Source organism: Pholcus phalangioides, unplaced genomic scaffold (assembly GCF_987345545.1).
Source record: "Pholcus phalangioides strain wild (caught in Gottingen) unplaced genomic scaffold, Ppha-v1.0 ptg000020l_1, whole genome shotgun sequence".
In the NCBI taxonomy this organism is placed as follows: domain Eukaryota; kingdom Metazoa; phylum Arthropoda; class Arachnida; order Araneae; family Pholcidae; genus Pholcus; species Pholcus phalangioides.
In genome coordinates, this window is record NW_028301613.1 from 13,915,909 (window position 1) to 14,036,909 (window position 121,001).

Sequence of the window (121,001 nt, forward strand, 5' to 3'; positions counted from 1 at the left end):
AGGCTTAACATGTAAAGCTAGCTGCCTTGCAGTATTTCCCTCTTCTGTTGGGAGCTACTCGCTTCACGCGGATCGGGGTAACGGTCAGCTCGCGACCCGCTCGCATGAGCCCGAGCCCCAGGGACCCAGTCGAGGCAGATTACCTCTGTATATATTTTTTTTCTGCATAAAATTCCTGTAACCATGTCCTTGTAAATACATTTATTTAACCAAGCTTTTTTATTACCCAAGAATATGCTCGTAACCTAGGAACTTTTTCATACTCTGGGAATTGAATTTCCCCCAGGATACATGTAATTTACCCGTTTGGGTGGGAACCTCTTAAATCCCTGAAGGGAACATAAAAAAAAAAAAAAAAAAAAAAAAAAAATTCTCAGTAATTTTTCACTGTAATTTACGGCAAACAGAGCAAGAGATTTTCACTTTTCTGTTGTTGCTTGTGTGTTGTATTTCATGCTTCCTCCCCCCTCCTTTCCTTTGTCACCCCCTTCCCCCCCCCTAACAACTACTAACAACTTTCTCTATCCCCCCCCATTTCTTCCCTTCTCCTCCCCCCCCTCCTTTTCTGATTTCACAAAACTTGTCGCATTGTCCGGCGGAAATGAACTCACACTGAAAACTTCAAAATTTTTTAAAATAGGAAAAAAAAAAAAAAAAACCGGCACGTTCTTCACAGCTTCTTTTCACTGTCCTCTTCTCCTGTTAAAAATACTAACAGAAGGTTGTGGCGCAATTTACCTGCAAAACGTGTTACCAGACCAGTCGTTAAACTTAAATGACCATCCCGATCTTGACAAATTTTCTCATACACATGCACAAAAAAAACCACATACTCTCTTGTCTTTCTCTTCATACGTAGTCTCCGTGGCTACAATTTGTAAGCCCGCAGTTGGCCCGAAAGGGCCAGGCCCGGGAAAATAAATTTCATTCTGGTCTGGTCTGGCGGCAGGGGAGGAAAATCAGCTGAGGTAGACGCGAGGGGGGGGGGAGTTCTTTCGTGCTCGCAGGGGGCACGCTGTTATCAGTGATTTCTTCTTCCTCCTCTAAAGCCGGGTTTTGGTTTCCTGTAACCACGCGCAACGTGATTCGCCCAGCGCGACACGCCGTACACTCAACAATAAGAAAAGCAGCATGACTGTTTTCCTTCAGAGCGCGATACGCCTGACGACAGCGCTTTACGTTGGGCGTTATTGGCTGACTGCTTCTGGAGGAGTCAAATGCGTCGTGCGCCGTGGTTTTACCGATATTCTCTTCACTCTCGTGTGTTTTCTTTTCCTTCCGTTCAAACAGGAGCACGCAGACGACAGAGTAGCTGATGCCAAAGCCATATACTTTATATAGCCGCCTGATCTGATGCGTCTCGCAAGGAAAACGCGTAGCGTGATAATGTAACACGTTTCTGTCGGTTCGAAATAGTCTAATTCGGCTCACGCTGCGCAACAAACCTATTCCTAGGAAAACCCGGAAAACCCGGCTTTACACAATTCGCTTCTCCCGACACATCGACCATGGATCCGCACCTGGCGGTGCCCCATACAGCTGCGCAGGTCGCACGGCCAAAGAACTGTCCCCAGTTAACAACACCGATTATGGTTTCTTTTCTGAATGGTTTCCAACTCTGCTTCAACATTACAAGAGTGTGCCAACATTACAAGAGAGTTTCATTAAAGACACAGCTGACCAAACTTCTAGTTGTGGCTCCAGGCCTCTATGGTCCCAACAAAGAACCCAGCCCACCGACCCCTGCTGCAGGACGTGGGTGCGATAAATGCATCCAGTCTTCCGGCTAGGCCAGTACGTCCTATAGATATTGTATCTATAGGAAGTAGAGTCCCGTATATACCGGTTGACTCGAATCGTTACGCCGTCCAGCAATAGCAGTGTTTTTTTGCCTTGTAGCATTTGCAGCGAATTCACAATGGCACTAACAATTTTAAGGGAATTGAAGTTAAAAATTCAGATTACTTTAAGACATTCATTTTTAAAAATATTGTTGGTGCTGCTACCTACTTTCAAAATCAGAAGTGCATTATGTGGTGATGATGGAGCTCAGGTATAAAAAGCTCAATTCTTCATTCAGCTTTGCTCCCCATAAACAAAGGTTATAAACTGACCGAAAAAGTGACTGAAAAAGTGAATTTTTCCACTCCACTTTATAGTAATGTGCTGCCATCTAATTTCAAATTTAAAAGTGACTCATGTGGTGATGATGAAGTTTAAAGTAAAAACTATATTCCACTCAGTTCCTTATAAACAAAGCTCATGAACTGAACTGGAAATTTAAACTGAAAGTTCGGCTATTTTATTTGAGCATGAGGAGACGTCCAAAACGAAGAACCTCTCAATGAGCAGACGACAGGCGAGAAGTCGGTTTGTTCGGTTCCCTACAAGCTAAGCTCACAAACAGAACTGGAAGTTCGAACTGCCAGTTCAGTAATTTTTTGAGGGCACAAGGAGACGTCCAAAACAAGTAACCTGGAGAGAAGCAGACGACAGAGATTCTGAGGCTTGCATCGAGTATATATTACCGAAGGGAGCATGCATCCGCCTTGACTGCAGCGACATCAAATTCAAGGAAATCACGGGACTCGGTGAAAACAAAGTTCCCGCCTGGCAATTTGCCCATAGAAATGTACAGTTCGGTCTATATATATTGGGTTTTAAAGATTGAAAAAAAAGGATAGAGAGAACTCTTCTAAAAAGGTGAAAAAAGATTAAATTATTTATTTCATTAATACTGGATTTGTTTCTTTCATTGATTCTGAAATTATATCTCATTAATACTGGAATGATTTCTTTCATCAATTCTTGAATTTTCCTTCATCGATTCTTGAATTTTCCTTCATCAATTCTGTAGATTTTCCTTCATTAATTCTGGAATTTTCCTCCATTATTTCTTGAATTTTCTTTCATTAATTCAGGAATTATTTCCTTTATTAATTATTATTTCTTTCATTGCTTCTAGCATAATTGCTTTCATTAATGCTGAAATTATTTCTTCCATTGATTCTGAATTTATATCTCATTAATTCTGGAATTGTCTCTTTCATTAACTTTGAAATTATCTTTTTCATTAATTTTGGAATTATCTTTCATTAATTTTGGAATTATCTCTTTCATTAATTTTGGAATTATCACTTTTATGAATGCTGAAATTGTCTTTCATTAATGCTGAAATTGTCTTTCATTAATGCTGAAATTGTCTTTCATTAATGCTGAAATTGTCTTTCATTAATGCTGAAATTGTCTTTCATTAATGCTGAAATTGTCTTTCATTAATGCTGAAATTATCTCTTTCATGAATTTTGGAATTATTTCATCGATGCTGAAATGATTTTTTCATTTAATGTTTCAACTCCTATTTATGCCATAGGAAAATAACGGGGGATCGTGTTTGTTTTCACCGAGTCACATGATGTTCCGACGAAAGATGGAGGACACCGTTCTCAGCCACTGAGCTATAAGGAAAGTTTACTTACTGCCGTATTCACCTACACCCAGGGCCGTCTTAAAAGCATCATGGGCCCCCGGGCCAAGTGGTTTTTCTGAGGCCCTACCAGGTAAATTCTAGAAAATTTCAACCGTATCTCATTTTTGTGAGGCCCCTTCTCTCTTGAGTCCCCCGGGCCGTGCCCAGGTGGGCCCATGCGTTAAGACGGCACTGCCTACACCAGGGCCGGATTAACCATTAAGCAAAATAAGCACTTGCTTAGGGCATCAGGAGAAAAGGGGCACCACAAAAAAGTTGCCAAAATGCTTTTTCTTTTCATGTACGATTTTTTTTCCAGCATCAAGCAGAAAATCCTAAAATTTTCGATTGATTGTACAAATACAGAAAAACTGACAATATTTCAAACTTGAGATCATGCTAACGCTGAGTTTTTGGAATGAGGTTTCGTGCAATTTCTATGAAGTTAGCTTGAGCTATTTTAACAGTATCATGAGGGCTCTTTAATTTATTTTTTTTTGAATATATAGGCTATACAGCCTAGAGCCACCCTTTTGTGGTTGGATCCAGAACTCCTAGTATATAGGTATGAAGACGCTTTAGTTCGATCTACCGTAGAAGTAAAAATGCTAACAGATTGCAACCCGAAAATGCATCTGAAAGAACGGGTACCTGTATAATAATGTAATATCGGCCATGCCAACATTCAGTGGTTGCTTTGTGAAATCCTAACAAACAGTCGATGGGAGGAAATGTTTTTAAAATATTTTGAAAAAAGAAAGGTCTAAAAATATTAAGGTCTGTCTAAGGCCGGGAATACACTATAATAGTTTTGTAAAAGTTCTTTTATAAAATTTGAAAAATTCAACCAATAAACTGATCGGTTGCATTTGTTCGATTGTAACCGGTGAGCTTTATTGGCTGGATTTTTCAAGTTTTATAAAATGAATTTTATCAAACTTTTACAGTGTAACATCGGCCTTAGATTAGTTACTTCTGAAATGTAAAATTTCATTTAATGTTGTTTTTTTCTTCATAGATTCAATATCGAGTAATATATACTTTTACATACGGGGGAAGGTGGCACCAAAATCGTTCGCGTGCTTAGCGCCTTCAAACGTTTTAATCCGGCCCTGACCCATAGGCTGAGATAGACTTGGAAGTCTGGTGGGGGGCACGATGATGATGATGTCAATTCATGTATACATTAGATCAGTCGACTCCACCTTTGACACTGGACGGGCATTGCCCCCTTCCCACATCTCCGCCCGTGCCCTGACCAACACAGTTTAAACTACAGTCGCAGGTTAAATGATTAGCGATCGACATGGATTGGTTGAAATCCTCAAATTAACCAATCCGTTTTCGATCTTCAATCCTTTCACCTGCGATTACAGTTTAAACTGTGTTGATGAGTACGGCCGTTATAACTCAGTAAGCTCGATGGAGGCTTGATTTACGTATATACTGTTGGTGCTGCCATCTGATCTCGAAATTTCAGGCAACTCACGCGATGATGAAAAGAGAGAGAGAGAGAGTTTGTTATTTCTTTTAGCATAAAATTTTTTTAAGACGAAAATTTCGGTAACAAAATTCATTCATTTGCAATAATCGATTTTTTATGTAGAAAAAATAACTGTTTCTTTCCACAAAAGAATTCGGACAATATGGATGATCGAACAAATAAGTGAAAATACAGATTATGTATCCCTTCAAATAGGGTTACCAGATTCAAAACTTAAAAAAGGAGGATGCCTGGTACGAACCTACGGCACAGACACAGTGCCGTCTTAACACATGCCTCCCCCACTCCGGGCCGTGCCCGAAGGGCCTGAAGAGAAGAAGTGCCTCTCAGAAAAACGAGACTTAGTTGAATTTTTTGAGAATTTTTCAGGTAGGGCCTCCGAACAATCTCTTGGCTCGGGGGCCAATGATGCGCTCATGATGGGGGGGGGGGGGGGAGGTCATAGAATTCCAGTACTTGATTCTTGATTCCTTTACTTTTATTAATTTAAATTAATAATTACAAAAACACGGCACTAAAAAATTCGAAAAATGATCAAAGTTATCGAATTGTGACGTATATTTAATAAAGAGATGATGAAGCGCTTTTTAAAAGTATGACAAAAATTTATGTTTGTTCAATGCGGTTCGAGCCACGATGAAATGCCAGCAAGTTAAGCCACGCTAATTATTATTAATAATTATTACTAATAATTTATGAATTTTGTAAGATTAATTTAAATAATATTCCCTCTCAATGGATAGTGTTTGATTACGATCCAGACTATCAACGCGTTCCTGAAATAATGAAAAAAATAAATGAGTGTAATAGAATGCGTTCTTTGTGAAAAAAAAAAATTCCCCTTCAAGATTTACGTTCGTAACTCGAAAGTTTATAAGTCGGGGAGCAACCACATAAAATTTTTTTAGAGGGGGGGGGGCAGCAAAAAATTTTTTTTTTGCATTGGGCCGCGAGTGTAAAATCTCTCATCCTAAACAAGGAAACATTTTTTTTTTTCATACGATAATGTAGTTTTACATCAACAGATGTCGCTAAATCATTAGGGAGAATATTTTTTTATTGTCATCTAATGTAAACTTTTATATAACAATTCAAAATCGGATATGAATTGAGCATATTCTTACAAATTTTTTATATAATAGATGCGGATAAATTATCATGAAAAAATTATGAAAACTAAAATAATAAAAAATGATTAAAACTTTTAATTTGATATTTCTATTGAATACTTTTGGTTGATAGATAAAAAAAGTTAATTTATTTATATAGTTTGTTTCAAAGTCGGAGAACAGCAGATACGCTGGTTTTACCATCGCATTGTCGTAATTACCATCGCTAGAACAATTGAACTTCTTCACAGCTTGAAATTTCGCTATCCAAAGCGTATCAATAATATCGTCTTTAATACGCTTTGTCGCTATCTCACTCGTCATTTTAATACTAACATCTGAGGTTGTGCCGACACTTTACCTGCAGAAATGTGTTAAAGCCATGAACCATAAGATCATCGAAAATTCTTTTCCCCGAATATGACAAAAAATATGGAAATATTTTTAAAAAAAAAGCCCCTTACTCTCCACATACATACACTTACTTCACTGATACACATACACTACTCTCTTGTCTTTCTATTTACCAGGGGGACGCGACGGGCCCCCAGCCCTTATGGGGATAGATGGCCCGCATAAGGGCCAGTTAATCCCCGAAAAATCTCTATTCTGGTTCTGGAAGTCGGTGTATCAAATAAATTTAGATTATAACGAATAAAAATAATTTTGACTCGAATCATCGATGTCGAAATGCATCCTTTTTGCTCAACTATGAGTTCTACACGAGAACTCCCGAAGCGTAATCCGTTAGCTTTGCCAAGGTGGCTCAAGGACAAAATAGACACAGACGTAAATGGCAACGTACGCTCACAATCGGGGCCTTCCTGATTTTTCTCTTCTTACGAAGGGTCAATCCATACCATAGAACGCAATACATCAGCCTGGTTAGAGAAACAAGAAAAAGAAATTAAGGATTTTGTTAATGAAAGGTACACTGCTCAAAACAATTAGGGGAGCAAGCAACAAAGTGAAGAAAACCGTGCGAGACAGCCACGTATTGGCATACAATGGATAGTACACGCGTATCAATGCGCAATACAGAAAAAAGAAGTAAAAAAATTTGGAATTAAGCTTTAATTCTGTGAAAATATGGAAAAAACATGAAAAGATGATTTAGGGCAACAATTTGGTTATATGTAAACGATAAAAAAAGTACTGTTTAGACATGATGCATGAGTTTTAATAGGGCGTGTGGAAACCTCGAACAGCTAAGACTGCTGCACACCTGTTTGCCATGAATGCGATGAGGTTATCGATCAGACTTTGGGGAATACTGTTCCACTCCTCAAGAAGTGCAATCTGCAAGTCTCGAACAGTAACAGGCGGCCTTGGTCGCGCAGCAATGCGTCGTCCGGATTCAGGTCAGGAGAGCACGCTGGCCATTCCATACGCTGTATTGTTTCAGCTTCAAGCATGTTCTCCACCAGACGAGCTCTATGCGGTCGGGCATTATCATCCTGGAAAACAAAGGAATCTCCAATGGCTCCAGCGTAAGGGATGACATGAGGTCGCAGTATCTCGTCTGTATACCTTCGGGCCGTCAAAGTGCCATTCCGAATGATATGCAGGTCCGTACGTCCGCCTATGTTGATTCCACCCCATACCATCCAACCAGCTCGTCTGTATTGTGACCTTTCACGAACGCATGCGGGGTTATTTCGAGTGCCCCTGTCCCTCCATACCAGAACACGTCGGGTGTCACACTCCAGACTGAATCGGGACTCGTCTGTAAACAGCACTTGGCTCCAATCATGTTGCTCCCAATCTCGATGTTCAGCAGCCCATCTTCAGTCTGCCTATAACACGCCATGCCATGGATTCCGGTAAATCACGTTGTTGAGACATCCTCTCGAGTCACCTTGTCTCAAAAAAAAATACTGCGCAATCGAATTTCACAGTTATGGCAGTAAAACAGACGTTTCTGCAACATCCCGATTTCTGCCCTTATCTCCTTTTTCTGGTTTTTGACGTCATGAACTTTGATTTGCATATGAAGTTTTCTTCTTCCGTTTCCTGCTAGGCTTTAAATTATGGATGATTCATTTTATGTTACTTAACGGTATACATCTTTGCGTAATTTTGCTAAAACCATGTGCTTCCCTAATTGTTTTGAGCAGTGTATATTAACTATCTCACCGAAGCTTCTTGTGAAGACGGCTCCCTTTACAAAATATACAAAACATGTAAACCCAGAAGTAATTCTATGACTTTAATACAGTGCCCCAACGGGCCTGTATATACAGATCCTGAAAAGGCCGAGATATTTGCTAGATCAGCTCCGATACCGTTGTGAGAGGCTCTCTTTGTGGGTGCAGGTTACGGTTCCAGGCACCCCCATTTTTTTTAAATTATGTATTTCTTGCCGTGTTCGTAGGATAGGGGTGGTTTCTGAATTCCAATAACCGATAGCGGAGGGTGTTGACATAAGTAATGTCTCTTTTTTACCCACACCAACGCCATTTTCTCCCCCACAGCAAAGGTTGTTCCTCCAGATGACCCTTCAGTGTCTCTCCAGATAATATAAATAAGCAAGAGAGAGAGAGACTCACAATGGTTTAGGCTTGCAGTGTATTTTTCCTTCTGTGACGGTTGTATCTTTCTTTTCACCAGAGATAGACACGCTAAAACGTTCTCCGTTCTTTTTGGCAATAATGCATAAAGCACGTTATTGAAAAAGATGAGGAATTTTGGATTGCAGGTGGCCCGGTGGAACACATGTTGGAGCAACAACAATTAATAAGTAATAGAGAATCCGATAGTTCTACAACTTCAAGTGAGGATTCCATAGAATGGGAATCCGTAAAAAATGACTAAAACTGTAGTGATAACAAGTGGCATCGACGTATACCGTGCGTTCGGGTGGGTGAGCGACGGAAATTTCAGCAAGAAAAGTGAGTAAAAGAATTCTAAATTTTTCCGTATCATTTTTGTTATTATTTGGGGCTATTCCCAAATTCAAACGTGAAAATCGGGTTAATAGGAGTTACTAAGATACTTTTCAATAAAAAAAAAAATGATTTCAAAAACCGCACTTTAATTTCGAAAGTATCGACAATGACTTTTTTTTTCATTAGCTAATTGTTACTAACTGACTGCAACTTTTTCTACAAGCATTACGCGTTACACGTAAAAAATATTTTTTTCTGCGAGATTGGCGAGAATCGGCCATACCTTACCGAGGCCGCGCATCGATACATAGGTTAAGAGGCTTTCGTTGTCATAGCAACGAGTGATGCGGTTCCCTCATAGCTTCCTCTTCACTGCAAAGTTAACCTGAAACGGACTACAGGGTCACCGATTTGGGAATTCTCATTGACGAGCGAGCTTAGAATGCTTGGTCTCATTTTCAAAAAGGTCTCTACGCGTTCTCCTCAAGTCATTCTTCGCTTTTTCGACGCTTAGTTCGTCCTGGACTGAAGTAAGCTGTAAGGTTTTGGAGACCATACCTACAGAGGGACATAGACTTGGTTGAAGGGGGTGCAGAGAAGAGTTACGCGTGTCCTTATTGGCGCACGGGGCTTGAGTTATGAAGAGAGACTTCATTTTTTGAATATGTTAACATTGGATGACCGCAGGTGTCGAGGAGATATGATCGAAGTGTTCAAAATTTTCTATGGGATGGATAGGATGGACCATGAACTTTTAGTACACTGCCAATCGACTGCTTTTACTAGGGGACACCAGTATCGATTGGTGAGGGACAATCCAAAGCTATGGTGTCGCAGGGAATTTTTCTCCAATAGGGTTTTAGTGTAGTATAGGGTAATAGTGTCTTTGAACAACAATTCTCGCCTAACAATAACACTCCTATCGCTCAAATTAATAGAGTCAATAATAATGTTTCAAATTTCTTCTCTACTAACCGGTGTGAATACCCTCCGGCTCTCTATCCCACAGATTTCGATGAAATTTAAATAATCATTAAAAACCTTCATAAAAGCACCAGGCTATGACAAAATTAACAACTTGGCACTAAAATCTCTTTCTCTGATAACACCATTTTTTTTATCTAACTATCCTTTTCAACAAAATTCTTGAGCTGCAATATTTCCCTCTCTCCTGGAAAAGAGCAATAGTAAAGGTGATTCTGAAACCAGGTCAAGACCTCAGATTGGCGACCAATTGGCGCCCGATCTCGCTCCTCTCGATTCCTTAGGGAAACTGTTTGAGCGAGTCGTAGTCACCAGAATATCTGAATTTGCTGAAGACCACGAAATTATTAGACTTGAACAACACGGCTTCCGCTTAGGCCATTCCACTTGCACGCAACTTCTCCGAGTAACGAAATACCTGCAAGATGCTCTGATCAAAAATGACACAGCTGCAATAGTCTTTCTCGATATACAAAAAAGCTTCGATAAAATTTGGCATAATGGACTATTACACAAACTGATTTGCATGAACATGCCATACGGCGTAATAAAATTTGTAAAAAGCTATCTGGAGGCTCGAACTTTTCGTGTCCAGATTAATGATTCACTATCAGAAATTAAGCAAATACGAGCCTCCATTGCTCAAGGCAGCGTTCTTGGGCCACAACTCCATAGCTTTCACATGAATGACTTCCACAGAGCCCAAAGGGGAATGACAGCGTTATGTGCCGGTGATTCTTGTGTTATCCAGGTTGAAAGAAATCCTCAGAAATCACTGGATAACGTACAATACACAATAGCTGAGGTAGAGTCATGGTGCGAAAGAAGCCGTGTTATCCTAAATCCATAAAAATCAGTATTTATGTGGGTGACCCGTCGGAATATCCTTCCCACGAATGCTCACATCACTATAGTCCACCGATCACGAGAAGAACACTGGCTACGTCACGTCGGACGATTCTATTATTTACTTTTAGGTAAAGCAACTGCCCATCGAGAATAGCGCATTAGCAACGGCGCTTTCCCGTTTGGCGTCTTTAGCGCTATTTTAGCCTCCTAGAAATTTCACTAAAAGCGCCACTGCAGTGCTCTCGATAACGTCGTCATCGCAGTGTTTTTGTTGCCTAAACACCGGCTGTTCGACAGTGTCGTCTTAAGGCACTGTCGCATTAGATTCACAAAAGTAAGATCTGGTTGAAATTTTCCAGAATTTACGTGGTAGGGGCCTCAGAAAAATCACTTGGCCAGGGAAAGCCCGTGATGCTCTTAAGACGGCCCGGCTGCTCGAGCACTTACGGCGCGTTATTTTAATACAAAAAATATATTTTTTACTCCGCAGAAGGGATCGAAAACTCCAGCCTTTTTTTAATAATCAGTTCCATGCATCAAGCTGAAGCCGAACACTGCTCGTATAAAACATTTTCGACCATAGCCCCCCAGAAGGATGGGCTACTACACCGCGCACCAACTCCGGTCAAATATCGCCATACGATAATTTCCAACCAGTGGAGTTGGGTGGGAAATGAAGGCTCCATCCATCGGTGATCGCCCTAGGCTCGGTAAATAAAGAACTTGCTTCGAATGTTCTATGCCCGCGGATTCGAACCCATGGACCTTGATGGTAACCTTCGTAGTGGCAGACGAGCTGGAGACGAAGGATGGGCTGACAAAATCCAGCCTATAGGAGAATTCTTATAATTTTCTTTTTTTTTTTTTCCACACTGTAAATTCAGAATGGACGGCCGGTGAGAAATCCCAGCCAGGATCCCTGCTGCAGCATGAGAGGACCATTCTTCCGATGCCCTTAAGCATAGCCCCCCATATCTCGCAGCCTGGCTCTCAGATTGGAATCTACGACGGGTCACTCTAAAATGAATTTATAGTTGTAAAAAATGATTAGAATCATCCAGGGCCGGATCCTTGTCAGCCCTGCCCTTAGGGGGACATGCCCTTAAGGTGGCTATAGACGTAACTGCAAACTTGACAAGCAGGCATGCTCAATCTTTTTATTTGTCACCTATTTAAAAAGCCCATATGAGTAGCTTCTGTGGAGAAAGTAAAAAAGACGATGAGATATGGCTATAAGAGAAGGTAAACAGAAGAAGAATGGCTAATTGCTAGCAAGTGGCATTCTCTTGCCGCGGTATAGAAATTAACCCGAAGAAAATGCCATATAATTTACAGTTGTAATAAATTATTATATTAAAATCATACTCCTTTTGTATTAAATTATTAATTTAAAATAATTTAACAATTAATTTGTTTTATTATTTCAGGAATTTAATTATTAATTTAAAGTAATTTTACTCCCTTTATTACTAAATGATCACTACTCCCTTCAAATTTTTTTCTGCATCTAATATTTTAGTTCAAAATTTAATAAAAATTCAAATTTGTTAAATTAAAAAATTTAATTTACTTCCAAAATTTATAACAACAATTTCCGAGTACATCTTTTAACAAACGCCAACACAAAAAGCGCAGCTCACTCAAGCGTGAAGATTGACGGAGTTCGCTGAAGCGTGAAGAACACCCTCATAACAGAGATTTGCGCCAAGACAGCCTTTAAGCCGGGTTTTCCTAGGAGCAGGTTTCCTGTGCCACGCGCAACGTGATTCGCCCAGCGCAACACGCCGTCCACTCACCAGTAAGAAAAGCAGCATGACTGTTTTCCTACAGATCGCAATACGGCTCACGACAGCGCTTTACGTCGGGCGTGATTGGCCGACTGCTTCTGGAGGAGTAAATGCGTCGTGCGCCGCGCGTTTTGCCGATGTTCTCTTCACTCTTGTGTGTTTTCTTTTCCTTCCCTTCAAGCCGGAGCATGCAGACCACAGAGTAGCTGATGCCAAAGCCATATACTTTACATAGCCGCCCTGCTGATCTGATGCGCCTCACTAGGAAAACACAAACGCGTAGCGTGATTATGTAACACGTTACTGCCGCGAAATTATACTATTCGGTTCACGCGGCGCGAAACACCTATTCCTAGGAAAACCCGGCTACACTGGCAACCCGGGATAACTTTTATCCTTTCCCCGCGCAGAAATGGACCCTCTCCAGAGAGGGGCGTTCGCGTAACTCCTCTCGTGATCTGAGGACTTTTATGCCTCTAAAAATAGTATTTTTACCTCTCTTCACGCCTGAGATAAAACGATTACAGAAAAGAAATTTTTTTATTGATTAATTTGTGTTTGTTGTATGTGTGAAATTGCCCTCAAACAAGAAAAATCAATTAATTAATTGATTAATTAATTTTCAGTCAATACCTTTATTAGGACCATCTGAGTTAATATCTGAAGTCACTATGATGAAGTCACCTCAGATGTTAACTTGAAGAAAGAATCATTCTAAAAACTACTTAATGCCTAAAAAAAAAAATGAAGCTTCACATATGTATACTTCTGGAGCGAAGAGGTTACACATATGTCACATGTAACATACATTTACGTACTCTAAATTATTACATATATACGAATTATTGCATTACACGAAATTTGATTTCTTATAATTTAGAAAAGTACTGACGATGAGGTATTGCAATTTTCTTGAAAAATTAATTTTATTCCTGAAATATTAGGTAAGTGTTTAAATTTTTGTGTGATAAAGTTATAAAAGGTTTTTCAAGAATGTTGGAAATGAAACTTTTACTTGTTGTTGAAATATTTCATGACTGAATATGGTACGAGTGTGAATGTGTTACATTACATAACATAATATGATGCATTATAATTATATACTCAAAATAAATGTATGATTAGAGTAATTTTAATGTTCTTGGAAGATAATTTTAATGTTTTAATAACCCCTAGTTAAATAAATTTTCGAAATTAAAAGTGGCAAAATGAATGTGAAGAGAATATTTAAAAATATAAATGAAATAGGCTGTATATATATAAGAGATAGGTTGAGATTTAAAAACTCAAAAGTCTTAAATTATTAGGAATTATCCCTTTTGGAAAATAAAAAAATTTCGTTTTTCAATATTTGTTTATATTACTGTACATAGAATTGATTTTTTTTTTCGAATCCCTCATTCCCTAAATATTTTACAAAAGAATGAATGAAATTCATTGAACAAATGAAGGAAAGTTTTCATCAACTCGATCGAGTCAAATTTCGTTACAACAACATCCTAGCATTAACACGAAATCACTATGTTCTGCGAAAACGAGTCAAATGTAATAGCGCGGAACCTGTTCTTTCCCCGACAATACAGCTCATCTTTTCTTCACGTTCGACAAGTTTTATGAATAGCGTGCGCTGTCTATTATATCTTTAGTCTATGGTTTTTCCAGTGAAGGCCAAATCTCAATTACTCCCTCTTCCCCAACAATTTCAGCGGCCCCTTACGGGCATATGAAGGCAAGTGAAAGTTATGTGTGTTAGAGCAAGTGTGTGTAGAAGAATAGTAAAGGAAAAACTCAGGTAGAAGGCACACTCCTTCTTAATTTCAGGTCAGTAGTCAGTTGATATACAGTCCCTTGGAAAGCGTTTTCACTATAATGTACAATGTTGCGGTCTAAGAAGATAACAAAGATTATAAAAATTATACATTTCGTGATTATATACGATTAATAGAAAGAAAAAAGTGTTTCTTGAACAATCATCGATAACATATTTACAAAAAATTACAGGTAGTCAGTTTCGAGTATGGAATCCAGCTGGTAGGCTGTACAGTCGGGCCCCCCGTATTCGCGGGGGTTACGTTCCGGGGGTGACCGCGAATACGGGAAATCCGCGAATAATCGAAACCATAGTTTTCTTCTTGTATATCTCGTTTATTGAATATTATTGGAAAGAGCAGGGTGACGCAGAGGATAGAACGAAATGTAAAAGAGGGTGCAGCGATTGTTGGCGATGTTTTCTGAAAGAACATTGTGATTTCTGTTTGTCGTGTCTTCTTCATATCATCAAGTATGTTGTAATATGATGACAAGGCTTCCTCTACCAATTTTTCTAAATGTGAAGAGCGTACCATATGGGGATCTATGCCATGAAAACGATCCATTGCTGATTTGAACGTGCGAAGCCTTTCCGCTATGTTACTCATGGTGAACCTGTCTTCTACTTCTTCATCTTGATCTTCATCTGGTACCGCTTCAGTTTCAGGAGCAGTAAACCTGCATTAATTCCTCCTCGGTCAACACCTCTGAATTGCTATTAATTTAGCTGTTCGACTTCCTCTATATCAATATCATTGAACCCTTCTCCACCCACCTGTTTCGCTAACATGACAATGTCTTTTATAGTCTCTTCAGTTAACTCTGTAGAAGTGGTTGTATCCTTTAGTGCACATTGTGGCAAAAGTTTAATCCAATCCAAGAGGACTGTTTCTCTCTTGGGGGCTGCCACGGCTCTGGTGATGACAGTAATGTCATTAGCGAGCCATTCTAAATATCACAACTCAAATTTTGTAAACAAAACACATGCATGACGATTTGTGAGTGTTGAAAAAAAAATTCCAATAAAAGAAAAAAAAAAACCGCGAATACGGGGGCACGACTGTATACTATGGAGAAATGGGGAAGTGCCTTTCCCCGATTATTATTTTTTTCCCTTCCCCCTACTATACTCGTAGTAGGCATTTAGTTTTAGAATAGGTCGATGACAATCTTTATTGGAAGCTACTACTTTGTCTTATAGACTTCATTTTCAGGTGGCAGCACCAGTTTGCCTCCTTCTAGCTGTTGCTCTTCTTCCACGGCGTCGTGTCAACACAAAATGTGGAGATATGAAATTCTTGGGTCGTGGAAGACGTGAGAATTCATTCGCTGGATAATGGGAAATCTCCCGCAGGTGGGGGAACTCCGAGTTCTCAAGATTTTCAAAGTGTGTTTTACTAAGTTTTTTCAAATATTTCAAAATTGGCTCTACTCCTGTTTCTTTCGTTATATCTACATTTCTAGTATACCGGTATGCATCAGTATACCTTCTAAGAATTTTGTTTTATATTACTTTATATTACTTGTAGTATTTTAATAGTTCGGGGCCTTGCATATATGTATGCCGGGGTCCTATAGCACATAATCGGTCTAATGATCATTTTGTACTTATGGATCTTATTTTTGATCGATAGTGTAGAGCGCCAATAGCATACTCGATTGAGTGTTCGCATCGCTATGGCTGCTCTTTTGTTGGCCTCTATCGCTTGTTGTATGAAATTTAGTTTCTGGTCAATTGTGATACCAAGGTATTTCGCATGTGGTATCGGACGCAATCTAGCGTCACCTACTGACAGTGTAAGACCATTGGGTAAACTTTTCTTGTTTGAGTACCATGTGAATGTGCACTTGCGTGGGTTTGATTGCGTTCTGGTTTTCTTACACCATTCTTCTATCTGATCTACTGCAATTTGTAGATTGCGGAAAGCTACGCTGCCACGGCGGTGATGGCACAGGAGCAATGCTATATACATCATTTGGTTTTTGAATACTTGCTGTAAATTAAACTTGATAAGCAAAACAGTCATTTCAACTTTTTCCGGGGGCAGGCAAAGAACATACGTCATTTCCAGTGTATTTTCTAAAGCCGGGAACTCCCATCCCCAAAATGACGGCGTGTTGATAAGAACCATCCGTGATAACCGTGATCAGCACATCAAGTGAAGCTGCTGAAAAACTGCGAGATTTCCTTCAAAACTATGTACAAGCCAACGAGGAAGATAAAAGAGAATCCTATAGCTCAATTTCTCTCTAGTGAGGTTTCCGTAGAATAGGAATCCGTAACAAAACGAAATACAGACGATCGTTAAAACAAGTGGCATCGACGTGTACCATTTGGGTGGGCGAGCGACAGAAATTTCGGCAAGAAAAGTGATGTCTTGAAATTATGTTAAAGAATTCTAAACTTCCCTTTATGGAAGCGCGAAAATCGGGGTAATCTTTGTTTATTTACTTCGAAAAAATTTCATTTATCGTTTATTTTTACGTATAAATTGGAAAACAAATCCCCGAGTTTTTTTAAAGAGAATCACATGGTTAATATAGTGTTGCAAAATACGTTGCTTTCGTATTGCGTAGTTTATTTTTTATAAATTTCAGCAGGCACATTATAAGATGCATTTTCTAAATTTTAAAACTGAAATTTTTTTACCTGCATTACGTTACACGTAAAAAAAATTCTCGGTGAGATTGGCGGGCATATCGATACAATGGTTAAGAGACTATCAAACTATGTAGGCCTACAACATACTATATGATTAAAAAAAAATTCCACTTTTGGCGGTGTGTGTGTGTGAAAATTGTCTTCCCGGGCATTCTAAAGTTACAAACAACTAATCTATACCCCCCTCAATAGTTTGGGGAGCCCTGGAGTGATTTTTAATATTAATTTTAGTTCACCTATTAATTCACCATAGGGGGCGCGATGGACGAAAAAAATTAAAATAGTGATAAAAATTGTTCTTTTCAATTCCGGAAAAATTATGAATCGTACCAATATAACTTCTGCTCGCAAAAATGTGTCGTATGGATTTTGCGTTGTGAAAGTTTCTTTTCCGATTGAGAAAAATACCATTATTGACTTAAACTACACTGCTCAAAACAATTAGGGGAGCACATGGTTTTAACAAAATTACGCAAAGATGTATACCGATAAGTAACATAAAATGAATCATCCATAATTTAAAGCCTAGCAGGAAACGGAAGAAGAAAACTTCATATGCAAATCAAAGTTCATGACGTCAAAAAGGAGATAAGGGCAGAAATCGGGATGTTGCAGAAACGTCTGTTTTACTGCCGTAACTGTGAAATTCGATTGCGCAGTATTTTTTTTTGAGACAAGGTGACTTGAGGATGTCTCAACAACGTGATTTACCGGAATCCATGGCATGGCGTGTTATAGGCAGACTGGAATCTGGGCAAACACAACGTAGTGTCGCGGACGCTGTTGGAGTCGCCAGAAGTGTTGTTGCAAGGCTGTGGAATCGATTCTAAGAAACAGGAAATGTTAGACGTCGACCAGGGCAAGGTCGGCCACGCGCCACTACAGCAACTGATGACCGGTATGTACGGTTAACAGCCCGTCGAAACAGAACAGAGAATGCTACGCAGCTGCAAAGACGGTTGCTCTTGGCAACAGGACGAAGGGTGTCCAGCCAAACGGTACGTAATCGGCTTCATGAGGGAGGGCTCTATGCACGTAGGCCAATGGTCTGCATTCCGTTGACCCCAAGCCACCGTGCGGCCCGAAGAAGATGGGCTGCTGAACATCGAGATTGGGAGCAACATGATTGGAGCCAAGTGCTGTTTACAGACGAGTCCCGATTCAGTCTGGAGTGTGACACCCGACGTGTTCTGGTATGGAGGAGGGACAGGGGCACTCGAAATAACCCCGCATTCGTTCGTGAAAGGTCACAATACAGACGAGCTGGTTGGATGGTATGGGGTGGAATCAGCATAGGCGGACGTACGGACCTGCATATCATTCGGAATGGCACTTTGACGGCCCGAAGGTATACAGACGAGATACTGCGACCTCATGTCATCCCTTACGCTGGAGCCATTGGAGATTCCTTTGTTTTCCAGGATGATAATGCCCGACCGCATAGAGCTCGTCTGGTGGAGAACATGCTTGAAGCTGAAACAATACAGCGTATGGAATGGCCAGCGTGCTCTCCTGACCTGAATCCAATCGAGCATGTTTGGGACATGCTCGCACGACGCATTGCTGCGCGACCAAGGCCGCCTGTTACTGTCCGAAACTTGCAGATTGCACTTCTTGAGGAGTGGAACAGTATTCCCCAAAGTCTGATCGATAACCTCATCGCATCCATGGTAAACAGGTGTGCAGCAGTCTTAGCTGTTCGAGGAGACCACACGCCCTTTTAAAACTCCTGTATCATGTCTAAACAGTACTTTTTTTTATCGTTTACATGTAACCAAATTGTTGCCCTAAATCATCTTTTCATGTTTTTTCCATATTTTCAAAGAATTAAAGCTTAATTCCAAATTTTTTTACGTCTTTTTTCTGTATTGCGCATTGATACGCGTGTACTATCCATTGTATGCCAATACGTGACCGTCTCGCACGGTTTTCTTCACTTTTTTTGCTTGCTCCCCTAATTGTTTTGAGCAGTGTAGTATTTCATGGTTTCAATATTGGTACCTCGTGCTATTGGCATGTTATGCTTAATTAGATTCGATGTTCGCGAACACCGTTAAAAAATTCAATGAAGTGTCAGAGACATTAATTCATAGTTGTTGCCGCTGGAATCGAGATAAAAGAAGCATTAATTTTCAAAAAAAGTCAAAATTGAATATTAGCCATAGCAGAAAAGATTAAACAATAAGTAAAAGAATCCATAGAAAATTGATCATCGGGTAATCGCAGAAAAAACCCTGAATTTTCTAACGGATATATATATATACTTATAAACGTATGTAGCTAAGGGAGTGCGAGAAAGAAAAATGTTGAGAGACACTAGCTTATATAGGGACAATATCTATACACAGCGCACTACAATGGAAGGGATGTCAGAGCTAGATGACGGCCAAGTGTTTCAACTATTTTTTCAAGCCAGGTTTTCCTAGGAGCAGATTTCTAGAAAAACCAGACTTGAGAGTATTTCCCCCGAGTGAACCGAATTGGGCCATTTCGCGTCAGCAGGAAAGTGTTACGCTACGTGTGTTTTCCTCGCATGGCGCATCAGCTCAGGGACGGCTACTCTCCGGTTTGAAGGGAAAGAAAGGAAATCGATGCGACGCATTTGGCCCCTCCAGAAACAGTCGGCCAATCACGCCCGACGTAAAGTGCTGTGAGCAGTCATACATTCTTTCAAACAGCACAACTCAGGTCTACCGCCATCTATAGACGATTTACTACCTAGTGAGTTGTGCCGGAAGTGTAACTGTGTTTTGAATTTTGAGTGCTGCCATCTATATCTCAGAAGTGAGTGATATGTTATGATTGAATTACATTTATACTGTTTGTAGGTCTGTGGCCAGACTTTTTAAAGGGGAGCAGTCGTATTGCTTTTTTTTATTGGTGAGTGAGCGGCATAGAAAATCTCTGCCCCCCGTGTAGTTTAAAATACATTGTTAAGGGGACCCGGACAACTTCAGTGTGCTTTGTGTTCCAGAGCAGGGCATCAAATCCACATGCACTTTTAGCTTGGGTAAGACCCGTTGTCGCATGGACAAGCGGACACGTGCCCAGGGCTCCAAAATTGGCTACTTTCTGCATTATAGGCACGGTACCCCAAGCCTAAAGGCTCTCCAAAGTATCGAACTTGGGCACAACTTTAAAAGTTAATGTAATCAAAGTGCATTTTTATTCCGTATGCGGCACCTAAAATTTAACGACCCGGGGTGGCTGCTCGAGTCTGGCCTTGTGGCCACCCCTGATCTAGGCATTACCTCCGAGAGATACAGATATCTATAGTTCGTTTCAGGTTAACTTTGCAGTGAAAGGGAAGCTACGAGGGAACCGCATCACACGTTGCTATGACAACGAAAGCCTTTCAACCGATGTATCGATGCGCAGTCGCGGTAAGGTATAGCTGATTCTCGCCAATCTCACTGAGAAAAATCTTTTTTTTACGCATAATGGTGATTATTTTTTTTTCTATTTTAAAATTCTTAAACGAATAAAGATCGATTCATAACACTATTTTTTCAGTATTCATTTTCAATCATTCAAAAAATTGAAATATTCTGCATAAATGATTATCGTAAGCCTCCGATATATGGGAACTATATTTTGTATCGAAGGAATACACACTCTACCTTTCTCTGCACTGCAAAGTTCACCTGAAACGGACTACAGGAGGTAATGGTCAAGCTGAGCCACAACAACCGAGCATTTCGACGCCCCCTTGTAATGGTGAAGGAGAGGTTTCACAATGAAATTTGCGTCCTCTTGGGTCCAGCGCCCGGGACACGAGATCCGCCTGCTTCTCCCCCCTAGTTTCGGCCCTATGGTCAAGGGCAGTGGTTCTCGACCTTTTCGAGCTCGGTTTTATTCATTTTTGTGATTCGAAGACTTGACCAACGGAACTGAATAATAAAATGAAACGTCAATCACTCGCGGCCCGGTATGAATGGGATCGATTTCCCGCAAGAATAGGGTGACCATACGTCCCGTATTTTCCGGAACAGTCCCGGTATTTTTGTTTTTCTGGCTGTTCCGACTTTTTGGCAAAAGTGTCCCGGTTTTTCCCGTCTTGCACGAAGCCTACTTGAATTTTTATTCTTTTTTGAAGCCAAAGATTGACATTTTTCAACTCTCAAGTTATATTACGATAATCACAGCTATACAAATAAGAGCATTAATCTCCCACATTTGTCTTGCTGAACGTTTTCTTTCGTGGAATTCATTTTAGTCCACTGTAATTTGGAGTAATACTCCATTTCCCGCTATTGTTATTTTTCCCTACTTTTACCAATATCTGGCAACTTTGTTTAGTTTTGGCGATAATTGACAATGTCCCGTATTCGGAATCTCAATTTCCCGTATTTCGAGGAAATATGGTCAGCCTACGCAAGAGGAGTTGAATTTTTCTTGTATTGATTTTCGCGTCAGCCAGTTGTCAAAGCTTTCGTAGTAATATTAGAGAGCAAAGCTGCTTGAAAGTTGACTACTAATGCAGCTTCGGACTTGTGGAAATTACTTCTCGGGAAAATGCGCCGTAAATGGTGGGTCTTATGGTCATAGTATTGAGAAAACTTGCTTCAGCATTCTCTCGCGGATGCTTTTAGAACTAAACCATTCACATTCTCGTCAGGAAAGTATAAAGGGCTTTCCGTGGTACCTGTACAATAACGTACACACACAAACACATCTCTCGGTGGTGTTTACGCCAGCGGCTTTCTGTGACTCTGATAGTAATTCCTAGATACCTATTTGAGTGCATTTATGCAGTGAAAAAAAAAAACGTGCAGAGAGTGTCACTGAACGGGAGGAATTCCCGTTAAAGATTCGAAGCGATCCATCGTGGGGCAGCTGTTGCCCGCTTTTCTTTCGATAACCCATCCGGTCTAAGGAGAGCGGAAAAAAAAAAAACAAACAAACAACAACCCCAATCCTACGTCGTTGATAGCAGAAGAGCTCTCCACGGCACAACCTCCCATATTATTTTCCCTTCTTCGAGGCTAGGATTGTTATCATTCGCGACCCGCTTGAAATTTGTTTTGTTTTTGTTTCGTTTTGTTTGCGAAGTTGATTAGCGAGTTTTAATTAGTACACGCGAACCCGTTTTTTTGTTTGTTTTTCCTGCTCCTGATCTATAAATAGCTGTCGTCTGGTAATTAAAGTCTTTGCGGCATCTTTTCTTCCTCCCAGTTCTTGTTATCGCCGATTCCATTTGTAGTAGTTGTTGTCGGTGGTGGGAGAGAGAGAGAGAAAGAGTCTGGCAGAAGAGAGGAAATTGTTTTGCAAATGTATCAGGTTGAGCTGGAATTATGCAGACCGCCATTTGGATCTTTGCGGATCAACAAACCGTCGCTACAGGTAAGTTTGTTAGTAGTGGTTGGCATCCCCACTACATTGTGTATTAGGGTGTGCAGGCATGCATTAATTGTTACATCGCTTTCTTTATATGCATTCATAGTCTGTGGGGAGGGGGGTCCCTTATGGTGCCAGCTACACACCCACCCACCCCATAACATAATGGAATCGCCACAAGCTTAGTCTCATTTTGACATGTTGGGTCTATGACCGGGGGGGGGGGGTTCCTCCATACACATCCGTCATCTGGATACAACTGAAGATGTGAAGAATAGTCAGACAGGCTCTGATGTCTGTGTCGGAGGAGCAGCGGGGCAGGTTTGGTAATGTAATAAAGAATAAAGTATTTGGCTCCAAAAACCCATTTTAACTCTATAATGCCCAGATCGCCCGAAGTCGGCCGAGTAGGTTAATGCCCATAACCGCCTCAAGTCGGCCCAGCTAGGGGGTATGGGTATGTTTTGGTGGGCTTTTGTCACCAATGGGGAAGAAGATGAAAGCTCTTGTCAGAGGCGGGAACTGGAAAGACAACTGCAACGCCCTATCAATGGGATTTTAAAAGCTGATGATGTACTAGAATGTTCCTTGAGAATGAACTAAGGGTACTCAATGCATTTTACAAAGAGATAATACTGTGAGGAAAGGGGTGTTTTCAGTGTGTGTGTATATATATATATATATATAGACAAATTATCTCCAGAAAATCCATTGAAATGAAGGGGTGAACGTCAATGCAAAGGGTGGCATGAATAGAAACTCATGGAGAAAGGGTGGGGAGAGGGAAAGTGGTCGAAATTTGGACGAGTCCACTTCAAACACAAAAAACTTGGTATTTTCACGACCCTCCCAGGTTTTCTACCTGGGCGTTAAAGAGTTAAGAAAGGACTGTTGTACACTTCGCACAAAAGCCACTCGCTGATACTGCAGCATTGACAGACATCTGTAGCATTTTGAAGCAATGCTGCACATCTATCTCATGAAACAATTCTTGTCAACCATCAATGTCCCCGTTCTTTCAAGGTTCTTTTTCTGCCCACATCTCATGTGAGTGCTGACTACTAAACCATTCATTTGAATCGTGATAACCTACCATTTTAGCAACAGAAATTTATCTAGCAGCTTCCCGAGCAACCTATTGTCATTTATAGGCGTCACTGAGCCCCATCAAGTAACAGTTGATCGGATGTCGCAGCATTGACATCTGTAGCATTTTGAAGCAATGCTGCACATCTTGGAACAGCTGTCGTATGGTCCGCCACTTGGCAATTTTTTGGCGCCACACATGTCTGATGGCCCGACGAAGAGTCGCCAAGGCCGTCAGACATTACGGACGCCGGAAAAAAAACATCAGCGTGCAAAACAAGAGAAACCACCAAGCATAAAAATAGAAAAAAATATCAGTTAAAAAAAAATTACACCTGGCCCATTTTTTTAATAATAAAAAGATCGGGGCATAAGGAATTCCGGGCATAAATATTCTATGCATTAAAACTAAAACCCGGACCTTTTTTTTTAAATAAACGGATCCGGGCACGTTGAATAAATAAATATTCTATGCATTAAAACTAAAACCCGGACCTTTTTTTTTAAATAAACGGATCCGGGCACGTTGAATAAATAAATATTCTATGCATTAAAACTAAAACCCGGACCTTTTTTTTTAAATAAACGGATCCGGGCACGTTGAATAAATAAATATTCTATGCATTAAAACTAAAACCCGGACCTTTTTTTTTAAATAAACGGATCCGGGCACGTTGAATAAATAAATATTCTATGCATTAAAACTAAAACCCGGACCTTTTTTTTTAAATAAACGGATCCGGGCACGTTGAATAAATAAATATTCTATGCATTAAAACTAAAACCCGGACCCTTTTTTTAATAAACGGATCCAGGCATGAAAAATTCTGTAGGTTCATTTTAAATAATAAACCGATAAAACAGAAGGCATGGCAATGGATGAATAACCAATAAATACAACAAAATAAAAAAACGGTATGATACAACCTGAGCAGTAGATAATAATCCAAATGACGTAAGCTACAGAAGGGAGAAATAATAATCAGAGAGAGAGAGAGACGCGCTGGAAATGGAACAACGGCTGTTTAAAATTTTTGAAAAAACGCGGTGAACAAAAGAAAAATCCTGTTTGGCGAAGCCAGCGCCATCTGGTATCACCCAGCGAAAACTGAAAAGATGTTAAAAAATACGGCAACCCAGAGCTCTATTATGACGGTCTTGGCGACTTATCGCGAGGAAAAAGTCGCCAAAGTCGTGGCGAACCATACTGCGCCTGTTCCCACATCTATCTCATGAAACAATTCTTGTCAACCATCAATGTCCCCTTTCTTTCAGGGTTCTTTTTCTGTCCGCATCTCTGACCCATCTCATGTGGGTGCTGACTACTAAACCATTCATTTGAATCGTGATAACCCCCAAAGCAGAATGTTTTGCGATGTTCTGCAACGAGTCCTCAGCTGGCTTAAAATGTTCTGCGGTAAAAATTCGCATATACATAATAGCGTTTTTCTACACTATTCTTAAAATTCTTCCAGATTGTTCTGCAACAGCATTGGTTGTTCTGCGACGTACGTTGCACATTTTGGCACATTCTGCTTTGGGGGTGATAACCTACCATTGTAGCAACAGAAATTGATCTAACAGCTTCCCCAGCAACCTATTGTTATTTATAGGTGTCACTGACCCCCATCGAGTAACAGTTGATCGGTTGCATTTCTCCCTTATTTGCATGCGCTTGTCTGTACCAGTATTTCTGGCATCTTCGTGCGTGTACAAGTAGGCGCTGAGATCGCTTATGTACTTCTGGGGAAGTCCTCTTCCCATGTATTTCAAAGGGACAGGCAAACCCAGTAAGCATTCTAAAGGTGAGCAGCTTCCCTACTCATTTCTAGAGAATGCAAGTTTTTCGGCTCCAGAAAACGGGTGTGAATCCTGGGAGATGCGTGATTGTGTAAGTTCTCAGGATTGTCCTGTGCATTGGCGTACGCAAAGGGTGGGTTTTGGGGTTACAACACTAGTACTCGCTTCATATGGAACAAGCTTCTTGATTACTCTCACCCCCACTCAAAAGGCCGCTTTCAGTTTTTTTTCTGCACATCTGAGCGGGGGAAGCATTACAGGAGTGGATCCAGCTTCAGAGGGAACACTTATTCATTGATCAGTATGGCCATTGATGCGCTTTTTGCAAGTTGGGTGATTTATGATTAATATATATCAGGCAATTAACTGGGTTCGAAAACTGAGAAAGGGGACGCCTGCTTGTGCATCCTTGGTAACACCACTTTTTACAATAGATGGCACCACAATAGTTTTTCCCCACCTAAAACAGAACTTTGAAAAAATCAAAAAAAGGACCAAGAAACTACTATCCGCCTCCCTTTACTTATAATTAGGCTGACCATATTTCTTCGAGAGAAATATGGGAGATTGGGATTCCAAATACAGGACATCACCAATTATCGCCAAGAATGATGCCAAAACTGAACAAGTTGCCAAATATTATTGGAATTACAGGAAAATCACAATGGCAAGAAATAAAGCATTGCTACAAATTGCAGTGGATTAAAATTAATTCCACGAAAAAAACGTTCATCAAGGCAAATGTGGGAGATTAATATTCTCATTTATAGTTGTAATTACCATAATATAATTTTTGAGTTGCAAAATAATTTCAATCTTTGACTTCAATAAAGAATAAAAATTCAAGTAGGCTTCATGTAAGATATAGGAAAAACCGGGACGCTTTTGCCAAAAAGTTGGGATGGCCAAAAAAACAAAGTACCGGGAAATACGGGACGTAATGGTCACCCCTATACTTATAATGAATTTTTTGTACCGACTGGTCAATTTTTATTACTTTGCTGCCTTTTCCTGAAGCATGGCAAGGTCTTGTTGGCCAAGGACCTTGTCTTTCGTTGCATTTATTGGCATTTCTGAAAGCTTTCATGGCCTTGTTAATTTCTACTAAGCTACCCTCCCCTACAAGCAGGGCCGTTCTTAAGAGCATCATGGGGGCCCCACCTGGTTAATTCTAGAAAATTTCAACCAGATCTCATTTCTGTGGGGCCCCTCATCTTGAGGCGCCTGGGTGAGCCCATGTGTTAAGACGGCACTGCCTACAAGTGCAGGGCTGACAGGGTTCTGGGAAACGAGTCTCACCATTTTTTGATTTTTCACGCTATAAATCAACAATAGGAGGGCACACGAAAGATCCTAGCCTAGGGGCCCTGCTTCAGGATGTGAGAGCCATGGCTGCCCTTACAGAAGGTTCTTCTTTCCAGAGCTTTGTGTTTTTTTTTGCTAGTAGTGATTTGCCATAGGAATCTGCATTGAGTGTTGTTTACATCTTATTTTCTTTATTTCTGAATGGAAGAGGTAACACTCCCCCTCTTCCCCTTTACTCCTCACTTCCGTACATGACATTTGCCGTTGGTGAGCCAGCAGTGGTGTTCTCATAAGTCAAGTCCACAGTTGATTTAGATTTCTATGAAGGTGCATATATTCGGGCCTTCAAAAATATACTAGTAAACAATCATAAATCTACACCACCTATCACAATGCCATGGCTTAAATTCATTTCGAGCAGGAATTCGAAGAAAATTTTAATACACCAATTGGATAGCACCATTCCACAAACATCCAATTAGGACACTGCACTAGTATCGCACGCAAGGCTCACAGCTTCAATCTGACCGACGTTTGAAGTCAACAGACATGCTATTTCTCCTGAGCAACCGAGCATTAAGATTTGGTATTCAAACCAAGTGGGAAACTCAGTCAGCGAGATTAGTGGTTAAATAATTTTTCCTCCGGAGATAACATCCATTGGTGTCAAAATGCATTAGGATTTTTTTGTCTTTTTCGTGTACTTGCCTTATTCGTTGTTGTATTCTTAATATAAATGTATATGCTACTGCCAAAGACCGAAGTTGGCGAATTCGCGAACTGGCCAGCCTGGTTGACCCAGCCAATGTTCGCAAGTCAAGCTTTGGCTGGCCCCTATATAATAGGTTAGCCTATATAGAGGTAACCTATTTTATATAGCAGAGTTATTAGAGTGGAACGCAATCTCTGTTTTTTTAAATTATAGAATCTGCTCTATGGCTTTAAAATTTGCAAAACTTCATAATTATAAGAACCAATGCCGAGACATTGATTTAGGAAAAATAGTGTGGCGAATATACCACTATTTTTAAGAGGACAACTATGAAAATACTCCACTCATATTTTTGTCGCCGTCCTCCCTACATGATTTTCCACAGCATTTGAGTGAGAGAATTTTCCTCAAAAATATCACATATTTTCTACTAAATTTAATTTGCAAGTGTAAAAACAGGTGCTCTTTCCCACAGTCTAAAGAGCATTGTGAGCCCCAGAGCAGTTGATGCTAATAGGGTGCCCACCCTTTATCTGACTGCAATTACCAGTCCAGCTGTTAACCATTGAAAATCATAATAGCAGATTTTGCTAAGTATGAGGCTCTGGGTGGGCCAATGAATCACGATGGCACTGTCCACACAGAACGTTAAACTGGGCCTCGTGCACGCGTGTGTGTGCAGAGAAAATGAAAGAAATTAAAAGCAAGCATTTAGGTTTTTTTTGTATGAATATTTGTTTAATTTTTTTTACACAACTAATAAACGTACAAAAGTCGTAATTATTAACACACAGAAACCAGCGTAACAAATATTCGGTACAACAGAGTGGAAATATTGACACAGTACACAGAAAATTAATAAACAAATAATGCTAGCTAATTTTTCCATGGAAACAAACATATTTTTTTTAAAAATTCAGACTGTTCAAATACATTTTCCCCCATGCACGATGTATGATAAATTAGCGTGAAACTCAAAATATAAACCCTTTTCGGTTCGGTTGAGCTTGGGAGCATTAAAAAGGAATTGGCGGAAATTTATGGAATTTATTACTTGCTATTTCATTTGATCGTCTACAACATTTTGAAGTATGTCGCCCCAAAGCAGAATATGCCGAAATGTGCCACGTACGTTGCAGAACACCCAGTGCTGTTGCAGAACAATCTGGAAGAATTTTAAGAAAAGTGTAGAAAAACACTATTATGTAGATGCAAATTTTTATCGCAGAACATTTTAAGTTCACTGAGGGATCGTTGCAGAACAACGCAAAACATTCTGCTTTGGGGGTACTTCGAGAACTAAACATAAAAAATTCTGATGATATTTTTTAGCTTGCTACTGTTACAGCCGAAACAAGCTCTTCAACGGCCATCTTGAAACCACACCCAAGCGAGCAGAGCAGTGAAATCAAAATATCTTGATTCTGTTGCTTTTATCGCTTGTCGCAGTGTTCTTGCGGTGCACTGCACTATATGCAGGTGCATAGGAATCCATATGTTTGATTTGTCCACTCAGATCTCTTGCTTCCTGCTGCTTTACTCGCCGCCTTCCACTGTTTTCGGCTTAAAATTTTTTGAGATTTCTTTTTTTTTTAACTATAGTGGTGGCATCTGTTGTAAAAATCGGAAAAAGTGATGTTACCTAGGGGATGTGTGCGCGGGCATCCCCCTTCAAATCTGCTAACCCTATTCTTGGACCCTCTAATCTGACTGGACATACCTGCCTACCAATTCATGCACTTACTTTCTGATGAATGCATTACTCAGTCTTAATGTATAGCGTTGTTATTGTTGAGCAATAAAAAGTTAATTGCACTTGAAGGAAAATTATTGCAGTGGATCCCGCCACTTTTAATGTTTTCAAAAACCATAATGAAAAAACAAAAAACTGTAGTGGGGAGGATGATTTAAACAGAAAAATCTTTACGAGTGTCAATAAGAGTTAGAGGTCTTACCAAGCGGATAAACATTGTGAGCGGGATCCACTGTATTAATGAACATGCTAGAAAATAAAAACATTGTTTATCGTTATTGTACCAAATAAATAAAAATTGTTTTTTCTTTTTTTCCCAGCTCATTCTGCTTGAGCATCTCATTCATAAACAGTTATATTCTCATACAAAGTAATGGCCGTGCTTTACACTGGTAAGTAGTGATATTTCCTCAAAGTATTGACAATAATAACTAGTTTCGGTAGGAATGTGTAAACTACTACTTAACCGTACATGCACCTCGTCCATTTTCCTCTACAGAATTTTTTAACGAATTGGTACATGTTGGAATGTGTGTGTCACACGTGTTGTGAAGCTGGTTTGTGTAATGCTTGTTCTGTATAGTGCTGCCCTCTGTCATCAGTTTTTCTAACTATGAGTGAATGATTTAATAATTGTACAATTATAGGCCTGTTGCTCCTATTCCAATAAAATTCATGAAAATCAAAACTTAAAAGGTTAAATTGAGTCAATTTGAAATTTGATTTTTCAGGAAGTATCACCACAACTATTCTTTGAGTGACTGAGAAGCCATTTTGGTGAAACCATGGAGGAAGAACAGTTCGATATAGAGATTCAGGCATTGCACTTGTTGGAGGAGAACATCACTAATGGCAATCACGAGCATGTCACTTCATCGAGCCCGAAGGACAGCAAATGTAAGTACTTTCCAAATACCTTTTTTTCCCCCTCCTACATTCATGCACAGCTGTGTCCGCACCAATTGCTACGTGATTTTTACGTGTGAAGAAACAGGTTTTAAGGTGTGGCTACACAAAATCAACTATTAAAATTGATTGCTCTAGAGATCAGTTTTTGTGCGGGTTATAGTGTCATAGCGCTGCAGATGTGGACCCAGCTTATGATGGCATGTGTTTGCTTACAAACACTAACAGGAACAATGTTTACACACACATGAATCTTGAATTATAACTGAGTGGTAGGAAGGAACTTCTTGCAGTGTGTCTACATCATGGGAAAAGTTGCAAAAAAAAGATCACACACAGATTTTTACAAGTAAATTTTCAGATTTTTCCCAACAAGCTGCTTTGTTACTTTATTGCCAAATTTTCCTTTTGGTATCTGGTAGACACCCTGTTCTGAGGAGGATTTTACTAAGAGCAATATACAGTGAGACATTGTAAGATGTCTTTGATCAAGATGGTCGATGCTTAAGTTGTATGCAGTCAAACCTCTGTGTAAGGGAAAAACTCCATTTAAGGGATGGATATTCAGATCCGTGTCTCTTGAAATTCTATCTTTGAATAAAGGGACACTCTATTTAACCCTTTGACACTCAAGGCATTGATATATCGGCTTCCCCTGTTTGATCATGTGAATGAAAAAACAAGTCGGGTCTCATAAGTGTCCTTCAGGTTATAAGAATATATAAAAACATCTGATTTTTTTAATTAAAACTTACTGCTTGTTAATTAAAACAAATGTTGTTAATCATTAAGAATGCATATTTTCATATCACCTAACTGCTTTTTTCTCCTAATCTCTCAAATTTAATTCAGCATTAATGAATAAACCACAAACGAAGTACAAGCAAAAAAATTTAATGCCAAAAATCTGTGTTTATGCAACATGAAAGGTCATTGAGCCTGAATAAACTTCATGGATTAACATTTTTCTTGTATAGAAAAGCACTTTTATTCATGCCCCCCACCATTAAAGTGAATGTGTGGTGGTGACTCAATATCACACATATGGTCTTGGTATCTCAGTTCATTTTATGTACAACTAAAGGATCATTCAGCATCAACTAAATAAAAAACAAATTCTACTGACAAGATTGTCTCTTGCACAATTGGCAGATGTGATTCCGACTTGCATGATGTTGCTTAATAGTTTACACATTTGTATTTTCACGGATTTAATGGGTTTTAGCAAAAAAAACAAGCAAACTCAAAATTTTAATATGAAAAGTGAAGTTGGAAGCCCAACAATATATTTATGGTGGTACAATATTTAGAAATTAGGGTATAGAATTCAAGGCTTTATACAAAAAAATAATTCCTATGTTTTTTAGTCAGGGGAACCCTAGTGCTACATGGCAATGCATTAAAAATACTTAGTGCAGTTTAGCTATAAGTGCCAAGTTCGACTATCTATATTTTTCTACAATTTTTTCCATGCACAAAATTTAGAAATAGAGCAGTTTTCTTTCTGCACTGTATCTAGGGATTAAGTTCAAGTCTATATTTACCCCCAAAGATCTTCTATACTTCTTTTAATCACGAACTTTACCACGTATCAGTAACATGCATACCATACCAGGTCACTTATGCTTCAATATCATTGCAGTTATGTAAAGAAAAACAAAATTAAAATTTTGTGATTTAAATCAATGATTTTTTTTTTAAAAATCAAGTGATTTAAATCAACGTATCCTGGTATCCCTTATTAGACTGTATACCTAATGTTGTTCCTTTGGGCTGTAGATTTCCGGATGCATTCACCCTTCGAAAATGTTAAAATTCAGACAAGTGTGGGGGGACTCTGAGTGTATCTGGGTCTTGGGATTCAGGTGTATAGTGACCTACACTGTTTGACTATTTTTCTTATCAATTTCTTTTCAAACAAAAAAATTTAGTCAAAAGCAATGATTTAAAACTTAACTGAATCAAATAAACTTTGATTCACAACTCTAGAATCTTGCGTGAAAACAAATGATATATAAAAAATATTAATCTTACTTTTGCTAATTTATTAATATCATACGTTAATCATTCCAGCGGTCCTGACCAGACAACATTGGAAGGAAGCGGCAAAGAAGGCTCTCCATCTGAGCGATCCCTGGGAAGAGTTCCATTTGGAAAACTTACCAACTGAAATTGTCCGTCGATATCGCTTCAATGCAGTGAGACAAACTTGGATTACCGATGAGGTTTTGGTTAAGGTTGCGAAAGAGGTAACGAGTTTATCCTTTCAAGTATATAATATATACTGTTTTGCACAAAAGGCAACTTGTATTATGTTGAAATGAAATATTTATTATACACACATGTATATGTATATGTAAATAATACCAGTATGCATTATACTGTATAAGATAGTGCAGTATCAAAAAAGTGTTTGAAACATTAGAAATTATGGGGGGAGAGGAATGTATCTTTGTCTAATTCATTTTGGTATGAACCTGTAACACTGAAATAGCTGTAAACAGTTTCATTTGGAGTTCGGTCCACACTACTCGTGCTTGAGCTTGTACTTGAGTTATTTGCTGAAATGACACATAATATAGACAGGATGACAAGCCATCAGACTTATGAGCAACTTGCATCAGACCAGTAGGTGGCTTGTGAGAGTCTGCCTGTTTTTCAGTGCACCAAACCTCACACCAATGCCACGCAGCTAGTGAAGGGTCATTTATTTGTTTCACTTATCAGTTGACTGATTGTTTTTGGATGAACAATAATTTGCTTTCAGATCCTCCTGAGCCAAATTACTAAAAACTGAAGCTATGGGTATGCAGGCTGTGCCATGCATCTTCAGTGATCACTTTGATTCACTGTAGTGCTTGATGCTTATGAGTTCCAGATCAAACCTCCAAATAACTTGTGATTTACCTCAAGCTGAACTCGGGTGCACACACTTTGTCAGCACATTTAAAAAATGACATGAACATGGATATAATTTGACAGATGTTGGCGGTGCACGTAGCCATGCTTGATAATTTTGCTATTATTTTTACAAAAAAAAATCTGTTCATAAAAATATAGCATTATGAAACAACACATTGATCCTCAAACCTATAATAAATCGAACCGGGAAGGAGTTAAACACCTCCATTTAATTTTTATTCAAGGAAGTACTCAAACTTGAAAAAGACTTCCTAGACTAAAGAAGTACCTATAAAGATCACAAGTCCTGAGCACCAGTAGTGGGGACTCTTCGTCCACCCTTATGACAAACGCTCATATTAGTATGACTGCATTTGTGATTATGGCTGTATAATTGTGATTTCTTGTGTGAAAAACAATGAGTATCATTTGCCCGAGTGGCATGTCAGAGTCAGTTCTATGTAATAAACTTGAATTAATGATTGCTGTAGAATAAAAAAAATGTATTTAGATCATTGATTATAAATGTTTTTTATTCATCGTGGTAAGACTTGTGTAATAATTTTAACATGCAAGTAAAAGTATATCTCCATATAGGTATATCAGCGATTTTCAACCTTTTCAATCTTGCCTCACACCTGAACTTACCATTAAAATTCTTCTTTGCTTAAAGCAGGGGTTCTAAAACTGTGTACCACCAACCTTTGTCACAGGTGCCATGGAGAGGCTCCCCTGCAAAAGGTTTTTCGAACCGTTTCTTTTATTAAATTGTTCTGTGGATAAGCATTGATTAGGGAAACAGATGCTGTGGGTGAAAAAGTCTGAGAACACTGCTGGCCTAGAGCAAGCATCTGACACAAGTGCAGCTCTGTATTTCAGCATTATTTATATGAAGTGGGAGAAATAATACTTCTCACTCTTCTTTTTACCTCAATGGCACAATAAAATGAGTGGCACTTTGGTTAAAAAAATTGCTGATATGTAATATGCAGGTCTCTCTCATTTCCAGGCTGTTTTTATCTATCTTGCTATGGAAAGAATTGCAAGAAAAAATCTGAAACCTCTCATATGAACCTGAGATTGGGGAAGAAAAGCAAAAGAATCCCTTGTTGGTTTTTCAGGGTAATGGTGTCCATCGAAAAGGATTTGATTATTTATTTTGATACCAATCAGTGTGATTGAAATTACAGCTAGTCTACTCTTGAAAAGAGGATAGTCAGAAAAAATTATTACTATTCTAAATTTACTGGGGGGGGGGGATCTTTACAATATCTTGATTGAGAATCCTACTCCTTTTTTGTTTTAGTTCTTCCTGGGCACTGCTGGATATCCCTGCAGAGATGCCGCTGTGCTACAGAAAAAGTTTTGATATAGGGAGTTTTCGAGAAATCGAGTTTTTTTTCTGGTAAGAAAGCGAAAACACTCCAAAAATAACAAAAAATTTGATTGATAAACACTAAAAAATATCATATTATGTTTTACTACATACCAATGAAATTATTGGTTAAGTTACACAATCAATGTTCCATCACACTGTATGCAAATACACTAAAATACGTTCAAATTTCTTTTTGTTCAATTCTAGGGCTGTAACTAGGCTGGGGCACTGCCCTATGGGCCCTGAGCCGAATGTGATCCCCACAAAAGTACATTTGTTTTGCATAATAATAACCTTTTTCAAGAGGGGGAGGTTCCAAGGAAAAGTTTGCCCCGGGCCCTGAGAAGGCACACTACTGTCCTGTTCAATTCAATTTTAGTTACATATCTTATTTAAAATAATCTGTAAGCTTAGATTGATGCATATATTTTTTGCTCTTTGAACCTTCGTAATATCATTCATCTATACTAGCAAGAGCTGCAAATATTTCAGACCCTATCTTCTTAGTTTGGTCCAGAAAATGATGTAGCATTTTTGCAGAATGTTTGACAGTTTTCACTGTTACTTTTTCTGGTTCCTCTGAATCATCTTTTTACTACATTTTTGTCACCCAAGTCGACCATACATTGACCAATAATTTCAGTTTCAGCCAAGGTGCTACAAGACCTAGTGAACTTGATCTACTTTTCCACAAAATCGGAAAATAAATGAAATTTCTAGTTTTCAAGTGTAATGCCCAAATCTTTTGAAATTCGAGTGTGCTGCCAGACTGGTTACAAACCTGCAGCTTTCTTGAAGCAATTTTGAATTGTCTGTTGGCTGATTTTTTTTCCATGCTGAACAAGACATCCACGAGTGCCCCCCCCCCCCATCAATCACAGTATCCACCTGTAATTGACAAGATTCATCAATACAATGAGCTGCAATATGAATAATCCTTTCTTATCAGTTTCTTTCACCTCCAGAGAAAAGCCATATTTGCACGAAAGAAAAGGAATTCCCATGTTTTCTTTTTACTATCACTGGGATTGGCCTTTGAGATAGAGAGTTTTTCAAAAATTACTTCGAGACAGAGAGGTAAAACTGCATTTATTTAGTACAGTAAATGCAAGGATTTTTTCATTTTTCGAGATATAGAGTTTTTTGAGAAAGGTTTGACTAATTCATTTCTAAAAACATGTCCAATCCAAAGATTCATTGAAAAAAATATATAAGTTACCAGCTTATGTCTACGTTCTTTTGATTTCATTGTCTACTACTAGAGAACACGTCCCATGAGACAAGTGAATCAAATTTTTATGCTTTCTTTTCCGAAACTCTGTGTATTTGGTATGCTATAGTTTGTCAGTGCCATCTCTGCCCCCATATGCTTCATTTGGTGAAGAAATGAGAAAAATGATTCTCCACTTTTTCGAGATTTTTTCTTGCAAATTCTATTAATGTGATGTGTTGTCTCATGTGATTATTTAATTACAGTGTCTGGATATATATATACTGTAAATATATTACGGTAAGAGAAAATATATGTGTGTATTGGAGGAAGGAGAAGAAGGAATAGTTCTTCTGAACTGGTAAATCCTAATAAGCACAATTCTTTCTTTTTTTTACCCCCAAACAGCCTTTTAGCCATGGTGCTATGAGAGCATGTTTCCGACTGTAAGTATAAATTTTTCAGTGATTATTTAGTTGCTCTTTCTTGCAAGAGCTCTTCTTGTAGCCGCATTTTTTTTTTCTTTTCTTTCAAATAACCTTAAATTTCGGTTTGATAAATAAAAGAACTGCACTTCTTTCGATTTCTTTTCCCTTTCTGTCTCTGGCTTGCTCTCTAAAACAATTCTCTGCCAACAAACACTCATGATGTGGGTATACTTCTGTTGCATATTTCTTACTGTTGTGTGTATGAAAATATTTTATTATCGGCAGTGTAGAAGATGTTTTTGCTACTTACATTTTCTGTATGAAAATAAGAGTCAAGGCTTGACAAATCCCAGGCTCCTGAAATTCACTATTCATAATTACAGGCGTCTCTTGCTTAACACGAATTATTGGCTTTGCAAAATAATTATGTAATGTAAGTTGACAGATTGGTTTGGGGTTTTTCCTTGTGTGAAAAAAATATAAGCGCTCCTAAGAAGTTTTTCTGATGCTTAAATCCCTTTCTAATTTGTCAAGCCCTGGAAAGAGTAGTTGTGAAAATAATGTATATACTCGAAAAAAAAAAATGTGTATTTCAGCTCTTTATTATAGCTTATATATCAAAGTTGAGGCTTGAAATGAAACGCTAACAGTTAAACTCCTCGCTTTTAACAGCTAAACAGTTAAAATTAGAAGCAAAAAAGTCTAGCGTTTGTTTGTATTAGCCATTACTCATAAAATTTGTGAAAGAATAAAATATTCGCAAAAACTAACAACAACAAAAAAAGTAACTCCGTATGAATCATAAAATATTATAAATAGAGAGCATATCAATCTATTTTTTATGAAATTGTATTGCTGCATGTGTTTTTTAATTAGCATTTGCTCTAGAACCACTTCCTCCTTTAATTGCACGTCAAGGGGGATAGTAAAAATAGACCCCTGGTCGCAGCTCTAGGCTCCATGGTTCCATCTAAGTTCCCACCCACTCCTGTTTCCAAGTCTTGAGCATTTCGTAATTGACTCCATTTTAAAATCTCAGTTATGGTCTTTAACAATGATAAATTGAAATCAAAAGAATGAAAGCTCCGAGAGAAGGCATGGTACGTTTTGATTTCCTTATGCTATGAGACAAGTTGGTAGAGTTCCAGATAAACCTAAATTTAGGAAGATGAATGTCATGGGGGTACAGTGTGGGTGTATTGTTCGATACTTACAAAGTTTAATCTTGCATCAATATGAATAGGATATCTGAAACTTTCGAAATTGCTAATTTAAGATTTAGTACCTCATATGTTGATTTTAACAAAGAAAATTTAAAAGAAATTTCTTGTGTATCAACAAAATATTTAGCTTCGGAGAAAGTGTGGAAATTGCAATTATAAGGGTGGATCAAATGAATATGCAGCAAGAGTGAAAGAATGAAATTATATAGTTTATCTTTCAAATGTAATTTCCAAAGCTACCAAGCACTTGTCCCGCTGTTTTGCCAAGCAGTGAATGTGCTGATCGTAGATGTCCTTTGGCTGAGATTGGAACCAGTTTCAAATATTTTCTATAACTTTGCTGTCCAAGTACAAACGGTAATCCTTTGATGCCTTTTTCAGCGTAGCAAAAATGTGACGAGTTTTTGCATATATTTTTGTGACGAATCACACGACAATAGAACGAAGAGATATGGTGGGTGTTCCAACACTGCCCACCAAACTTCACCAATGATTTTTTTATGTAAGAGCAGCGGTATGTGGCCCCCACACGTTGTTTTGCAGTAAAACCACTCTGGAAGACAACAGGCCAGGCCATTTCGCCTTTATTGCTGCTCACAAACGGTACAGAATATTGCAGTACTGAGCAGTGTTGATAATTTGCTATGGTCCAAGAACTCAAGAAGCGGTCTTTCCTGATCAAAAAAACACAGCAACGTGACCTGTCATGTCAGCACGATTTAGTGATCAAGGCAAAATGGCCTGGTCTGTTGTCTTCTGAAGTGGTTTTTCTGCATGACAATCCGTGACCACATACAGCTGCTCTTACACAGAAAACGCTTGTGAAGTTTGGTGGACAGTGTTTGAACATCCACCAGATAGCTCAGATCTATCACCATGTGTGTCTCACATTTTGTTCCACTGAAAAAGGCATTGCAGTATCATGGTTTCTACTTGGATAGCAAAGTCAAACAATGTTTGAAACTGGTTCCGATCTCAGGCGAATGACTTCTATGAGGAGGGTATTCTCCCCATGGTGAAACAGTGGAACAAATGCTTGTGTAGCTTTGGAGATTGTTTAAAATAAAATTTCATTTCATTCTCTGTGGTTTCCATTCCGTTTTCATTTCATCCACCCATGTAAGTACCAAAGCAAAGACAGGTTTATAGACAGTTAGTGCTTTAGTATCTACTGTTTTGTGATAACATATTTGTCTTGGTGATGGAATGGGCGCATAACTTGGAAGTCTGGCTATATTCAAATATCTGCTGTTACTTAAATTACTGTGTGTATCCCAGAATCATAATTAAAGAAATTGGGTTAATCAAGGTTGATTATCACAACCCCTTGATGGTATTTCAAATGTTCAGTGAATAGAATGTATAATTTAGATAACTGCTTGTAATTCATAATGATAACTCATTTTAACTGAATGTCTTTTCTCAGGAGGAAACTGTCAACATTTTGTCATCGCCAGAACTGGAAAACAGCTTCAAATTATGTTGCAAAAAAGTACATGGAAGATGTCGACCGCAGTGTTTACTTTGAAGACGTTAAACTCCAATGCGATGCAAAGTTATGGGGTGAAGAGTATAACCGACATAACCCACCTAAAAAGGTAAACTACTACTGATAGTATTGTTTTGCTATATCCACAGTTACGCAGGTTCGAACCCCACTGGCACCTCAGTGGTGATTGGCTGAAGTTTGTTTTTTGTGGTTCCCAACTTCGAGGAGGGAATGCGAGCTGATCTCCCGATTAAAAAGTCTTGCCACAGAAAATAGCGGGCTTGAAATGGTACAAATATTCAATCATTACACTTCACTCATAGTTTATATAACAGATGGCAGCACTATAACAAGCATTACACAGAAACAAGGTTTGTGATAGGTCAGGGCCATAAGCAGAGGAGGGGCAGGGAGGGCAACTCCCCCAGGTGGCAAAATTTAGGGGGTGACTGTTTAAGGTGGGAACGAAAAACGCTGTTATGAAATTATCAAATTTTGAAGTTGTGGGGGCAGTCAAAATCGTAGCAGGGGTGGGAACTCTGCGCCGCACTGTGCCAAAATTAACTTCTTGCGCCATCCTGCTCCAATAGGGTATTTTCGTATTTTTCTGCGCCAAATAGCGAATTTTGCCTCGGTATGCCCGGAATTTAGGAAAGGATGTCAAAAACATTTTGTTACTGCTTGCCGCGAAACGATTCGTTCCGAAAAGAGCGTGTTTTATTCCACTGTACTTCAACTATCGCCGTATTTAAACTATCGGCCCATCATTGAGCTTTCCAAAAAAAAGTCGCCACTGGAAGCAGCAGAATTTACTATAGTCGATCGTCATTGCGTCAAATCCCGATGTTTCATGAAAAAAATATCCTGGATGGGAAAACAGCATGTCCACCGAATTATGATTGCGAATTTAGAAACTTTGCCGAATAATAGGTGTTAAATCGCCAAATAACGAGTAAGATCGCCAATCTCGCCAAATAATGAGTGCTGAATCGCCAACCATCGTGTTGATTCTTCCGAAATTCTCTCCCATTTTGCAGCAATTTATTTCTGAGTATAAACAAATTGAAAACTTGATATAGAAAATTTATAATATCTATAAAGACTAGAAAATGTTTAGCCCATTTGAAGGGCTGCTGTTCCAGACAGCAAATAGTGCCCTCAGTAAGAAAAAATCATCTTAAATAGACTGGTGTGGAAAATGTTATGACAGCCACTCTTTCAAACAAGGTGTCAAAAGCCTGCAACACCAAAAACAAAAAACAAGCTGATGAAAAGATGTTTGATAACAAAAGACAGTGCAGTTATTTTATTTTGAAAAGGGGTGAGGGTTAACGAAAATATTGTTGTTAATTTCGTTGCTCCAATTTATAAATATCTGCTCCGAATCCTATATTTTGTTGCTCCAAAACTGCTCCGAATCCTATATTTTGTTGCTCCAAAACTGCTCCGAATCCTATATTTTGTTGCTCCAAAACTGCTCCGAATCCTGTATTTTGTTGCTCCAAAACTGCTCCGAATCCTGAATTTTGCTGCTCCGAAATGGACTTTGTCACTTCCCACCCCTGTCGTAGTTATAAGGCCCTGCGTTTAGGTTCACAAAGCACACACGTACATTTCCGTGTACTCATTTGTTAGAAATTCCACAGAGGAGTATGGGCAAGGTGCATGCATGGTTTGGTATAGTTGTAGTAGTATATCTGCAGTTGCCATTTTACAAAAACGTATTTTAAGATTTATTGCTTTCCTTTCAGGTTGATATATTCCAAATGTCTGTGATTGAGTTTTTCCAGAGGCCAGGGAAGCCTGTTTTCCATCTTGAGCATTTCATTGAGGGCGATTACATCAAATACAATTCCAATTCTGGTTTCATTAGCTGTGAAAAGATGAGACTGACCCCACAGGTACGTTTTGTTTTTTTCCTATTTTTGTCAAACTCAAACACGTGATTAGTTGTACCATAAACACTCTGATCCTGAGTCCTTCTTTGTCCCAAAACAACTGTGAACAAAAATAATAAACTGTGCTTTAATTACTGTAGAAAACCATTTTTGGGACTAGTTCCTGTAGTACTCAGCAGAAACTTGTTCTCTACAGTCGAGTACATTTTATTATTTTATCGTTTTGGAACAAAGAAGGACTCCAGGACCAAAGTAGCCTATGTTTACTGCACCAAAGAAGTGAGGGGTAATAACAAGTTTCTTTTATGTTAGAATTGACTTAGCAACCACACCCGGGCAATTTTGTGACACCCCAAGAATTTTGTAGAGGGCAAAGCAAGTGAAAGTAACATGGTGCATTATCTTTTAGGTGTGATAAAACATGGCAGTTTTTCTCATGCAATTTGTTTTTATTCGCGGAATATTAATTGAGCTCGTAAAATTTTCCAGTTTTATTTCAGAAACATGTTGGACTGGATCTGGAGATCCATACTTTTACAAATGTTTAGATGGCTTACTATATTTTGAATGGTTAATTTTGAAGGTTTATTCAGTTCCAACTTCATAATTTCTTAAATCCCTGCAACAGGTCATCCATTCTAATTCTTTTCTTCAAAACTGCAATTTTCAGATTTGAATCTTCTCAGCTTAAATCCCACCAACTCATTCCTAAGTAACTTGTCAGTCTTAACTCAAACTTTTATCGAGTAATGATCAAATTAGGTTTCAAGTCATGGGCATGGGTTGAGCAACAATGCAGTAGCTGCCTCCTGGAGCTTTTAAAATTTGTTCACACCCCCCTTTCCATTCCCTATTATTATTTTTTTTTTATATCAAGATGTGTTTCGTAAAAGTTTATCTCTTATTGGCAACTTCCCGGGAGCATATGTCTTCCAGAAGTTTAAACAGCATTATGGGGATTTCTTTTTCTTTTTTCAATACATCAGGTGCTGACCTTCCAACTCTCCGGATTTAGGCGGGCAATTCAACATTTTTTACCCTTCCTCCCACTCTCTGGATTTTGGCAAAAAAGTGGATTTAGAAGAAAAATTTTTTTCTATTTCTTTTAGATCAAAATTTTTTAGATTTTCCCTGAGCTTTCAGGATGTTGCAACATCAATGACTATGGTCGCCGTTAGGGAAAAACCTATTGAGGGCAGCCATGGTTCGTGTAGCATACCTACTTGGTTGAAAACATCACTTCCATTGAGCACAGATATAAAACAAAGTATTGATGGCTGCATTTAAGCAAACTGGCAACAACGTGACTTTGTTTACTTAGCTTTTGTCACAAATCATTATTAGGGAATAGTCTTGGTTGCCAAAATCCCTGTATAATTATTACTGTATTCTATCAACAACAACGTGGCAAAAATCAATAACAGAGATTTGTATACACCTAATTTGCATACACCTCCTTATATGTGATGCCACCGCCTTTTTTTTTTCATTAGCAACTTTATATTTTGAAGTTTGGTTCTTTTTAATTGTTTTCTCTAATTAAATGTCTTCAAAAACAAAATATACGACTGATTTTAAGAGTTTGTATACCCAAGATTATCCATCACTGACAGCATCCATGGCGATTATATTCTTAGGGGGCGATGCAAGACTCACCTGTGTGGGGGCGCTTTTCCTTTGTTGGTTTGGAAAAAGGAAAAGTGTAAATCGTGTCCAGGGGAAATGTACCCCCCTTCCCTTGAGGGTATCTCTGAATTTTTGGATTCCAAAAAGTTGGCACGTCTGCAAATACAGTTTTTGATCAGCCATATTGAACACACCATAAAAATACTTAAAATATGCTTATCACAATGAAAACAAGACCAAAGACTACAGAAAGAAAGGTCATAAAAACAGGGTCCATTTTGTTTTAGAGACAATCACAGCATGTTTAGATGTGATAGATATTAAAATGCTTTTTCATCATGTCTCAAGTAGACAAATAACTTATGAGATTGAATTTCAACCTCAAACGAAACAAGATGGAAAATGGAAGAAAATTTGTGTTGCTTCAGCTCGTGCTAAATGAGCTCTGCAAATTTTTTTCCTGAACACAGATAAAAAAAAAATATATGAAATAACTACAGTTTTTTGCTTTTTCTAACCATATTACAATTTTTATTGTGTTACACTTTTTTCTCTGCAGGCATTCAGCCATTTCACATTTGAGCGTTCTGGGCATGAGCTGATTGTTGTCGATATACAAGGTGTTGGAGATCTTTACACTGATCCACAGATTCACACTGCTTGTGGCAAGGGTTACGGTGATGGCAACCTAGGCACCAGGGGAATGGCACTGTTTTTTCATTCCCACGTTTGTAATAAGATCTGCGAAAGCCTTGGACTCTCTTCATTCGACATGTCTTCGTCTGAAACAGCATTTGGCAGGAAACTATCTGTTTTGCAGGTATGGCTTTTTCTTTTCCTCTGAATATAGTTCAAATACTCATTGAATTTTGATTTGTGTGCAAAAAATTTAATGTTTATATAACCGTGCCTAATCTACAGCTTTCAAGCAAGACCCAAGTGCGTGGTACAGAGGATCTCTGCATCAGTCCGTCCTACTTCGAAAGAACCCACTGGAAGGAATTCCTACGCTCCCGTTGTTCGTCCCATGCAAGCAACAGTCCTCCGATGAGTCCATCCTTCATGACTTCGGATTCTGCCAGCAGCAGGATATCCAGCGGTTTTATTTCGGGCAGTTATGAGAGTGATCATGGATATGAAAATGAGAATATCAGAGGAAGGGAAGAAGAGGATGATGATGAAGAGGATGCAGGAATTGGACCAGACTATGGTTCCTTTCAAAACGGTTCTGGAGATTCTGAGAAAGGATCGTTCCAGAGAGGGAAACGACAGAGATGTGAATCAGAATGCAGTGTTGATGTAAGTTCATTTCTGCAACAACAAAAAAAGTGTTTCAGTAACACTGAATAATTAGCTATAAGTCAGTCATTTTGACATTAAGCCTCAAGATATTGGATTTCCAAACTATATTCTTAAGAAAATATTCCATAGTATGCATATTGTGAAGAAGTAGTATAAACACTATTGATGAACCTGTCAAAGGTTGGGGGTGGAGTGCACCCAGGGCCACAACTATACACTTTTTCAGCCAGGGCAAGCATGCATTTTGGAGCCCTCGTGTAATGTAGAAAGGGCAGTTAAAGGGTGAATTCGGTTCTCTCTTTAGTCCAGCATCCAGGGCAACAGACCCGCCTGCTCTCTCCCCCCCCCCCCAGTTGTAGCCCTGGGTACACCCATAATGTCTATATAGCTTTATTAATTTCTAAATTGGTCTGATCATTTTTGTAACAACATAGTTATTTGATCCTCACGGAAATCAAAACTAGACCTGGACCTACAGTTTGGACAAATTCTGATCAATGTTTCTTCAGTGACTCAGGGGTGCTGATAATCTAAGTCGGTGGTTCGTAAAGTGTGCATTATAGCTTCTAGGGGCCATTGCCGACCTTTTTCGAGAGCCTTCCAAATGATCTCTCATGCAGGAGGTAGAAGCTGATTTCTTGCAACAAAAACTAGTAGTTTGTAACTACACTGGAACCAGGAAAAATTTGCGACTGGAAAAAACAGCTAGATTAAAATGGTTTTTTTATTTTTGTGAAAACTTTTAACTTTCTGTAATTATAATCATAAGCGGTTTGTAGTTTCACAGCTGTCAGTGATCGTTTTTTGTCAGTAAAATGCAAAAGTGAGAATTGTGGAAAAAGCTGAAGTGAAGTGAAACATTGCACATTATTGCTCCATAACTTCCTGCATGGATTGAGTTCACTCGATAATTTGGCAGAAATTTTTTTAATCCTAGAGAAAATGATTGTCCACTACAGGTCATCGTTTTCAGGTGGTATAACTAATTTCAATGGAGAAGCATTTTAACTGAGAAGGACTTTTGCCTGACCTCTTCTAATTTTTTTGCCATATGGTTTTCTGATTTGTTGTTTTCTTAATATACGGGGTAAGTAAAAATGAATGACAGGATTTCAAAGCTATTTACTATGCAAAATGTAATTAATGTATTTATTCAAAAAATACGTATAGAAGTATTATAATCAAGTTTTGTTTTGAATGTAGTCCTCACAAATGTTCAATATGGCTCCTTTTGTTATACTGCATACATCAAGTCTATAATGCAATTCTTGCCAAACCTTGTGTGGCATATCTGTATCAATGCTGGTGATAGCAGCTGTGATACATGCTTTTAAATCAGTCGTGGTCGTTGGACCTGAAGGCACATACACACGATCCTTTATGAACCCCCCACAAAAAAAATTGCTCAGAGTAAGATCCGGGGATTGTGGTGGCCAAGGTAACAGTGCTTTGTCTAGGGCAGATACGCGACCAATCCACCATTGTGGTAACGTGTTATTAAGGTGGTTCTGTACTTCAGTCAGAAAATGTGTTGGTGCACCATCCTGTTGCAGAATAAAGCTAGGTAGGCCATCTTGTAATTGTGGCAGAAGCCATAATTGGAGCATATCGAGGTACACAATTCCCATCACGGTGGAAAAAAAAACTGTCCGTAGATCTTTTCACAGGATATTCTGCAAAACACATTAACCTTCGAGGAATCATGTTGGTATTGCACTGTTGCATGTGAATGTTCAGACAGACATGCATTCAGTACAGACATGTTACACAAGGTTTGGCAAAAATTGCATTACAGACTTGATATATGCTGTGTAACAAAAGGAGCGCATGTTGAACATTTGTAAGGACTACATTCAAAACTTTATTATAATACCTCTATACGTATGTTTCTTTTGAATAAATACATTAATTACATTTTGCGTAGTAAAGCTTTGAAATCCTTTCATTCATTTTTGCTTACCCTGTATAATAAAGTTTCCCAGACCCTTCATGGAGGGCAATAGCTAAACTTGACAATGGTCAGTAGAGCCTGTTTGGTGTGCAGTGTGAAACAAAGAGCAAGTCGTTACTAAAAATAAAATTGTCTGTGTGTGGAATATTCTGATTCATAGAAGTCTTTTGTCTTGTCTTCCAACTGGAAACTCGTCTTTTTAAAGAAGAAAAACTGAAGCAGCTTTTGGAAAGAAAATCATGTTGCGCTTAGTTCTCAAACCTTGTAAAAAAATGTAATGAAGCACAGCAAATCTTTTCTTCTGAGCACCTATACAAAGCTAGGGAAGTTTCAACAAACAGAGCTGTTGGGTTCTTTGAATTCGCAGCTACCAACAACAGTAAAAGCTACAATGTTACAACATCGTTGTCCTCTGGATCCCAAAAGAGGGATTTCCAGCGAAAGACTGAGCAGCAACAACAACTAATGTGTGTTAGGATAATCCTAGGAAGCAAGAACATCATGGTCCAGTTGCAGAATATTTGATTATATTGTACAGACAAGATGATTTCGTAAATATAGTAAGATTCAAGATGAGAGTTGAGATTCAAGAGGCATCATAAACAGTACTATGTTTTTAGCTGATAAAATTATTACTGTGCTGAGTGTTATCAGCAGCAGTCAGGAAAAAAAAGTTACACTATCAAATGAAGAAGGATGATAATTTTGATCTAAATCAACACGAGTCCTCAAATGACAAAATGACTATGAACATGATTGCTGACTTGGGGTTAGCAAGTTTTATAATGCTGTACAGAAGGACTACCTTTTGATTCTGTTTCTCGTAGAGTCTGTCTCTTAGACAGGTTTCACTGCATTCAGCATATTTTCTTGCCTTGGGGAAACACCTGTTCAGATCCTTGTGAGGTGATAACCACCACATGTCAAATGCACTGCCCCCCCCCCCCAAGATTAAATAATAGTTCTCTTCTTTTTTTTTTTTAATAAAATTAATTTCAAAGTTTAGTGGAAAAGTCAGAGAACCTAATATATTTACGATCATGTGTGCAGGAGAAGGAGATTTTAGAGTTTCAAGAGCTAGTTGCCCGCAAGTCCAGACCTTCGTGCGTCCACCATGAAGTACAGCTTCGCAAGTTGCAAGAGGATGGCTATAAGCGTTCCGGAAGATCAGTCTTGGGACAGGTATGAGAAGGGTTCAAAAAAAGCTCCATAACTGTTTGAAAGTTGCCTTGTCCATTTCTGTCAGTTTTACTTGTTCATGTTGTAGTTGTGAACTAGAATTTACGATTCATCAATCAACTCATTTTGTTTACATTCTAGATACACATGGACTTGGCAAAATACTATGAGCTGGGCAGATTTTCGGAAGGCTCAGATGATTACGACCATGATTCCGCTTTCCATCACCTCAAACATGCGGCCAGCTGCGGCAATCTCGAAGCTGTTATTGTTATGGCAAGAATTCACCTGCAGCTGCCTCACGACCTGCTCACTGCTATTGCTGTCAATGTATGTGCCATTTTGATATATGTTCTGTTTTGAAGATATGTTCTGTTGTCATTATTTGTTTACATAGGTGCCAATGCTTATTATTTCCCCAGAAGCCTTCTGATTTTTGTACTGATTGTATCTGATTTTTGGTCGGAAATCAGATTCTTCAGATTTTTCGTATCTTCATGGAAAGATCCCTAAAAGTCCTCTAATTGTTTTTTGTTTTAATGGAAAATCTCTAAAGAAAATATTCCTTCAGTGTTTGCTATTCTAGGCTGACCACATTTTCTTAGGAAAAATATGGAAAATCGCAGGATTTCAAGAAAGAAAAATCGGTAATTGTTGCTAAATATGATCCCAAAAGCAAGCAAAGTTGCCAATTATTGTTAAAAAATCCGGACCCCAAAAAATGCATCCCGCAAAAATGGGCTTTATATATGGTCATCCATTGCAGATCCAAGAAAAAAAATCCCTTTGTTTTCCCTTTTATTTTTGTCACATGTTTCCTTTGTGAAGTATGTCATCACATGATAAACTACAGATTTTTCAAGTATGCGATTTGGCATCTATGTGTTTATGTTTAACGCATATTATTATTGCATCAAAATGTAATCGCAGGAAACCTTTCCACCCATGCCCATAGAAAATATAACAGACATTTTTTTAATGGTGAATTGCAGAAAATTTAAGATTCTTCTGCTTAATGTTTGCCTTGTTATTTATGTAAATAAGCACAAGAGCAATAATTTATGAACTTTAAATGGTTGCTTAATCTTTCGAGGCACTTTTGTGGCAACTCTGAAGGGCTGTGACCTCACTGATTGAGAATCACAACTTTATTACTTTGCTCAATATTATTTTTTATTCTTAAAATATTTTGTGGCATTCCTGCCCTATCTCACGGCAGACCTTTTTAGAAATCATCAGGGATCATTGCTCTATAGGCTCTCTCTTTCTGTACAGACAAGTGGAACATTTATGTTGTGATAAATTTAAATTCTGCATACCATAGAGTCCTGGCAACTTGCAGCAGGCAGACAGGGTTTGAAACTAAAGACTAAAATTACCGATAATTTTTTGATTACTCTGTTAATTTACTTCAAAATCAATGTGGGGGGGGGGGTTGAGTCTGCGCCAAAAATCCCAACCTGTCAGCCAGCTGTACTTCAAATATGTGAGTGCGCCATGATGTACAGAACTGTTTGCATCAGGTTTCTTCAAACTGTCACACAGTGTGGGCCAAGATGTCAGTGTCAATAGACCCTATGCACAGCCAAGTTATACTAATCATATATTATATAGCTATTTTAATTGTCATAAAGCTAAGAATCAGTTGATTATATGTTTTAAGACTACAGGGTCATGTGGTATTGGCCTCAAAAATGATTTTGTTAACGATTTTCTTATCTTATGGCTCACAGAGTGTGGCCCACAAGCCTGATTATTGAATATGGCCGGTATTCAGTGGTGTATGTCTAATTGACTGGTTCTTTGCTACATTTGAGTTTGTGACCTTCATAGTGATTCTGTGGCACTCAGCTGTGTTTTCACTGTTTAGAGTTCACTACTGAGAGAAGTTTGATTTATTTATTTTTTATATAGGTCTCTGAAGAAAATACAGACTTTGGCATAGAATATCTCACTCAAGCTGCTTATGCCGGGGACCGTGCATCGATGATCATTCTAGCAAAATTTTATGAAACTGGTGAAAATGTGAGGTATGTCTGTCTACAGATAAGCCACATAAATGATAGGTACATGCTTTGCTCAACTTCCCTCTTACGAAAATCGTGCAGAATTTCTGAAACGAGTCTTTTTGATGCAGATGTAGTTACACTGATTTATGTTAACTCCCGGCACTTTGTTGTGTACTACTGCTCTCATTTTGTAAGACCGATTTTTCAGTTTATCGTGAATGCAACACAATAAATAAAAAGTCTTAACAGAATTCCAGATTATAGAGTGTCAGACAGTGTAGCCTCTACTGTATTATTCAGGGTTTCTTAAAGTATAAAGTCTATCAATGTGGTAGTGTGGAAGGGGGGAGGGATGCAGTAGCCGTTAACTGGATTGAGATTATCAATTGAAAATTATTTCACAGAAAAGAAATATTGATATTTACGTGCAGAATTGGTCTTGAAATTTGCATTATTTCATTTGTTTCCCTATTTTCTACATTTTCCTGCATGAATTTGTAATTTTTTTTATTTTCGTCTGCAATTTACATAAATATAGGGAGATATCTTGGAACCAGTCTGTGTATTGGTACGAAAGAGCACTGACGACCGAGGAAGTGGACGAAGGAGGCGAGTATGACAACTGCATCGATGATCCCAGCTACGAACTGCTGAGTAGACAAGCTGAACTATATTGCAAAGGTGGCTACGGCTTAACTAAAGACCTGGCCAAAGCTGGTAAGCGAATAATCAAAATGTCACAAATTTTCTCGCTTTCTTTTATATTAACATAAGCATTAAACACAAATACACATTTTTTTTCCACCTTCTGAAAATGGAGCCAGTTTTCCATGATAAGCAATTTAATAACCTTGAATTTTTGCATTCGCTTGCAGAAATCCCCCTCCAGAAGCATATGAAGTGTTGTGACAAGAATATGGGGGGGGAAGAGAATGTTTTATCACTATCAACTGAATTTTTGTGATTCAGATACTTTCAAGGAAGAATGTTTCTTTTCAAAGCACTTATTAGTAACAGGTTGTTACCACAGTAAGAGAACGACATCATGATGAAGACAGCTGTTGCCATTGTTTGAGGAGATTGTTGAATAGCAGTGAATGGATTGGTATAGGCGTTAAACCTATTTTGTGGCAGTGCATTTCACAAGTCCGTCCATTATTAATCGACGATCAAACAATGGCAGCAAATTTGTAGTACCGTTCACGGTGCTAGCAGGAACATCTGGTTCATCTCGCTTCTTAATGATACATGTCTATCCATAAAGCGTAGGAATCACTGAAATGCTATTTGTTGCAGTAAAACAAATTTCATTGTTATGTATTGCTCTTTACAAACATGCTCTTTTTTCCTTGGGAAGTAAATTTGTTTAATTATTTAATAATTAAATGTTTAAAATTTAATCTGTGTTTTTTCCTTAGAGCTATTGGCAAATATCTGCTGCCAACTTTATGGATTTAGCCCAGCAATGCCAGATTTCACAAGGATTACAGGGCTTCTGGATTATGAATTAATATTCACAGATTTCAATTACCATCAACGTGGAAAAACTTGAGAAATCAAGAAAAAAAATTTTGACTTTGCTGTTTTCCGCTGCCTTTCTTTAAAAAGCGACTCTACCCCAGTTCATATTGAAATGGCTCTTTCAAAATCTCATCACCTGAACGGTATCCTGTATGAACAGTGTTCAAAGCTGTTCAAATCTACAACCATAAACAAACTTGGCAGCCCATTCTCATTGAAAGTGGTTTTTTTTTAATATGTGTTTGATTGTTAGCCAGCTGGTAGAACAATTAAACAGGTATTTTTATGCTGGCCATATTTTCATATCAAAAATTATAGAAAATACGGGACATCACTAGTTGTTGGCAAAAATCCTAATTGCTGATGGAAGGGAATTTGAGGGTTTCTATCAATCTGTTAATTAGAATGATTTCACAGAAAAAATGTTTAACATAACAAAAATATTGTATAAATGTCATTCAAGGAAGCATCGTTGGAAAAAATGGAAATGCCTTTAGAATAGTCTGAGAGCGAATGATGATACAGGAATGTCCCATGAAACATGTTTAATATGTTCACCTTATGATTAGCCTACTTCTTAGGTTAGTTCTTAATATGACCATAAAAAAATTTTGCATTCAAAAGTATGTTTGCCAGATTTTTAAGTGAATTACAGGATTTTCATAAAGTTACAAAGTTACAGGATTTTAACGTTCTGAAGATTAGCAAGCCTGTCTATGTCGTCCAGGCACTAATCCGGGGCAGTATGTCATGGAGCGTAAATTAGTGGGGAAAACTGTAAATATAATACATATTTTTGGGGAACAGAACCATTATTTTCCATTTTGTGTTTACTGGTCTTGGGGAAGGTAATCACTTCATCCCCCTTTCACACATGGATCCACACCTGATATAATCTGTGTTTTTGAAAATAAATTCATAAATTTGTTTCCCAATCTATTATATACAGTTGAACCCTGACGTCAATCTCGCTTGACATCAGAAATTTTCTGTGAGTGAATCTTCCATGCATAGGTAGGCATTAAAACTTACGACAGTGTAAACTGTGATTTGATATAACATCAAACTTGTTATAGCACTATAATTCTGCGAATTACAATATTGTGGTGTGATATCAGGTGATTTGACTGTAGTTATCTGATTGAATTTTTTTATTGTTTCCCAAGAATATGAACTGACTTCTCTGTGACAGAAGGTTCCGCCACAAACGTTCAAAAACATATAATTCAATTCGATTTTTGTAGTTTACTCAATAATTTTGCACATTGTGATTAATTTGATCTTTCATTGTTTCAGCGGAACTATATCAAGCAGCAGCAGAATGCGCCATGTCGTGCATGAAGGGAAAACTGGCCAACAACTATTACATGAAGGCAGAGGCTGCTCTCTCAGAATGTGGCGATTGATCCTGCAATGAAATATCAAAGTTTTTCCTCCCTCCCCCCCCCCCCTTTTTTTTTCAAATTGTATTTGTTTATTTAGTTTGTGTTTCAAACATATACCCGATAGTGATGATTTTTGTCCTATTATAACCATACATTGATAATGTTAAAGATCATTCAGAATTTGTCAAGTTATTTCTGATATTGTGTTTTTCCATTATTACTGAAAGTCTGAATCATCTTTAGCTTTGATATTATTTTGCTTTCGTTACCCCCCCCCCACCCCCTGTTATTGTGATTTTGATTATTTTACTTTTTTCGTATAATATATGCATAAGTTGACCGATTTTTTTCCCCTCTGGTGATTGTATATACATGGTTTTTGTAGAGTAATGAAGTACCGCATATGCTCGGGAATGGATAGGTCCACTTTCCTAGATTTTTCTGCAGAAGATTTCTTTTTTAAAAAAGACAGTAGCACCTTATTTATCAAAGAGCAAGAAAATTAGTTTGTGTCAAACGTAATTTCTTTCGGGCGATGAATTCTAGAAGGGTATCTTTTTGAGAAAGCATACCCAAATACCTAACGTGACTTCATTGCTAGTTTGGAAATGATCTTTCAAGATGAAATTTCTTGCAAGAAAAAAGAAACCTGTGCATTAACTCTCAAGCATTTTCTGTACTTAATTTCTCTATCAGTGTACATATCTGGGTGTATCAATTTACTCTTTCGATGTTAACACTTATCTCAACTGTGGGTTCTAGTTTTTTTTCCAGTCATTTATTGAATTCGTTTCTCGTAAATCAACAGGGTGCTCTTAAATTCATAATCTAAATGCAAGGGTGATTATAGTAAAAACCAACCAATATTTGTCACATAATTGGAAGGTGCAAAAGTAGTCTGAAATGAAAGATTCGATATTTCACCATTTGCAAAATATCCTTGTTCCTAGCTGGTGTTCTGACTGTCCAGAATCATGTCTGCTTCCCATCAGCTGGTGGTACAGTCCCACTTGTTTTTTATGAGCAGGTTCACAGAGCATGGGATATTGCTCACAGTGAAGTCTTTCACTTTCGCCACTATTACACCTTGGCTATCCCTTACATCTTGTCAGCTTTATTTGCATTCATAAACTGTTCCATCTTATGTGTAGACATAATAGAGAATCTGGAGATGAGATGGCACTCTCCCCTTATATATGCAAAGGTTTTTAACAGCTGTCTGATGCAAAGATGAATTGAAGGGTAATAATGGTAAACATTATAAGTGCCAAAAAAAAAAAAAAATACAAACCCTGTTTTCCATGTTAAAGTGCCAAGTGAGCAATGTTTTATAATGTTATTAATGAGAAAAAGTCTGGTAGTCCTAAGTCAGCGTTTTTCCTCTGAATTCAAGGACTGTAAAATATCTGAGACAATTTGTCTGACCTGTATCTCACAGCATGAGTGGCGTGACCATGCGTCTGTATTTTATGGGACATTTTTGTGCTTTTGTCTGTTCCAGTTTCATACAGTTGTCCATTTTTTTTCACAATGAAGCTTATTCAAATTTCTAATCTTTATTTAGAATGGCGAATGAAGATAACTTTCATAACATATAAATTATACTGTGATTATTATGACTAAAAATACTCTATCTTTTTTATCTTACATATTCTGTCATGTTCAACATTTTTTCCTGCAAATTACATTTCAGTTCACTGTGAGTCCCAGTATGCCCTTCACTTTTCCACTGATTCATACTTTTCAGCGATTTCAGCAACAATTGTCGATTTTGCCAACTTATGGCAACTTTTTTGGTTATAATTGGCACTATCTTGTATTTTGTTGTATTCAGATCACAGTTTTCGGTAATAAAAATTCCCCCCTCCAGCAACGAAAAATGTTTTTATTTCCATGTAATACATCATTTTAGTTTAACGCAATGCTGCAGTCCTTTATTCCCCGACTCTTCAGCAATTTTAGTAAATTTGTCATAAATTGATTTTTTTTTGTTACAATTTACTTTATTTAATATCACGATTTCCAGTGTTTTCTTCGATTAGATTAGAGTTGCCTTAAGCATGAAAGTCTAATTTTTATTTAAACCCATATTACTAATCTCAATTTAAATGTTTTTCATTCAGTTAGATTAAAATAATCAAGTCTGCCTGTGAACCACCTGACCTGTGTCATCGTCGTGGACCATAGGTTGAGAAACCCTGCTCTAAGTGTTTCAAAAGAGCGTGTAAGGAGATTGCAAATGCGAACGTCCCTACAATCTGCAAAAGAAAACAGATTTTTTTCTCCTTTTGGTACTTACATTGTTTACCACTTTTACCCTTCAATTCAGGAAAGAAAATTCAATCGCCTCAGTAGGGGGAATCAAACCACCATCCTCTCGTAATCCGGGTGAGCAAGCTTGGCGGTTGAATTTTCTTTCCTTGCATCAGCCAGTTGTTGAAACCTTTTTATAACAGATAATGCTGGGGTTTGGGCCATGCTGCCTTGTTTGAGCTCTTTTTCAGTACCAGGGCATATTCTTGATGGATATTTGTGAGTTTAGTTTGTGTATATTATCATCCTTTTGCATTTTTCCCATGAATTTAGGGACATTCTGTATAAGGGGTCGGACGCGGAACTGAAACATGAAATCTGAAAATTAAGTTGATTAGCTGTTATGGTGTCTGACATTCCTTTTTTTTTCTTTTTCTTTTTTAATATAAGGTATTCAATCTTGGCAACAAACCAATATGAATGCAATAAAATGGTTGAGAACAATTTCAACCTTCCCCATTCGTGAAATAGTCAACAGTGGATTGAGTTCGCTTTTTATCTCCTCGAAACCCTCGACTATACTATGTAATGGCTGTAGTTTCACAGTCAGCAATATTAAACTCTCTTGCTCTTCCTATAATTTCGAATGTTGCCCAATGTAGGTTTTGTTGCCCCTTGGAAGTGGCACTAGAATGAACTAGGAGAGAGCTCAGCATCATTGCTTTTCTGTATACGCGTCAGTAGTTTTCAACTGCCTTTCGAACATCATGCTGTGTATTTATCTTGACATGAAGTCTATTCATCCGCAAATTTAAGCTTGGTATAAAAGAACTGCTTTAAAGAAATTTGTGAAACTTTGACGCATCTCGTAGTATGCAACCATGTAAAGTGATGACACATGAGCATGTTAGTCTCATTGTTCAACCCCTAATTTACGTTCAGTGTAATGTAATTAATATGCTTGAATGAATATACGTGTATATATATCAGAAATGTGATGTGTCTAAACTCACATATGTATTCGTTCAACCTGCTCGTTTCTTCGTGAATATGATGTATTATATATGTATCGATATTGTGATAGAATATACCCAATGGGATATTTAAAAAAAAAGTGTGATATTATCAAGTCTTAGATATTTTGATTTTGTGCAAATGTCTTGGCGCATTTGCCAAGTTTTTCCCGGTTTTGTGTTCAATATTTAATTAGCCTTTTAATTTCTGTTATCAATTCTGTCAAATTATCTGCGTCATGATTATTTTGAGTTTTGATCGATGCTTTCTAGGATTTTCGTGTAATTTTTATTTCAAAAGAATTGAACATTTTATACCTTCCATTAATGTCTTTAAAAATGCACAAATTTGACTGTACAGTATTATGACGCAGAAATGTGGGGAGGTGGGTAAACAATGAAAAAAATGGTGCCTCTGGTGTGATAATCGTTTTTCAATCAGTCTATCAATCGATTTTTTAAAAAAAATTGTTATAGTTCATTTTCCAAAAAACTAAAATTTTAACATTTTTTTCATATTTTGCTTGATGCTATCATATATTTAGTCATTTTTTTATGCTGTTGCCAATTTTAGTTTGTTTTATTTTTTACTAGTTATGTTTGATGTTTTTTTGTTTATTTTGATTTTGAGTCAACGTTTTAGTTTTTAGTTTCGAATGTGAGGGTTGGTTTTTTTTAAATATAACTGGCAACTATGTTTCGTCAAATTTTGACATTTCAAAGCACGGGGTGGTCCAGAAATCCTGACATGATTTGGAAAACACTTTATTTTAAAAAAGCTGTTGAAGATAGAGATGAACGGTTTAAAGCATTTGAAAGAAAAGGCTTCAATTTTTTTTCCTTACTATGACATTTCTACACCTTTAGTGGGGCAGAGGATGTATCAAGCCTATATAACATTTCTTTGTAACATGGAAGTGTTAACAAGCAATATTCCTTGTACGATGCGTTGTCGTTTAAATTTTTCACTTTAGTGGCATAAATTTGGCCTTCAATGGATCCCCAAAAGAAAAAAAATCCAACGGCATGATGTCCGTTGACCTAGGTGGCCATGGGATTGGGCCACTGACCAATCCAGCATTCTGGGAAGACAGTGTCCAAGTGATTAGAGCTTTGAAGAAAAGATTCATGCACTCCCTCAATGCCGGCTTCAGAAAGCCACACCTTGCTTTAGCCAAAACACTACTGGTCGCCTGAAAATTCTTTCCCACTTTCGAATGCTATTCAGAGTATAGATGGTTTTCTATCATGTCTCTTTTGAAATTGTGTTGGACTTGAATGAAAGATTTAGTTTAAAAAAACAACTTCACCCACATAAAGTTTTCCTTGCACATTCGCCATTACAACTGTGCTATTCATAGCCATCATAACCGTTCATGCTGCGGCATCTATTAGATGTAATTAAAGGTAATTGAGAAGAAAACAAACTTTGAAACGTTCTCTTTCAAATGCTTCAAATTGTTTGTGTCTATCTTTCATGGCTTTTTTTTTTTTTTGTCAAAATCATGTGAATTTGTGAGTCAGTGATTGCTATGCAAGTGAGCGGTCAAGTTAGACAAAAATCATGTCAGTGACCCAGAAGTTTGATCACTAGCTCGCCCGTTCTCTCATTCACACAGCCATTTTCTCACATACACTTGGCAATGGCCTGTTTTCAATCAGTTTTCCAGACGGGCTCTCTACTGGAGCAAAATGTAGTCACAGGCATTCTACGAAACATGTTGCCTACAAAGTGGAAGCCTTTGGCACTTCCTAATGTGTTGATAGAGTTAGTACAGCAATTTTTGACCAGGGAAATGCCTGCAATTACTTCAATGCCGATTGGCACTTTATTTTTGTTATAGCAAATCAATGCTTACTGTATGCACTCAGGGGTCCTTCACTGAAAGCTTTCACACAGATTGTTCTGTAGTGGCCCCTCTGCAAGCTTCTTTGAGTCCTTGTTGGCACTGTCGTATTTCTTTACCACTTCCAGCGCGCCCAATGTTTGGTCTCTCTCTGTCGAGCTCCTGTTTCGAATACATGTGGACACTGTAGGCCACTTAATTAGGCTGCTCGCTCTCAATAGCCTGTATTCTTGTCTTCACAGCACACATGAGTAGAGCCGGAATGAAATACAGCAATGTTCATCAATCTGCACTCGCCAGAAAACCGCTTTTGTCAAATGTTGAGGGAACTGCAAAGACCCTGTTGGCTGTATTAGACCCACTCACTACATTTTCGCTCTTTTGTTTTGCCACAAATCCTATTGGCCGTTTAGCATCTCCTGGTGGTCCACCCTTTTGCAAACCATTATTCTACAGCAGTGTTGCCATTATTAAAAGAAAAACAAAACTAACCCTCCCATGTGTACGTATGATATATATATTTTTTTCCATTAAACCATTGAGATGTTTTTTCTTCCCAGTGATGCTTTCATTACTTTGTGAGAGCGTTGTGTGTGGATATTATTTAGGAATTTTGTGAGAAGTCTGATATCGATGGCAAGGCATTTTTCTCAGTGAATTGAATTACTATGTACATAGTCTTGTCTGGTTATTATGGAAGGTATGCCACTGAAACAGCTATTTGTTGTTTCATTACTTTTTTTTTCGCCTGCGCCATCGTCTCTTGAAATGTAATTGAAACATCTGATAGTTGCTCAAGTTCCGATTTGAGTTGTAGTGGGGAAAATGAATAGTGCGGGAAAAAAGATTATGCTTTAGTGTGTATATATCATTATAATTCTTATGGTGTTTGATGAAATAAGTAGATCTGATTGTCTCAATATCATAGCAATATCAGTTCTTTGTTCAATCATCACTGTATTTAATTTTTTTGAGATATTCGACTGTATTTGTATTGATTGCTTGTGATTATGTAATTGACTTGATATTCAGAAAATGTGAATTTTGTAACATGCCTGTTGCTGTAACGCAACAATTTATCGATTTATTTCTTCTTTTTTTTCATTTGTGTTTGTGAACTATATTTTCAAGGATTTTCAAATGCATGTGTGTGTCAATTTTGATTTTTTTTCCCCTATGTTGATTGTCTGAGGCCATTGATGTTGTTTTCTGCTTGCTGCAACGTTCTCTCCAGATCGAGTACATGCTGTTGCCGACCGTTCTGGGAGTCTGACTATCAATTAAGTGTTTTTCTGATGATTGTTTTTGTGATTAAGGATGATGTGACATTTTTTTGCGATGATGGATTGCATAACATGTTTTTGCTATGGTCGATACCCGACATGGTTTTGTAATGATCGAATATGTGAAATGTTTTTGCGATGATCGAATATTAGACATGTTTTCGCGATGAACAATGCCACAACATGTTTCTATTATGATTGATGACATGTTTTTGTGATGATTTCTGCCACAGCATGTTTTTGCAATAATCGAATATGCTACATGTTTTTCCTGTGGTCAATGCGGCATGTTTCTACAATGATTGATGAAACGGCACTTTTTTGCAATTTGTTGCATTTATTGTAGCAATATGTTTGAAATATTCTAATCTAATACCAGTGGTTGTTTGTTGCCGTAGAGTTTGTATTGCCATAATTTGAATGCAGAGCTTTCGGCTGTATGTTATCCATTCTCAGCTATTCAAGTAGACATTGTGATTGTCAACCAAGATCTCGTTACAATTACAAACTCAAACCACAAATCATGCCATTAAAATTCTTTGAAAAAGAGGTAGTTGAGTTGATGAAGTACTTCAGGATTTGTCTAATGGTCAGAGGATTTATGATTTGTCGCTACACACTTCCATTAATTGAGAAGTGTCTATGATTTCTATTGGAGTCAATCTGATGCCTGACCATTACCCTAATTTTTTTGATGCTATGGATTCGAATACGTAATCCAATGCATCTGATATCATCTTTGCTCTATATGTATGTCATTCTGGGATATCTTGACCAGTTCGAACTGCTGGTGAAAATTTCAGATATCACCAACTACGTTTGAAACAGATAATTGCTTATATGGTCCACACTCATTTTTACAAACATTCGTAAAATCAAATGTTCGTAAATTGGAAAGACATTTAAGGAAATCTCATATTGTTTGAGACTAGACAACTAATTCGTTAGTGTCAGTTTGTAAAATCGAGTGTCGACTGCATGCAAGGATCTCTTCCCCTGAGTTGTGTCTGAAAGATTTGAATCTGGAATTAACGGAACCTCCAATGTTACTACACTGATTTATGATTTTTGTGCTTCACATTATTTGTAGAAGATGCATGAAGAGATGCAGTGATTAAGATTTGTCGCTACATACTCTATTAATTAAAATATTCGTGAAAAATGTGTTACATAATCTTGCCTTTTTGCTACTGTGAGTGATTTGCTATGTCCATACATTTTACTCTGGTGACTGTTATTTCTACAACTAATTAGTGTGGATTCAATGGTTAAAAAAAAAGTCTGGATAATTTCGATGTTTATCTTATCGGAAGATCTATGAAGAAAAGATTTGAAACATAAAAGTTTTCAATTTATAATTGTTGTACATCCAGAAGATTTCATAAAGATGGTGTTTTTTCTGTTACCTACGCAATGATTCCAATGTCCTCTGCTTTATATGTGAATTCCTTTGTGGGATGAAAGGAACTTTTTTTTTTGTCGGTGTCATAAAGATATGTTTGATTAATGCCGAGATTACACTGTAAAAGTTTGTTAAAAGTTATTTTATAAAAGTTGAAAAATGCAACCAATAAGAGTATTGGTAACATTCTAGCAAATGCAATCAATCGCCTTATTGGTTATATTTTTCGAGTTTTATAAATGATTTTTTATAAAACTTCTATAGTGTAATCCTGGCCTAAGAGTTGCTGCAAGATCCAAGAGAAGAAAATGTCGCTCACTGATCTCTGAATGATTAACGTATGTGATTTTTTTTTTTTCAATTATTATTACTGTTAGCTTTGATTTGATTGTTTTTTTAGTTTGTTTTTAAATCAATAAAACTTGTTTTTTTTCTTTACCTGAAGTTCATGCGTTTAAATGCACTTTATCAGATGTACGAGACAGGCTCGGCCAACCTAGGTGGATGAGTATCTCACCTGATACTTAAAACTTGCATACTTAAAACTGTACGAAGGTTTTTAACCACTGGCTGATGCGAAGATATATTTAGGAAAAAGAGAAAACTCAACTGCTCTCGTGGGGAGTCAACCCCACGTCCTTGCCAGGTGAACGCCCTAGACCACTAGACTTTCAACGAATATCTTAATCTTCCCTTGCAGTTTGTGTGCACTTGAACATACGTTGGAGCAGGCAGGTCTGGTGCCCCGGGCACTGGACTAGAAGGGGCGCCGAATTTACCCTTTAACTGCATCTTTTACATGGCAAGGAGCGCCAAAATGCCGGTTTGCCCCGGGTGACAAAGTATCTAGTTGCGGCACTGTCCCTGCGCCCCGAACCGGGGTCACACAGAAGTTCGCACACTTGTTTTGAGTAATAATAATCCTTTAAAGAGGGGACCCTAAGGGAAAGTCTGCCCCGGGGCCACGAAAAGGCCGACTACGGCCTGCCCCAGAGGCAGGAGCGGCTCGAGAAAAAAAAATCTCTGATTGTGCCGGACCTAGTTTTTTCTCGCCCCTCGTGAAAAAATATCTTCTCCATGTGGGACTTATTTTTGGCGCCCCGACCACGCGTTGTTTTGGTCGACAAAGCTCCTCTCCCCCCCCCCCCTTCAACTCTGATGTGACTGCCCAGTGTGGCCGCACTGCCCAGAGGGTGTGAAAGCGCATGCTTTGTTGGATAAAGCAATGAGAATGAGCAGTAAAAGCATGTGGGCGATCGAACGAATGATTTAGATATATGTACGGGTGGGGCATGGGCGGAGATGCGTGGGGGTGGTCAGAGGTGGAGTCGACTGATCTAATGTATATATGAATTGACATCATCACCCAGACTTCCAAGTCCATCTACGCCTATGGGGTGGGGCGTAAGCTGGCTATTATAATAACCCAGAGTGGTGAATCTGAGGAATGATTGATCAAGAAAGCTAGACCAGAATGGCTGAAAGGTAGAGAAACCATAAATCTCCGCCTCTGGGGACAACTTTTCTGTCCCAAGTTCGCTTGGATATAATATCCAGAGCGTAAGTGGAGACTTGAAGGCAGAAACGACGTGAAGAAAATATTGAGGGGCTGAAAGTTGCTGGTCATCCCGTATATACGGTACTCAAGCCAGTACGCAGGAGGGGGGAGGGTGCAATGCATTGTTGTTGTTTTTTTTCAGAAATTATTTGTTCGTTTAATATAGAACCGGCTATGTTTGAATTTCGGACATTGGCCGGCCAGTTCGCGAAGTGGCCGGTTATCTCTGACCAAGGTCGGATAACAAAACACATGATTCGGGATCATCGTCAAGTTTTGGCGTATTTTATCGTGATAATTATGTCCGCGTTAGTTATGGCAACCGCAGTGACGATGCGGTTATAAACTACATGTTTATATAATTATTTTTATAGTTTCTCCAAATCACACTTTTTTTCTCTCTCTTCGAATGGAGCTCTTGCATCAGCACATCGAGCTTTGGCCAGGGATCACCGGCCACTTCACGGAATGGCCGGTGAAAAAGTCCGAATCATTTCTACAATTCGGACTTTGGCCGAAACTCAAACTGGCAAGCCCCGTCACGAATCGGCCGAACTTCGGGCTTTGGCTGTAACACATAAATATATATTAAGCCAACCACACAATGTCTTCCATCATCCCCCCTCGTGCCGTGATCTAGAAATTGAATTCGCAGCGGTCCAACTTACCTTCCCACACCCTCTTGAATAATGTGGTCTTTTGTTAAAAATTTAGTTTTCTTTTCTATAATTACATTAATTATCCACTCATTAATAGTTTAAAAAAATTCTAAACTTCGAAGATATTTGCTAAACTAATTTACATTAAAGAAAAAATGCGGGGGGGGGGGGGGAATGTGTTAACCTTCTATGAACAGTTTTTGTTAATGGCGATTTCAAGTGTAGAATCATTTTTAAATCGGATGATTCTTTCTTAATCACCCTGTATACGAAAATCAAGGACCATACAACTTTCGCTACACTTCCGTCTTGCATAAGTACAGCAAAAAAAAAAAGGTGGTCAGCGGGGACGCCGATAATTTTTTTGGTCAGGGGGGGGGGGGGTCACGCTCGAACATTTCAACCTGATCTCATTTTTATAAGCCCTCTGCTGTTTAGGCCCCCGGGTAGAGAGAGAGAGGCCCATGCGTTAACAACACGGTACTGGGTAGCGAATGGTAGAAGTGGTTGAAAAGCCGTCTTCCGTAGTTTTGGAAATGGCTTCAACTGAGTTCGCATAAATTGTTCTAAAAAAAAATTAGGGTTTTGAAATATCTCATTTGAATACAGGGGCTGGGGCTCGCATTTGAAAATGAAATAATTTTGCACTAAATTATCATCATTCATACACTACACATTTCTGCGATTGAAAGCTAAAAAAATGAGGTGTCAAAGTGTACTAGGTATGATTCGTATTTTTGAATAGAAAAATTGAATTTTCCCTAATAATCAATCAGCATGATTCAATTTTGTTTCTCCATCTCGCACCCCAAAAACGCTTTTCCCGCACTCCTGGTTTAAGACCCATTGATCCAGGAAGTATCTTCACAGAATTTCCGTTCATTATAATGTTGCAACAGGAAAGAGCAAGTAAGATTTCCACCAGAAAAACGTCGGAAACAACAATCAACAACATTCGCGGACTAATTGGCAGAATGACAAACGCACGGTAATCCCCCAAGAAGAGCTTCGCCGACATTTGCTCGAGTTTATAATAAGTAGATAACATATTGCTCTCTTTTCACGGAAGAAAGAAAGACCGAGGCTTGTCATTCAAATGCGTGTGGGTGTCACATCTCAAGTGGGGGACGGGGACGGGGAGTACAGACAACAACTATAAGTATGTTTGTTATCAGTATCCCTCAAGAAAAAACATGGACATTTCCAGATAAGAAAAAGACATTCCCCCTCCTTGTGCCAAATCCTTTACTTCTCCCCATCACATGGCCTTTGAACTTGACGAAGATGACATGTGATAGCGTGGTATTCGTCGGAACTCGCGAAACTATGCCATAGGCGACCCCACAACAAGCCTTCTCTCATCAAAGACAGATAAACATCCACGGCAGGATTTGCTGGAGGAATGCCAGAGCGGGTGAAATCTCATTCTTCGAAGACAGAGTTGGCCCCGACGGACGCGTCATCAATTAAGGATCGCCGTTATAACAAAGGAGTGACTGTTCCCCTTTAGTCATCGGCCGTCGTAATCTCTCTTCAAGCCCGAAGAAGTAATCAGTAGTAGGGGGTTGACGACGATGGCGCAGACGGCGTGGCATTTTTTTTTCTTTCCTTCTTCTTCATTCTTTTAATGTTATTTTCGAGCTGACTTGTCAAGCCACAGGATTACATTTCGTTGTTGTTGATTTCTTGGAAAAGGCGTCAAATACGACGCCGCGGCATTTACTCGGAACGTTGCTGGTGCTCCATTTGAGGGAAAAGTTTGACGGAAGAGAGAAGTTTTTTGCTGCGTATATACGTTCATATATTCATACACGCGCCATTTTGCTGTTTCCCGCTGACGACGAACGACTTCGGTGCCTTTGGATTTTGTTGACTGGAAAACCCTTGTAACTTTCGATCTCAACTACTGAGAAAAAGTTGTCGCAGCTCTGGATCTAGACGAATGAAAACCGTTATGACTTTCGATTTCGGCGTCAGAAAACGATTGTTGCAACTTTAGATCTTCTTGACGAATCATAACCGTTCGTGTAAAACTTCAAATCTCAACGATATAAAATCGGTGTGACTTCCGAAACCGTCGACAATCGATGGTCCTCATCGCTTCTTGAAAGAATATAAACAGTCTGTGCTTTCTCACACATACGTGTCATTTTAGGAAAGCTTGATTCAAGGATAAATCATGTTCAGTCGTGATTGTGTCAAGTTTTTCAGTCTCCTGACCGTTCTCGTGTTGGTGTTCGGGAGCAGCGAAGCCAGCCGCCAGGCGATCAAGGACATACTGACCGTGGTGCAACGCATCGAAGAGAAACTCGGCAAGGAAGACCGACTCCGGGAAATAACAGGCATCGTCCACCTGGACGCCTCGGTTGACAAAATCAACAAGAAGTTGGACGGAGTGCTCTCCTTGCTGGAAAGTGGCAACAACGAAATGGCGTTGCCGAGGATTTCCGACGGCGGTCGCAGCTCCTCGTTTTCCGAATCTGGCCTCGATGCCTCCTCGGATAGGTTGGACAATATAGACAGCAGGTTGGAACGGCTGGAGAAATTGGCAGCGAAGATTGCCTCCGGTTTCGAAAATGCGGATTTCGGTAAAATTGCCGCCGTCGAGAGGATGACGTCCCAGCTTCAGTCCGACATGAACAAGAAGCTGCAGAAGATGATGAACGTCATCACGTCGCTGTATGAGATGAACAAGGACATCAAGACCAACTTCGGCAGCAGGAGTTCCGGAGGGTCGTTTGAATCAATGTCGAATCCCGGATTATTCATCATCGAGAACCTCGACGAACTCGAAAGGAAGATCAAAGAGCAGGTGAGAACTCATTTTCTCTTTCGTTTTTCAAATATATTTTCGAATTTTTAGCCTCGAACCACCCCAATGTTTCAAGAAATTCAGAAATTCCACGTTATATGTAAGATGGCGATGACTATGCGTCCCGCGTTTACCGGTATATTCCCGAAGTTTCACCATCCCGACTTTTTGTTTAAAAAAAAATGTCCCTATTTTCAACGAAGCCAACTTGAATTTTTATTCTTTACCGAAATCAATGGCTGAAATTGCCTTACCAACTCCTAAATTGCATTATGATAATTACGGCTATGAATAGAAATTTTTTTTTAAACGTTTTGCTTCGAAGAATTCATTCCAATCCACTGCAATTCACACTACTGCGAATTGCAGTGGATTACAATGAATTCTTCATACTGCAATTTGCAAATCTGCTTCATTTTCCCGCCATTAGCGATTTTTCAGTGATTCCGGCAACGGTTAGCAAATTTGCTTACTCCTGGCATCATTTCTGGCGATAACTGGTGACGTCCCATATTTTCCTGTATTTTGGAATCCCAATGTCCCGTAGTTATTTCAAGGATATATGGTCAACCTAAGGATGGCCAAATGATTCGCTTTTTTACGAGGCATTCCTGTTTCTTTGGCCGTCCTGACTTTTTTTAAGGAATGTCTTCTTTTTTTTTAACGAACCTTTTCGTAATTTTCTGCGTAAAATCAGAGACGGCACTGGCGAATTATAATCCGCAGATGCGAATTTCACTGCTTTGAGGAGAGAAACCGTTGTATGCAAATTTCATCTATCAATAATGAAATATATGGATAGAAGGGGTTGTTATGTATAGTCTTTCTTATATTGAAAAAAAATTCGATTTTTTTCATATGCCATCTATAAATCTTAAAAAAATTATTCTCACGAATTCATTTTTCGAGGTATGTACTACATTCCTTGCTCTATTCCAACCTCTCACATAAGGGGCCGTTCAAGTATTACGTCATCATCGATTTGAGGGGTTTCCGATTTGCTGACTTTTGATGACGCGGGGGGTTTAGATAATGCTTACGTCATCAACCACCTTTAATGAAAATATGAAATATTTTTAATGGCATCTTACTCGGTGCGCCAAAGACTAGAAAAACCTTTCGATAGTTTGTGGGATATTGAAAGAACATCCCCCTATTGATAAGTGCCCTACAGAACCACTTTAGTGATCTCAATGTTTCGCGGATCCAAGTGCTTTGGAAATGTGCCCGGGCCGCTTAAGTGCTCTGGAACTGTGCCACGCATCACTTAAATAATCTGAGAATGTGCCGCGGGTAATTTGAGTGATGTAGAACCGCACTGGGGGGCCAGTTAAGTGCTCTAAAACTACATCACATGTCACTCAAGGGATCTCTAAATGTGTCACGGATCACTTAAGTGTTCTGGAACTATGTCCTCGGGTCATTTAAGTGATCTGAAAATATGCCACGGGCCGCTTAAATGTTCTGGAATTTCACCACGGGACACTTAAGCGATCTGTAAATGTGCCGCTTAGTTCATTTTTACAAAATTAGGTTTGAAGAGGGCAGGCCGCATCAGATAACCCCCAGGGCCATATCTGGTCCGCTGGCCAAGGGTGTTTATGCGATTTATCATTAGGGGCCGTTCAAGTATTACGTCATTATTGATGGGGGGTTTCCCGATTTGCTGACTTTTGATAACAAGGGGGGGGGGGTGGATAATGCTTACGTCATCAACCACCCTTTATGGAAATATGAGTTAAGATTCAGAGGGGCAGAGCTGATGATGAAATTTTGCTGACGGGGGAAGGGGGGTCAAAAAATGGCTAAAAATTTGCTTACGTAATACTTGAACGGCCCCCAAGAACTACAGATGATATGCAAGGGCATATCCCAATGGCGTAGCCAGGGGGGGGGGGACTTAGGGGTCTGGTCCCCCCCCCGAAATGTGAGAAAATGACCGAAAAAAGGGAAAAAGATGGCCAAATCCATTGTTCTGTCACTTTGGTCCCCCCCCCCCCGAACGAAATTTCTGGCTACGCCCCTGGCATATCCTATCATATAAGGACCCATACTAATATCATACAGATGTTTTTAACGTACATTATAATCTGCGAATTATACGCAGAAAATAACGGTACTTGAAATCATGTGATCTTTAACTGAGATCTTGGGTAAGTACAATGATTATAACTTAAGTACAATGATTATAACTAGAGTGACCATACGTCCCGTATTTCCCGGGATAGTCCCGGTATTTTCTGTTTTTTTGGCTGTCCCGACTTTTTAGCAAAAGTGTCCCGGTTTTTCCGTATTTTGCACGAAGCCTACTTGAATATTTATTCTTTATTGAAGTCAAAGATTGAAATTATTTTCAGCTTATAAATTATATTATGATAACTACAACTATAAATGAGTATATGAATCTCCTACATTTGTCTTAATGAAATTTTTTTTTCGTGGAATTCATTTTAATCCACTGCAATTAGCAGTAATGCTGCATTTCCCGCCATTGTGATTTCTCCATTATTTCAACAATATTTGGCGACTTTGTTCGGTTTTGGCGTCATTTTTGGCGATAATCGGCGATGTCCCGTATTTCTCTCGAGGAAATATGGTCAGTCTAATTATAACTTGCAAAATTGCATTGTGAATATACTTTAGTTCTTTTCAATTTTGCAGTATTCATTTATGTTCCCATCGATTGGTAATTTTTCAGCAATTTTATCGATAAATTGGCAATTTTTAATGTTTTGCTCTACTATTATTGGCGCTTTTTTTTTATCTGCCTAAAATTAGAGATGTCCCGTACTGTATATAGGATTCTAATTTCTGTACTTTTTCTCGAAGAAATATGGTCAGGTTGCTTATTAGTACCTTTTTTTGGCAGCTATCAGTAATATTTTAGTTTTCTCTCATTAAAAATATCAATGTCCCGTATTTTCAATGTCTCCAAGAAACATGGTCATTGTGGCGAATGTGTATCCCCCCCCCCCCCACAGCAAAATCAACGAAATGAAATTGAAATTTAATTTTTGCTATGATTAGACCACACAGAGAAACGCAAAACAGGTGTTATTTGAGCTTCGTATTCGAATAGTTTAAGATAGTGTTTTCCTAAAGTGGGTAATATCATCCCCCTGGGGGAGGGGGGAATAGAACATTCCGGAGGGAGGGCGATAGAAGGGCCACATAGCATATTGGTTTCCTTTAGAATTCTGGGTTGGCTTGAGGGATGGAGGGTCACGATGAGGAAAAAAAATTTCTGAAGAGGGGGGGGGGGAAACTCGTTTCGGGTAATCATATGACCCGTAATTCTTCAATTTCTAAGATTGACCATGGGCGTCAATCTTGGCCAATCTGGTCCCTTTTGCAAAAATGTCCCGTTTTTTGCAACGAAGCCAACTTGAATTTTTATTTTTCATTCAAATCAAGGACCTCAAAACTATCTCCTCTTATTATTTTTTATTTAACCGCCATTCATGATTTTATGGCGATTTCAGCAAAAAAAAAATTATTGATTTTGCTTACCTTTGGCACCATTTTGGCGGCAGCTGGCGATATCTCGTATTTTCCTGTATTCTTCTCGGGAAAATATGGTCAGCCTAGTGTAGTCCATATTATGAAATCCCGAATGAGCGTTGTGTGTGTGAGGAAAGGTCTTTCATTTCATCGAAGATTTATTGTAATAAGACTGAGGTCAACGTCCCAAATCTCAACCCAAAAATTTCTTGGAACTTTTTTTCAGAGAGTGGGAGTACATTGCGATTCAACTGCTGAACATTTTTATACATAGTTTGCTTCTTTTTAAGGAAGTTCCTCTGACTTTTTGGCATTTCATTTATTGATCGCTTTTGACGATTTTACTGTAACGATCAGGGACGAGATATCTCGGCCCAACGCAAATGTAAGAAAAACATTCCAACTATCTCTGTTTTTTTTCCTCTTTTCTCACCATCGTGAAGCTTTGTTGTCCCCAAAAAACGGAAGGTTTTTCCCCCCATTTTTTCATAGTGATATTCCCCCCCCCCTCATATAATGCATTTTTCTACTGTACACATGAGTCAGAAGGGGAGGTAGGTAAAAACAGAGTAAACCAAACAGAGGCTCCATCACCGAAGTGATTTTGGCTCAGTGTCCCTAAGGTCATGGTTGTGTTGGTGAAAATTCCTGCCGGTGATCCGGTCGGACGAGTCTCCACCCTTCACCAGTAAACATTCCCTGAACATGATATGAGACAGAAAATCAAAAAGAGAGAAAGGGGTAATATACAAATGCGTAGCATGAATCGCGTAATACAGGACCGTCGACATGCAGATAAAGAACACGTAGGGTAGGACGATGGATGGGGTCGATCACAAGAGAGAAAAATCTACAACACCCATCCTTTTTTCTAACGTGTAAACAAGGAAACCAGTTTTGAGATTTATCGCCGGTACGTTTGAAGTACAGATCATCCAAATTTGCTGCCAAAAGCCTGTACGTGGAGGGTAAAGCCAGCTCCGTTGAAAAACTAACAGGGGAAAAAACGGGACATATCTCTGAAAAAAACGAATATAGTTATATCTTGGAATTTCCCTTAAATTGGACGTGACAATGAGCGATTCGGAGTGTTAAACATGTAATAAATCGTTTTCTTAACGTAGGTATCAATATCACCACAATCAAACATTTCCTAGTGTGATGAGCTCCAATTCTGAGAATTTCTTAAGAAAACGTCATAAAAACGGAAGTGAAATCGATGAAAATATTGTCGTTATATCCGAGGTATTGTATGCCCATACTGAGTTGGCCTCTGACCTTGACACGCGAAGGGACGGTTCATTTTCGAAGGAGGGGAAACGGGGGAGAAATAGCGCAAGAGACGCCAACGGAAAACAACCTGCTCCTTTTCCCGTACTACCTTTTTACCGAAAGAAGATAAATGGAATCGCCCATCGCGTGACGTTTCATGACGTAACCAGAGGCCAATTCAGCGTGGGTATACAATAGTTTCGTTTTCGAAACAGTATGTTTTAAGTTGTAAACAACGCTGTAAGCAAGATGCATTAACATCACAGGCGCACGCAAGAATTTTCTCGAGTGGAAGGAAGAGTGTTTACGTTTTTTTCCTGCAAAATAACACTATAATAGGCGTGAGGTTTGGGGGGGGGGTCCACGCCAATGGTTAACATTATTCTCCATGGGAATCAGCCTGAGCAGCCAGAACTGACGTTATAGCAGAGGTGGTGTTACAAGCGAGGTCGTTATAACCGAGTTTGTGATTCAACCAGTCCCAATTAGTGACCAACAATTAGTGATGATTAGCTTGATGTCCCGTTCTTGTCTCGATGAAATTTAAAATTTGGTCAGCCTTATTTTGATAGGGATAGGCATGTCAATATAGCAGACGATGGCGATGAGTTCTGAAACTTTTATTTCATTTGTCTTCCATCGTAGTTACTTGAGCTTGATTCGGAAAGAGACGCACGAACGAAAGCGGAAAAGAGATGCAAAAAATCATCTGCGACAAAATGGGTGACATTTTAGCAGACGACATGATATTTTGTTTACTTTTATTTGTGCTGACGTGAAAAGCACTGCGATTGTTTTAAATTCAAATTTGCATTTACAGAGCTGAAGAATGCGTACATCCCCCCCCCCCCCGCGGGATAAATAATTACTTCATAGAGAGGTCTATGACATGTACAGGGTGATTCAGAAAAGATGGGAGGAAAACTTTAACAGGTAGTAGTACACACAAAAACAAACAATTTCCATCAAAGAATGCATGGTCTATAATGAAATACAAACGTGCTACAGGGTGCAACATAGTAAAACCGAGGGTACGAGGAGAAACACAAGAATAAAAGAAATAGCAATTTTAATGAATAATTTACAATAATTTCTCAAAGGAGCCACCGCCAACGGTGATGCAAGAAGAACAGCGGCGAAGGAGGGATTGGCGAACGCGTAATTGTGTCAAATAAAAACGCAATTTACGACAAATTTGCTAGTTAATGCTAAAATTGATGAGGGGGGGGGGAATAAATGTAAACAAAATCGTATTTATAATGAAAAACACTTTCAGGTGCCATATTTAAGTGCTGAAAAATATGTGGAACCGGGATCTCGAATACTGTAAAATATGGGACATTGCCAACCGTCTTCGAAAACGTTGCAATAAATCAGAAAAATCATCAATTGTTGTCAAAATTGCTAAAAAAAACGTTGAACCTGACAAATATGTGAGGTGAATATTTATAGCTAATTATATCCTAATATTAACGTTATAAATAACGTTATATTAATATTGGGAATATTATAGCAATTATATAAAGTTGTGAATACAGTCGAATCCCGTTTTAATGAATACCGTTATAGCGAAAATCTCGTTTTAACGAACACTTTTCTGAATCCTCCAGATAGGTTTACATAGGAACAATGCAAAAACCTAGAATTCCTTTATAACGAAATTTCGTTATAACGAAGAGATTTCTCCGGTCTCGTGGAGTTCGTTATAACGGTATTCGACTGTATTATAACGTCATAAGAATGCTGTTTATTCACAATTTTATTACAAATTCAAATAAGTGGCTTTGAACAAACGGGACAAAAAAAAAAAGTCAGCCGCACCAAAAAAAATACAGGAATGTCCCGTAATACGGGACACCAATTGTCCGTGGAATTGTTTCAGAAATTTTACTGGTCCTTTGACTGAAAAAGGTTGAGAAACGCTGCTTTGGAATATTCCAGGCATATCGCGAACCTCTCTCCAGCAGCACAGCCGAAAGTCTTGCGATTAGGAAGGCCCTCTTCACAGTCAACTCATACACCAGAGTTTCTTCAGCTGCCCCTCCCCCCGGTCACCCCACAAAAATAAATCAAGGAACGACGTATCGAGCGATCGTAGTGGCCAAGCTACAGGACCACCTCGCCCGATCCATCGGTGTGGAAAAGTGACTTCCAGATGGTGCCGTACCTCCCACCCAAAATCGGCTGGAACTCCATCGCGCTGGAACCACATACGCCGCAGTTGGGTTGGAACATCCTCCAGCAAGTCTGGCACCCCCTCTTGCAGAAACGTCCGGCATTTGCCCTCCACAAAAGGCGTTCCGGCAGAAGATACGGTCCTGTTAGGTGGTCGCCGATGATTCCTGCCCAAACATTGATGGAGAAGCGTCGCCGACGCGTATGTGGATTTGCATACGCCCAGACATGTTTATTGTGGGTATTAAATGCACCATCTCGTGCGAAAGAGTATTCATTCATCGGAGAAAACAGTTGCCGCAAAATCTGGGCGTGCTCATGCACTCCGCTGTACAGGGGCGTAGCTAGAAATTTCGTTCGGGGGGGGGGACCAAAGTGACAGAACAATGGATTTGGCCATCTTTTTCCCCTTTTTCGGTCATTTTCTCACATTTCGGAGGGGGGGGGGACCAGACCCCCAAGTCCCCCCCCCCTCGCCGCTACGCCCTTGCCGCTGTAGGAGTCAGCGGAGCGAAGTCTACGCGACGATCATAATCTTCTTCATTCAATGCTCGAACTCGTTGAAAATGGTATGGTAGGCAACCTCACACCCTTCAGCATCCGCCATGTCGTGGATTGTGGCGCACCATGGCTACGGCCCACAGCTCGTGTGCTTGTAGTTGGCTGATCTGCCACCATCTCCAAAATCTCATCTTCCACACCTGCTGTTGTGGCGGTCCTTTTACGACCTGCATCAGTCCGGGAAGCAAGAAACGATACCGTTTCGCACAGCTGACGATGCGAGCGCGCAAGTGTTTACGGATTGGGAGAACACGCTCACCGTGCATTCGTGCTGCCTCTGCGGTACTTCCGTTTGCTGATCCGTAAATGAAATGCGTGTCTGACTTTTTCCGTATTACTAAAGTGGGCCATTATCCCGTAAATTACAATTGTTAGAACGGTTACGCGCTGGAATAACTTCACAGGGCTGGCGTCCGCGCCTTTTATTCACTGTTGGCGCAGATTTGCATACGGTTTCTTCTTCTTCTTCCCCAGGTTACATTTGCAAAGCAGGGGGGGGGGGGGTGTTCTTGTTCTCCCGATAAATTTCAAAAGGAATGCCGTTTTAACGTTTGCGGAGCGGCCCTTTCGGAACGCGCTAGCGCTTCACGTTAGACCATGCTTTCTTTGGTGACAATTGTTTGTACAGTCGAATCCCGTTATAACGAACTCCGAGAGACCCCCCAGCAAAAGGGTATAGGGAAAAGTGTTCCATTGAGAAATCAACTTTACAAAATGTCTGCGCTTATCAACACTGAAAATAAGATTTTTTTTTTTTTTAAGGAGGCGAGATATCTCGTCAATGCCGGTTAAAATGTTGATTAATTCTTTTATTATTTTTTTTCATTGATTAAGTACAGTCAAACCTCGTTAGTGCGTCACCTGGTTAACACGTCCTTCCACTTACCAGGTCACTTTTTTGGAAGTCCCAATTGTCCTCAGGCAGGAATTGGCACATCTATGGCTTACTCTGTTTAACGAGTCACTTATTAAGTCATATGTTTGCTCTCCCAAGAGTGACTATCAACAGGGTTTAACTGTAATTTATGTGTGTACAGTGGAATCTCTCTCTCTCTAACGGACACTATGGAACCGAGAGTTTATAGTCCGCTAACTGGGTAGTGTCTTTTAATACAGTCGACGCCGCTTAATGCGATCGCATCGGGACTAGGTAATTTCTGATGACAGTGACCGAATGATAGCTATATCCGAAAACGTCCCGTTCGCAAGTACGATCCCCATACGTCCCGTTTGGTCGGAAGGGACGTATGGTAAACGGGTAATTGGTCAAACGGGACAGGTATGTTTTACGTTCCCATATAATTAGTAGTTGCAAAATGTTTAAAAAAATCTTTCCTTTTCTTTTTGTTCGAAAACGGGACTTTAGTTTCCTTTGCGCTAAAATTTTGTCATTAAGCCATTGTTTTAAGGAGCCTATACGTCCATAAGTGAACCGCTTCTCGCTTTATCGCATAAACCGCGGCAGTTGCGGAAAGCGAAAGTATCCCGCGCGATTCTAGCTGGTGGTGGTAATTACAGTGCACCGCCTGCGCGATCAGCTGACACCATCACGTGAGGATCTATCATGTATTTTGTTGATAACCGGCAATATTAATCATACATACAATTAAACCTGAAAGAATGACGAACGCGTATGAAATGAATAGGACTCGCCTTCGGGGCCCGACATCGACTTCATGGGGTCCTGGGCAAATAAATGCCCGTGTAGAAATGGCATCTGGAAATTTTGCCCCCAGAAATTACCCCGGAATTTCACGCCTGCCCTGAAGACCGTATAGTTGACATACTGTGTGAATGACTAAGTGATTAGGTAAGTGACTATATAAGTGGGTGAGTGACCGTATGAGTGAGGGGAGTGACTGTATGAGTGGGTGACCGTATAAATGACCAAGTGAACGACTGTATGAGTTACCAGTTACCAAGTTAGTGTGCGATTGACTGTATGAGCGAGTGAGTGATAGTATAAATGACCGGGTGACTGTATGAATAACCAAGTGAATGTGTGACTGGCTTTATAAGTGAGTGAGTGGCCGTATAAATGACCAAGGGAGTGACCGTATGATTGATCGCGTGAGTGAGAATGAGTGAGCTAATGATTGACCGTGTGAGTGAGAGACCAATGGAGTGACTGTATGAGTGAGCTCATTATTAACCGAATGAGTGACCATATGAGGAACTAAGTGATTGACAGCATGGGTGACCAAGTGAGTAATCAAATGATCAACCGAGTGAGTAACTATTTGAGGAACCAAGTGATTGGCCATATGAGTGACCAAGGGAATAACCATATGATTACCAGAGTGAGTGATAATGAAGGACTAAGTGAGTGACCGTTTGAGTATATGAGTGACCGTATAGTTGAGTGAATGACCAAATGATGGTTATTAAAAACATTATATGCATTGTTTCACATTTTTGCAGCATATTCACATAATATTTACACAAGGGGTGAAATGTGGAGTGTGAAATATCCGAGGCTTAATGTCCAACGCATTTAGTGTCGCTCAGTTGGTTACTCACATGATCACTCATACGGTCATGCTCCTGGTCTCTCGAACGGTCACGCACTTGGTCACTCATGTGGTCATTCATATGGTCAGGGCAAGTGAAATGCCAGGAGGCAAATGCCAAACTCACTTGATCACACATAGGTTAACTCACTTGGTCATTAATACGGTCAGGGCAGGGTCATAAATGTCGGGGGGGGGGCGGTTCTCTCTTGTTTTTATAAACAAGAGAGAACAACAATGGGCACAGTCGGAAGATAACAGCAAACTCACACCGGGCGTGTTAAGCGGTTCAAGCGAGAAGAAGAAATAACAATTCATTCCTGTAAAAGCGGTTTGAGCCGGTAAAAGCATGTAGGCGGGTGCACTATGAACCCCCACCCCTCCACCCCGATAAGTTTTCACGATCTTCTTTCGCCCGCCGCGATAAAAAGCGAGAAGCAGTTCACTACGGACGCACCCTTAATGGAACTATCTAATGTATATCATGAATTTTCACATACTATTCGTTTCCCACAGATCCCTTGAAGAAAGACTTCCGGAAAAAAAGAAGAAATTTGAATCTGATCAACTGAAAGAAACTGATCAAGAACTGAGCGAAAGCGTTTTTTTTCCCGTCATAAATTTGCCTTCACTATAAGAAATCCATTGCAAATGCGGCTCCCCACGTACACGAATCACAGTGAATACTACGAATTGATTACAGCATTAACTACGGAATTGCTTGTCAAGAGAGAGGGGGGGGGGGAATACCTCCTAGCCTTCTGCATAATCTTGCAACCTGATAACGATAACATGCAGGGGGGGGGGGGGGAATGAGTTTTGTTGAACCTTAAGAGCTTCAGAATGCGCAAAAAACATCTTCCGAAGGAAAAAAAAAGAACGATTACATTATCCGCGCGAAGTCCCGATAACAAAAACGAATTTTCCCCCCTAGGTTAAGATACAGTCGAATCCCGTTATAACGAACGCCAAGAGACCGGCGGAATGAATCACTTCGTTAAAACGAAATTTCGTTATAAAAGAATTCCAGGTTACCTAGCATTGTTCCTATGTAAACTTATTTGAGGGAATAGAAAATTTCCGTTAAAACGAGAATTTCACTGTAACGGTATTCGTTAAAACGGGATTCGACTGTATTGGCCCGTTCCGTACTTTGCAAAAATGATAACAAAACTCGAGTGATAACATTATCCGTGGTTCTTATGAGTGGCGTCGACTGTACATAGCGAAATATATTGAGGCCTACTTTCACAGACTTCAAGAGTATGGAGATTCAATTGAAGTAATGTTGCATTTTTGCCGATCTGTTGCCATATGTGTGATATGCATGTTCATTTCAAACCCCCCCCCCTTCCCGTTCTTCCTTCTGGCAGATGAGTGTATTGTCCAATGAAATCCGATCCGAAATAACAAGTCTGAAAATCGCAGCCGGTGGCATCGGTGACTGCGGATCGTCCAACGACGACTACGAGTACGAACAGCCTCCCAAGCAGCAATCCAATACCAACAAGAGGTCTTATCCCACCAGGAATAACCCTAACAAGTGAGTATACTCTTTTCTTCTTCCTTTGTTCTACTTTGTTTCACCGATACGACTGTGCATCTCGATCGAACATGCACCCCGTGCGCATTCCTCTGAGGAATTCCTAACGAATCGGTGAATTCTCCGAAACGTGCGCGTGAACACGTGGCCATAACGAATTTACGTTAGAGTTGTGCTTGTTTCTTGTCCTCGTTAGTGCTGCACAACCAGTGTTCTATATTTTGAAGTAAACACCGGTATGAGACACATTATTTTCAACGGAATTGTTATCTCTACACATAGCTGGTGCCGATAAGGTGAAGAATAAACCCCAAATTGGCCTCGTTCAAAATACGTGAAAAACTGGGCATTTTTTGCAGGAAAAAAAAAGTCGGGACAGTCCCGGTGTTTGCTAAAATGTCCCGGTTTAGTTTAGTTTAAAACCGAGCGCGCCCAGGCGCCCTGTCGCTACAGCTCATTCGTCGTCAGGTCGTGGGAGCGCCGGAAAGAACTCAGACCGGCATACCGGCCGGGAAAAAAAGCTCTCGTGGGGCACCCCCCACCAAACCACAAACAGCACAGCCACCCCCCCCCCCCCCACACACACACACACCCTAAACCCCAACCCCCGGCACAGGTTTTATTTTTCAAATCAACAATTAAAATTATCTTCCCAACTCCAAAATTACCTTACGATATTACTACTACAAATAAGAATATTTATTTCACATATATATATATATTTGTCATGCTTCTTCCTTTTAATTCACTGAAATTTGAAGTGGCGCTTCATTTTTCTCGATTGGCGACTTTTCCCTAAGATTTTAGCACGAGCTGGCGACTTTCCCATCTTTTCGCATCATTTTTGGCGAATATTGGCAGTGTCCGTATTTTCCCGTATTTCGAAGCCCAATTTCACGTATTTTCCTCGAACAAATATGGTCAGCGTACTGGTGCCTCAATTAAAATGCATAATCACATGTGCTAGTCGGGAAATTTAGCCGGAATTCGCTTGTGTCTGCATTTCTCAGTAAATCTCGCCAAATAAACGACGAACTTGACAACAGCCCCGCCGGTGATTTGGCGATGACACAGCGCCAAGAAAATTGCAAAGATCTCGCGAGAATCGTGGGGGATTGCTCTTTAGTGTTTCTTTTTCGTATATAGTAGTGCCATCCAGACGTTGAAGTTGAGTTTTTCTTGAACAACGACGTGTGTTAGCCTAAAAAGCGCAAATTGAGTCGCGTGCAGCGTTCGCGAGTGGGCGGGACCCGAGTGCGATGACGTCAACACGCCCCACGCATAGCGAGGGGATGCGCATATTGGAACGCGTTCCCAGTGCACGAGCGTTTTCGAAAGGAAACGATTTCGGGGGACTGGAACCTTGTCATTTGGGAGGCTCCCGGATCCCGGTCATTAAAGTTGACATTAATGAAGACATAACATTAATTAAAAAGAAATAAGTGAAAACTTTACATTAATTAATCAAAATTGAAAATGGATAAAAATTAAGAAAAATTTAGGAGGGATAAAAAATTTTAATGAAAATTCAGGGCTTACGAAAATTGATGAAAATATAAAATTCAAAATTTAGAATGAATCAAACAATAAACTTAATTATTAGATTACTAGGGGGGCTCTGCCCCCCTGCCGCCTTTGGCGGCCAACCCCCCCCCCCCCACTTCTCTCCCGGACATATCTTGTTTATTTCGTCCCACTTCATCAGCGTGCTAAGGAAAAGGGGAAAGGGACGTGTGAAAGCACCAGCCTACTGAAGAAGCGAATTTTAATGAAAATAATAATAAAGCAACAAAAAACAAATGAGATTCATCAAGTATCCCCAGAAAACTTCCCCATGGGGGTCCCCAGATTCAATTCGCTGAATTTCAGTGGGGCCCCACACTGGATATATCTTGGGCTACCGATGTGTTGCAAATTTTACAATGTTAAACCACAAAAATCAATGAGATACATTCAGGGGCACCGAATTACAACCTGCCAACATTTCCATGAAGCCCTGACCTGCAAGCTTGTCGGACACCCCCCTGTGAGAATTTTTCATTTTTATCAATTTTACAACGAATAAAATCCAGGGCCCCACATCCAGTAGCGGGGACACAATACGCAGATTTTTAGTGGGGACCCAGACTGGCTATATCTCGGGTTTCGGCTGTGGCAAATTCTACAACAGAAAAGAATGAGATTCATCCAGGGCCCCCAAAATCAAACCTGTAAACATGCCCCCCAAGTCGGACCCCCCGACTTGGAAGCTTGTTGGTCATCCCCCGGTGCGAGTGCCATGAAAAATTTTCATTTGTATTCGTTTTACCAACGAATAAAATCCAGGGCGCCCAAAATGAAACCTGTAAACATAGGGCCCCCGACTTGGAAGCTTGTCGGTCATCCCCCGGAGCGAGTGCCATGAAAAATTTTCATTTGTATTCGTTTTACCAACGAATAAAATCCAGGGCCCCCAAAATGAAACCTGTAAACATAGGGCCCCCGACTTGGAAGCTTGTCGGTCATCCCCCGGAGCGAGTGCCATGAAAAATTTCCATTTGTATTCGTTTTACCAACGAATAAAATCCAGGGCCCCCAACCAATTACCCGGGACACCAATTCGCATACTTTTGGTGGGACCCCAGACTGGCTTTATCTGGGGCTTCCGCTGTTGCGAATTCTACAACAGAAAAGAATGAGATTCGTCCAGGGCCCCCAAAATGAAACCTGTAAACATGGGGCCCCCGACTTGGAAGCTTGTCGGTCATCCCCCGGAGCGAGTGCCATGAAAAATTTCCATTTGTATTCGTTTTACCAACGAATAAAATCCAGGGCCCCCCAACCAATTACCCGGGACACCAATTCGCATACTTTTGGTGGGGCCCCAGACTGGATATATCTTTTGCTTCCGCTATCGAAATTTTTCAACGTTAAAGCAGCAAGAAAACAATGAGATCCATCAAGGGCCCCTGGAAATGAAAACTTTTTACTTATACGTGAAATCTTCCCCGGGTACCCCGACCCTGTGTTGGGAGCACTGCTGTTGTGTGTGTATATTATACATATAAATACCTCTCGGCATGGACCTCCCCCCCCCCACAAAGGAAGGGCTGACAGGGGTCACAACGATTCTTATCACTTTTTGATTTTTCACACTATAAATTAATCACAGAGGGGGCCCCTGAAAAGCTGGTTTGGGGGCTCGAAATCTAAATTCCAGCCTAAGGGCTCTGCTGTAGGATGTAGGAGCCTCTTGGTACATGCACATAACATGGTCCCGATGGGTCAAATGGGTATCGTATTCATATGGGGGGTCATTCATAATGGGTATCATTCATATATCGATATACATATCGATATATGAATCGAACCGACTTCCGTAACAGACTTCCGTCACTCGGTTGCTTAGCAACAGGCCCTTTTCGAGCTTGTTTGTGATTTTATATTATAGAATAGATTATATAATTAACAGAAATTGGAATGAATTAATATTCCGATATTAATCCCATAATGAATGAAATTTCGAACTTGTGAAAAGTTAAAACAAATGAAACGATTGATCACAATTTAAAATTAATAAATACACTGCTCAAAACAATTAGGGGAGCAAGCAAAAAAAGTGAAGAAAACCGTGCGAGACAGCCACGTATTGGCATACAATGGATAGTACACGCGTATCAATGCGCAATACAGAAAAAAGACGTAAAAAAATTTGGAATTAAGCTTTAATTCTTTGAAAATATGGAAAAAACATGAAAAGATGATTTAGGGCAACAATTTGGTTACATGTAAACGATAGAAAAAGTACTGTTTAGACATGATGCATGAGTTTTAATAGGGCGTGTGGTCTCCTCGAACAGCTAAGACTGCTGCACACCTGTTTGCCATGGAAGCGATGAGGTTATCGATCAGACTTTGAGGAATACTGTTCCACTCCTCAAGAAGTGCAATCTGCAAGTCTCGGACAGTAACAGGCGGCCTTGGTCGCGCAGCAATGCGTCGTCCGAGCATGTTTGGATTCAGGTCAGGCGAGCACGCTGGCCATTCCATACGCTGTATTGTTTCAGCTTCAAGCATGTTCTCCACCAGACGAGCTCTATGCGGTCGGGCATTATCATCCTGGAAAACAAAGGGATCTCCAATGGTTCCAGCGTAAGGGATGACATGAGGTCGCAGTATCTCGTCTGCATACCTTCGGGCCGTCAAAGTGCCATTCCGAATGATATGCAGGTCCGTACGTCCGCCTGTGCTGATTCCGCCCCATACCATCCAACCAGCTCGTCTGTATTGTGACCTTTCACGAACGAATGCGGGGTTATTTCGAGTGCCCCTGTTCCTCCATACCAGAACACGTCGGGTGTCACACTCCAGACTGAATCGGGACTCGTCTGTAAACAGCACTTGGCTCCAATCATGTTGCTCCCAATCTCGATGTTCAGCAGCCCATCTTCTTCGGGCCGCACGGTGGCGTGGGGTCAACGGAATGCAGTCCATTGGCCTACGTGCATAGAGCCCTCCCTCATGAAGCCGATTAAGTACTGTCTGGCTGGACACCCTTCGTCCTGTTGCCAAGAGCAACCGTCTGTGTAGCTGCGTAGCATTCTCTGTTCTGTTAACCGTATATACCGGTCATCAGTTGCTGTGGTGGCGCGTTGCCGACCTTGCCCTGGTCGACGTCTAACATTTCCTGTTTCTTGGAATCGATTCCACAGCCTTGCAACAACACTTCTGGCGACTCCAACAGCGTCCGCGACACTACGTTGTGTTTGCCCGGATTCCAGTCTGCCTATAACACGCCATGCCATGGATTCCGGCAAATCACGTTGTTGAGACATCCTCAAGTTACCTTGTCTCAAAAAAAAAAAAATTACTGCGCAATCGAATTTCACAGTTACGGCAGTAAAACAGACGTTTCTGCAACATCCCGATTTCTGCCCTTATCTCCTTTTTGACGTCATGAACTTTGATTTGCATATGAAGTTTTCTTCTTCCGTTTCCTGCTAGGCTTTAAATTATGGATGATTCGTTTTATGTTACTTATCGGTATACATCTTTGCGTAATTTTGCTAAAACCATGTGCTCCTCTAATTGTTTTGAGCAGTGTAATTCCAAAACTGCTGGAAATTCATATTTATGAAAAATAAATCAATAAAACACCAAAATTAGTGAAATTAATAATTAAATTTCAGATTTAATGAAAAATTATTCCTCTATCGATCGATTAAATATAATTAATGAATATTCGGAATTAAAGCCGAATTCGGAAATTCAATGTAAAATATTTCGTAGGATATTAAAAAAAACAAAAGTGGATTTCTTTTCTCTAAAAATTAATGAAAATTCAGAATTAATGACAAATTTTTAAATTTGGAATCACAAAATTAGTGAAAATTCCGTGTATCAATGGAAATTAATGAATCCCATAATGAATTCCGAAATTGATGAATCCCATAATGAACTCCGAAATTAATGAATCCCATAATGAATTCGGAAAAATGACTCCATAATGAATTAAAATTTAGAGCTAATGAAAAGTCAAAACCTTGGAAAGAACAATAATATTTAATGAAAACTCAGAAAGAAAGAAAATAATTCAGGAAATAATTATAAAAATAATTGATAATACATGTAAATAACGTTGATATTACACAACATTTTTCATAAGAGAATACGAACTCTATCAAAATGACGGTTTAATTTTTAAAAAACCCCTACCGAATACGAAGAATCGTGCGCGCGGGGGCACGAAAATCTGCGGCTCGATAGCAGCGCCAACGAGTGCGCGCGCACACGCGCTTAGCGTAGTGTCACATCGTGTCTCAATTTGCGCTGTCCCTCTGATTTCCGTTGGCTGCAAAACAGAACGCTGCCCTGCTTTGTGTCACGCGGCTCAATTTGCGCTTTGCCTTAGAGAAGTTGCTTTCTGTTTTTAGCGTGTTTCGCCAAAAATCTCTGCATGTAAGTAAGTAGCAGTTCTGTGGAATAAATCTGTGTCGTCCTTCGAATTGGCTTCGTTCTTTGCCATCTCAAGTACTTGTGTAACAGACTTCATCCGGAACAATACTAATAGAATACAAAATAAATAAAAAACACGCACAACACAAAATTCTCAATGTAATGATATAGAAAATGAAAAGTGAACTCAAAACATCAAAAATAACAATAATAATTAGGCTGACCATATTAAATACGGGACATCGCCAATTATCACCAAACACAGTTGCCAAATATTGTTGAAATTACGGAAAAATCACAATGGCGGGAAATGATGCATTGCTGCAAATTACAGTGGATTAAAATGAAAAAAAAAAAGTTTACCAAGGCAAATATGGGAGATTAATATTCCCATATATAGTTGTAATTATCATAAAATAATTTCAATCTTTGACTTCAATAAGGAATAAAAATTCAAGGAGGCTTCGTGTGAAATAAGGGGAAAAACGGGACACTTTTGCTAAAAAGTCGGGACGGCCAAAAACACAGAAAATACCGGGACTGTCCCGGGAAATACGGGACGTATGGTCACCCTAATAATAATGGGGAAAAAAAAATTTCGGAAAATCAGGCGTTCAAAAAAACAAAACAAAACTACCCTGTATAGTAGGGTGACCATACGTCCCGTATTTCCAGGGACAGTCCCGGTTTTTTACAGCTGTCCCGACTTTTTTGCTAGAATGTCCCGGTTTCTCACGTATTTCTAATGAAGCCAACTACTTTTAATTTTTCTTCTTCAAATCAACGAATAAAATTACCTTCCCAACTCAGAAATTATGCTAGGATAATTATGATTACGAATAAGAACATTCCTCTCACATATTCGTTACGTTCTTATTTTAGTCCACTGCAATGAAGTGGTGCTTCATTCGCTCCCGATTGGCGACTTTTCTGGGATTTCGACATATTGCTGGAGATATTGGGACGTGTGTGGGGGGGGGGGCATTGCCCCCAGCATCAAAGGTGGAGTCGACCGATCTAATGCATATATGAATTGGCATCATCATCGTGCCCCACCCCAGACTTCCGAGTCTATCACCGCCTATGTTTTAACACGAGTTGGCGACTTTGCTTGCTTTTGGCATCATTTTTGGCAATAATTGGCACTGCCCCGTATTTTCCCGTATTTCGAAACCTAATTTCACGTATTTTTCTCGAGCAAATGTGAGTCAGCCTACTGTACACTGGAACCTCCCGTTAACGGACACTTTTCGGATCCCCGGTTCCGTGGCATAGGGCTCTAATGTATTTCACTCCCCGTTAGCGGACAGCAAAATGTGTCAGGCGAACTAATTTTTTTTTTTCCAAACTCTAAATTTGTGAATTTTTGTTCATAAATCGAGAATTTATCATAATCAACGGTGATTATGTATAATTCCCCCAAGCTCGTATTGGTAAATATGATAAAATCCGTCAATTAAATACCTGATTACTTTATTTCCAGACTTTCCAACTTTATAAGGAGGAATTATACATAATCGCCGGTAAAAAAGTGATAAATGCAGTGAAATTTAGCGGAACTAACTTTCTTTACCAAACGTAGTAAAATGTGGAAGTCGTATACACGAGGTTCTATTGTATGTCGTACCTCCCCAATAGCGGACACTCACCGTTAGCGCAAAACATTTTTCGTCCCATGGGAGGGGGGGTGTCCGTTATCGAGAGGTTCTACTGTACCAGTTTTGGGATTGAAACTACAGTGGCCCATTCTTAGGCCCCGGAATGGCTTATTTAACCCCCCCCCCCTTCCAAGTGTGGCCCTGTGTGGTTGCACCTGCCTAGTTACGGCACTGCTTATTCGGTACTGCGCTGCTAGTCATTTGCTTTCTCTATTATTCCCGTGTGCGTAAATGCATATTTTAAGTCTAACGGAAAAAGTTTCCTCTCTATTAGTGTTGCAATTTTTATGGCCGGCAGTGTGTGTAATGGAGACTCGAATCGAATTTCTTTGACACAGGGATGCCGGAGTCGCCGTCGACAACAGAACCCTGGACACCATCATCAAGAGCCTGGGACGCACGACCGACGAGATCAAGCACGAAATACACGAAGGCATGAGGACGATCGACGACAAGCTGACCAACCTCACCAACGACAGGCGGAGGACGGTCTGTCCTCAGGCGAATGTGGTCGAGAGCGACGACCTCGTCGTCGCCGAGTCCGTCAGGGACTCCAGAAAGTTCGACGCGGCTCCAGATCCGCGGGATCAAGACCTCGACAAGCCGAAACAGAAGAATAACAAGTGAGACACGATCAGGGGTGCATTTACGGTTTTTTGACGCCCCTTTTTCCTATTCTAGTATAATTTTCTTGACCATGTTTCCGCGAATTCACCACCCTGTGCTAGAAACAGCTTGGGCTCCCCTTTTTTGATCACTCCCATGCTCACGCACTTTATAAGTTACTCTTTTAGTCGCTCACATGTGTGCTTGCATACTGTTTTGGTCACTTACAACTCACATGCTTGCACACTCTCTAGGTCACTCTTTTAGCTGCTCACCGACATGGTTCTTTTGATCATTTACACATGCTCTAGGTCACTCTTTTGATTATTTACACATGCTCTAGGCCATTCTTTTGGTCATCACAAGCTTTCATACTTTCTAGTTCTAGATCACTCTTTTGGTCATCCACATGCTTACTAGTTCAGTTTTTCCTACATTCAGATGCTTTTATACTCCTGGTCATTCACATGCTTTCACACTTTCTAGGTCACTCTTTTAGTAATTCACATGCTTGCACACACTCTAGGTGCTCTTTTGGTCATTCACAAGCTTGCACACGCTCTAAGTCACTCTTTTGCTCACTCACGTGCTTTCAAATTGTCTAGGTCACTTTTTTGGTCATTCACTGACCTAGCCTCCAGCTGTCTGGACATGGGCTGATTTACTGAGCATAGTTATAAAAATTTTGCCGCCCTTCTCCCATTCTAAAAGTTTTCTTGGCCACTCATTCCTCAAATTTACCCCCCACCCCTGAACTTGTCGCCCTGGGCTGTAGCTGTCCTGTAAATACGTCAACGGACACGATTAACTGACTGTGCTTGTCACCAATTCAGTTTGTGACGCTCTGATTAGTATACAGTTTTATAATATTCCTAATGAGGTGCCGATGACCTTGTTTTGATCCAAACACCACTCGTTTCTATTTCAGGAAAGAGAAAAGCTGTTCCAGAGCTACCAGAAACGTCGAGTCGCCGTCTTCATGCAATGACTTGAGGAGGGGTGGAGCCACCTGCGATGGTGTCTACGTCGTCTTTCCTAATCACACGAGGGCCGTGAGGGTTTACTGCGACATGACGACTGATGGAGGTGGATGGACGGTAAGTCATCAAGTACCTGGCAGCTGAGCCGCTTGTCTGCGGTTCTTATCGAAGAGGCACAATCAGAGTGGATTGCGCCACAATGATTTGTGATTCAATAAAATAGCTTATTTTTCTTTCGATTTAGGTCATAATGCGACGAGGCGACTACGGCAACAAGATGACAACCTTCCACAAGAACTGGCTGAGCTACAAGAACGGCTTCGGTGACGTCGAGGGTGAGTTCTGGCTCGGCAACGACGTCATCCACCTCCTGTCCGCCGAGGACAACAACACCGTCCTCAGGGTCTATCTCGAGGCATTCGACGGAGACAACGTCAACCTGACCTACTCGCCGTTTTCGGTCGAGGACGAGCAGAACGGGTACCGCCTCCACCTGGGCCCGTCCACCGAGGCCCCGACGCCGGCGTCCAACGGTCTCAGGTACCACAACAACCACCCTTTCAGCACCTTCGACCGGAAGAACGACGCCTTCGAGCAGAACTGCGCCGCCACCTACAAGGGCGGATGGTGGTTCAACGGCTGCTACTTCGGTTTCCTGACCGGCGAGTACTTCCGGCCGGGGGACAAGAGGGAGAACTGGCAGGGCATGCTCTGGTACGACTGGAAGGGGAACGCGGCCCTCAGTGGTGCCCGGATGATGATCAGGCCGCCAAGGGGTTAGGCAAACTGCCACCAAACCAATAGGGACGACTCGTTGTTGACATCACGTGCCACGGTGTGACTATCTCATATATTCTGTAACAGGAGATGCTCGACGGACCAGGAACAAGACTAGCCAATGCAGTCATTCACGAAGTTGTAATTTTTCACTCAATTCGACTTCAATCCACAGAAAAAGAAGAAATTAGAGGGAACTTTTTTTGATCGTCTGCTCAAGGAAGCAGCAGACGACAGTTCGCTTCAGTCTACCAGGGACGCCATCCTTCACATCTCATTTTTATATTTGAAACGCACTGATGAATTTTAAACAATACTGTCATGGATTCGATCATTTGTATATTTTGCGCGAATTGAGAAATAAAGAAAGTTATTTGGATTCGCTTTCTTGCGAATTTATTTTTTGCAGTGCAGGTAGTGTGCACCCACGCTTAGTTGGCCTCTGGCTACGTCATGAAAGGTCACGATGGGCGATTCCATTTATCTAAGACGACGTCATGTCTTAATGGGGTTCTAGACGGGAGAGCTTTCTCTCTCGTTAGCCTCGGAAAGGGGAAAAAGAAGCAGATGCAAAAGACTTTTCACCCCACAAAAAACCTCTTAGGTTGGGTGACCATACGTCCAGTATTTCCCGGGACAGTCCCGGTATTTTCTGTATTTTTGGTCGTCCCGTATTTTACACGAAGCCTACTTGAATTTTTATTCTTTATTGAAGTCAAAGATTGAAATTATTTTTCAACTCATAAATTGTATTGTGATAATTACAACTATAAATGAGAATATTAATCTCCCACATTTGTCTTGGAGAACGTTTTGTTTTGCGTGGAATTCTCATTTTAATCCACTGCAATTTTTGTAGTAATGCTTCATTTCCCGCCATTGTGTTTTTTCGTAATTTCACCAATATTTGGCAACTTTGTTCGGATTTGGCGTCATTTTTGGCGATAATTGGCGATGTCCCGTATTTTCCCATATTTGGAATCCCAACGTCCCGTATTTCTCTCGAGCAAATATGGTCACCCTATTCTTAGGGATTGTTTTCAGAAGTGGGGATTATTTTTAAATGAAGTAGGGAATTTTTAAGGACAATTAGAGGGATTTTTTGTGATTTTCGTAAAAATTCGGGAGATTTAAGAACTTTTCTGCGGGAGGTCGAGAGAAGAAGCTAAAATTCGGGAGACTTGGCAGCTATGACACTATAGTGGCAGAAGACGCGCTCTGCCCTTCTTCACTTCTTTCTTACATGAAGTGTACTGCTTCTGTAATATACTCAAACACAAAAAAGAAATAATAAAAATACTCATATACACATTGTACTACTGCCTCCCTCTGCTGGAAAGCAGTGGGAGTCGCAACACCATGAAAAGGAAAGACAATGAGTGAAAATCTATCGTTCCTTTCTGAACAATCAAAATGGACATTGTTTAGTTTCAGAAATGAAATTCAAAAATGAATCAACAGGTTATATAAGCTGCTGAAAATGAAAGAGTTTCCATTGGGTTACGAGTGTGCGAGCCTTATACTGTGAAACCTGTCCAAGACGGACACTGTATGAGACGGAAACCTGTTTTAAACGGAATCAAAATATAGTCTGTTCAACGATTAGTGCTTTGATTCGCACCTTTATAAAACGGAAATCGTATCTAAAACGGAACGCTATTTATTCAGTCTCTTTGGCGTTCCGTCTCGTACAGGTTTCACTGTACAACGTTTGCAAAAGTTATTACCTGATACCAGGGATGAAGTTTAGTGATCTCTAAATGTTTCGCGGATCCAAGTGCTATGGAAATGTGTTCGGGTCGCTCAAGTTCTCTGAAATGTGTCCAGGCCGCTTAAGTGCTCTGAAACTGTGCCACGCATCACTTAAATAATCTGAGAATGTGCCGCGGGTAACTTGAGTGATGTAGAACCGCACTGGGGGGGGGGGCACTTAAATGCTCTGAAACTACGTCACATGTCACTCAAAGGATCTCTAAATGTGTCACGGATCGCTTAAGTGTTCTGGAACTGTGTCCCGGGTTATTTAAGTGATCTGAAAATATGCCACGGACCGCTTAAATGTTCTGGAATTGTACCACGGGACGCTTAAACGATCTGTAAATGTGCCGCTTAGTTCATTTCTTCAAAATTAGGTTTGAAGAGGGCAGGCCGCATCAGATAACCCTCAGGGCCATATTTGGCCCGCAAGCCAAGGGCCTTTATGCGATTTTTCATTATATGGCTTAGAGAGTGGGTCCGCAATGAATTTATTAAAGATGAATTTTGAGTTTCATGTGGCCTTCAAATAACATTAAAATTAACAGAAATTGATTAATTATAATGACTAATTATAATGATTAATTAATAATAATAGGTATGTATTTTCTTCCAAAATTTCAATTTAAAAAAAATATTTTTTTTGCATTGAAAAATTAAATTTTTGATCGTGGGAGAGGGGGGCACGAGCCCCCCTATGCGCCCTCCCCCTGTTACGTCTCTGATCCCACCAATATGCGTTAGGATTCGGGGGGCAGAGCTGATGTTGAAATTTTGCTGACAAGGGGAGGGAGGGGGTGAAAAATGGCTAAAAATTTGCTTACGTAGTACTTGAACGGCCCCTATGCAGGGGGGGGGGGGAGGAGAGGAGGCAAATCACTTTTCTATCCAAATATCACTTTCGGCATTAACATCCAAAAAATTCATTTCCTCAGTCTCTATAAAATCTTCTGTGAAAGAGCTATTACTTGATTCATCAACCATTTAGGGGCCGTTCAAGTATTACGTAAGCAAATTTTTAGCCATTTTTGACCCCCCTTCGCCCCCCCCCCTTGTCAGCAAAATTTCGTCATCAACTCTGCTCCTCTGAATCCTAACTCATATTTTCATAAAGGGTGGTTGATGACGTAAGCATTATCCAAACCCCCCTTCCCCCCTTTTCATCAAAAGTCAGCAAATCGGAAACCCCCCCCCCCCCCATCGATGATGACGTAATACTTTACTTGAATGACCCCCTTAGTGATATTTCTTGACGTATGCGAGTTTCGAATCGATTTCAACGAATCGCGAAATTTCGACGAATTCTCTATTCGGCGAACAAAAGCATTTTTCTCCCTCAACAATATTCATTTTAGTGCATTGTGGTGTTTTGTGTGGCTCCTTCATCCGTAGCTCCGTTCGGATCTGTTGGTGTGTGGCGGCGGCATTGTGAAGCACTTTTTACCTGGCGTAAAATTTTTCTACAGCCATGACCATGCTTTCCAATTGTGACCTTTTCTCCTTTCACACTTACATGCACTCACGCACTGGCTTACAACTCTCTTTCGCCTCTTCATAGGCCTATCTGGGCCCGTTTGGATTTCCCACTATCGGCCCATAGGCGCTGGGAATGGGGGGGGGGGGGGTCCGGTCTGGTCCCCTCAACAATAAAAATGTAATTTAACCGAATATTCAAAATATTTATGCCTAAATAATTGATTTCGTCGACATTTTCGATCGCTACTTGATTGACCCCATGCTTGTTTCTCATTAAGGGCGGTATTCACCGACATGGTTTAAGCTATAGTCACAATTTTTTGGTAAGAGATCGACACGGATTGGTTAAATTCTATACAAATACAACGCCACAAAAGGCAAAATGCCCAACGAGGTGGCTGAGAAAAAGATGCCCATAACAAATATGGATGTCAAACCATATATCAGATAACATTACTTTTAGCAAAATAATATGATAATGAGAAGTACTGATGCAGTCCTAAACTATTTTGACCCTTACTTATTGTTATGAGCAAACAATTATTTGTTTTATTATAAACACTATGTCGTCCCCTCTAGTGCAGGGTTTTCCAACGTGAAAGCTGTATGTGAGTTACCAAAACTGTGTTCAAGCACGTGAGTGACCAAAATCCGTCTAGTCCACGGGTGGCACAACCGTAAATGCGTCTCTGGTCGGTGGTCGTCTCGATAACTGATCAGTACCGCTTTTTTTATTGTTCTGTTACATGAAACGATCAAACTAAATGTGTTTTTCATACTACGAGCATCAGAGAATCAATAACATAGCTTTTAAAAAGAAATCTTTACAGTTAATGTGTACCCAGGGCCGTCTTAAGAGCATCATGGGCCCCCGGACCAATTGGTTTACCCGAGGACCTACCTCGTAAATTCTAGAAAATTTCAACCGAATCTCCTTTTTGTGAGGCCCCTCTCCTCCTGAGGCCCCCGGGCCGTGCCCGGGTGGGCCCATGCGTTAAGACGGCACTGTGTGTACCAAACAAACACACAGAGCAATTTCTTAATGTCGTCCCCTCTAGTGCAGGGTCTTCCAACGTGAAAGCTCACGTGGGACCCTTAACAAATTTTGAATATTTCTTCAATATACAGGGTGTCCCAAAAGTCCGTATTCGCTCCGCGGAACAAGAAGTAGATAAAAGTGTCACAAAAATATATATGTGTGTGTGTGTGAGTTACACATACCGTGACCATATGATCCATATTTTACGGGGGGGGGGGGCAGAATTATTTTTTTATAATATTCGGGTTTATTAAAAATGCTAATTTTGTCGAACTTGCCAAAAAGAAAAACCTCACTTTGAATTTTTTAAATCGTGAATTTATCATTTTAACATGGTTTTGATTTGGTCATCCTAGTTATACGCATAGCTTCAGTATACCTAGAGGAAAACATGCTCATTTAATCTCTTCTTTTTTCTCCACCGCCTTCATTTTCTACACAATAGGACTAAATTAGACCGTTACTTGTATACAGTTCACAGCCGATTCCGAACGGCTTTTTTTTCTTTCTTTTTTATGTTGCTTATCAAGAGGTTCGAACGCCGGACATTTGGTGTGAAGACTTTCCCCAATAGCAATGTGCTGTTTGATTATCATGGCGCTGTTTTTTGCGATAGTTCCTTGTATCGAAAGAGGCACTGACGAGGACAAAAGAGGGTATTGAACACACACGACATCTCAGAGCATCTTGTGGCCCAGTTCGCGAGTATCTTATCGACCTGGGCCACCATATTATATATCGACCTGGGCTGCCTCAAATATTATAATAGAAAATAGTGTGATTTTTACATTCAAAAGCCAAAATTTTTACATTCTCGTCTGAAAAAAAAAAACCTTGCTTTAAAATTTTTCAAAAGCACATTTACATGATGCAGGGAGGGGGGGGGGGAAAGGCAGAGCTCCAAATAAGAAATAATGATTAAATAATAAGGCGCCGTTCAAGTATTACGTCATCATCGATAGGGGGAGGGGAGGGGGTTTCCGATTTGCTGACTTTTGATGACAAGGGGGGGGGAGGGGGTTCTGGATAATGCTTACGTCAGCAACCACCCTTTATGAAAATATGAGTTAGGATTCAGAGGGGGCAGAGCTGGTGACGAAATTTTGCTGACAAGGGGGAGGAGGGGGTCATCGTTTTGCTGACTTTTGCTGTCAGGGGAAGGGGGTCAAAAATGGCTAAAAATTTGTTTACGTAATACTTTTACGGCCCCTAACCGTAAATTTGCCTGGAAAATATTTCGTTTATTAATTCGAAAATAATTCGGTGCTTATAATGAAAAAATTGCATAAATAATATTTCGGTTGAAGAAGACAAACATGGTTACTAAAATACATGTTGAAACACATACTAAAATTCTGTTGCAAAAGTTGACTCCAATTTTGCAATGTAAGATAGGAACTTTTTTGATATCTTTCGTGTTTTCATAATGGAGCAGAATGTGTGAAATACGTCTGTCCAGTTCCCACATGTCTGCATGAATCGTATACAACTGATAAAACTGCTTACTACAACTTTTAAAAGTCCCATCTGCGAAAAAGTTCGTTCTTGAAGCTTTGAAGACCATTTCGCGGCCTTTGTCATTAGCAAATACTATAAATTTACAGCAGTGATTCCCAACGTGGGCGTTAACGCCCCCCTTGGGGGCCATGGAAAGTTCCGGGGGGGCGGTAAAAGCTACGGGTATAACATAGGATCCTATGGGTTAGATTGCGTTTGGGGGAGATGGGAGAAAAAAAATTTCTGAAGAAGGGGACGATGGGACAAAAAAAGGTTGGGAAACTATGTTTTACAGCAAACGTGATGGTGACAAGCGTGCGACACTCACTGTAGCCATCTACAATCTTTTGCACACGCGAGCGTCATGGTGCTCGCCGAAGCTCAAGAGTTCTCGATCCTTGGTGCTCGCGGCATCAAGTCTTCGACTATCGAACCGTTCAAGTTTCGTTAATGGATTGTATTTCGAATTTTTGCAGATATTTCCTATCCTGTACATCGTGGATTGAAATGCAGACTCTCGATAATCCGACGCATATCAAACCGGGGTGTGCCGGATTACCGAGTCGCCCGAATACTGGAAGTTAATTGAAAAAATCCATTTAAATAATAGAGAGAAATCATGACTAAAAACGCCGGATTACTGGACCGGTCGGACTAGCGCACCGCCGGAGTCTATTGTAAAAATTTTGCAAAACAATCAAACCCCCCCCTAACATATCAGTGAAATTTTTACTTTCAGAGGTACATGTACGGATTAATATAGTAAATGTTTCACACAGATTTAGAAATGTTTGAAGTTTTCTGCCATACAATAGATCATCTCGATTTGAAGAAAAATGTGTCCATGAGTCAAATTTGAAAGCATGCTATGGATATTGCCGTAAGCGGATACGGGCTCTTCGAACGGGAAAAGGGGTGGGATTCATATTGTGAACACAGGGGGGGGGGGCGAATTATTCACCTCCACCCTTCTGTCTATTCAAGATTTTATTGAAGATGTATTGAATAATGTATTCACCCATTAAAGGTTGTTTTCTTATATATTTGTTTGAAATTATGAGAAACTAGTTAAAAAAGCATGAGTCAAAAATGATTTCAGTGGCACAATTTCATCAGGAAACAATCCCCTTATAACTTCAGTCCGTTTACGGTAGGGAAGAAAAACAGAAAAAGGAAAGACAAGAAGAGGACCTTTGTTTTCGCAAGTGCGGAAATGGACTATGCGGAATCGTCCCCAAATTCCCCATGTGCGGAAATGCACCGTGCGGAACCGTCGATACACCTTGGGTAACACAACATTAGCTACTCTTCCCCCCCCCCCCCCAATGACAAATTTTCCTTCAGAATACAGTAAATATTTCTCTGAATTCAAAGATATTTAAATTACCCCTTGGATTGACATTAAAATTTATTTCTCTCTAAACATACACTCGTTAAACTACTGACACGCAAGCATAAACTTGTCTTTTCCTTCATACAATGCCTATCCCAGGCAATTTGTAGGTCGATTTGTAGGTTCATGGTTTGCCAAATCAAAAAAATTGTTCAAAATCTCTAACCGTGAAAGACATAATTACTGAATTAACTGAACATATTATCCAGGGTGATGAATTCATTTTGCCACATTTGTCTAACTTTCCAACTTTATTTGGGAATTATGCATAATCGACGGTAGAAGTGATAAAGGCAGTGAGAAATTTAATCAAACTTTCTTTAATCGAGACGATTGGTGATTATGCATAACCACCGGTGTGTATCACTTTCACATTAACGTATGCACATAGGAATTGTGACCGAAGCCAAACGTCACGTTGTATAAATGTACAAGTCGTACAAACGAGGTGCCACTGTGAATATCATACCTCCCCATTAGCGGACAAATTGTTTGGTTCTGTGGGTGTCCGTTATCGAGAGGTTCTACTTTATAAGGCTCTAATGCAAATGCGCAGTGGACTAACAATGAATTCGACGAAATAAAACGTTACTGATGACAAATATGCGAGATGTACATAATGAATATATTCGAAATATTCATAATTATCATCACGCTAGAGATACTTCTGGTATGGTAATAGGTGACCACATGAGCCGTATTTCTAGTGACATTCCCGTATTTTCACGTTATTTGGTCATCCAAGGGCCCTTCTTAATAGTGCTATGCCCCCTTCTTCCCATCCGGACAAAGTGATATACAGGTTGTTCAGGTTGGCTGCAGTGAAATAATAATGAATTCCACAAAATAAAACGCAAAAAATAAAAAAATTTAAGTAGACTTTGTTGCAAATATATACCGGGAAAAAACGGGACATATCTACAATGTCGGGTAGGTCACAGTGTCGTCTTAACACAAGAGTCCACCCTCGCACGGTCCAGGGGCCTCAAGTGCGTAATCTCAAAGCCTCCTAGTAGTAGTATCTAGGAGGCTTTGATAAGGTGCCTCATGATAATGAGATTTGGTGCTACAGTTTTCGAGACAAAGCGTAGAAAACGCACCCTGTAACCCTGGATGGCCAAATAATGTGAAAATACGGGAATGTTGCTCAAAATATGGCTGAAGTGGGTCACTCGATGCCATACTAGAGGTATCTCTAGGGTTTGCTCAAACCCTACATGCTCATCCTACGGCCCGCGGGGACAAAAGTGGCCAGCGACAAATTGCCAAACCACTCAAGTAGCCCTAGAAATATTATCAAATCATTCAAGTGGCTCGCGGTACATTTCCTAATCATTTAAGCAGCCGGCGGCGCATATTCAGACCACCTAAGTGATCCCAAGCACATTTTCAAATCATTGGAGTGACCCACCCCAGTTCACTCAAGTGGCTCGCGACACATTTCCGAATCACTCGAGAGGCCCGCTGCACACTTACAGATTCTTTAAGTGGCCCACAGACATTTTTATACGCATTGAAATCACCTGAGTGACTTGCAACCAGTGGTATATTTACAGGAGGGCTTAGCCAAGGGTGGCAAGTTCAGAGGGGCGGAAAATTTGAGGATTGAGTGTAAATTAGTACAATTAATTAGTAGAATGGGTGAAGGGCGGCAAAACCCTAAATAAATTCGCCTCTGCTGAGACAGCCAGGGGCGAGGTCAGTGAGTGACCAAAAAAAGTGACCTGGAGAGTTTACAAGCACGTGAGTGAGCAAAAGTGACTTGGGGCATGAGCAAGCAGGGCCGCAACTATATGCTTGATAACCCAGGGCAAGCGCACATTTTAACGCCCCCTTGTAATGTTGAAGGAGAGGTTTCAGAATGAAATTTCCGCCCCCTCTGGTCTAGCGCCTGGAGCAATGACATGGAGCATGTGTAAATGATCAAAGGAGTGACCTATAAAACAAAGAACCATGTCAGTGTGCGACCGAAAGAGTGGCCTAGAGCTTTCGCTAGTATGTGAGTGACCAAAACAGTGTGCAAGAATTTGAATGACTAAAAGAGTGACTTTGAGATTGTGAGAGCATGGGAGTGACTATAATAGTGATTTAAAGACACAGGCTTGTGCTTGCAAGGGGAAGGGGGAAAGGAAGAACACAAGCAGGATTTATTGCACAGGGTGGCGAATTCGAGGAAAGAGTGTTTAAGAAAAACATACTAGAATGGGAGAAGGGCGACAAAATTCGTTTTGCGCCCACAGGTGGCAAACCATAAATGCGTCTCTGCTCACAACACATTTCCAGATAACTCAAGTGGCCCGCGACACATTTTCAGGCGACTAAAGTGGCCCGCGACACGTTTTCACCCAATGAAGTGGCCCGAACATTCCGAAAGGTTGAGCACCCTCTTGGCTTAAACACCTATGGGTAACCGAAATTTCTCCTAAATCTAGTATGGTAGTAAGGCAGAACCTCCTAGAAATAGAAGACCTCCGCACTCAGCTTGTGATGTCAGTAAGTAGTCTATTTTCCCTCAGAATATTCAGGGAAAAAAAAATTCCCTCGTGACTTTTCCTCACAATGATCAGGTTCAGAACTGGCGATTTCTATGCCCCACATCCAATCACTACGCGGTATTTGTGAGCCAATCAGGAAGATTCTTCAGGAAGAATACGCCAAAATAAGAAGAAACGAAATAGGATGCTGTGTTTCAAAATGTGGCAAACTTGCTAAGTAGTCTGAATGACGTTTATGGCAAACAGTGCAGAGGCCTTCTATCTCTAGGAGGTGATGAGTGAGGTCACCGCAAATAATAAAAGACGACGTTATCGCAACCTTCCAAACAGTTTTAATTTTCATTCACAGATGGCAGCAAAACTCTATATTTTTTTTCCTGATGACTTCTGAAAACTAGCCAATCAAAGTAGAGTTTTTATAAATTCTACTATGGAATATCAGATAAAAAGATTATTTTTGATTGGCCAAGCTCTAAACATTGTCGTCTGGTAGATTTGGGTAAATATTAGAAAAATGACAGGTGGAAGCGTCCGCGCGTTGCGCTCCTTCCAACGTGTTTGTTTACGTTCATGACCACGAAGACGCTGGAGGGTCGAGTCTCTCTCTCTCTCTCTGTGAAGGAAAAAAACGTAAATTTATCGCTCAAATAAGGTATTAATTAATTTATTATGTACATAATTAATTAATTTTAATTAATCTTAATCACATAATCCAACTATTTATTAACAAATTCTTTTATTTACGACGAAATTGAACGTTGTTTGAGGCTGGATTTGTTTGTCCTTTCCGGGTTTTGCCATATGTGGCCCCCATTGATGACACGGCCACATAATTCCAAAACTGAACTCTTTATCAGTGCCTTCTTAACGCATGGGCTCGGCCCGGTGGCCTCAAGCGGAGAGGGGCCTCACGAAAATGAGAAATGGTTGAAATTTTTCGAGAATTTTCCAGGTAGGGCCTCAAAAACATCACTTGGCCCGGGGGCATCCATGAGGCTCTTAAGACGGCCCTGCTCTTTATTATTATTATGCTTCAAGTAATTGTTAATTGGAAGATAATTTTACCTAAAAAAAGATCATTTCCGTGATAATTCATTGTTAGCGTCAAAAATGTGTAATTAATTCGGTGTTGCTTGCTTGGATGAGCGTTGAGATAATGTGAATGGAATTGACCGAGAGCTTTTGAGCTTTTTTATGGATGTTGGCAGGACCGCAACTGGGAGGGTGCAGGCGGGTGGCACCAGACTAGAGGGGACACAAATTTCACTCTTTAACCTCTCCTTTAACATTATGAGAGGGCGCCAAAATGCGTGCTTGCCCTGGCTGACCAAGCATCTAGTTGAGGCCCTGGATGTTAGTCAGTTATTCTTCGTCATTCCAGTATTTAGTCATCTTAAGTGATGGGGGGTCCGACTCCCCTCACCCTGCAGCAGCCCCCCCCCCCTCCAGGCTAGGCTAGGCTAGAATCATTGGCTGGTCTCCGAGGAGACTTTTCTTGGGCCCTCCTATAGTCACTTTGAAGCATGAAAAACAAAAAAAATTATGGTAACTGTCTCTCTGCTCCCCAGGGCCGCAACTAGATGCTTGGTCGCCCGGGGCAAGCGCACATTTTGACACCCCTTTGTAATGTTGAAGGAACTGTTTCAGAATGAAATTTGTGCTCCCCTCGGCTCTAGCTCCCAGGGCACGTGCCTGCTCCCCCCCCCCCACTCATGGGTGAAGCCCTATTAGCAAGCCCTGGTGAAAACTGAGTTTAATTATCCTTATGGGTGCCAAGACCTCGGGTTGCAATCCTAATGTAACCAGCAGGAACATAAAAAAATCTTTTTTCACCGCTCACCTATTATTTAATTTATTTTTTCATCCTTCCTCCACAGCACAGTAATCCACGTTAGAAATCGGTGTAATCCTTAGGGCATACATACGTGTAATCCCCAAAGCAGAATGTTCAGCACTGTTCTGCGACAAGCCCTCAGCTGACTGGAAATGTTCTGCGGTAAAAATCCCCATACATGTAATAATGTTTTTGTTGCACTTTTTTTTTAAATTCTTCCAAATTGTTCTGCGACATACGTCACAGATTTTGGCACATTCTGCTTTAGGGTGTGTTAATCACTTAATAAATCAAAATAATCTACACATGCATGAATTGAATGGACGGTACACTGGTACTAACAAATTTTTAAAAAAATCCCAAAAAATTCGAAATTAAAATCCACCAGAATAGTGAATTTTGCAGAGTTTGAAGTAGTTAGGCCTCGGCCCAAAAGAAGCTGTCTGACACCGTGAACAGTGGAAAAAAATTATTGCACAATTTTTTATCCATTGACTGAGAATAGAATATATAAACACCACCACCGTGTGATGAAAGCAAAATGACACAAAGTTCAACAATGTAATAGTGCAGAAAATACTTTGTCCAATCAATATATGTGCATGTGAATATGTAAATAAGACATAAGAGGGGGAACGTAGTAAAATTGCTATGACTATAACCATAGATGTGATTTCCCTTTTACTTTGTCATGATCCCTTACCCCCCTGAATATAAATAATTAAAAAATGGATAATAAATACAGCAGCTTACAGTAATACAAATGTATTGTAATATTTATGAATCAATAAATGGTAGAAGGACCCAGAGCCGTTATTATTGCCAACTTGATGCACCTGAACTACATTTGACTAGAAAGAAAATGTAATTTTTTATAACTCCTCCCCCCCCCCCCCCGCATTAATATCATTTCAGTATAATAAGTTGACAGTATAATCCAGTTGAGCAGACAAGCACAGAGAAAAACAAACGTTTCCGAGGTGCCACAGTTGGCGACTTTCTGAAGGGGTCTAAACTGCATGCCACTCATGGGGGAAGGAAAGAAAAAGCAGGGAGAGGCAGAGCAGATTCGCAAATCTGAACCATGGCAATCAGGATGAGTGAGCCTACATAGACGCACCCCGCAAAGTAGAATGTTTTGCTATGATCCCTCTGCTGACTGGAAATATTCTGCAGTAAAAATCCCCATAATAATGCGTTTTCTACATGTTTCTCAAAATTCTTTCAGATTGTTCTGCGATATACATCACAGATTTTATCATACACTGCTTTGGAAGACGCACCCTAATAAAGCCAAGTCATATGTCATTGTACTAACCAGTGGCAGATTTATGGTTCTGCTTTCATTCCCCTCCCACACATTCTAGTCTAATTTTCTGGACCCACTCTTTCTGAAATTTGATGCCCTTCCAACCTTGCTACCTTTAGGTTCATAGAAACCCTCACCTGCAGTAAATATTCCCCTTTGATGCCAACCTCAGCTTGCAACGAAAGATTCACTAGCACCAAGACTTTCATTAAATAAAGATTATTGAACTATCTATATCGTTGACCCTACACAAGTTTACATAATAAATAAAATAAGTAAATTGTATGTGTGTGCGCCTGAAAAATAACTGCAGACATGAGAATAAGGTTACCACATTCAAAAACTAAGAAAGGAGGACGCCTGCACACAAAGGCGCACTTATGATTTTGCACTCTAGTGTAATTTCCTTTTAACTATTCTTTCCTTGGATTCTTCACCCTGTGCAATAACCCGCTTGGTCACCCTCCACTCCTACAAATACACCCGTGTTTCTACTCTGCTCTTTTTGTTCATTCCCATGCTCACACACTCTTTAAGTCACTCATTTAGTCATTCACATGCTTGCACACTGTTTTGGTCACTCACATGCTTGCACACTGTTTTGGTCACTCACATGCTTGCACACTGTTTTGGTCACTCACATGCTTGCACACTGTTTTGGTCACTCACATGCTTGCACATTGTTTTGGTCACTCACCTGCTCTAGGTTACTCTTGATTATTCACTGACATGGTTCCTTGCTAGGTCACTCCTTTGTTCATTTACATGTTTACACATGCTGTCGGTCATTCACAAGCTTGCACTCACTCTAGGTAACTCTTTTGCTTACTCACCTGCTTGCAGGCTCTCTAGGTTACTCAACTAGCCTCTAGCTGTCTAGGCAGAGGCGGATTTTGGGGTCTATACAAATTTTGCCTCCCTTCTCCCATTCTACCAATTTTCTTGGCTAATTATTTCTCAAATTTGCCGCCCATTTGAACTTGTCGCCCTGGGCTATAGCTCGCTTAGCCCCCCCCCCTCCCCCGTAAATACGCCACAGCCTGCACGCGCATCCTTGGTGTCGCCATTTTTCCCTATTTGCAGAATATGTAGCGCCACTGTACTCACCGAAAAAAAAAAATCCCTGGCATTACAATAGTTTCATCCACATAAACTAAATGCCATGTAAACGGGTTGTAGCGAAAATCCCTGTTACGGGTAACTTCCCGGGATATTTTATTGCGCATTTAAACGGGGGCTACAAATACTCATGTCAATGAAAAGATGTATGTTTCAGAGTGCAGAAAGGGCAAGGCCGTCATTTTTAAGAGCATCATGGGCCCCGGGCCAAGTGATGTTCTTGAGGCCCTACCTGGGGAAATTCTCGAATATTCGAACCACTTCTCGTTTTTGTGAGGCCCCGTGCGTTAAGACTGCACTGCAAAAGGGGCAAATTTTCTAAAACGTAGGAGGACGCTTGAAATGACATCAGAAAGGAGGACGTAATAATGACATAATGCCATTATTATCGGTTTTGTTTTCTTTAATGGCTAACAAACGCTACCAATGGCGTCTATTTTCGTTGCGAACTGCTCGAGATACAGCGGACGCGCGCGCGCGAGCCTGGGTGCCCAGACGGGAAGAGATATCGAAACCGAAGTAATTTGCAATATGCATCTGACGATAACATTGCTTTCGACTTGAGATACAGCGGAAAACAATTTATGAATCGGGGCAGCGGGTCTGTTGCCCAGACAAAAGAGATATATCGAAACTGGAGGAGTGATACAATTGAATGCACAATTTGTTACGAATCGGGGCCGGCAGCGGTCCTGGTGATCAAACAGAAAAATATGTTAAAACTGGAGCAGAACCAGTGTTCAAGTTTTTCTTTGGGGGGGGGGGGGGAGAACATGTATATATATGATGTAATACAGTATATACAAATATTCCATTTCTAGTGTATTTTCTAAAGCTAACCCCTTCAAATGACCATCCGAAAGTGGAGTGTTATTATTGAAAGCACCTTTAGCAATGCGCGTCTCACGATATCATTGCTGTGGATTGCGTTGGGTGCTTCCTGAGCTCCCAGTATCGTCAGGTGATTTAAAAGGCGTATTCACGTCCTTAAAAAAACATTATTTAGGACAGTTTACCTTTGCGGGGGGGGGGGGAACACCATGCGAAATTTGTGACTCCCGAGAAATTTGTCTGGCGCGCAAATTTTTTTCGATTTGTCAAGCCTTGTACTAATGTAAAAAACAATTGAGTAAATTGTTTTCCTATCCAAGCTAACTGAGGACCCCAATCCGTGTGAAACCTCTGGAATGATCCCCAAGGCGTTCAATTTGATAGCTTCGTTGATTTGTACGAGAAATGCATCGAGCACTGTATTATTATTTTTTTTTTTTTTTTGGTACTGGTTGGTTATCAGCACGACCGGCCAATTGGCGGTGAAAAACAAAATCAGTCAAGCCTTATGTTGGAATGTTTTGACGATGGGGGAAGGAAAGGTGTTCGTGAATTGGGGGACCAGCAAAACAGATCTAAATCGTATCTGTTCAAAAAAAAAAACCCGTGTCGGTGGCAGTGGCGTATTTACAGGGGGGATCAGCGGGCCAGGGTGGGAAATTTGAATGTTTCCAAGAAAATAAGTAGAATGGGAGAAGTTCGACAAAATTTTTATAACCCTAAATAAATCCACTTCTGTGAGACAGTAAGGGACTAGGTTAGTGAGTGACCTACAGCGTTTGCAAGCAAGTGAGTGAACAAAAGAATGACTTGGAGCGTGTGAAAGCATGCGAACGACCAAAAGAGAGGCCTACAGAGCAATCAGGTCAGTCGGTGACCTAGAGCGTGAGCAAGCACGTGAATTCGACAGAAAGAGTGGCCTACAGAGCGACCAAGGAAGTTGGTGAACTAGATCGCGTACAAGCATGTGAATGGCCAAAAGAGTGACATACAGAGTGAAGGACCAGGTCAATGAGCGACAACTAGAACGTGTGCCAGTATGTGAATGACGTAGAACATGTGTAAACGTATGAATGATCAAAAAGAGTGGCCTAGAGCGTGTGCATGCGTGTTAGTTACCAAAACTGTTCAAGCGCGTGAGTGGCCAAAACAGAGTGCAAGCATATGAATGACTGAACAGTGATTTAGAGCGTGTGCGAGTACGGGAGTGACCGAAAGAGTGACTTATGGAGATACAGGTGTACTTGCAGGAGTTGGGGGAGGGGGCACGCGCACAAGCGGCTTATAGCACAGAGTGGTGAATTCGAGGAAAGAGTAGTCAAGAATATTAGACTAGAAGGGTGGCAAAATCCGTCTAGTCCACTGGTGGCACAACCGTAAATGCGCCTCTGGTCGGTGGTCGTCTCGATAACTGATCAGTACCGCTTTTTTTCATTGCTCTGTTACATGAAACGATCAAACTTGATGTGATTTATTCTTGATTTCTTTCTCCCTCGTCGATTTTCAAACCGAAACTTAGGTCTCGAAAACGGAGCGCCGCTCACAGCCATGCGACAGCTGAAGGGAAAAGTCAAAGAAACAAGGAAAGAGAAAAGGGAGCGGAAGAAAGAGAACCTCGAAGCCAAGAAGAAATTCCTGACGGTCGGTTTGCCGGTCCTCATCGTTCTCATGGCCATTCTCGGGTTCTTCGTTTACTCGAAAACGCGCCCGAATCTGTAAAAACAAAACAAAAAAATTGAAACGAGAAAAGGTGAGACCGTTTTATTGAAATCTGGAAACACACATATCTGCTGCATCAGGCTTCACTGTTGTACATTCCGGCTGCACACATTCCATTTATACAAGTATATATATGTGTTGTTTTTTTTTACCTATTATGTAAAATAAATTGTTTATACATGATCGTATCTCTTTTTAAGCATCCTGTTTTGTTACTTTTTGTTCATTCATATGTTCAGTTCTTATTGTTACAGTAAAACACCCACTTTTGCAGACAACCGCGGGACGAAAGAATTCGTCCGTAAAAAGGTGACCGTATCAGGGTTCCCGTTGAAACTCTGAAATACAGTCGAATCCCGTTATAACGAACTCCAAGATACCGGAGAAACCACTTCGTTATAATGAAATTTCGCTGCAAAGGAATTCCGTTGTTCCTATATGCAAACTTATCTGGGGATTTGTAAAGTGTTCGTTACAATGAAATTTTCGCTATAATTCGACTGTAACTCAGATGGTTTGTTTGCCAAATGAACGAAATTCCGACAACATAAGCTTAAAGTCGTGGAAATACGCAATAAAAATTACAAAAGAAATACTGTGCAAAGTTCATGTACTGAATTTACATCTTTTGGAATAACTGATCAAACGATTTTTTGCTGAGTATTCATACTCAGCCGCATGTAGAACGTGAGTCAGCCGTTGGCCACCCCTGGCATATAGCATTGGTTGAATATTCCTCGATAGTTTTTTCACTTCATCATCGACATCAGTGGATTCACCGTACAATTTCTTTAATTCAATTTCGTTGTGTTCGCGAAAACTATCCAACAAAATACTTGAAGTTGGCGATTGAGCTTTTTCGTGTAGAATCGGGTCCGAAACAGGTAAATTCTTGCTTCCGCTGAAATGAACCAATCGTCGGAAATCACCCGCGAATAAGGCACATGCACGGAAAATATAAAAGTGTGACGATTGGTGAGGTGTATACGAAGCGACGAACATGAAGCATTCCTTTATTTTGCATTAACATGCGAAACACACAACCCTTCGTGATGAAGGTTAAAATCGAACTCTCTAGAATGTCTTCGTCTCTCGATACAACTTAAATCTCACGTGTCTCGTGAATAAAGTATTACTGTACATCCTTGTTAACAGCTTGCCTGTTACATACTCCCCCTCTGGTTTCGCGGACGTCCCGGCAAGGAACCAGCAATAGGCGTTATGGGAAGTTGTTCAGTGTTCTTGTTAGTTCCAACTTTGAGTGGTCGTCCCTTCTTTCGTGATGACACTATGGATACAGCATCCGGTTTCGCACATGGTGTGAGAGCAGAAGTACGATATACGCTGACAGAGACACCCGATTTGGCCGGATCAGCGACTATGTACCTCGTAGGCGATCTCTGGGTTAGCACAGGGTACGGTCCATCTCGTTGTGGCGTGAACTTTGTCGACCAGTTCTTCCTTCGAGAACTCGGTTTGGAACCGTTGTCAACATAACCTTTGCGTTCATCCCGTTTTTGTTCCACTTTCTGCTTCACAGAAACTCTTGTAAGGCTTTGCATGGGAGTCAACCTGTTTTCACGACTTCTTTGGGCATGGCTGCGACCTTCTGCTCGACGCGCGTTAGGGTTTTGATCCGAATATTTAATGCCGCTCCCCCTGCATTTATCGTTCCCTTCTCTAGCACTGCTTATACTTGTTTGGGTCCTTGACTCATGGAAGCTATTGCTAGACGTTATTGTTTGGCTTGGCATTTTACAACGATGCAGTATGTGATAATATCCTGGTGATCCTGGACTGCGTCGCCTGGCACCGGAAAGTTCGACTCGTTCGTTCCTGCGGAAACGTAAGTCTAGTACTTGCCTGCCTGTCGGAGTAACTCGTGGTTGCCTTTGCACCGATTGGTGATGAAAGCTTCTTGCGGATCGGTGGATTTCGCTATGGACAGCAGGACGTGGATAGCCAGAAACATGACGTGGATAGTCACGGACGCGACCTGTTTGGTTCCTGAGACGTCTAGACCGATCCCACCGCTGAGGTTCCGATGCCATATCACCATGGTGAACTTCGCCTTCGGGAGTGTCTCCTCCCCCTGGACTGAAAACATTTTCATTCTTTTTCCACGACCTGTTCAGCACTTGTTTCCGTTGCTGTCCTTCAACTTGTCGTAGTTGGCAAGAATTCAAGTTAACATGTTCTACTACATGTTGAACAGTTTTAATCGTAGACTCGTTCACAAAGTGGAATCGCTTCCGAGTATTTTCCCCGAAGAACCATTGCCTTCGCTTGAGATCCAACACGATACCAGCTTTCTCTAGAAAGTCGATTCCCAAAAGAGTTCTGTTACCGACGATTCCAGGAAGAACTATAAATTTCGTCCTTAGTCGCTTCCATTGGATGTTGACCAATACCGTTGTGGTCCACACATTCACCGTTGATTGCTGTCCGTTTGCAAGACGCATCTCGATAGTTTCCTGATGGAATTTGGCGTTTTGCTCTTTCAAAATACGATGCAGAGTATCACTTGCGATACAGTGCGTAGCACCGCTGTCGGCACAGGCAGTTCCCACTTTGCCATTTACATGAATTTTTAACAATGCTACAGGTTTTGTTACAGAAGAGCATAGATTCAGTTCCAACTGACCAAACTGAGTGGTTGTCGCTATCATTTCGGGATTACAGGTCGGACACTGCGCTCTAATTACCCCCGGATATCCACATCCATAGCAGCTTAGAGGTCGCTGTTCATCCAGGCTGATCATGGGAAGTGTCTGTTCATCTGCACGAATCACTGGTTTTGATGACGTCCATGGATATTTCCTCGGTGTTTGCTTTCGACGACCCTCGACATCGTACTGCTGGTTGACTTTCTTTGGGAAAGTACTCCTGGCATCTTCATACGCGTCGAGTTTCTCCGCTAGTTCCGATGGGGAGATCAACATGGCCCATACATCGATGAAATGTTCTTTCACTTGTGGAGGGCACTTCTTCTTCATCTGATCAGCTATGACTAGATTAATCAAGTCCTCGAATGTTGTGACCTTAACTTCTGTTAACCACCCTTCAAGATACGTTTTCAACTCAAAATAAAAATCACGCCATGAACTCTCCGAGTTCTTCCGATGCTCTACAAAAAGCTGTCGAAATCTGTCCGCATGTAGCTTAAATCGCTTTAACAGCAGTTCCTTGAGATACCGATAGTCCTTGAACTTCTCGTCAGGCTCCCTGGCACAGATCCTAGCCACCTCCTTCGGTAAGCTATTGATGAGATACGTAATCCACAATTCTTCCGGAATCTGGTGTAATCCCATGTGTCGTTCGAACAGGACCAGGAACAGTGAAATGTCATCTGATGATTCAAAACGCGGAACCGACACTTGAAAGTCCCGATTTGTCACAGCCGGTCGAACGGAAGCTTGGCACTTCTCCGCTTCTATCCTCAGTCTCTCGAGTTCGAACTGCATTTCTGCTCGCCGGTTCCTCTCTTCGGCATCTTCCCGTCGAATCCTCTCCTCTGTTTCTTCTCGTCGAATTCTTTCTTCTGCTTCTTCTTGTCGAATTCTCTCTTCTACGAGGGTCTGTAGCACTCCTTTTGCGAAGACCTCATCGTATTCTTTACTGGACGTAATCAGCTTCTTCAGCTCTATCACTTTCATCTCGGGTTCGGTAGGTTCGCCCATCTCTTCGGCAAGGCGACGGAGTTCGTCTTTTCGATATTTCGCCAAGTATGCCATTTTCACTCACTTGGTACCTAATTAGGATGTCCGCTTAGCTAAAAACACTCACGCGTCTATTTTAAACGTTGGGCGCCAATGTGACGACTGGTGAGGTGTATACGAAGCGACGAACATGAAGCATTCCTTTATTTTGCATTAACATGCGAAACACACAACCCTTCGTGATGAAGGTTAAAATCGAACTCTCTAGAATGTCTTCGTCTCTCGATACAACTTAAATCTCACGTGTCTCGTGAATAAAGTATTACTGTACATCCTTGTTAACAGCTTGCCTGTTACAAAAGGAGTTTTATACTTTCCGCATATTTGCCTTACTCTTCGGTCATTTGTGAGTGTTTTCGGGAAAAATTCGTTTATACTCCAATAAACCAATTGCGGACACAACTGCGTAGATGGCAAATCCTTCGGAAACTTTTTTCCTAGCTTGTTTTCCGTTTTTCAGCCATTGGTGCCAATGTTTCTCTTGCTGCAAAATAGAACATATATATATGTCTCTTCTCGGCCATTGCAAGAGTATGAGTTCCCATTTCACGTTTTTCACTGTATTCTTCACGCAATTTTTTTTTCTCTTCATAAGCTCTCCTCTTGGGAGCGACGATTACTATTAGCTGGCCGTAATAAATAGCGCAACCAGCAAACTGACAGCTGCCAATCGTTAACAAACTTCAAGCAAAAGTTTCATTGAAAAGTAGCCTGTAAGTGGAACAAATGCCAGAACTCGTGCTTCCATCTAGTGAGCATAATTTGAACCAAAATTGAAACTACCGGTGTCCTTACTGGGGTTTTTGTCCAACGGAACGAATGATGAAAATGGTATCTGGGGTTCAAAATACATTTAAATAGGCATTTTTGCCGGGATATATTTTTATTTGGCCGTAAAAGAAGGGCCACCGCATCTGAGGGTGTTAGAAAATCATCCGTTAAAGGGGGGTTTTTACTACACTAATAAGCGGGTTCTGGGTTAACACTATTAACCCAGTCCAAAGTTTTTTCTCCCCCTCCCCTTTCAATTGAATTCATTCATCCCATGCAAAGATTCACCGAAAGTGGAAACAGGGTTCTGAAAGAAAAGAAATTATTTTTCTGCGTGTGCATGTTCTCCATAAAAATCTACAATTTTAGATCGATCGTCACTAAATTTTGCATACATACCAAATGGGACCAGACTTGAACGATAGGCTACTTTAAAATTTCGTCAGGGCAGGGCAAATGCCCCAAATGGGCGAAAAACTGTCCGGCAACAATGGTTTTTGGGCCTCAACAATCACTTTCCGAACGTTTACTTTGGTTACCGTGGTTCCCTAGCAATGCGTTTCAGACGTGTATATGCCTTTACAACGGTTTGTCACTTCTTTAATCCTGTTAGTATATGTATAATAGTTTATTTCTTTATAATGGTTTGCCACATTTTCAATATACTCTCAGTAATGAGGCTTTTTGAATAGACGTCATCGTCAGCATCGCTTTGAGAGTCAGGAAAAGGGTGATCCTCATAGAAAGCAGTGTTAAAATTGCCGATTTTACTGAAGAAATGCGGAAATTTGGTAGGGTTTTCTGTCACATCAATAATTTTAAAAATTGTATTGAATTCTCGATTTTTGAAATATTGAGTTCGCTTAGAGATATACGAAGCCCAGGAGATTAAATATAAAAAGTAATTAGCCAGACCTACTTTTGAGTTGGACATTCATGCAATAAAATTGATTTCAACTTTTTATTTATATCTTCTCAAACATGAAAATTAATGTCTCTGTATTGTCTTTGGACGTGCAACTGCATTACGGGCCCGTAAAAAGTACATCGAAAAAATTCATTAATTAAGCATTTTTGGAAGCTGAAACAGGCAGAGATGGATAACTTGAAGTTCAAAGTAGGGAGGGGGGGGGGGGCAATGGAAATACCAAGCACCCCTTTAAAAATGAAAAAAATATATATTCTTTTTTCTACGTTTCTCTTTAAATCTAGATTTGTTTATTTCATGAGTCGCGCAGGAAGTCGCCATATTGGTTAACTTTGACACGGTTTGTATGTCCCTCGAAGAAAGAGGGAGATATCACGTGATCCAAAAAGCCTCATTAAAGAAAACCCTGTTTATTATAGCTAGTGAGTGAATATTCATCATTATGTAGGGAGCGATTTCCAGCTTCGTTTAGAAACTCTTTCTTTTTCTTAAAAGAGATTTTAAAACTTTCTACTTGTATATTAGAAGACTTACAACCAGGGCCGGACTTAGGCAGGTGCGAAGGTGCGGCCGCACCGGGCCGCTAAATTTTTGGGGCCGCAAAAGGAAATAAAAATGTTTTGATTACATTTTCACTTCAACTTCTTAACAAAGCAATAGCTTAAAATTCAGTCCAAGATAGAGAAAGAGAATCTAAGATTGAGGGGCCTGGGTGGATAATCAGTTTCTAGCCCTGGGAGCCCTAAACCTTCAAGTGCCCGGGAGCTCACTCGCAATTTTTTCACTGGGAAGCGGACACTTTCGTCCAAATTTATTGCCGAATGGCATTTTTTTATGACCACAGAGTAGTCTTACAGTCATTCTCGGGCACTTGGTGCACCTGACGGGCGCAAGAGTACCCATGGACCCCTGGGGTATTGAAAAAACCCTGTTCAGAGAAGGCCGCAATTTTTTTTTTTTTTTTTTGCACCGGGCCGCAGAATACTTAAGCCCGTCCCTGGTTACAGCCCCTCTCGCCTCTTCCCCAAGAATTTATTTTGCATCAACATTTTCTAAATCGACGAAACAACATGATCAGCTTCGCGACCAGGACCGGATTCCAACCATTAAGCAAAATAAGCGCGTGCTTAGGGCATCGGGAGAATAGGGGAGCACCACAAAAATGATCCAATCATTGTTTTTCAATGTATTCAATCTTCATCGCGAGAGGGGGGGGGGGGGGATTTCAGAATCTGCGTGAATGGCGCTGCTTCAGTGGAGATCTGCTGCGCTGTGACACCGTCATTACAGTTAGTCACTATTGAGCTGATCCTTCACAGACCGTTGAGCAGATTCATTTCTTTTGTCGCTTTCCCTTGTTCTACTTTTTTCAGTCCATTTCCTGGTTCGAACCACCTTATTGTATATTAAAAGTCATTGCAAAAGCACACTACTGCTACAGGAATCGGCAGAGTTCTGATTGGGTTATATTATCCCCATTTGAACCCCGTATCTCTCTCTAATTATGGTTGGCGATTACAATATTATTCTAATTTTTAATAATTATCAATCTGGAAATCATGATGTTTCAATGTGTGTGTGTGTGTGGGGGGGGGGGGGCATTCAAGTATTACGTCAGCATCGATGGAGGAAGGGGGGTTTCCGATTTGCTGACTTTTGATGTGTGGGAAGAGAGGGATTGAATGATGCTTACGTCATCAGCCACCTTTTATAAAAATATGTAGGCATCTCAACTGCGAATGCCAAAAACAGGGGAAAAAAGCCTTTCCCTAGTTTGTGGGCACCTGAACTAACATTCTCCCCTATGATAGGGGGCAGGCCACATCAGATAACCCTCAGGGCCGCATTTGGTTCGCAAGCCAAGGGTTTACCATGTAGGGCTTGAAGGGTGGGTCGCAATGAATTTCTTAAAAAGAAATTTTGAGTTCTTAGCCTTCACATAGCATTGAAAGTAACAGAAATTGATTACAATAACATATGAAAGATATTTGCATTCAAAATATAATTTTTGATCATCAGAGGGTAAGGGGCCATGATCCCCTCCCCCTTCCCCGCGTACGTTTCTGATCCCAGCAATATGCGTGTTAGGAGGTAGGGGCAGAGCTGACGAAATTTTGCTGACTGGGGGTCAAAAATGGCTAAACAGTTACTGACGCAATACTTGAACCGCCACTATTTCATGAAACTGCACTCCCTCACAGGGTCGCAACTAGACACTTTGACAGCCGGGCAAGCGCACTACTAATCTTGGCTCCCCCCCCCCCCCCGCGTAATGTAGATCATACAGTAAAATGGTGAAACCGCTAGTTCCCCCCCCCCACCTTTAGTGCAGTGTACGGGGCACCCGACCCGCCTTCTCCCTCCTGTTGCCAACTTGACTTTTTAGTCTTTATATTATTCATCAAATCAACGAATAAAATTATCTTCTCAACTCAGAAAATATACAGTCGAATCCCGTTATAACGAACTCCAAGAGACTGGAGAAATCCCTTCGTTATAACGAAATTTCGTTATAAAGAAATTCTAGGTTTTTGCATTGTTCCTATGTAAACCTATCTGGAGGATTCAGAAAAGTGTTCGTTAAAACGAGATTTTCGCTATAACGGGATTCGACTGTATCATGACAATTACGACAACAAATTACAATATTCATCTCGCATATTTCTATCATGACATTTTTTTATGGCAAAAATATGCGAGATTTATTTTTATTATCTTTATTCACTGCAATTTCAAGTGGAGGTTCATTTACCGCAATTGGCGACCTTTCTGTGATTTTCATATAATTTAGCAGTACTTTTCACATGATTAGCTCACTTTTGGCGATAATTGGTGATGTCCCGTATTTTCCCGTGTTTCGAATCCCAGTTTCCCGTATTTTTCTCTAACAAATATGGTCAGCTTAATTATTTGTCTCTGAACCCCTTGCCTGATTGGGGGGTAGCACAACCACACCCCCACACCCAAATCCCCAATCCCCGGGCACATAACCGCTAGACAAAGTCAGAACAACACCGCGAGTGCGATTCCCCCTCCGTCCCCGCGACAAGGCCCCGCCGGCGCGGTTCACAGCACGCCCACGAAGGGAGACCCCCCGACGACCCCTACCATCCCCACCCCCAAGAACTTCTATTGTGGATATGAGAGAATAATTTGTTACAAGACGGAGTGTGTGGGTGTTTTTTTTTTATGAGTAGCTTTACCAGGGTCCCCTCCCCACCATGCAAAAGCCCTGTTAGCCGCCCGCAGGCAGGGCCGGACTTAAGGGGGTGCGAAAGGTGCTGTCGCACCGGGCCGCAATTCTTCCAAAAGAAACCCTTTTCGTTCTCAGGAGATGTTTTGGAAAAATTTGATTAAAATTTAATTTTTTTCCCCATCAAACTAATATTGATTGTGAAAGGAAGCTTTCAGTTAGAAGCCTGTATAATATCATTTTTAGTGTTATTAAGTATGGCATCAGCTTATTTCAAACATGAAAAGAGTATGCAGGTGGTCACATTCTTTACCCCTGCAGAAAGTCTGGCCTTTCTTTCTGCCATTAAAGATATAACCAAGGAAAAAAAAAACATCAAACCGAGAATCATCAACCAAGAGAAATACTCTGCAAATCCACACTGCTCTGCACTACTCTGTTATGCAAAGGTATGATATACTCTAAATGCAGCTTTGGTACCAACAGCGCGCAATGTGTAGCTTCATCCGGTGGTGCTTCTCCATTAGCCATAGTAGCCTGTGGCATGGACATCTCTATATAATCACTGCCCCAGAGCGAGGCAATTTCGACTGTCTTTCGGAGTGTTAATTGCGTACCAAAGCTGCATTAAAAGTTACCTTTCAAGCTGCTTTGTTGCATACCTTCCTCGGAACTGTAATGATGTTTCCACGACCGTAGTGTGCCTTTCCGGAGCAGATTTTCCCTTGGAGCCCTTCTTGAAAGGGTTTCCTATTTAAACGAAAAAGAGTGTGAATTTTTCGTTGTCCCCCCCATTCGGCTCGGGGCCCTGCCCTAGGGATGCTTGAAAACTTCTTCAAAATTTACTAACACCACCATCTGAGAATCATTCATATTATATTCCGGAAGACGGATATATACAATGTACGAATTCTAAATTTTGACAATTTTTAGAACTGAACTTTCGAAAAAAAAAAAATTCTCAATCTAATTACTCATTTAGTGCAGTTCCGACATTAGAGATATTTTGTTTCATGAACGGAGAGTTCATGCATAAAAACATTTAAGAGCACAAAGGTCTGAAAATTTATGATGTAATAAATGAAATTAAATTATATATTCTACGTTGCTTGCAGTCAGGGCCGTCTTAAGAGCATCATGGGCCCCCGGGCCAAGTGGTTTTTCTGAGGCCCTACCTGATAAATTTTTGAAAATTTTTACCGGATCTCATTTTATTGAGGCCCCTTTTCTCTTGAGGCCCCCGGCCATGCCCGGGTGGGCCCATGCGTTAAGACGACACCTCTTGCAGCCCCGAAAATGTGTTTGCCAACTATTAAATAAATTATATCTGAGGTTAGACTGATTGCAGCTGGTGTTGCTAATATTCGACAACCTATACAAGGGCATCTTTTTGAATTTCAAGTTTGAATATTCAAATATTGAGATTACAATCTTTTTTGGATATTATTTGTGGCACAAGAAACTTTTGGTTTCAAGCAAGTAATAACATCGGAGTGCTCATACAATGAACTCCACTTAAAGCCGTTTCCAAAAACTTGTCATAAAAAACGTTGTAGGCGGGAAAACGCTTTAAACGGGAAATTTCAAGTGTTAGTAAAAATTGATTCCTTACTTGATTCCTTTTTTTTACTGCTATTATTTACATTAGTTGCGCAAAAACAATAAAAGATTCGGAAAATGATCAGTTATCGAATTGTAACAAATCTTTGATAAAGATGATGAAACACTTTAAAAGTATGTCAGAAATGTATGTCTGTTCAATATGATTCGAACCATGATGAAGTGTCAGCAGGTGGACCACGCCAATAATTATTAGTCATTTATAAATTTTGTCAAATTAATTACAATGCAATTCCCTCTCAATATATTGTGTTGGATTACGATCTCAACTATCAACGAGTTCCTGAAATAATGAAAAAATAAGTGTAATAAAATGAGTTATTTTTCTGAACAATTTTTTCCCTTCAATTTAAGTTGGGGAACGACTGCATAACATTTTTCTGGAGGGGCCGCGAAATTCCTAAGCCCGGCCCTGCCCGCAAGAGTCTTCTTTGCACCCGGGCGGCAGGTAAGCTCGCTCAAGCCGTTCTTGCGAGTGTGTAAGCATGGGAGTGACAAAAGCATTAGAGACACAAATGTACTTGTAGGAATGGTGGGGGGGGGGGTGCCAAGCGTGTTATTGCACAGGATGGTGAATTTGAGGAAAGAGTAGTCAAGAAAATTAGATTGCAATGGGACAAGGGCGGCAAAATTCCTGTATTAGTCCCCCCCCCCACAGGAGGCAAAGCCATGAATGTGAGCCTCTGCTTATATTCATTATTTAGTGCTGTGAATTTCGCTGCTCAGAGAAGGGGGGGGGGGAAGAGAAGGATGAAACTCGACCAATCACACTGCGATGTGCCTCTGTGCACCTGCCACATCTATGTATTTAATATGTCATTTTATGTACAGTAATTGGGGTAAATGTGAGTGTTGTCCTGCTGCTGGTTGGCTTGTGGCTGTCTGGCCTGGTGCGGGTGGTTTGTACACCGTGGCACACGTCTTCCTGAGACGAACCAGCTTATATCCCCTAGGACAGCGGTTTCCAACCTTTTGAGTCCGGGTACCCCCAGCTACTTCGGTTCCTCTCCGCGTCCTCCGACTCTCCCCCCCCCCCTCGTCAGGCAGTTGAATGCATACAGTCGCTTTCGTGGCCCGGGGTATTTGGGGGGGGGACACACACTCATACTTCCGGCACAACTCAATCGGTAGTAAATTGCCTATGGCGATAGACCGGAGTTATGCTCGGTTTGAATGAATGAATGCTACACCACACCGATCGCCCATTTCCGGCTCGGAAAAATATTTTTCAAACGAGGATTTTAATCCTTCCAAGTGGCCGACTGTTAAATTTAGCTCAGCTTGTGACAAGAAATCGTGAAGTGTTTCAAACACTTTCTAAAAAAAAAAGGGGGCTACCTCGTGCCGAAGTTCGAACAGCAATGTCAGGACTTAACCCCGGGACAACCACCTAACTTCGGTATGCAAAAAAAGCAAAGCGTTGTGAAGGCTGTCCATGTCTTCATACAACAATTTATAGTTGGTAGGATTCACCTTGACAGAGTTGACAACCTTGACCGCTTCATCAAGAACGTTTCGCAAATTTGGAGGCAACGGTTTCGATGCAGGGCTCTGTCTGTGAATGCAGATAGCAGCGAGTCCATTTCATTTTGGGAAGCGACTTCTGCCACTCGTGCAAGAAGGCCTTAAGTAGGAACCTTCCGTGGATTTTCCTCCATCTTTTGCGAGCCCAATGCATTTTGACCATTGAATTCTTCTTTCAATGAAATAATGATTCATTGCTTCAAATAAGTCTTCAACATTCGTACGACCCCCTCCAATGGATGACAAATCAAAAGATTTACTTCGAATTCTCTTTCAAGTGCTTGGCAATTACAAGGAGCGCAGAATATTGCGCTACGTCGGTGCTTTCGTCGACTTCGATAGACAAAAAATTCCCAACCTTTGACGTGGCTTATGACTGTGCAATGACATGCCCTGTATTCTTCGAGACACCGTATTATTTGACGGAGATATTAAACTCATTACAAGAGCACTTTCGTCTGCAAACGTGCATCTTTTCACCAATAGTGTGATGTTTTTCCTCGTCTCGCAATACGATAGCTAATGTAATTGGAGGTTTCGGTAGCTTTGGCAGAATCACTTTTTCAACGTTTACAGGTGCACGGGGTATTTCATTTTGGTGTTTCAGTCCGCTTCCGAACAGATCTGGTTTTTAGCCGCTGATCCATAGCGCAAATCACGTGAGTAGTAGGTGCTTGGTAGAAAAGCTGACGTAGAAAATTGCGGGAATAACACGCACACGCCTCAATACAAACACTTTCATAACAAAAGTTAAACACAACACGAATTAATTAATTCTTCGCTTTTATGCGCAGCCCGGCATGTGTGTCAACAATCTGATATAAAACACAGAAGTGAGCCGAGAGTAAGGAGTTCCCGAATCCCGATCATAGGTTGTAAGGCCGAACCTTCCAGTGGACGCAACCCCTCTGTTATAGAAGGTTTTATTGATAGGGAGGTCAATATATACAGTCGAATCCCGTTATAACGAACGCCAAGAGACCGTAGGAAACTTCGTTATAAAGGAATTCCAGGTTACCTAGCATTGTTCCCATGTAAACTTACTTGGGAGATAAGAAAAGTGTTCGTTAAAACGAGATTTTCGCTATAACGGTATTCGTTAAAACGGGATTCGACTGTATTACAACTGACAATATTAGTAAAAACCTCTACCTACTTTTTAAAATTCTTTTTAATTATTTCGTTCTTTTCTTTTAGATGGGTGGCCGCCATTACCATTTTCTTTTCGCGTACCCCCGATTGGGAAGCGCTGCCCTAGCGGGGACAGAGCGGCTGGGGGGGGGGTGGTCACGGTCGCCCCCGTCACACTGATGAGATGGCCCTTACCGAAGGCGAGAGCACGTGCCGCAATCTCTTGGCTCGTCGTATAACGAAAAGCAAACAAATCGTTAACACGGTGTGGCCCGAAATCGGACGACGGGAAACATACGGGAAAGTCAAAATATTATATAAATATATAACGTACGTATAAACAAAACTTAAGATCTTAATCGCATCTGATGAAACAAATCTCTTATCTCCGAGGAAGAAGAACTTCAAAATATAAGATATTCAAACGCGGGGGAAACCCTGGACCTTGGATCAAACTTATCTCCCCCTGGGCAATCAAAAACACAAGAAAGGCGGCGGCCACTTGAAGGATTCAATGAAAATATAATAAATAACATCTCTCTTCTCTCTCTCAAGAGTGACCAAGATAATAACCTTACGGCATTTCAGCCTCGATCGCAGCCCAGCCGGTCATTCGTATAACGTCGGCGTCGATTCTTGCGGACCCCGGGGACCGGAAGGGGGTACTTTACGGCTTCCGAGGACCAAACGTCTTATTTTTTTTTTTTTTTTTTTTGTTGGTAGGGACGGACGGATCTTTTTATCGACCGGCCAACGAGGCTGGAGATAAGACACAACGTCTCGCATCTCCGGCGAGATTTCCTCAGCCACTTCACTCAATCACTATCACACGGCGCAACCCCCCCCCCTCCCTCCTCAATACTTATTATAACAATAAGGCCCTTTTGAAGGGGGACAAGCATTATTATATAGACCGGAAATGTGCGCGGCGAAAACAGTGCTCGTCGTCGTGGTTGTTGTTTGCTGGTCCTGCGGTCGCTGCCGATGTCCGGACGTCGCCGTCGGGGACTTCCTCCGCAATGTCGAATTGATCGACGAAGACCTCAACTTGAAACTGGACCCCGACGACAACGAGCTCAGGGACATGCTGTGGGACACGATGCTGGAGAACGGACACGGTATTGGACTATCCGACAACACGGAATCTGAAGGATCTGGTACCGACGAGTTTACGACACCTTCCGACAGCGTCGCGACGACGGAAGTAGAGACGTCGTCGCCGTGCTTCGAAAGCGAGTGCGACGTCGACGAGCTGTCGGGCGTACCCGAGAGTCTCAAGTCCCCGGAATCGTCGGATGTGCACGTGACCTGCACGACCTGCGGCCGATCCTCCTCATCCTCCCTGTTCTGGTTTTTCATCGTCAGCAACGGCAGTCGGCCGGTGCTCAAGGCGATCGGCGGAGACGGCCACCTCCACCACCAGGCCAACCTGACGCTGTCGGCGCCCGCCGTCTCCGACAGCGGGGTCTACAGGTGCGTGAAACGGGACCCCGGTCGCTGCTGCTACAAGGAGATGCAACTCGTCGTGTACGTGCCGGCGTTCGGGATCCACGAGAACCACGTGCTGATCGTGGGCGTCGTGGCCGTGCTGTTCCTGGTCGCGTGCCTGGTACTGGTCGTGCTGCGGAACTACAGGCTCAAGAGACGGTCGAAGAAGAACCGACAAGACGTTTGACGACCGACATTTCTCTTCTTAGACGTGTACCGCCTTCACGTACACACTATTAGTGCCTTCCTTCCATTGTGTGTGTGTGTGCTCTTCTCCTCACCCCACCCCATGTGATAATGAGACATTCGAACATGAATTTTTGTAAGGATGAATCACTCCTCCCATTGAATAAATCAAGGGTATTCAACCTTTAGGAGAGTGTGGGCCACTTCATTGATTGGAAAAGGTGTCACGGGATGCTTAATCAAGTGATCTGTAAATGTACCATGGGTAGCTTGAGTGATCTTGAAGTGTGCCGCGGGTCGCTTGAGTGATCTGGGAATTTGCCGTTGGTCATTTAAGTGATCTTGAAGTGTTCTGCAGGTCACTTGGGTGATCTGTAAATTCGCCACTGGTCGCTTAAGTGATCTGGAAGTGTGCCGCTGGTCATTTAAGTGATCTTGAAGTGTTCTGCATGTCACTTGGGTGATCTGTAAATTCGCCACTGGTCACTTGAGTGATCTGGAAGTAGTGTGCGGGTCACTCGAGTAATCTGGAAGTGTTCTGTGGGTCACTTCAGTGATCTGGAAATGTGCCGTGGGTCACTTGGGTGATCTGGAAATTAACCACCGGTCGCTTGAGTTATCTGGAAATGTGCCGCTGGTCACTTAAGCGATCAGGAAGTGTTCTGCAGGTCACTTGAGTGATCTGGAAGTGTGCCGCGGGGCGCTTGATTGATCTGGAAATTTGCCACTTGTCACTTAATATTCGAATTATCACTTTTATCATTCTGGAATTATCGTTCATTAATTTTGGAATTATGTCTTTCCTTCATTCTGGAATTATCTATTCCATTCATTCCAGACTGTTTTCTTTCATCAATGCTGGAATTATCTCTTTCATTGATTTTGAAATTATCTCATCGATGCTTAAATTATTTCTTTCATTTATTGCAGCGTTTCTCAATCTTTCAGTATTTGCGACCCAATTTTCAATCATAATTTTCATCGCCCCCCCCAAGGAAGGGGGGGGGGCGATGAAAATTACAGTACAGGGGGGCACCACCCCCCCCCCCATGAAATTTTTGGAACTTTCATATGGAATATTACATTCAAATAATTTTCTGAAAATTACTTTTATCAAGTTATTTTACACGAAAATAAAACAATCTTTCCTCTGAGAAAGTCACGAAAATACTGAACAATATGGGATGTATGTCAACCCATTCACAACAATTAGAAAAATCATCCCTCCCAACAGGGAGCTCTGTATCCCCCCCCCCCCCCCCCGTTCCCTATCGATATCGAACCTATAGTGAATGTGTATGTTATAATCTGCGTGTTAGCTGATCCCGACAAAAGAAACTGCAGTAAAGGACCCCTTTATTCGTGGGAGTTTTAACGACATTAGTTTTAGTTTCGGTTGGGGACTGCGGAAAGAAAAACAAAGGAGTAAAGAAGAGAAGGGAGATGCTTGTGGAGACAAAAGAAGAAAGAGTTTGTGTGTATGTTTGATAGGAAATAGTTTTTTTTTTGCGCTGTCGTATTCAAGTTAATATTGAATTATTTAAAATTAAAAGAAAAAGAAACAATGGATTTCAAGTGATTTTATTCTAGAGGAGGTGTATACGGTTTACAACGGTATTAAATACATATTACCGCAATAGATTTGTACAGAAACATGGATACATTTTCAAGTGGGCGCAAGCGAGCAGTAGACGAAGCATCGACAAGTGCACGGAGTAGCGTGGTTCCAAAAATGAAATCAAGAAAATATTCTCACTAATACTTAAATTTCGGTTTTACCAGCACTGAAGTAAATGAAGAAGAAAGACCTTTATGTGTCATTTGCTCAAAAATTTTGGCAGCAGACAGCATGAAACCTAATAAACTTAAACGGCATTTGGAAACGCTTCGTGGTGAGTACGATTAACAAACCCCGAGAATTCTTTGAATTGAAATTAAAATCGCATGAAAAGCAAAAATCATTTTTCATAAGAACTTTGTCTGTGAATGAAAAAGCTTTACTTGCCTCTTACAAAGTTTCATATAAAATAGCCAGATGTAAAAAGCCTCACGCCATAGGTGAAGAGCTTATTTTGCCAGCTGCAATCGAGATTGTAGAAACTATGTTTGGGGATAATTTTGCCAAACAATTACAGTCCATTCCTCTATCAAATGATACTGTTGCCCGTCGAATTGGTGATATAGCTGAAGATGTACAGCATCAGCTTTTCGAGAAGTTACGTGACAAATTGTTTTCAATTCAGCTTGATGAGGCAATAGATAGCAATAAAGATGCTCATCTCATTGCTTATGTTCGATTTTGTGATGGTACGTCAGCAGTAGAAGAACTACTTTTCTGCAAACAAATAGAACTCAAAGCAACAGCACTCTCATTATTTGCTATCTTAAATGATTTTATAAACGACGCAAACATAGAGTGGAAAAATTGCGTTGGAATATACACCGATGGTGCTCGTTCAATGTCTGGAAAATTGTGAAACAAAAATCCCCACAGTGTGACTGGACACATTGCATGATCCATAGAGAAGCTTTGGCTTCCAAAGAAATGAGCCCTGGTCTTAATAACGTGCTAACAACGGTTGTGACTGTAGTAAATTATATAAAAATGAGACCCCCTAAAATCAAGAATTTTTTCTGCACTTTGTAAAGATGTGGGTGCAGTACATTCAGCGTTACTATTTTATTGCGAGTCGCGATGGTTATCACGTGGGAAACTTTTGCTACGTGTTTATGAATTAAGAGATGAAATCGCAATTTTTCTAGAAGAGGAAAACCGACCGGAAGCCGAGATGTTTCGAGATCGTTTATTTGTGATGAAATTGAGCTACTTGGCAGACATATTTGATAAATTAAATAAATTGAATCTTCAACTCCAAGGAGCAAATACACATATGTTGGATACAAGTGATAAAGTTAATGCTTTTTGTATAAAATTAGAATTGGGGAGCAGAAATTTAAAGCAAAAAAACTTAGAAATGTTTGCAAATGTGGATGAATGTGTTAAAACTTACAAAGCTGAAGAACAACATGTGAAAGTGGTTTTTCTAACCATTGAAAATCATTTATCCATGCTCGCAAAGAATTTCAAAAAGTATTTTCTTGCTGACGACAACTTGCTAGCAAGTTACGAGTGGGTTAGGGATCCATTTCGAAATACTTCCCGTGGTCTCTCAACTGCTGAAGAAGAAATCTTCATAGACTTCACGGCAAGTGGCGAAATAAAAAGACAATTTAGTAATGAATCACTCTTTGAATTTTGGGCAGGGGTGGATGATGAGTTTTCTGCACTGAAAGAAAGAGCATTTCGTATACTATTACCATTTCCAACATCCTACCTTTGCGAAAACGGATTTTCTGCAGTGGCTGCTTTGAAGACAAAATATAGATCTCATCATCCCCCCTGGGGCGCGCCCCACAGGTTGAGAATCGCTGATTTATTGTTTCAAATTCCGGTGGATGCCATAAGAAAATAACGGGGAATGTATTTTCACCGAGTCACGTGATCTTGTGACGAAAGATGTTGGGGGACACCGTACTCACCACTGCCAAGGCGTAGACCGCTGACGTCATACTCTCTCTCTCCAGTAATACACCACGGCCTCCTATATAACCTTATATAGAACGTCGTGGTAATACAGTCAAATCCCGTCATAACGAACTCCAAGAGACCGGAGAAATCACTTCGTTACAGCGAAATTTTGTCATAAAGTAATTCCAGGTTTTTGCATTGTTCCTGTGTAAACTTTATCTGGGGGATTAGAAAAGTGTGCGTCTCTGAACGAGATTTTTCGCTATATAATGGTATTCGTTGAAACGGGATTCGACTGTATAAGCTCGATGCTTAAGCCGGGTTTTCCTAGGAATAGGTGTTTAGCGCCGCATGACGAACAGAACAGTATAATTTCGCGTCGGCAGCAACGTGTTACATAATCACGCTGCACGTTTTTGTTTTCCTAGCATGGCGCATCAGATCAGGGCGGATATATTAACTCTGTCGTCTGCATGCTCCGGTTTTAAGAAAAGGGAAAGAAAACACACAAGAGTGAAGAGAACATTGGCGAAATGCGCCGCGCACGACGCATTTGACTCCTCCAGAAGCAGTCGGCCAATCACGCCCGACGTAAAGCGCTGTCGTAAGGCGTATTGCGCTCTGTAGGAAAACAGCCATGC

At 40.5% G+C, this 121,001-nt stretch overlaps 4 protein-coding genes across 5 annotated transcripts; all 4 read left to right on the forward strand.

Moving 5' to 3' along the window:
• Positions 1–21,715: 21,715 nt before the first annotated feature.
• On the forward strand, positions 21,716–52,729 carry LOC149071039 (eukaryotic elongation factor 2 kinase-like). 2 transcript variants are annotated; one of them, XM_089248681.1, is made up of 14 exons: positions 21,716–22,404; positions 29,375–29,446; positions 29,786–29,951; positions 32,034–32,209; positions 35,858–35,895; positions 38,527–38,698; positions 40,341–40,490; positions 42,673–42,933; positions 43,035–43,412; positions 46,417–46,548; positions 46,687–46,875; positions 48,460–48,575; positions 49,093–49,271; positions 51,372–52,729. In XM_089248681.1, the coding sequence occupies exons 3-14, from the start codon at positions 29,840–29,842 to the stop codon at positions 51,479–51,481; spliced, it is 2,013 nt and encodes a 670-aa protein (XP_089104807.1). In that variant the 5' UTR covers positions 21,716–22,404; positions 29,375–29,446; positions 29,786–29,839; the 3' UTR covers positions 51,482–52,729. The 2 variants fall into 2 exon arrangements, with proteins under 2 accessions (XP_089104807.1, XP_089104808.1); XM_089248682.1 differs by lacking the exons at positions 21,716–22,404; positions 29,375–29,446; positions 29,786–29,951; positions 35,858–35,895 and having other exon boundaries at positions 32,058–32,209.
• A 10,042-nt stretch (positions 52,730–62,771) lies between these two features.
• On the forward strand, positions 62,772–86,183 carry LOC149071040 (uncharacterized). The gene is made up of 5 exons (XM_089248845.1): positions 62,772–64,287; positions 75,680–75,849; positions 83,780–84,064; positions 84,976–85,144; positions 85,272–86,183. The coding sequence occupies exons 1-5, from the start codon at positions 63,655–63,657 to the stop codon at positions 85,806–85,808; spliced, it is 1,794 nt and encodes a 597-aa protein (XP_089104971.1). The 5' UTR covers positions 62,772–63,654; the 3' UTR covers positions 85,809–86,183.
• A 9,836-nt stretch (positions 86,184–96,019) lies between these two features.
• On the forward strand, positions 96,020–102,455 carry LOC149071041 (single-pass membrane and coiled-coil domain-containing protein 4 homolog). The gene is made up of 2 exons (XM_089248633.1): positions 96,020–96,111; positions 102,072–102,455. The coding sequence occupies exon 2, from the start codon at positions 102,101–102,103 to the stop codon at positions 102,269–102,271; it is 171 nt and encodes a 56-aa protein (XP_089104759.1). The 5' UTR covers positions 96,020–96,111; positions 102,072–102,100; the 3' UTR covers positions 102,272–102,455.
• A 16,225-nt stretch (positions 102,456–118,680) lies between these two features.
• Positions 118,681–119,308, forward strand: LOC149071042 (zinc finger BED domain-containing protein 5-like). Its single transcript, XM_089248830.1, has 2 exons — positions 118,681–118,723; positions 118,863–119,308. Exons 1-2 carry the CDS (start codon positions 118,681–118,683, stop codon positions 119,306–119,308), a joined length of 489 nt encoding a protein of 162 aa, XP_089104956.1.
• Positions 119,309–121,001: the final 1,693 nt, after the last annotated feature.

Bases quoted from the DNA above. Each gene is read 5' to 3' on its own strand.
- LOC149071041 (XM_089248633.1), top strand. From the start codon at position 102,101: ATGCGACAGCTGAAGGGAAAAGTCAAAGAAACAAGGAAAGAGAAAAGG.
- LOC149071040 (XM_089248845.1), top strand. From the start codon at position 63,655: ATGTTCAGTCGTGATTGTGTCAAGTTTTTCAGTCTCCTGACCGTTCTC. The intron at 64,288-75,679 runs GTGAGAACTCAT...TCCTTCTGGCAG, and splicing joins AAAGGAAGATCAAAGAGCAG to ATGAGTGTATTGTCCAATGA. The intron at 84,065-84,975 runs GTGAGACACGAT...TTTCTATTTCAG, and splicing joins CCGAAACAGAAGAATAACAA to GAAAGAGAAAAGCTGTTCCA.
- LOC149071039 (XM_089248681.1), top strand. From the start codon at position 29,840: ATGGAGGAAGAACAGTTCGATATAGAGATTCAGGCATTGCACTTGTTG. The intron at 38,699-40,340 runs GTAAACTACTAC...CTTTCCTTTCAG, and splicing joins GACATAACCCACCTAAAAAG to GTTGATATATTCCAAATGTC. The intron at 48,576-49,092 runs GTATGTCTGTCT...ACATAAATATAG, and splicing joins GAAACTGGTGAAAATGTGAG to GGAGATATCTTGGAACCAGT.
- LOC149071042 (XM_089248830.1), top strand. From the start codon at position 118,681: ATGAAACCTAATAAACTTAAACGGCATTTGGAAACGCTTCGTG. The intron at 118,724-118,862 runs GTGAGTACGATT...CATATAAAATAG, and splicing joins GCATTTGGAAACGCTTCGTG to CCAGATGTAAAAAGCCTCAC.